Below are 144,179 nucleotides of genomic sequence, written 5' to 3'. Positions count from 1 at the left end.
TCCTGATTTTGATCATTTTATTTTGGTTATATGAAAGAGTCGCTCGTTTCTAGAAGATACACAATGAAGAATTTGCAGGGAAAGGAAATCATATCTGCAACTTACTCTTACACAGTTTAGAAAAAGAATAATGTTTAACTGCAAAATTAAATATACATATAGATATATACACACATACTAAATATACATGATATATGTATATCACATATGTATATGTGTATATATATTTGTATGTGTATATACAGAGGGACAGATAGATAGGGAGAGCAAGAGCAAGACAGAGAGACAAAGGGTAGAGCAAATGTAGCAAGTGTGAATATTTGGGGGGCCTGGGTATAAAATATCCAGGGTATGTTTATAACATTTTTGCAACTTTTCGTAAGTTCAAAATTATGTCAAAGAAAAAGACTGACCGAAGATTTTCAGGTCCCTCTTTGAACTTAAATACATTGAAAAATTACCAAGACAATTTATTTTATCTTGATTTTTCCATATAATCCTGAAATATCAAGATTCAGAAACTTTAAGTATTCAGAGTTTACATTTGAGGGAAAAAATTAAGACAAGACCGATGCTAGTTTATTTTTCATCTGTGTCTTAGAACATTAGGGCAAATCTGCCACTGAGATAAACTTCTATTATGAAGAAAGTACACAGTCAGATTAGTTGTTATGTAGTCCCACTATATGTTTGCATTTTCCCCAGAACTGTGCAACATTGCAAAGAACGTGCTACACAACATAAATTCCAAAAACCATCATGGCTTCCACTCACCCTCTGTTGCATCTAGTGCCTCGGAAAATGCTGTTGATTTGACCTCCCATTTCCATTCCTTCAGCATCCTTTGGTGTCCTTCACTTCACAGCATGACTTACTCTGGTCCATGCTACCACCATCGCTCTCCCGTAGGCCTCCTGTCACTGTTGCCTCTTCCTCCAACCCATTTACACACAGCAACCAAGATCATCTATTTAAAGTCAGTTGTGTTTATTTCACTGCACTTACAATTGTCTGGGCCCTGCCCACGCCTCCAAGCGTCTCTCTCCTCTCCCTGTCATTCCACATTCTCTAATCTCACTGAATTCTCCATGGCTCCTGGAAAAAGCCACGTCTGGTCCATATCAGCAGTCTTGGCTGGAATGTCCTTCTCCCTGATCTCCCACATCTCAACGATTATTCAATGAAGATTCGTGAAGCTCCTCCAATGTGCCAGGCACTGTTCTGGGTTTTGGGGTTGCAACAGTGAGAGCGGCAAACACGGCCTTCTCACAGGGTCACCTTCCAGTCACTGACACTCAGGATTAGTAGAAACCATAGGCTAATGTAATTTACCAGGCACTCTGTAAGGGAAAAAACCTGCAAACTATGAATACAAAATTAGATACAAAATAAAAATGTATTTAGAGTAGGAGAAGAAATTTCAATTACTTTCTAGGCCTTGGATATTTAAGCCCATTTCTTGTATGATAGCTTCAGGCAAATGACTAGACACTCCTACACGCTAAAGCTTCCTGACTGTAGCCTGCCTTCCCCTCTTCACCCTGACCTCTCCACAGCTCCCAGAAGCTCCCAGCACTCACAGGGGCCCCAGCCAAGACAGGGGCTCTGAAGCTTAAAGTTCACTGGCTTCATGGGAAATTGGCCTCCAGTTCTGTGCACAGACAGATACGATACAATTATACCAAAAAAATATTTTCAGAGCATGATAAGTACTATAAAAATACGAAAGTAGGCAATGTGATGCAGAATGTATGACAGGCAATATTAAATGAAGTGAATACCTTAAATGTGATTCCAGAGTAATGATCATAGAAAAGCCACAAGCCTTTAAAGGTCACAAGTTCTCTGCCTTATTGAAGATTGGTATTGCACCAAATTAAAAAAAAAAGAATAAATGGAAGCCTAGCAGAAGGCTATGTTGCATCTATTATAATACAAAATTGTTTTCATATATTTAAAAAACCCATAAAGAAAAAATCAAAGAAAAAAAAAGGATTTTGCTACAAGAAAAATAAAGCTAACAGGAAAAAGCAATTGAGATAAGCAATTGTCACTTTTATCTTTGAGATGATGTTTCAGATCACCTTGTGAGGTATTTAAGGCATATCAATCTACCCAAAGCCCTTTGGAAGCTGTCTTCAAACTTCAGGGTTTCTATTTCAATTGAGAAATGAATGAAAAGAATGAAGAGGAAGTTCATTTTTAACAGAAGACCAAGAGCTAGAGATGAAGAGAAAGGAAAGAGTATGAAAACATTAAAATTCTCAGGTACCATGCTTTAAATACTGAAGACCCAAAGCCTGTGTATCAGTTTAAGCTACTGAAAGTTACAGTCATTTGGAGTCAGAGAGAAAAGAATATTATCAGTAGCATTATGTTCTCTCAATCTGGGGTGAAGAAAGAGATGAAAACTCTAGGTGTTTATAAACTTTTACAATCTTTTAATCTCTAAATTGAATTTTCATTTTTGCAAGAACTTTATTTAGCTCTGAAAGACTATTTTAACAAAAGACTATTTCAATTTAAGAGTTCAGAGAAATTAGTCAAATGGAATTGGCTGTCTTAATGACGATGCTTTCACTTACTGAGATAATGTGCACAAACACTTAGGAACTGAGAGCTTTTCCCAACTTCTCTTTCAAATCCTAGCAGGTAAATTCAGAACAGTTGATACAAACTAGTTGCTGAGAATTTCTAAAATAGAATTCCTTCCATCCATCTGTGTGTGTGTGGTGGTGGAAGGGAGGAGGTCTGGCTAATTACTTTTTATTTTAGGTAATACAGATCTATGGTGAAAAAATAATCAGTAGAAAGAACATATATAATGAAAATAAAAGGATTCATTTCCTATTTCATGCTCAGTCTTTTTCCCCAGAGGTAACTAATAGGAAGTTTCATATGAATCCTTTAGGGAGAAGGGACAAGGTACTCACACACACGAATGCACATATGTTGTTCAATGTGTTATGCAAATGACATTATATGCCATAGTGTTTGAATCTCCACATTTTCAATCTGAATAACTGTTGCCAAATTATCTTTCAAAGAGATTGTGTATTTTATTTTCCCACCACTAGTGAATGAATGTCTATTTCTTATGCCTTCTCCAACATTGAATGTTATCAAACCTTTTAATTTTGTTAATCTAAAAGGTGAAAAGGTCCCCATTTTTGCTTCTGTTGACTTTTTAAAATGATGAATGAAAGTGAGTATCTTCTCAGGTTTTTTGTCTATATACATCTCTTTTTCCATTAAGTAACACCTTTGTAAGTTTTCCTACTATTTTTTTCTTTTATGTGGCCATTTGTGTAAACCATTTGTAAATTTAGAAAAATCAGCATTGGTAGGTTATATCTGTTACAAATGCATTCCCAAGTTAGTCAATGTCTTCATTTTTTATTTCGCTATTCTTTATGGCTTTGGTATTTGGTATCCTGCTTAGAAAGCCTCCACACAACAAGATACATAAATTCACCCAACTTTCCTTCTCGTAATTTTGTAATTTTATTTTTATTTCTTTGATGTACATAGAAATCATTTTGATACTAGTATTCAGTATTTTATGTTGCAGGATTATTTTTTCCAAAGTGCTGGCAAATTTTTCTAACATTATTTATGACTCTCTTCTTTCTCCATTGATTTGATATGTCATCCTCATAACATACTAATTTCCCAAAAATAACTGCATCTGTCACTGGACTCTTTATTTTGTTTCCTAGATCTATTTCTCCTATAGTACCAAACATTTCAGGTATTTTAACTTGATTGCACATTTTATTATATGCTTGACTAGTCTTTCCTTATTACTTTTCCAAAATTGTCCTCTCTATATTCACATGTTTACTTTCTCAAATTTATTCTGGTTACAATTTGTTTAATGCCCTCTCAAACCTTTTCATGATTTAATGAGATTGACTGACTTAAATTAATAAATTAACTTAGCATAAATAATCATTTTCTAACCTATCCTAAACAAGGTATCACTTCGTTTGTCAATGTCAATAAAGTTTTTTACATGTAGTCATAAAGTCTTTTACAGTCTATAAATTTCTCATGAAGCATTTATCTTTTTATAACCACTATAAATAGAATCTTTTCTTCTTTTTTTATGGAACATATTATTGTTTGTTGTTAGGGAAATTTCTGACTTTTGTATATTAGTTTTGCAACTAACCAGCTTGCTAAAATGCATTTTATTAATTGTGAAGAGGGTTTTTTGTGACTCTTTTAAATTTTCTAGGTAGACAATCATCTCACCTACAAATGATCGTTTTTCTCTCTCTGTTTTACATTTCTTTTTTCCTTCCTGTATATGACTCTTCTTTCTTTGTCTTTAATTTGTATTGGCTATTACTTCCTGGACAATATTTAATAATAGTGTTAACCCTGGGAACCCTTGCCTTTATCTTGACTTTAATTTGAATATTTATAAGATTCCTTCCTTAAGTAGTTTCATTATGCTGGATGTTTGTAAAATATCTTCAACACCTTTTGGAAACAGAATAATCATTTTTCCCTCTCTTAGCCCAATATTATGAGGAATTATATTAACTGATTTTCTAATGTGTAAACATCTTTGGGTTCTTGGGATGAAACTCACCTGGACAGCAAGTTGTATTCCTTAATTGACCACTTAATACTATTGACAAATTTTAAAAAGCCATTTGTATCAATATTATGAATGAGATTAGTTTGGAGGAGAAAGGAGCAATTTTGATACCTTTTTTTTGGAACTAGTAAGTAGAAGTTGAAACTTTTCCTTTCCTTACTATTCACTGAAATACTTTGAATCAGGTTGGAATTATCTATGAAACCATTTGAAATGATTTTTCAGAGAGTATCACTACCATGTTTTCTGCAAATTTGGTTTGATTTTTTTTTTCTTTACCAAAATGTCTTTTAAGTAAAAGTGTAAGTTTTCAGGTAGTTTTGGTTTGAGGTGTTTTTTTTTAATTATCCTTTTAATAGTTGTAAACTGTTTGATCTCTTTCATTACTAATCATGAAAATTTGTCTTGTTTTTCTTTTTTCATGATCACTTCATCTAAGATTTTTTATCCATTTTGTTGGTCTTTTCAATGAAACAACTTTTGACTTTAATTTCTCTTTTGTCTGTTTCCTGTTTTATTGATTTCTGTTCTCATCTTTATTATTTCCTTTGTTCTTCTGACTTTGAGTTTATTTTGCTCTCTTTTGGCTTAAGGTGGGATGTTAGGCATTGATTTAGATATTTTTTTCTTTTCTAATATCAGAATTTAAAGGTGTAAGTCTTCTTAACACAGCTTTAACTTTAATTCATACATTTTGAAATTTTGTCTCCGTTATAATTCAATCAGAAGTATTTTCTTATTTCCCTTGTTTTCCATGGTATTCTTTGAGTTTATCCTCTTTGGGGTTTGTTGAATTTCTTGAACCTATAAATTTATGACTTTTACCAGATTATGCCTTTTTTTGTGCATCTGTATATGTCTTGTACTGACTTTCTAGGACTCTGTTCATGGATGTTACACCTTTTGATATGGTCTCATTGGACCCTGAGAGCTGAGTTGTTTTTTTTCTCTCTTTATTCTTCAAGTTGGATAAATTTCTATTGACTTATTTTCAAGTTTACTGACTTGTTCTTCTGTCATCTCCATTCAACAGACTGTCAGGAAGGTTTCTTAATATATTTATTATATTTATCGTTCCTAAAATTGTCTTTCAGTTCTTTTTTACAGTGTCTATTTATCTTATGAGACTTTATCTCATTCCATTCTTGTCAGGAGTGTTTTCTCTGCATCATGCTGTATAGTTATTAAATAGCTGCATTAAAATCTCTGAGAGTTCCAGTATCTAGGTGCATCTCAGGGATGTTCATTGTCCTGTTTTCTTGAGAGTTAGACAAGTATTCTTGTCTCTTTGTACATGGAAGAGTTTTCTATTATATCCTGGACGTTATGAAAGTTATGTTTGTAGACTAGGGATTCTGTTGTACCCTTCTGGAGAAACCAATATGATTTAAACAGTAAGCTCTGTCTCATTTCTGTGAATGGCAATTCAAATTTTATTCAGTTTTCTGAGTCTTTGCTAATCTCTTTGAGGTCTGGCCCATGCATTTATAGTTCATGTGTTGGTATAAGAATGTTCTGAATAGCTGGTTTTCAGTTCTTTTTTTTTTTTTTTTTTTTTTAGCCTTTGAGTCTTCCTGGGGTAGGCAGTGCTCCAGGGGACATTGTTCCCAGGTTGAAGTTGAGACTTGTGCATATGACTCAAAGCTCAGTTTCATTTTAATTTTTTCCATTTTTTAAAAACTTTATCACATGAACATCACAGTGTTTCAACAGTCCCCCTTTCCCTCTCCCCAACCCCCACCTGCTCCCCTCCCCCTTGATAACCATTAGTCACTTCTCAGTGTCTATGAGTCTAGTACTGTTTTGTTCCCTCTATTTTGCTTTGTTTTTATATTCCACAAATATGTGAGATCATATGGTATTTGTCTTTCTCCACGTGACTTATTTCACTGAGCATAATACCCTCTAGATCCATCCATGTTGTTGCAAATGGCAGGATTTCTTTTCTTTTTATGGCTGAATAATATTCTTTTGTGTATATGTACCACATATTCTTTGTCCATTTATCTACCGATGGACACTTAGGTTGGCTATTGCAAACAGCACAGTGATAAACATAGGGGTGCATATATTCCAAATCAGGGATTTTGTTTTCTTTGAGTAAATTCCTAGGAGTGGAATTACTGGGTCAAATGGTATTTCTATTTTTAGTTTTTTGAAAAAGTTCAGTTTCATTTTGAAGACCTTGCTATGTGCTGATTGAGGTCATAACTGTGCATGTACAGGAGTTAGGTTGAGACCTATGTGCAGGATCATATATAGAATTAGAAACCCATTTCTCTGGTTCTCTCCTTTCCAGGATTTCCCCCTAACACACACTCTTCACGTTATGAGGGCCCCTTTCCCTGATTTCTGTGGGGCCTACTCTTGGTGCAGAGCCACAAAGAAAATATATGTCGTAAATAAATGAGAGACTCACCCCCTGTGGAACATTCTACTCGGTTATGGCTCTCCTACAATCTATCTGTTGTTGTTTCTTTTTAGAGTTTTCAAATAATTCAAAATATTTTTGTTTATTTATTTTTATTTTTTTTCATTGTAATCAGTGGGAGAGATGGGCTGTAGTGAGATTATTTCTTGAGATTTTTGCATTTATTTAAAGATATCCTTTGCTTTACACTTATATAACAAGGCTTGCATAAAATTTGTATTAACTCTTTCCTCACAGCTCAATAGAAATTGCCTCACTGTTAGATCAGAGAAAGTCTGAGTGTGAAATTTCCTAAATACAGTCTTTTCATGCCTACCTCATTACAGGATTGTTTGTCCTTGAAATTCAGTAAATTCTTCAGAATATTCCTTAATAATGAACATCCTGTGTCAGTTTTCCTAGTACATGGTGGGCCTTTTAATCTGTAGTTTCAGTTCTTCCTTCTTCTGATAAAAATGCTCATCATTCTGCCTTTGAATACTTTTTTTCTACTCCACTATTTAGTTTATCTTATTCTTGGATACTGAAGATCTTTATGTGGAATTGACTTTTGTTCACATCTATTACATGCCCTCTAATTACTATAATCTCCTTGTCTCTTTCAAATCCAATCATTGTGATTACCCCAAACCTTTACTCCATTTCAGAGCCTCTGTTTTTAACATGTCCATTCTAAATTCTCACTAATTCTAATTTATTCATTAATTCTTTATTAAGCCCTCTCAGTTTTGTTTCCTCTGCTTTAAAATCTCCCATTTTATCTCTTTCTGCTACTTCAATATTTTTTATTTTTTACTCTCTTTTTTACTGAGTTCCATGTTCTCGTTAAATCTTCCACAGTTCAATCTCTAATGGTGTGTGTAGTGGGTTAAGTAGTGTCCCCCCAGAATTCATATCTACCTGAAACCTCAGATCTTATTTGGAAATAGGGTTTCTGCAGGTGTAATTAAGCCAAGAATTGATATAAGATCATGCTGGCTTACAGTGAGCCTTAAATCCCAGGAGACTGCTCTTATTTAAGACAGAAAAGCACAGAGAGAACAGAGAAGGCCATGTAGGATGGATGCAGAGGTTGGAGTAGTGCTTCTATGTTAAAGCCTTCTTTTGGTCCTAAAGAATTCTTGTCTTCCTTCCTTGTTACCATGACCCAGTTTTTTTATTCCTCAGAGCTTTGGTTCATGAATGCCCTCATGTCCCTAATAATGAATGAATGGGAAGAGGTAAGTTCAGCTATGGACAATCAGAGGTAGATGACCTTGTCTATGTGTCTCATATTATTTTTCTAGAAATTCAGTATAAAACAAAATGGACTAAAGACTTCAATGAGAACCTCACAAAAGAGCATATCCAAATTACTATTAAACATGTGGCTAAAGTAAAAATAATTGAGTTGGCAAGGATCTGAAATAACAGGAAATGTCATATATTGCTTATATAAATTAGTTCAACCATCTTGCAAAGTTGTTTGCTAGTATCTATGTACTAAAAATGATTTTATGTATACTCCATGACCCACCAAGTAAACTTCTAGAACTATACCCAACAGAAATGTATTCAGGTGTTCACCAAAAAGCATAAAATATGTTTACAGCATTTTCAAACTGAAAACTGCTCAAATACCTCAACTGTAAAATGGAAAAATATCTGATACACTTACACAGTGGGATACCATACAATAATAAGAATGAACAACCCAAACTTCAACACACAACAACATAGATTAACTTCACAAACATAATGTTGAGCAGAAAAGAGAAAGAATCTTTGTGTCCATCCTAAACTCGTATGTTGAAGCCCTAAGCCCCATTATGACTATATTTGGATATAGGGCATTTAGTAGATAATTAAGGTTAAATGAGGTCGGAAGAGCATGGCCACAATCTGATAGGATTAGTGTCCTTACAAGAAGAGATACCAGTGAGATTTTCCTCTGTCTGTCTGCCACATGAAAGAAGAAGAACATAGTCATCTGCAAGCTGGGGAGAGAACTATTACCAGACACTGCATTGGCTGGAAACTTGATCAAGAATTTCCAGCCTCCAGACCCATGAGAAACTAAATTTCTGTTGTTTAAGCCACCAGTTGATAGGTGTTATTGTTTGTTTGCTTGTTTGTTACTTTTTTTCTGGTAGCCCAGGAAAGTAATACAGTATCACAGGAATCCTCCATTTATATAAAGTTTAAAAGCAGGCAAAAATAATATATGGATTTAGAAACTAGAACACTGGTTACTCTTGAAAGAAGTAGAAAATGACTAGAAGGAAGTCCAGGCAGACCGCTAAGGAACCAGCAAGTTTCCATTTCTTTACTTGATTGCATATATGTCTCTACTCAAAATCAATTGAGATGTACACTTATGACTTATGCATTTTTATAAGTGTACATTATACAAAAAGTATAACAAAAAATTATTGTCGTTGTTTGAAGTTCAGTACTATAGTTTACTCCTTCTAGTTAGGCTACAGTTTTTCTAGGTTTTTGTTTTTTGTTGTTTACATAGAGCTGCTCTAAGGATGTAACTCATTCTCTCCTATTCAGCAACTTCATCTAGAGAATCCCAGATTTTCATTTCCCTTACTATCTTTCACCAGCTGTAATTCACGATCCCTTCCCACCAGGTATTCTTTTTTTTTTTAACTACAAAACACTGGTTCATAGAAAGAAAAGTGCTTGGAAAATTTCACCTGCTGTTCCTCAAGTGCTTCTTGATAATTTTGTATTATTTTCTTGTTGACCTCCTTTATATTAGATCCCTAAATACTTTTAAAAGATCAGTCAATTTGGATGCTTATTATAATTTTTTAGACTTTTCTACTCAGTTTACCTCTTAGAGAGTGAGCTTAGTGGACATTTCCACCTCTGGTGCATTGGTAGAAAGCATTTTATATTTTATGAAAAAGGTAAAGTCTATGATACAACTTTTTTCTACTATCTTACCCCAGAAAGCCCAGGACAAGTTTACTCAACTACCAACTTTCTTAGCTACTATATACTGTAAGATGCATTGGCAGGTAGTTGATTTTTAAAAACTCATATAAACCCCTATAAATAAGAATAATAACAATACATGTACACAGTTAAAATTGCTAAAACTTTCAAAAAAGATTGATGATCATAATTGAGCCAATATTCTGTGTAGTAGAAATCCACGCATTCAGACCCCAAGAGAGTGGAAGAGCATCTCTCTCCCCTCAAAGGACATTTAACCACTGCATTTTTTTTTCTTTAAGGCAATGACAGGGTTTTATGTACTGTTCACTGTCAGCTCCCTGGACAATGTCCAGTAATAAATAAATATTTGTGAATGAATAAATAAACTAATGAATGGGAAGGTAATCATAATAAATAAAATATAAATAAAGCATGCTAATGTCAGAAAAAGAGAAGAAACATTTCTTGGTCATTTCATCACAAGGACAGCCTCTTTGATCTGCAAATGTCATTTTGGGCTGGCTGAAAGATGAAACCTTTATTTAAGATCATTTTCATTAGCCAGAACCTTTCTTACTGTGTTGAGTGAAATACTTATGCTTATGATGGATACAACTTTCAACAGGCATTTCTTCTTTAGAGTAGGTAATTTAAGGCAAGTAAAACCAGATATGTGTTGGATTTATATCTGGACTCTCTATTCTTTTCTGTTGATTTTGGGGTCTGTTCTTGTGCCAGTACCATACTGTTTTGATTATTGTAGCTTTGTAGTAGAGTTTGAAGTCAGGCATAATCCTCCCAGCTTTGTTCTTCTTCCTCTTCCTTCAGGCTGCTTTGACTATTTAGGGATTTTTTGTGGTTCCATATGAATTTTAGGATTATTTGCTCTACTTCATTAAAAAATGCTGTTGGTATTTTGATAGGGATTGTATTGAATCTGTAAATTGCTTGGGCAGGATGACCATTTTAACAATATTAAATGATCTCCATTTATTGGTGTCTTCTTTAATTTCTCTCATGAGTAGCTTGTAGTTTTCAGATTACAGGTCTGAATTTATTCTTAGGTTTATTCTTAGGTATTTTATTCTTTTCGATGCAATTGTAAATGCATTTGTTTTCCTAATTTCTCCTTCTGCTAGTTCATTATTAGTATATAGAAATACAGCAAATTTCTGTGTATTAATTTTGTATCTGCAATTTTGCTGAATCCAGTAACTAGTTCTAATAGTTTTTTGTGGAGTCTTTAGGGTTTTCTATGTACAGTATCATGTCATCTTCAAATAGTGACAGTTTTAGTTCCTTACCAATTTGGATACCTTTTATATCTTTGTTTTGTCTAATTGCTGTAACTAGGGCTCCATGGTGAGAGTGGACATCCTTGTCTTGTTCCTGATATTAGAGGAAAAACTTTCAGCTCATTGCCATTGAGTATGATGTTAGTTGTGGGTTTGTCACATACGGCCTTATCACATTGCGGTACTTGCCCTCTATACCCATTTTGTTGAGAGCTTTTATCATGAATGGATGTTGAATTTTGTCGAATGCTTTTTCAGCATCTATTAAGATGGTAATATGGTTTTTATCTTCCTTTTTGATAATGTGGTGCATCATACTGATTGATTTACAAATATTGTACCACCCTTGCACCCCTGGAATAAATTCCACTTGGTTGTGATGGATGATCTTTTTGATTTATTTTTGAATTTGGTTTGCTAATATTTTGTTGAGGATTTTTGCATCTACGTTCATCAGGGATATTGGTGTATAATTTTCTCTTTTTATTATATTGTCTTTATCTGTTTTGGATATTAGAGTGATGCTGGCTTCATAGAATGAGTTAGGAAGTATTCCTCACTCTTCTATTTTTTGGAATATTTTAAGACGGATGAATATTAGCTCTTTAAATGTTTGGTAGAATTCAGCTGTGAAACTATCCAGTTACAGACTTTTGTTTGTTGGGAGTTTTTTGATTACCAGTTTAATTTTGGTTACTGGTAATTTGTCTGTTCAGATTTCCTATTTCTTCCTGGGTCAGTCTTGGAAGGTTGTCTTTTTCTAGAAAGTTGTTCACTTCTTCTAGGTTGTCCAGTTTATTGGCATATAATTTTTCATAGAATTCTCTAATAATTCTTTGTGTTTCTGTGGTATTCTTTGTGACAGTTCCTTTCTCATTTCTGATTTAGTTTATGTATGCACACTTTTTTTTTTCTTGGTAAGTCTGGCTAGGGATTTGTCTATTTTGTTTATTATCTTCTCAGATAACAAGCTCTTGATTTCATTCTTATTTTCTATTGTTTTATTCTTCTCCTCCATTTTATTTATTTCTGCTTTAATCTTTATTATGTACCTCCTTCTACTAACTTAGGGTTTCATTTGTTCTTCATTTTCTAGTTTTGAGTTTGGACTCTTTATTTAGGATTGTTCTTGTTTCTTGAGGTAGGCCTGTATTGCTACATACTTCCCTTTTAGAGACACTTTTGCAGCATCCCACATACTTTGAACAGTTTTATTTTTGTTTTCATTTGTCTCCATGTATTGCTTGATTCCTTCTTTGATTTGTTCATTGATCCATTGATTATTTAGAAGCATGTTGTTTAGCCTCATTGTGTTTGGTGACTTTTCTGTTTTCTTTGTGTAATATATTTTTAGTTTCATACCATCTGAAAAGATGCTTGGTAAAACTACAATATTTTTTAATTTATTGAGGCTCTTTTTGTGTCCTTATATATGATCGATTCTGGAGAACATTCCTTGTGCACTTGAGAAAAAATGTGTATCCTGCTGCTTTTGAGTGGAATATTCTTTATGTATCTGTCAAGTCCATCTTATCTAGTGTGTTGTTTATGCCTTTATTTCCTTATTTATTTTCTGTCCAGTTACATTAATCTGTCCATTAATGTAAGTGGTGTGATAAAGTTCCTTAATATATTGAGCTACAGTTCTCTTTCTCCCTTTAGTTGTTAGTATTCATTTTACATATTTAGGTGCTCCAATGTGGAGCACAAATATTTGTAATGGTTATATCCTCTTGTTGGACTGGCTGCTTTATCATTATGTAATGTCCTTCTTTGTCTCTTGTTACTTTCTTTGCTTTGAGGTCTATTTTGTCTGATACAAGTAATGCTACTCCTGCATTTTTCTCCATATCATTTGCATGAAATACCTTTTTCCATCCCTTCACTTTTAGTCTGTGTATGTTTTTAGGTCTGAAATGAGTCTCTAGAAAGCAGCATAAAGCTGGGTCTTTATCAATTCTGCCACTCTATGTCTTTTAATTGGTGCATTCAGTCCATTTGTATATCAGGTAGTTATTCATAGGTATGTACTTATTGCCATTTTATTAATTGCTTTTTGGGGTTTTTTTAGTTGCTCTCTGTTCCTTTCTTCCTCTTTTATACTTTTGTCTTGTTACTTAATGATTTTATTTAGTTCTGTGATCAGATTTCTTTTTTTTACTTTTTGTGTATTCATTATAGACTTTAGGTTTGTGTTTATCATAAGGTTCCTAGATAGCTCTATATATATAGCAGTCTATATTAAGTTGATGGTTGCTCTATTTTGAATACAGTCTAAAAGTTCTTCTTTTTAAATTTCTATTCCTCCTCACTTTATATATTAGATGTCATAATCTTCATTTTTTTGTATCCCTTGACTGATTTGTATATAGTTGATTTTACTGCTTTTGTTTTTTTTTTTATTGTTTTTGTTTTTACCTTCATATTCACTTAGTAAGTAACTAGTCTACTACTTTCCTGTGAGCTTATTTTCACTGATGAAAAATATTAAGGTTTAGGAACATTTCCATTTACAGAAATCCCTTTAACATATTCTGTAAGGCAATTTAGTGGTGGGGAAAATTTTAACCTTCATTTATCTAGGAAACTTGTAATCTGTTCTTCAATTCTGAATGATAATCTTGCTGGGTAGAGGATTCTTGGTTGAAGGTTCTTCTATTTCAATACATTAAATATAGCATGCCGTTCCCTTCTGGCCTCTCAAGTTTCTGATGAGAAATCTGCTGATAGCTTTATGAAATTTCCCTTATAGGTAACTGACTGCCTCTCTCTTGCTCCTTTTAATACTCTCTCTTTATCTTAATCTTTGCCATTTTAATTACTATATGTCTTAGTGTTGTCTTCCTGGTGCTCCTTTGTTAGAGACTTTCTGCATCTCCAGGACCTGGCTGTCTGCTTCCTTTCCCACATGGGGAACATTTTCAACAACTATTTCTTCAAAGAGACTTTCTACTCCTTTGTCTTCCTCTTCTCCTTCTGGTACCCAAATTATGTGAATATTGTTTCATTTGGAGTTGCCACACAACTCTCTTAGAATCCTATTGTTTTCAGAGATTCTTTTTTCTCTCTTTTCCTAAGCTTCATTGTATTCCTGTTCTCTAATTTATATCTCATTGATTGTCTCCTCTACTTGCAGCCATCTGTTATTCATCCCCTCCATTGTATTTTTCATTTTGGTTACTGTATTCTTCAGCTCTGAGTGGCTCTTTTTTTCAATTTTCTATCTCTTTGTTGAAGTTCTCTCTGAGATCATCAATTCTTTTCTGCAGCTCAGTGAGAACATTTATGACTGTTATCTTGAAATCTTTATCAAGAAGATTTGTGATCTTCATTTCATTTAGCCCTCTTTCTGGTACCTTATCCTGTAGTTTTGCTTGGAACATATTCCTCTGCCTCCTCATTTTACCAGGGTTTTTGTGTTTCTTCCTTTGTATTAGATATATCTGCTATGCCTCCTGGTCTAGAGAGTAATGGCCTTATGATGAAGGCATCCTGTGGTGCCCATAAGCACAAGACTCTTTGCTCACTAGTGCTTGGTTCTCCTTTGTTGTGGAGCCACAGTTACTGTTAATGGGCTGTGGACAGGGCCACTTTTCTGCATCTGCTGGGAGTGGCTGATCTTGGTCAACAGAGGCTGACAGCTCACCTCAGTTGACCCTTTGTGAGCCAAAAAGCCACACTTCTGCCTGGATCTTTGTGGGCAGGGCCACCCTCTGTCTGCCTGGCAGCAATGGTGGTGCTGCTGGGCTGGTGTGGTGGGTGGGACAGGTGTGCAGGGAAGTATAATACACAGATTAGTTGCAATGAAGAACAAGGAGTGTTCAGAGCTATCTCCCATGGTGCCTCCCCAGTTGTGATGAGAGAGGGCTGGGAAAGCTGGAGAAGCCCCCCTCCAACTGCCAGGCAACAAAGTCTGCCTGCTGCTGGATTGAGCAGGCCAGGCGAGTGGATAGGTATTCAGGGAAGCACCTTGTGGTTGCACCATCAGAGAGGGAGATGGAGCACTTGTAGATGGTTCTCACCAGTGGGGCACAGGGAGGGCTGGGGAAGCAGAGCCCACCTGTCCTTTCTCCTCCAGAGAGTGCTCCCTCCAACACCTGCCCCTCTGGCACCTTTCTCACTGCTGGTAAATCTTTCAAACTGCCAGCTCTGTGCTGGGTCTCAGCAGACCAGTGGAGTGTGCCTGTCCTCCCCAAGTAACAGGGGTCTCAGCCTCCCAGAGTGCTTCTACTGTCCCTGGTGTCCAGCCCTATTAATCACCAATGCCCAATGCAATGTGGACTCAGGTTCTTAGAGCAGCTGTCCAGGGCCAGGTGTGAAGAGTTCCTGAGAGGTTATCCCCTCCCTGCTCCATTTCCTCTCCCTCCCACTTCTGGACTGGGATGGGGGAAGGGCTTGGCTCCCACTCAGACATGGCTCTGCCACTTTACCTTTCTCTGTGTGGTCTTGTTTTCTTCACCAGTTGTAGATGGTCTCTAGATTTTCCCATCGTTAGTTCTATGAACTTCAGAAAATTCCTTGATTTCTCTCCATCTTAGTTTTCCCACTGTGTGTATATATACATATATGTACACATATATGTATGTATGTTGTATAAATGTGGGTCAATATATGTAGCTATATATTAATAAGGAGTTAGGTCCTCATGTCAGTGGGTAGACAAAAGTCATGTAGAGCTAAAAAGTACCCTTGCAAATCATTCAGAAAGTGTAAATTGGAAATTTGCCTCACAATAGTTAAAATATATCTACTGTTTTGTCCATATTAAATAGATAGCTGTTTCTTTAGTTGATCACTAGATGAAGTACATGATGCATGGTTAGAAAACACGTTGTTGTTGTTGTTAAAGTGTATAAAGTATGGCAAAATACTCAATGAGAAGCACAAGAGAAAGGCCAAGGAAAAGAAAAAATAGGGTAAGATTTGTGTCTCATTTCTCTTATTCATTCTGAGGCATATACTCATTGTGAATAATAATGAAGAACATCACACACTATGTGTTTATTTTTCACTGAATAACACATATCATGTTGAATTTAAGTGCCTCTGGGTACTTTGCATTCTCCTGTGCCTTTGAACATACGATTACCTTTACCTGAAAGATCTTTCCCCTCAATCTATTTGATGGACTCCTAGGTATCAGTATTAGTTTCCTGGGGTTGCTTTAAGAAAGCACCAAAACTGGCAGCTTAAAACAACTGAAATTTATTGTCTCACAGCAATGTGAGTTTAGATATTCAAAGACAAGGTGTCAGTAGGGCTGTGCTCCCTCTAAAACTTGTAGGGGAGAATTCTTCCCTGTCTCACTGGCTTCTGGTATGTGTTGCCAGTCTGTGGTATCCCTGAGCTTACAGATGCACCACTCCAATCTCTGTCTCTGTTTTGCATGGCTATCTTATCCTTGTGTGACTCTGCTTCTGTGTCTCTTCTCCTCTTATAAGAATACCAGTCATATTAGATTAAAGCTCACTCTACTCCAATATGATCTTACCTTAACTAATTGTATCTGCAATGACCTTATTTCCAAATAAAGTCACATTCTGAATTTCCAAGAAGGACATGAATTTGGGGGGACACTATTAAACACAGAAGAGCATCCTTTGGAAGTTTCCTCAAAAATAATCTCATTTGTGAAGTCATTTTTATTGAATTTATATAGCTGTAGCTATTTCTCATTCTTGTTCTCTCCCCTACTAGATTGAGACTCTCATGGAGAGGGAACAGAGTCCATTCATCCTTATATCTTAAGTACCTACCACCAATATTATTAACTCATGTGTGTACTTAAATATTTATGAAATAAAATGCATGAATTATGTTTCACCTAGGTCCTAAAGACTCTCCAGATATAAAGAAAAGCGGAACTGGTCTTCTTCAAATCTCAGCTAGGAAAATGGAGAATGGGAGATAGTCACACGTGGCTTTCAACAAAATACAGCCTGTAGTTATTCTTAATTCTTTCTGAAACCTATATAAGCAAAGTGAAATTTTGTCTCTTTGTTTCCACATAACAAAAAGGAACACAATAGGGCCTACCAAATTTAAGAGTAAGTTTTGCATTGTCTGACTTAAAAAATGAGCTATGGACCTAAACAAAATCCACTCTGTAGAACCCTAGGAGATGCCTTAAATAGACAGGCAGTCATTGTCCAGAGCAGACAGAGCTGAGGTAAAGTGAGAGGGCAGTGACTAATGAGGAAAGCATTCCATATATAATAAGACACTGTGGTCATAAAAGAACAGTGACTTCAAATATAAACCAAAGTTGTAACAGTATGGTCTGATGTTACAAATTGCTGTAGTTGCTGTATATAGAGCAGCTTTTCCATGGACAGTTCCATAGAGTGTCTTCCAGGATGAGTGAGATAGGGATTGATTTATTTAAGCAACTCAGGAGTGTCTACCTGGTTCATCTAACAGAATCACAAGGGTGTTAGACCAGGAAAATATCCAGATGTCATCTGGTCCAACTTTAATTTTATAGAGTGAAACTGAGGCTCATAGCTTAAATAAATATTGAGATTCAAAACACAACTTTTCAAGAATATTTAATGACAGAAAAAAAGCATTTCCCAATATTTATTTAGTAAATTTATTTATTATATAAGTATATAAAATTATGACATAATCTCACTTATAAAATAAGGTCTATGGATTTAGAAAAAAAAGAATGAAAAGATACATAGTAAAAAGTAGTAATAGCAGATGTGAATATGGATGAATATTGTCTTCTTCACATTTTCTGGAGTTTCCTATTTCCTATAAATAAATGATATGCACTTCCCTGGTTGATCCCAAGGTCGAATTCCCTAAACCTGTTCACTCACCCTCTGCTTGCTGACGCATTGTCCATCATGGAGGCACCTCCTTGTACACCCTAGTTTTCTCTGGAGCATAGTTTTAAAGTAGTTAACTTAAATGGTAAAGCAACTTTTCCCAAATTCAGTCGTTTATCATATTAATTACTAACAAATATGAATACCAATTGAATCTTCTTTACCTTATTGAAAGTGTTTAAAAATTATTTTTGAACAGACATTTTATCAAACAAGATGTGTAGATAACAAACAGGCACATGAAAAGATGTTCAATGTTATCAGTCATTTTAGGGAAATGTAAGTTGAAACCATAATGAGACACTGCTAAAAACCTATTACAATGGCTAAAATTAAAAAGATTGACCACACCAATGTTGTCAAGGATGTGGAACAAACAGAACTCTCACATGCTACTTGTGATAATGTAGAAAGCTACAACCACTTTGGAAAACAATTTGGCAGTTTGTTGAAAAGTTAAACATTACTGCCTTATGCTCTAGTCATTATGTTCCTAAATATTTACCAAAAAGAAATTAAGCCACGTGTTCGTATAAAGACTTGTAATTACTTTTCTTAGCAGCTTTATTTGTAACAGCCCCAAACTGGGAATAACACAAATGTTCATCAACAAATAAATTGTGGTATATCCAGACAAGGGAATACTTCTCATCTGTGAAAAAGAATAAACTATTGCTACTATGTGGATGAATATTGAAGTAATTGTATTGACTGGGGAAAAAAAACAGGCAAAAAAGAGTGTATTCTTTCTGATTACATACATATAATATACATAAAACTCTAGAAAATGCAAACACATAGTGACAAAACGCCAATCAATTGTTGCCTGAGAATGAGAGAGGTGTAGGGATGGGAAGGCAAGAGAGATTTATGAAAGGGTAGGAATTTGGAGAGAGTAATGCATAAATTCATTATCTTGATTGTAGTGATTCTTTCATGGGTATGCACATATGTCAAAATTTACCAAATTGTACATTTAAATATGTGCAGTTTATTGTATGTCAGCAAAACATTAATAAAGATAATTAAGCCAAAATAATTTCCTCAAAAAACTGTGGGGGATGCTGTAAGCTTGTCTGATATAGTATTATTGGTGTTATTGATTAGTTACCTTTTTTTAGAAGTCTATATTTACAACATTTCCCATTCTACTGGGCCCACCAGACATTTAACAGAACAAGTTTTGCTAAATTAGACTTAGCATGAATGACATTTCAGACTACAGAATTGTACAGCAAAAGGGCGGTATTAAAGATTTTGAACAGCTGAGGAATGAAATAATGTGAGCTTCTATTTAAGACAATCAGCCAGGGAGTAAAGTGAAAAAGGAACTAGGATAAAGAAAAGATGAAATTGTGGTTTTGTAAGGATGGTTAAAATGTTAATAGAGTAATTCAGGAAAAATAAAGAGTTCATGCTGGTTAATGATGACTTTAGTAATGGAAGTATGGGAAGGAGTCACGAGATCCTGTGGAGATAAAAACTTTAGGACATGGAGACATACTGTATGGGGAGTAACACAGAAATCCTTAAAGACTGCTTGGGTGTGTCAAGCCTAGATGAACTTGCATGATGCTCATTCTGTAAAATACATTGATTCCCAGGTGCACATGTGTATGAAGTGTCCTGCAAAGTGCAAAGTGAATCTACCACTCAGACAGTACATTGGACTGATTGATGTAGGTTTGGTTGGTGGCTGTCAGGAGATCATAGCTGAAATAATGAGAATGAATAAAAACAATCCAATGAAGAAATGGTAGAGAGACCAAAGGAGAAGAAAAACGTTTTAACAAACACATGGAGGAATAAAGGACAGGGGACACCGGTGTCAGCACAGTGAGAGCAGTGTTGTGGAGCTGATAACTGAAAATATATATATATTACAAATTTTAAAAGGTCACAGAGCTAGAAATAATGGAGAAAATTTAAAAAGGGGTAAGAGGATCAGTCAGAGTGGGATAACTCAGACTTAAAGAGTGGTTTTTCCAGGCCCACAATAAGAGTTGGCCGGCAAGTGACTGATTTGGAGGGAAGATGAGCATCTCTGTAATATAGGAGAACTAACCTGACCCTTTTTCTTTAAGGCACCTTAGAATCATAGTAATCATTCCCTGCTAGAATGTGGAATTGTGCCTTAGCAAGATACTGGAGATATTAGAGGAGGAGAAAAATTCTACTTAATGAAGAAATCTTTTTTAATTTTATTAACACCTACTTCAGTGAGTTACTGGAGAAATTAATCTGACCCTGAATTCCTTAACAGAAAGGAACTCATTCAGTTTCAGATGAGTAAAAAGCAATACAGCCATCTTAACAGACTGGGAATAGGCCCCATTACTTTCAGCTACTTTAATACCCTGATACTGGCTCAATTTAGCAAGAATGTGACTGAACCTATCCCTTATCTTTGTGATGTCAGGCAATCATCACAAAAACACTTTACCGGGATTTGCCTCCCTACCCAGCTCCAGAAGCAGCAGGAAGTGGGCAAAACCAGAGGAAACAAGAAGACATGATTTTCTCCTTGAGAAGGTAGCTACCACCTCTACCAATAACCATTAGATATTACAGGCGGACCCCAGGACCAGATGAGAACTCTTCAATAATACAATTAGTCTGATAGGACCGAAAACAAGACAGACCACATTGCTTAATATTTTGGAAGCTATCTTTCAGTTACATACATTTTGCCCTCGTCAAATGGATCCTATTAATACTTCCTTTTCTTTCCTTTTTCCAGCTTCATTTCAACAGTTATAATGTGTTAACATGCACTGAACAAAGTATTGTGAATTAGCATTCCCAAATCACTATACTTGAAAAGATTTTTTAGATTACAAAGCATGTTGTTTCAACAAGGAGTTAGTTTTCTTTAGGATTTGGCTCAGGTGTTTTAAACAATACAATAAAAATGTACAAAGCCACTATGTATATACATCTGCATGTACAGATCAGGTTGAAGTTCAGAGTTTTATTCTCACTTGGGCTTAGAGAATGTAGTTAAATGCAATAACCTGAATTGGTAAGAATGACTGATGGAAAGGATTAAGAAGGATGGTGTTAAAGATAAGCTTTATCTCTGCAAATGAAGTGGTATGATATAAAGCAGAAAACATGTCTCTAAAATCAATATTTCTATTTCACTTGGCACTTTTACTGGAAACATAAGGAATCCAAGAGAAGCTGGGAATCAATTATATTTCAAATGTATTATACCCACGTAAGACGGGTATAATTTCCCATTCGGAAGTTGCTTAGAAGCTACTTTTCTTTATCTTGTTTGTCTTAGTTTTGACACTTTGTAATCAGCACCCTTGCCAAGGTCAGAGTCAGAAAGAACCAGAGATTTAAAAGTAAACACGCCAAGTCTGAACAGCTGTCCCCAGTCTGGGTTCCTCCTGTGTCTGCTGTTGGGTAGCACTCAACTCCCTCCTCATGCCCAGCAGAAGGGCCACAGACAGCCACAGGAATGCATGGAGAGGTCTAATGGGAACGAATCAGATGTACATGTTCCTTCCAATGTCCTCAAGGTGCCTGCCCTCCAGAACAGAATTGGGTCCAGTATGGTGAATTCCAGGCATCCACACAGTTGCACGCTCAAACCACCTTCCTTCCTCTTTATCTGCATATTGTCCATAAAGGAGTTTCAGAGTGTTGCTGGAATGAAAAATGTAGTTGTCTTGGGAATGTGAGGGGATGAGCACTTTTCTGTGATTGAGCTTAGTCATGTCCTCACATGAGAGGAAAATGCCGCCTGTCCCCATAGGAGTTTTCTGCCCCACAATATCACAGCATATGGAACAGAGGAGCCAGAGAATAGGCTCGATTCCATGTTTTGAACTTTAATTTTTCAGTCAGTCAGTTACAGTCAATAAAAAAAAAAAATGTTTGGTTAGTGAAAACTTGAAGTTACAATGTTCCTGACTTTTATTTGTCCCATCATCATAGTTAATTATTACATTTGGCACATAACAAATATTTAGACATTTTACTAGATTTCCAGAAACAACAAACATCCCATTGTTATGCTCTCTCATGTGACAGAAATGCTACCACTTCAACAAGATGTCCAACATCCCATCCACAGCTCACCACCACCACCACCACATGTGCCCTGTCTCAGTGAAGGCACAGATCCACCTAGTTGTGCCAAACTGCAGGAATCATTCTAGAGTCCTTCTTTTTCTTTACCTTCCAGATTAAACAATCATTAAATCCTGTGGAATCTGCCTCAAAAATCTCTCCTTTAATTGCATTAGATCATTTATTTATATGTAAGCCCTCTGTCATAAGAACTCTTTATTGCACTAGCTTTCTAACAGTTCTCTCTGCTTACATTTTTGCTTTCTCATCCCATGCTTCCCTTTACCATCAATGCAGCATAGGCATTCCATGTACAACTCTGACCTGATTGCTCCTTTGCACAAATTCCACCAAGACTCTTCTATTGCATGCAACAAAATGTAAACAGTTTGCAGCACATGTACCTTTCTTCATCATCTGGTCCCTACCTCTCTAGTCTTCTCTTAAGAAACAGCTCCCCTTCTCTGCTCCCTCCCCATTCCTTCTACCAAACAATACCCACAATATCAAACCACTTGAAGTCATCAAAATATTGCAGCGTATCTCATACAGTATTCAAGAAACAAGGAGTGTTCTCTATGTTCTGTTCATTATGTCTTGAATGATTTATTCTCTTTATTGGACAAATTCCTCAAATAGAATTAAGAATGTGATAAGTGGGATGAAATATTCTGATTAAGTGTTCATCCCAACAGAATCAGATAATCCTGAAGGATCTCCTAGCCAGGCATCTGCAAACTACGGCTGGCTGGCCAAATCCAGTAGCGTTCAGTAGCGTTTTTGTTGAACACACAAGCTAAGGTTTTTAATCAACCAATGATAAAAAGATTCCATATATTTCAAATGAGCTTTGCATATAACTCAATTATGAAAATTACCATGCTCTGCTGTAAATGTTTGTTTGCATTTCCCTTACCCACTATATGGCCTCCTTGATTATATAATCATAACATATTTTGTTTTCTTTGTATCTACACAATCTTTTGGATTTTCTTGCTTTTCCATTCAACTTTATTTTTCTGCGTCTTCCCTACCGATTTGTTTAGCTGCAGTTGATAAGTTTGCCTTCTGTGAGTATTCTAGTATTCCATTTTACAAATGTGTTACAATATTTTATCCATTCTTCCATCAACGGAGTTTTGTATTGTTTCTAGTTTTTATTATTATTATTATTATTATTATTATTATTATTATTATTGACAATGCTACTCTGAGGTCTTGCATACATCTCCAGGTATACACGTACAGGTTTTTATCTAGGGTATGCACCTGCAAGCAGAATTATTGGATTACAAATCATGCCCTTCTTCAATTTTCCTAGATAATGCAAATAATTTCCAAAATGGGTTACTAAAGTGTAGTTTTTTCAAAACTATATTGCCCTAGGCCAATATAATATAATGTTTGGGATTATCTTTTCCATAGGTATCAATAGTATCTCTGCCAAAAAAATTTTGCCTTGTCTTAAATAAGAATCATTTCCATTGCTATCAATTCCCTACAAATTCCCAAATGAATGCATTTGCATCATTATCTATGTCCAACAAGGGCTACCTTTTTAGAGTTGTAAAATAGCATCATCAATAGAAAGTCAACTCCAGATGTATACCCCAGTAGAATCAGAGAATCCTGGAGGATCTGTTAGCGAGGAAGTTGTAAACACAGCTGGCTGGCCAAGACCAGTAGCGGTCAGTATTTGTAGAACCTACAGCTAAATTTTTTATTATTATTTTTAAGGGGTATTAAAAATAAAAATATGCAACAGAGGCGTATGTGGACAAAGTCTAAAGCATTAACTACCTGGCCCTTAAAAAAGCAAGTTTTCCTGCCTTTGTTCAAACTAATGCCCAAAAATCTGTTGAAAAAATAGCCAATAATTTCTTTTGCTCATTACTAGGACAATTTTTTCTTTCCCCTGACACTGTATAAATCAATACTTTTACCAGTGGTGTATAAGAAGTCAGGTGACTATAACTTGACTTAATGTTGAAGTTTTAGTTGGCAGTTACAGACTAATAAGATGGTGTATCTTTTCTTAGGCTGTGATCGTTTCTTTGTCTTCATGCCTGTTTATGTCTTTTATCCATTTTGGGGGGATTGTTTGGCTTTTACTTGAAGTTACTCATATATTCTAGTAAGTTTCCACTTGGATCTGTTGGAGATATATTTCCCTAGTGCGCTGTTTGTCTTACTTTCTTTACAAAGATTTTAGTTAAACAGAAATAGAATTTAATTTGTAATGCAATCTCTTTATGTTTTGAACTTTAAGGCTTTGAAATCATTATCACAAAATCATAAAGGTATTCCCATGTATATTGTTAAGAAAAGAAGAAGAAAGCCCCAAATGGAGTCACTTGTACTAAACCCAACTCATCAAACCAAGACTTAATATCTAACCAATTGCATTTGCAACCTTTCCCAGGAATGTCATTTTAAACTAGTCAATCTGGGATGTCCTGGTCACCAGTAGTGAGGTAATTCAACTGAGAGACCCCTTCCATTCCTCAAAGAAAGATGAGGTAACCTGTTCTTTCTTTGTCCCTCTTGCAGTCTGTCTATTGAAGTCTCTCATTTTGTACAAGTCTTTGGAGTTCCTTTCTATTTGCTGGATGAGATGTTGCCTAATTTATGAATCATTCAATAAAGCCAATCAAAACTTCAAATTTACTCAGTTGAATTTTGTTTTATAATAAATACCTCTAACAATATCTTTAAGCACTTTTAAAAGTCTTGCTTATCACATTAAATCCCTAATACATGTAGAACTATATTTTTATATGGTGTAGGAATACAATATTTTTCCACCTGTAGTTCTTATCACTATTCAAATAATTTTAAATCTTTTCCCTATCTATCTGTAAGGTCAACTCTGCAAATGTTTCCTTTTATGCATGAGTCTACTTTTTGCATCCCTATTACAGTCCATTGATCTATTTTCTTTGAACGAATAAAATATCACTGATCACTAAATTACTATTAAAATTATGTCTTCTTATCTAGCAGAGTAAATCCCTTCTACCTTGTTCTTTTTCAAGATGGTCTTGACTATAATTTTCTCTATAAACATTTTGTAATCAGCTTATCATATTTCTAAAAATAATCTATTGGGCATTTGACTTCCATTTAATTTAATCTACAGATTGATTTAAAGAGAATTGGTATTTTTGTTGAATATTGATTTGAATATTCTGAATATTCAACTCTAGGTACCTGATTTGTCCCTCAACCTCTTCTTCAGCAACTTTCAGTGAATATTTTTAACTTGCACATCTCTTATGGGACTTATTTCTAGGAAATAACTTTCTATGTCTATATTTATATCATTATTTATCTAACATATATACATATATTGTTACTATACACAGGTCTTTTTAAAATTACATTTTCTTTTTCTTTCTGTTGCACAATGAACATTTAATATTGATCTTATAACCAATGATCATATTCTACTCATATAAATACTATTTTTAATAGATCACTTTGGTTTTCCAGTATCAATGATCATATTATTTTCAGACAGTTTTACTATTATTTGCATAGTTCTTTTTTCTTCTCTGTTCCCTCCCTTCCTCCTCCCTTTCCTCTTTCCTCTATTTTTTTTAATTGCATTGTCCAGGGTCTCTAAATATAATGCTTAATATTGAACCAAGCTTGCCATATTCTTAGGTATCTGGTTACTTTAATGTACTACCTGCACTCAGTTTACTAAATATTTTGTTTTAGAATTTTTTGCTTTGAAACTCAGAGGTGAATTTGATGTTACTTTTCCCTTCAGATTCTTTCCTGTTATTAATGTCAGTGTTATATAACCTCATAAAATTAATTAGGAAATATTCCTTCTTATTCCATGCTTTAGTAAAGTTTATGAGAGAATGGAATTATTTATTTGATTTAAGGTAGAAATTGCCTTAAAAAATGTCTGGGCCTATTTCTTTTTTTCCCCTTTATGGAACAGGTCTTAACTGTTAGTTAAATTTATTTAATAGCAAGGATTATTTAGCCTCTCTATTTCCTCTTAAACCCATTTTGGTAATTTGTATTTTCCTACAAATTGGTCCATTTCATCTAATTTCTTAAATATATTGACTAGACAGACTATGGAAGCCACAACATTCTCATTGTCTTGCAATTTCTCTTTATCTGTAGTTTCTTCTTTTATTTATGCCTTATAATAACATTTGATTGTAATCTTTCCACTCATCCATCTTAGTCTTCCAATTTTGTCTTTTCAAAGATCCAAATTTAGATTTGTTGAGCTTTCATACTATAAATTTTTCATGAATTTATTATTTTAAGCTAACTATTTCATCCCTTTTACTTCCTTAGAATTTACTCTGTTGCTCTTTTTCTAACTTTTTAAGTTGGATAAGCACATCATTAAATTTCAGTTTTTTTTCTTCTAAAGTAAAAGTTTTGAAGGCTATGAATTTCTCTGTAGATACATTGATTGATACTGATATGCAATCTTTTCATTGTCATTCAGTTACACATTTTTTTATTTTAACATTCATTAGGATTTCATCTTTGATTCATGTGTTATTTGTTAAAAAACAAAATTCAAACAAATAAGCTTTAAAGATCTTACTGGGTTTAATCAATGATACATGAATTCTGCAATATCCAATCAAGCACACAGAAAGGAGTTCTAAAAAGCTATACAATGCATGAGATTTATAGGCAGAAGGGAACATGATCAAGGAAATTAAACTAGGCAAAAAAAGGAGGTTGGTTATTGTTAAGGTCACTTTCACTTAGGAGATGGCACGGGTCTAACAGGCAAATTACCTAAGGCAGGTCAGGCAATTCCTGACTGACTGGCTTAAAAATTCCATTTCTGGGAGAACTAAAGCTTTAACTAAGTCTCAGTTTAGTGAAGTGGAGTTTAGTGTAAACTAAGCTCTATTTGGTGACTGTTGTCTTGTGTTGAGCGTATTTAAAAGTGTTTGTGTGTGTTATTTAACAATTTCTAAATGTACCTGTGGTTTTGATTAATCTTTCTTCAATTGTGTTATTTATTTGTTATTTATTTTCTAAGAATATGTTATTTATAATGGAAAATATTTGAAATTCATTAGAATTTGTTTAACGGTTTTGTATATAATCAATGTCTATAAATATTCTATAGGTGTTTTCAAAAAATGTGTTAAATTATAACATTCTACAATTCTTCAATGAAATATCCAACAGATTTCCATTAGGTAAGCTTTTAATATTGTTATTCATATTGAGACAGGGCAGGGACATGGGACAATCACCATGATTAAACTTTTCCTAAGGTGAAAAATGCTGAGATATAAACAGTATAGTAAGAACAGGAGGGACCCCATCTTAAAGCTAAGATTTCATTTTAAAACCATGGAGTTAAGATGTAAGATTCCTAACATACTTTATGGTACTCAGCCACAACTGACCCTATCTTTAGTCAGGAAAAGTAGTCGTAAGTGGTATTTTCCATTGCTTGAGGGTAACCCCTATCTCAGAGAAGAACAAGATGATAAATTCCATATGTAAAGTTTGTCTTAGAGAATATCTAGAGACTATGAATGATGACATGTCTCTCACCAGAGATAGACATCATGAGACGGTAGTCAGCTTATGCCCCCTTGGGCCCTTGACCCATTCTTGAAATCTTTAAAAACCCAAATCTTAAGACTTTAAGTGCACCTTTCTTCTGAGGCTGCCTGTATTCCCCTTTCTTCAATTGTGTACTTCCCCTAAAGAAAACCTTCTTGCTGCTCAGCTTACTGCATTTTGTCTCCGCTCTCCCAAGCCTCTGGGGAGATTAATAAGAGACCCCTTTTCCCAATGTTAAGTATCTTTTTTACTATGCTACTTCATTCAATTTTGTAGATTTAAGCATAAGTCTTTTCTCTCTGTGTTCTACTTCAGACAAGTAGGGAAGGATTACTAAGATCTCTGGTTTGGGCTGGCAAGATCCCCTCACCCCAGGGTGACCTGGATGGGACTGTAGCTGTACAATAATGCTTTTTAGTAGCCTGCCTGAAAATCTCCTCTTTGCTTTAGGAAGTTCTCAGGACATAATCTCACTCCATCTAGTGCTCCACAGCTCCCCAAATCCTAGGGTGGTAGGAGTTTAGTTCCCTCAAAGTGAACATTCAAGTGGATACAGGATGCCAGGTGACCCTGGCTTCAGGAGTTGGCAAGGGATTTGTCCTATGCTGAGGAGGAGTTCACTGAACTTCCCTTTCTCTCCTCTGTTCTTCCTAGTTCTCTGCTGCCTACATGGCTGCTGCCATTCAGTATCACTCACACTTTAATGAATTCCTTCCTTACCTATACTCGTCCAACTTGTTCTTGAATTCTTTCTTGATCAGAGTCAAGAACCCTCTCCTGGGTACAGGTCTTACCGAGTGTGCAGGGACACCTCCCTGGACTGGATTGCTCCAACCATTATACTGATATCCTTACTGATTTGTGCACATGCTTTATCAAATACTGAGATAAGTGTATTAAAATCACCCATTATCATGGTGAATTATCAATTTCCTCTTCTAGTTCTATTTTTCTTGCAGTACACATTTAATTTATGCTACTGGATGTAATCAAATTGAAAATTCTATCACCCTATTGAATTGATTCCTCTCTTTTTGGTAAAATTAAAGTCTATTTTGTCTGATTACAATAATGTTTCACTGCTTTCTTTTGGTTAATATTAGTTTGATAGATCTTTTCCCATCATTCTACTTTCAACCATTCTATAGTCTTATGTTATAGGTGTGTCTCAAACAGAAGATAACCGGATTTTATTTATTTATTATATTACAATCTTTGTCTTCTAATTGGAGAATTGGTCTAATTATATTTATTGTGAATAATATATATCGATTTATTTCTACCATCTTATTTTGTACTTTACGTATGTCCTTTTCTAATATTTCATTTTTTCTCTTTCCTTATTTTCCTTCAGATTGCCTTTCTTTAATTCTATTTTTTTCTGCTATATTTGACCTTATATGTACTATATTTCTATTCTTTTAATGGTTACTACATGCATAATTAATAAAACTAAAGTTAATCAATATCATTATCCTCCTTTCCAACACCACAAGGAAGTACTTTAGTGTCTTAACTCTAAAAAACACTTTCCCAAGTCAGATACTACCATTGTCCAGTATTTCAGTTACTCTTTTTCAACCCCATACATTTTTTTAGCCAATGATTGCTTAGATTTACCTATGTTGTTATTATACAGTTTGCTTAACATTCCTTCTTGAATGTCAGTTCTATCTAGTATCATTTTATTTCATGAATCCCTTCTCAGTAAGTTTCTTTAGTGAGAGTCAGGTGGTAATAATTCTCTCAATTTTTGTTTGGCACAGTCTAGCTGGGACCACTTTACTATAAATTTCTAACTTGGGACTTTTCAGGCCACATAATTAGTATAAATTCTAGCCTTACATCCATCTTAAGTCTGCTCTAATCATGAATTTTCACTGGAAACTTTTTGGTGTAAATTTACCTGCCTGAGTCAAGGCTGAAAAAAGAAAATACATTTATGTGGGAGTGGGGTTGGGGGCAGGGGAGGGTTGTGGTGAGAATGGGTTTGAGTTTAGTTTTAAATTTTTTCCAGTTCACCTTTTCACTACAGACGTTTCTTTTCCGTGGTCAGCTTCACATAGAAATCTCTGTTCAGTATTTTCAACTTGCTTTAGACAAAACTTTGTATAAAAGTCTTGATAAAACCAACGCTCTCACTCACCTACATTTGGTGAAGCCTCCAAGACACGTAGATGCTCTAGGGCAGCACCATCTTCAGCACTCACAAACCCTCTAGATCTCCGGCTCTCTCTATTTTTGGCTTCTGAGGTTTTCCTTCACTTTCTTTCTGGCTGGATGGTTCATTTAAAGGGCCTTTAACATATACTTTATCAAGCATTTCTAAATGTTGCCTACAGAGACAGCTTCTAGGGAACTACTCTGCACCTTGACAGAACCCATGCGTTCCACTCTTAATAACTTTGTGTGAAGCCAGGAGGACTACTTTCTCGTCCATCCCTACGACTCCCCAAAGTGCAGGACCTTGGACAATGTCTGTAAACCTCAAGTTTCTGAGTTTCCTTCTGGGGCTTTATTAGATTTCTTAAGAAAGAAATCTCAAACCTGCATAACCTCTTGGAAGAGATTTACCATACCTGATAAAACCCTTAACTTTCTGGTGAACGTTAATGAGATTAAGACTTCTTGTGGGAAACACACACTCTTGACTATCAGCTAAAAGGCGGAATCTAAAAATAACTTCATGCATTTTTTTTCTTTTGCTGTATACTCTATATCCACTATTTTTTTTCCTTGTAAAATATCCCTATCAAGAGTGAATCTTTGAATCAGCTTCCTGCAGGGTTTATTTTTTTTCTTGCAACAAGATATAATTAAATATGATATATGCTTATAACTGAATTGTCTGAAAAGTTTCCAGTAACAAGTCTTTATTTTTAAAAAGTTTAAATAAATTACCTTTTTTTTTCAAATTTCAGCTCTAAGTTTAGAGATACTATAAACAAATCCAACCACCTTATTTTCTATTGGCAATAAGATACTTCTGAACTGCAAGGTTATCCTATTACTTTCATAGGCACATTTTCTGTTTAAAATATTTGTGCAAATTAGAAAACAGAATCTAGCTTGTAAAGTTTAAATAGAAAAATTAAGACCAAGCATATGAGTTTAACCTGCATTTCCTGTTGATATGCAAATTTGGAGATTATTCTGGCCAAGACACAACCAACATTCATTACTATGTTAATCAGAAGAAATGTATTAAATTTTTAATGCACATGGCTCCATAAGAAGAAATAGAGGGCTGGCTACATTGAAAAGAAGAAGAGTTTTCTAATTCATTTTAATTCACTGTTGATTGAAATAACATTTTTTGTAATTTAGCTGAAAAGTAATAAAAATTAAGCAGTGAAGTGTTAGATCTAGATTTCTCACAGAATGAATTTTATTAAATCACCTTACTCTGCTTCAATACTTTCTGTAAAATGAGGATAACAGTAACTCAGCATTTGAGTCCAAATGAACTGTGTTCAAATTCTAGTTGTACCTCTTCCCAGTGGTTTTAACTTAGCCAAACTCCTTATGTTCATTTGTGAGGTAAGTAACTACATCCATATTTTAGAGCTGGTGCAAGTGGTGTCTGCAACATTCACCAAAAGAGTAAACCATAGATAAAGATATGGAGAGAGTACTTTTGAAGTTGATAAACTAGATTTCTCTATATTAATATAATTATATAATAATTGTTTTAACTTTTTAAAATGTGTCTCTATTGTATTCCATTTACTATTTCATTACCAAGTATCACTTTTTCTGCTTGTTCTCCAGTTTTTTCTACAAATGAAAGGGATGTAAAATTTGTCACTTATAAGGGTCTATTCTTTCAAGGAGGGAGACATTTTGATGTTAAAAACATATCATTGCAAATTCGGGAAAACTCACCTGTATTTCAGAATGAATTTCCCAGGGTGTGTGTGTATGTGTGTGTGTGTGTTTGCAATTATCTGTGATTCAAAAGAAGGAAAGGATCAATGTGAAAACTACCTATACTTGGTATTGAATAATTGAACTAAAAATCATGAAAGCAAATAAAAATTAGGGGAAATTCAGTTCTTCTGAGCCCTTGACTTTTATAGCTGCTCAAGGCAGCTCTTACAGAGGAATCCACTTTGTGTAAAAAGTTTTTGTTTGTTTTTTAATCTTCTTGAGAAGGAATCACATACATGTCTTATATGAAAATGGTATGTTATTTGGCTGCATTAAATGCATTTAAAATGACTTAGAGTCCAGACACATTAAAGCTAATTTTCATAGGTAGAGACACAGTTTAGCTTACTTCTCTCGGTCTCTCTCACTTCACATCCCCAAGTCCTCGGGTGCACACATTACAGATTCCCTCGAGTCAGGAGGCGGGAGGGGAGAGTTGTAGCACAGAATGTAGCTCTTGTCTTCCTATTGGTCTCACCAAGAAAAAGAAAAAGAAGGGAAGAAAGAGAAGAGAGAGAAAGCAAAGAGGGAGGGGGGAAAGGCAGGAAAGAAAGAAGGAAAAAGGGAGGGGTCGGGGAAGAAAAGAAAGAGGGAAAGGCAAAAATGAAGGAGGGAAATTAAATAATGAGAAAGGAAGCAAGCTTGGGTGAAGGGAGAAAGAGGAGAAAGCGAGCGAAAGAAGAATATGAGAAAAAGAATCATTTTTGTATCAGGTTCACTGAGAAGAGAAATAGGACCTTCTTAAGAATCTTGAAGAGGCAATGCATTGTTTTTTGAAAGCCCCGAAGCAAAGCAATTCCAAGAATGTTTGGCAAAACCCTTTGGGAAAGGGTGAGGTGGGGACTGGGGTTCCCCGTCACCCCCCGCCGCCCGCCCCGGCACTCGGTGTGACAGGGCTTGGGAGACCTAGCGGAAACCTTCAGGTCACCCGGGGAACTGCTCGGCTCGCTGGTCCTGCGGCGGCGAGGCGGGGGGGTGAGCGCCGAGACGCGCGGGGCGCGGAGATGTGCAAGTGGAGAAGCTTGACCGAGCGCAGGCGGGAGCAGCCGCCCAACTCCCGGCGCGGGATCTGCTGAGAGGCCACGGTGAGTCTCCCCGGGTGCCGCTTCCCCGCCGCCACCGGGCCCGGGCCGAGGTGGGCCCGGAACCTCCCCGGAGTCCGGCCTCGGCTCGGCGCGCAGCTTGCCGCCCGGAGCCCGCGCCGCTCGGGGCGCGCCTGGGAGGACGCACGGACCGACCGGCGCTCGGCGGGGCTCCGCGCCCGGCCCTGCGCGCTCATTGGTCGGATGTGTCTGCTCGGCAGCCTCCAACTTCTCCCCAGTCCCACCGGTGAGTCCCGGGAGAGCGTGCCGGCCCCGGGGAGCTGGGGGCTGGGGTCCGAGGGGCGCGAGAGCCCGGGCCGGTGGCAGCCGGTGGGGCCGGCCCGGGGAGGGCAGAGGCGGCCGAGGGGAGCGGCTGGCCCCGAGGCGCACCGAGCAGGTCAGCGGCTCCGGCCCGGCGCGGTCGCTGCGCCCGGGACCCCGCGGCGGTGGGCGCGGGAGGCGTGCCCTGCGGGGCGCCGCGTCTGGGACCTCGCGAGGGAGGGAAGGGGCCGAGAGGGCGACCTGGAGGAGGGCTCTGCGAGTGATGTCAGGTCGGCTCTAGGTCCGTTCCCGCAGCTCCCTGCAGCCTCCGCCTTGGGGAGTTGTGCTTAGTTCCCGAGGTCGGCGCTACCAAATTGCAGCGGGGCTGACTTGGGGCTGGGAATTTGCCATTCCGTGCTACAGACACTGGTTTTCTTTTTCTTTTTCTTTTTTTTTTTTAAGCCAAGGTTTGTTTTCATTTTGTTTTCTGTCTGATTTTCTCCTCATTTGTAACTCATTTTTCTGTTTTTACTCTTCTTAACCTGAAAATCTTTTCATTTCCCCACCTCTTCATCTTGCTTTAGCCTTAGTTTCCTGTTATGTAATTTATGCTGATAATGTGCTTAAATCACACAGGGTTGCCCGGCGGGAGTAGGGGGAGTTCTTGTGTAGATGAAACTTTCCTTACTTAGCCGCACTCAATGTATTTGAATTATTTGAAAATAAGGGTAAATGCAACTGAACATGCCTCTAGCCACTTGATTAAGCCTTGCCTCCCCCATATGTGATGCAGATGATGATTTTATTAAACTGAAAAGTAGTACCTGACTTGCAGTATCAGCATTTAGAAGCTGCTAATTGGGAGATCGGCTATGAAGGCCGGTGACTTCTTCGTTTTCAGCATTATTGCTGGGTTCCAGCACTTGAAAAAAAAGTCAGATAGTTCCTTGAACTAGGTGCTGTGACTGACTTTTGTTGAAAAGCTACAGTGCATACGGGAGTAATGTCACTGGGACTTAGTGTCCAGAACTCTATTTCTAGGTGCCGGGGAACACCTACAAATTATGTCCTGGGAAACAAGGAGATGATTCCTTTTGAGTACCTGTCTCCTCAACTTCTGCAGCAACAGTTTAAATCTGGAAACTGTTTTTACTGCTTCCTGTGCCTCAGTTTCTGTAATACAAATTGTAACTGCATAGGGAACTCTTGGGACTTGCTGTGAAGATGAAAATTGCTCAGGACTTGAGACTTCCCTTTATCAAACCAGTTACTCTCTAGGTTGTTTGATTTGACAATGTGATGACTATCCTCAATTGGTATAATTGTGGCTTTATACCACTTTGAAATTCAGTTTGTACTTAAGCAAAATAATCATTTATTATTTTAGTGATGCTGTCAAGCTGAAGTTTGCAGTCTTCGTGTTGGGTTAGATTTTCTGTTTCTCTGTTCTCTCCTGTGAGAGTGTCTACTTTTTGGTTGAAGTTTTCTAACATATCTCCAAATGAGGCAAAATATTTTAAGGATGTAGGTAGGTTTTGCATGTCCTGCTTCGTGAGGGACTGCAAGTATCCACCTTTTAATTTTTCTGTGTTCTTTTGTGATCACCCCCTTTCCTCTCCTCTTTAAAATAGGGTTCAGTGTGGTTGAGTTAGATATTCAAGTGTTTAGGGATTGGTGATACGTTTCATCTTGAGGTTCAAGATTCTGATACCTATTTCCTTAAGCAAAAATAGTGAATCCACAGGCATTAGCTGGAAATGAATGACAAAGTTAATTAGGTTAAACTTACATCGTTTTTACTTTTGCTTAGTCCTCTTCAAAAGTGCTACTTAGGAGAAAAAGACTTTATAAGTTTGCAGAGCATCTACAAGAGGGACAGGTGAACAGTCTGCAGGTGATTCAAAGATGATATTCTTCTGCTTCAGGTAGAAGGACTCAACAGCTTCACTCACGGCCTTCATTTCCCTATACTTTCTGCCAGCTTAGGTGCAGAGCCATAAATAGTCCAGCTGCCTCAGTACCCCAATCTCCAGGGTAAGAAGAAGAAGCCAAGAAAAGTAACCCAGAAGGGAGAAAGACATGCCTGCATGTTTTACTAGTTTAAAACACTTAATAGGTTTCCTGCATGTCAGAAGCCCAATGGTGCCAAAGAGCACCTTTACTTTAACCCTGTGGCTGCACTGGTTCCTGACCCTAAGTTTTACTAGAGAAACTGATTGTTGCTTAGAAAGAACTAAAAAGAGAAGTGGGCCATTTTATAATAGGATTTAATATAATGTAATATTCTTCAAATTGTCTTCTGAAATATTAGAACAAGGTGGAAAAATGCTCAATAAAGAGAAATATGGTTAATATTCAGATGTGCTTTAGGTAATTCTAAAATTCTTCTATGGGAACTGGGAAAATTAATCTTTTTATTGTTTACCTCTGTATGGTGTCTAAGTATCAAATTTGGTCCTGTCTTTGCCTCTGCCGATCACCACTCCTATTAAAAATGTGAGGACCATGATCAATGCAATTCCATATCATAACCCCGGAGGCTGTGACTGAGCCCACATGAGTTACATAACCATTAAGTAAGGCATTTTAACATTCAGTTATATTACCTCCTACTTTTATTGAGCAGACACGGTTTTCATGGTCTAATAAAATATTTTTATTTGATAGTCTGTCCTTGGTTACAGCCTCATGTAATCAAGGGGACAGCATGCTTAAGACTTTGTATCTAAAACTCTAAAGTCCAGTTGTGGTTCAATTATTAATAACTCACTGGGGAGATAAATTTCTAGTGATCTGCTGGATCTGCTTCAAGTGTAAAATCTGTTTCCACTTTATCCTGTTCCTCAGTTCCCCCAAGACATGCTGATAGGGAATTGTGTGTAATTCAACCAAGATCTTTTACTATAAGAGCATTTCTGAGTAGTCACTTCATCTAGGGACTAAATTATATGTTTAATTTGTATCATGCTATGAATAGCTAATCTGTTAGTTTACCTTTTCTACAGTCATGGAGAAAAATAGTCTATGTTTTGGTGGCCAGCCAATAGTCACTATGACTTTAAAAGAAACATAATTAATTTTAATATTTAGGTTTATGTCACCTTAATTCTTCTCACCCCACCCACCCTCCAAACTTCTGCAATAAGATCTAAAGTAGCTTTTATTGTATGATGGTACAATTTTGTTTCATGGAGTAACCAAATGTATTCTTTGTAAAGAATACTTACTAGTTGTGTAGCCTAACTATATTGTGTCTCAGTTTCCTAAGGAGTAGAATTGGAATATTCTTATCCACCTTACAAAGATTAAATGAATTAATACACATAAAGAACTATGGCTGACACATGGAGTGTACTCAATAAATGTCAGTTGTAATTAGTAAAAGTATTACTATTAATTTAAATATGTTAAATAAGTGTCTTAACAGTTGCTACCCTGACCTGTAAGATAGAATTTTTTAGCTGTATATTTTTTCTCCTTCAGTTGCATAATGAAATGTTGATTATGATTCATATCTTTCATCTCGAAGTCTCAACCACTGACTTTTGGTCCAGTGAGTGACCATTTGCAGAATATTGTCTAACCAGTTGATAGGTATCCATATCAGCAGTAGTTGAACTGTAAAAATAATGGTTGTTTTTAAGACTAAAAATAAACTATCACATGTGTTTGTTACTTTTGTTTTTATCTGTATCCATATTTCAAATTATTGCTTAGTCAAAACCCAAAGTATTAGTCATTCATTTCCAAGCTTATGAAGGGAGCCACTGGAGCAAGTTATAAAATTCACCTTTGGCACTGTCTAAGAGTTTTTAAAACTTCCCTTAGTGATGGCACTGCACTCCCTTGTTTGTGGACTGCTGAAGGAATCCTCCATGAGGATATAACCAGGTGTCGTTGTCTAATTTCGCTTGGATCTTCAGTGATGTATTTAAAGCCAAACAGAAGGTTGTGATGAGGACCTGTCAAATTCATCTGCCTCTGTACTCTCCGTTTTTCAGAATCAAAAGTTTGACTTTCAACCAGAATTTTTATTTCTTCACTAAAATAAACTCATCTTTTACTTTTATTCAGCCACATTAAGCAGGTAGGAAACCATTTATATATTTCCTCTTCTTTTTACCTACTTCTTAATTCATTACTATTAGTATTTAAAAGTATTTTTAAAAATCTTTGCAGATTTTAGGTGATGGGCAGATCAGAAAGTCAGATGGATATAACTGATATCAACATTCCGAAGCCAAAGAAGAAACAGCGATGGACCCCGTTGGAGATCAGCCTCTCTGTCCTTGTCCTGCTCCTCACCATCATCGCTGTGACAATGATAGCACTCTATGCAACCTATGATGGTGAGTTATTCCCACACCCGTGCACCCATAAATGCGGAAGAGAGTAAAATCTTCATCTTAGGCTTTTCCCATCTACCAAATGAATGTGTTAAGGAGAGATGCATTTAAAGATGGTGATAAGAAGATTCATTTATAAAATGTAACATCAATATGTCAAAACAATTAACTTTGACTAAAAGTACAGTGTCTTTTATGTTTGAGCTAAGTTATGAGTTACCAAGTATATTTAGTGAACTCATGCTTATTTTATGAGGATTCTAATATATAATTTTATTTAATTAAAGTATGCTCAATTTTACGGCCAACTTCAATTAGACACATTTGTTGTGTCATTGAAATTCTAAAGGGCTCTATCGGAATTTAAGAGGAGGTCTAATTTGAGTCATAGAAGATTTTTACAATAAGGATTAGAAAAGATTGGTCCCTTAATGAGGAAAAAAAAATGATTACCAGACTAAGACAGCTGGTTATTTCAATTTAATAGACCTAGAGCCTTGTGGGTAAAGATAATATAATAAATACATTTTTTTCTTCATGATGACAATTTTAAATTTAGGATTTGCCCATCTTATTCCTCTCTATACTTTTTCTAACTACTGACAATGATATGCAATAGTCAGGGTTTAGTTCTTCCTTTAAGAAATTGATTTTTTAATTGGCAGATTTTAAAAGAACAATAGATAGGGAGAAATTAGAAAAATGTATTGCAAATATTTATGCATATACCCTCATTTTTCTAGATGGTATTTGCAAGTCGTCAGACTGCATAAAATCAGGTAAGAAGATGGTTTTTAAATTTAATAGTTTTATACTTATGTATAACATTGAAAAATCAAATGCTAATAGATACACTTCTACATTTGCTTTGTTTATACTTTTATTCATTATAGATCACATATATATAGTCAAGGAAAACCCAAATGCATTTAAGTAGTAGATTAATTAACTTGTTTATTCTAAAAAGGAATCACTCTTCTTAGCCCTAGAGTATATGGTAGGGCAGTAGAGAATTATATCTTTAGTTTAATGGAGCTTGCCATGTAGTTGGAGTAAGAAAATCAACACACTGAAGTTGTAAACATTATATCATTGCTAAATTTCTCAATGTAAATCCTTAGAGGGGTAAGAACTAAGGAAGGAGTGACATGTAGTCATGTAAAGCCAGCAGGGGACATTGAAATTTGGGAGAAGCCCTGAAGCAGGCCTAGGATTTAGAAGTGGAGGTATACAGAAGAGAGAATTCCAAACAAGGAGAAAGAATAATAGGAATAAATCATGGGGTTGAGAATCAGTGAAAATGTAGCCTTTGGGTGATAGGGCATATCATAGAGAGCTTTGGAAATCCGTGTTTAGCTTTGACGTTGTAATAAAGGGAAAAAATGGATATTTTCCTAAACGGATCACCTGGTTAAGGTAGAAGTTGGAAGATAATTTTGGGAGAGCTAGGCTTGGTGAACTGAGTGAAAAGAGATAGCCAGAGAGAGGAGGCAGGGTGGAGCTGCTCCTGGAATGCAGGTGTGGGTTGAGGAGGTCGGCCTGTGGCGGGAAGAGAAGCTCTGAGACACGAAGGGAGAATGGCATGGCTCAGTAGAACTAACTTGGAAAGGAGAGATGTGAATGTTATGAATGACGCCAAGTTTTAAAACCTAAGGGATTTAGCACACACAGAAATAGAGAAGCTAGGAAGTCAGTCTGTTTTAGGGAGGGATGGGATTAATATGGATTTGGATATGCTGGGTCTTAGCCAGAGGCAATATCCAAGTGGAGGTGACAGCAGCAAGGCAGAGATGGGTTGTCAGAAGATCACGCATGGGGGGGTCTCAGGATCTGCCCCGGGGTGGTAGCCAAAGCTTTGGATTGTTTGAATTCCCAGAAGAATAGAAGAGAGGTGTAAGGGCTGTTAGGAGGACATGAAGAATTAGAGCAGAAGGAAAATAAGAGTCAGAGGAGGGAAAAGAGAAGGGTATAGAGCTATTGAAGTCAGCTTCTTTCTGATGTCACATTTCTTCCAAGCAATAACTGGTCCTAAATGATTTTTAACCATTTTCTAGTGCATGTTCTTTTCTGGATTTTTGTTATTCACTGCCCTTTGCAAAATACTGATGGCAAAATATCTTGGGATTTTAGGTTATGGTCTAATACCCTGAACATGTGACATTTGTGTTCCTGTATTGCTTTTTGATTTTGTGGTGGTGGTGGTTCTGGATCTCAGTGCACTCAGTATACCTGGGACACGTGGGCAGCTTTTTGGGACATCAGCCATTTGCTGCCTAACGTACTAACAGTCCGTTGCCCACCCAAGAGCTTTCCCAGAAACCAAAGAAGTTTCCTTATTCCCCAGGGAAATGGCTGTACAGGTATCTTGGCTGGGAGAATCCAGGGTCACTGTCCCAGAGGTGGTATGTGCCCAAGTTGTCAAAGTTACCCTTTACTCCTTCCCCAAGTTCTTACCCTCCTTCCTCTCTACCACCTGTCCAATTACATGTTCATACCTGTCCTGTTTCCAGAAACCCCCATGTACATATTGACCTCTAATTGCCTGCATGTCTCTCTATTCTTAACACACTCAGTGTGTGTCAATCTATATAGGTTCTTTCTCACACTCTCCTTTCTTCTCCCTCTCATTTTCTGTTTTCTTTTTTCTTGCATTTTATTTTTGAAGAAAATGACGAGTAAGCATAGAGATCTGGGCAGGTTCCTCTAGTGGTAGCCACCCCAACTAACAATGTAATATTTGGAATCTGGAAGCTTAGATGAGACTTAATGTTTAGGACAGGGCTTTGGCTTTCTTTATAGTGCTTGGCAAGTTTCAACTCATTAAAATGTGTATATCCTTAAATTGTAGCTTAGAAATCACACCAAATGTAAAGCGCCTTGCAGAAATGTATCCTTGTAGAGAAATGTATACAATAGAAATAGCTTCAGTGGTAAACAATGTTGCTGATTCGTAGTGTGTTTTTCTTCATTCTGCTCTGTTTGTTCACAAGCTTTTAGAATACGTCCATATGCATAGTTCCTGTTATTCTTGGGGAAGGAAAGTGAAGATGAAACTCACATCTTATGAATGTGAGTCTTCACATCCATAGACACATACCACACAGTCATATGCTGTGTGTTGGTTAGGAAATCTTTTCTGCCATAGAAAATAGAGCTATTGCTTTTAGAAGATGCTGTGAATGAAAAAAACTCTAGGGGAAACCTGGAAAGAAAAAAGCAGTAACAAAAGGGAGACAGTGAGAAGAGTGGATCAGATGGAAAGGAAAAAAAAGATGTTGGAAACATTGTTAAGTCCCCCACCAGCAGTTCTAAAGATTACTTTAAAAGACTGATGGAATTCAACGCATGCACAGAAATTCTTGCGAATTGGAAAAGTAGTTATTGATACCCAAGTGCTTCATTAACAGAAAGTTGGTTCTAACTTACATCTTTCTCCCTATGAAGGGAATGTCATGGCAAATATACTTCTCTAGTTTTGATCTTTTGAAGTCAGGGAATAGAAGTCAAACCATACCAAGGTAGCAATAAAATACTACAGAAGGCTGTGAACCATCTTGAAATCTGTTTGGTGTTGGGTACTTTAAATCTAAGCATCTATAAGTTAAATATTTATAAAATACCGAAAGTGATGTTTGTAATACATACTTTAATTTAAATTGCCTGTATATGAAATGTATAAATGCATCAATCACTATGAAAGTTTACACCAAACCTAAAATAAAACAAACACTATTTAACACATAACAAGTTAAAGCAGTGTTCAAAACCCTGCTATTAACATGTGAGTAATATTATTAATCTCTTATTTCCCATATTAAATTGTCAAAAACATGGAGTTATAGAGATTGTATGTAATTTCTCACACTTCTCCGTGTAAATCTAAATTCTCTGTCTTCCATTGCATTGCAGCCTTACTAAACCTAGAAGCACTCCCCTCCCAAGTTTTGACAGTCCAAGAATGTCTACAGACATTGCCATCATCCCCTCAGGACAGCAGAGTCTCCCCCAGTTGTGTACCACTGGCTCAAATGATGTTAAGGATCATCCAGTGCTTTTCCGTTGTGGTCTGCAGAATAATGCCACCCAAAAGATGTCTACTTCCTGTCCCTGGATCCTGTGAATAACCTTATAGGCTAAAAGAGACTTTGCAAATGTTATTAAGGATCTTGAAATGGGGAGATTATCTGGAATTCTTTGGGTGGCCTTATGTCACCACAAGGGTTCTTATAAGGGAAAGGGAGCAGGAGGATCAGAATCAGAGAAGGAGGTGTGAACAGAAGCAGAGGAAACAGAGGCTGGAGAGATGAGGCCATAAGCCAAGGAATGTGTGCAGCCTCTGGAAGCTGGAAAGGGAGAGGAATGGTTCTTCCCTAGAGCAGCTGGAAAGAATGCAGCCCTGCCAACTCTTTTTAGATTGCTGACCCCCAGAACTGTAAGATCATGAATTTGTATTGTTTTTAAGCTACAAGTTTGTAGGAATTTGTTATAGTAGCAACAGGGACCTAATAATATGCCCTTCTCAGTTTCTTTTTTTTTTACGGCTGTCTTTAAAGAGTTAACCCTTACACGCATACATATACATGCACAACTACATGCACCAAACTGCTTTCTTATTACTAAATTTAGGTGTATAATATACAGGTAATAGGGGAGGAATATTAAATAGGTTAATAGAGGAGTATGATAGAATACAGGAGAATAATAAGATAATATAATAAAACAAAATAGAACATAGTACAACCAAATAACATTAGCTAACACCTACTGAATGTTATTGTGTCTGACACAGTTGTAAGCAGTTTACATGTATTAACGTATTTGGTCCTCATAATGATCCTGTGAGGTGCTATTATGCCTTCTTTTTACAGAAGGACAAACTTGGACTAGGATTCCAGCCCAAGCAGGCCTGCTCCAGAGCCTCTATTCATGACCACTTTTCCATGTTACCTCAAAAGAGACCAGGAGTCTATGGAACTTTTAATCCCCTATGCCTGTACATACAGGAAATGAAAGCAGATCGCTCCCCTTCCTGCTAGAACTTAGAGCTAAAAGACATAAGATTACTCTCATAGTGTTGAAATAATTAAATGCAGGTTGAGAAAGAGGAGCATAAATATCTCTTAGACCCAGAAACCAGCTTCTTTTCTGAAAATATTGAGCAGCTTCATCAGTGATTTTAGAACATCAAATAAAACATGGAATTGAGGGGTCTAAAGGATCAGATAGTAGTGTCCTCCTGGACTCAGCAGGGGATACAGAAGTTAAGATACATGACTGGTAGAGTCTTACAAGAGAAAGAAAGACCACCTATACCATTGTGCAGGTTGTACACTGCACAGTTGTAGCAGCCCTGAAACACAGGTTCGTCAAGTCTTAAGAACTGGATGAAACCTCCCAGAGCTATTAAATTTAGTTCTCTATTCACCAAATTTAGTTCTCTATACCTTGTTAATATGAGGAAAGGAGGCATTCTGTTCATTTGAAAGCTCTATTCAACATGGTATAATAAAGTATTCATTTTGTGATTGATTATCATTTGTTTCTGGCTTGAGCTTTAAGTCTTGAAGTAAGTGAAACATCAAATTTCTGTTCATTTCTGCAAGGGCCAGGTCCTGGTAATATCCTAGGCCTACTATCTTGGCACCAACTGGACTTTTTCTGGCAGAACAGGGAATCTCTGTCTCACTGTGTGCCACAGTCTCTCCTTTCTTGCCTGTTAATACCCCAGAAGCCTCCACAAAGAAAAATGGCACAACTGGTATGTACAGGAAGCACTGCAGACTGACTCTTGAGGCCTGCCAGCCATGTAACAACCTTTCAGAGTAGGAGATGAGGCTATTTCATTAAGTAATTAAGTTTGAAAAAATCCTTCAGGCAATAAGAACACCACAGGTATCTTAGTGGAAGGAAGGCTGAAGCATACCTTTGTTAATTTAAATGTGGCATGTGGCAGTTTGCTTTGGGTGACTTCCTGACACCATTCTCCTAACAACTGTGTAGCAATATTTTTTAAATTCTCCAGTCAAAATTAGCATCTGTCAATCAAATCCCTTCCAAGAAAGGAAGTCAATTATGTGATAAACACACACATACGAAACGTATTTTTCTTACCTTCTGGGTAGACTTTTAAGTAGCAATGCACCATCAATTTTTGTGTGTGTGTGTCTAAGGTATGGAAAATGTAGATAAATTGAATTAAGTGGTTAAAGGGAAAGAAAATTAGCAATGCCTTGCAAGCTTATTTGGAACCCTACGGTTTGTTTCACAGCTGCCAAAATTACTAATATATAAAGGGGAGTGGATGTAAACTGGAGCTTAGGCTGGGATGAAAACCCTAGCTTGGCGCTTAACATTGCAGTATAAGAGGTATGGGGAGGCCCATCTGTAGTTGAAGGGTCTTGCTTTGTCCTGCTCATCGCCAAATTCATGGGGTTGCAAGGTGCTTTTCAAAGAGTCTTTGATGTTACATAAGTTATATTAATGTGAATATTAATAGATTATTAAGAAAATTGGAAAATAAAGAATTAAAAAGCTCATTAGATGTAAGTTGTACAAGTCCTTAAATCTTGAAAAATTTCATTCCCTGAGATCATTCAGAAAAAGAGATACAGTGGAGTAGGGCAGGGGGCACAAGTTTTTAGTCTATTTCTGACTAACTGAAATCTTGAATAAATTCTTTGTTCAAAACACAACTCATCCTATTCCCACTAGAAGGGCTATAATGAAAAAGAGAGCGTACCAAGTGTTACTGAGGATGTGGAGATGGAAACATCATATGTTGTTGATGAGAATGTAAAATATTTCAATACATCCCAGCTCAATATGTAAAAAAATATGGCAATTATTACAGAAAGTTAAACATATGCTTTCCATACAATCCATCAGTTCCATTCCTAGATATTTACTTAAGACAAATGAAAACACATGTCCTCACAAGGACTTTTCTGTGATGGTTCATTATAGCATTATTCATACTAGCCAAACATGGAAAGTACCCACATGTCTATCAACAGGTGGATAAACAAAATGTTGTATAACAATAAATAGGAACATTGCACAATAAAAAGGAACAACTGTAATACAGGCAACAATCTGGATGAACTGAAGCATTATGCTCAGTAAAATAAGTCAGACACAAAAGCCTGCATATCATATAATTCCATTTATATGAAACTTCCAGAAAAGGCAAAACTGTAGCGGCAGAAAGCAGAATAGCTATTGCCTGGGGCTGGGAGTGGAACAAGGTTTGCTGCAGAGGGGCAAAAGGGAATCTTTTAGGGTGATGGAAGAATTATAAAATCGGATTGTGGTGATGGTTGCACAACTGTGAAAATGTATTAGCAATCATTGCCTGTATTTTATGGTGGCAAATTATAGCAATAAAGTGGTTAAAGAAACAAAACCAAACCACCCTTGTCCCTTTTTCAGTCTCTCAGTCATTCATTTATAAGTAAATTAATTTTGAAATTTTGATCTTATGTTTTCTATTAAATGTTAATTGATTCCCATGTTCATATTTCAAAATGATCATGTAGTTTTCAATACCTATACCAAATCTTTGGCAAGTAATTTAACTCCAGCGTCTCAGTTTGAATGAATACCTATTGTGTGATTATATTAGGATTACATTGATGAAACATCTATGGGAATAGTAAATTAACTAGAAAGTTAAAATTATTTCAGAATTAGATTTGGAAGCATTGTTTGCATATCCTGGGGTTTCACTTTCAGAGGAAGTCGGAGATGTTTCTGGCATGGTGGGGCCAGGGGGGCTAGACTTCTATGAACCCAAGTCAGAACACCAGGTCTACCACAGAGAGGTTACCAGGAATAATCCTGCTTCTGGAAAAAAATGTGTTGGTTTTTCATAGGGGTCTATGAAATGTTTCCCGGACATGTGAAATTTGATATTAACCCAAATGATAGAACCTCTTTATGTACACTTGATTCATTAGCATTATTCCTGTCCTCACTTTGCATTCGCAGCTGATGTATAAGAGTTACTTTAGTTTGTGTATCCCTGTAGGGCCACTTTGGTTCTTTTGGAAGGTGGGGGCTCAAAACACTATGATTTTATTCATTTATTTGCATTTTTTCTGTTGAAGATGGTTGATATACAATATTATATTAGTTTTATGTGTGCAACATAGTGATTCAACAATTACATACAAGCTCACCACAATAGGTGCACTCACCCTCTGTTACCATGCAAAGTTACTACAATATTGTGGACTATGTTCCCTAGGCTGTATTTTTCATCCCCAAGACTTATTTATTTTGTAATTGGACATTTGTACTTCTTTATCCCCTCCTGTAAGGCCACTCTGAATTCTTTTTTGAGCAATGCAGGTTAATAATTGGATGAATAGAATATAAATAAGTTCCAGCAATAGATATGTACAGGAGAAAGGCAGTTGAGTAGTAAATGTTATTTCAAAGAGACGCAGGTGTTGTGAATAATTAAGTTATAGTCTTTTGAAAGATTACTGTTTCTTTTTCCACTAAGCCCACTTAGCATATAAGATATGTTTTGGCCACATCCTATGTTGTTAGTATGTGATCTTAATTAAGTCAGCTTAGCTTTCTATGTTTTATTTTTCATATCTACAAATTTGGAATTAAAACTGTCTCATTTTATAGAGAAACAACAAAGACCAATACTGATAGCCTGTTTCATGCTACACATCCTCCAGGGATATGCACCACCGTAGGTATAGTGCACAGATATATTCCATTCAACGTGATCCTTTGGGAAAGTTACAGATGCACTGTTTAAAGCTATTTATTGAGAATCAAAAAGCAGTCAGTATGTTTTTAAATAGCAAAGTGTGGCTGAGAGAGAAAGAGAAAGAGGAAAAGGGAGTAAGAGTACATTTTAGATGTTTTCAGGTAAAAAAAATGTGTCCTCCCTTATTAACATTTTCCTTGCCTTCTATGCTCCATCTTAGCACAGGGGTGACAGTTTCAGTCTATCAATCACTTAAAATGAGCACAGTCGGACATGGGCCCCTGGATCATGTTTTCTGTAACATACCAACAGGCACACCTTGATCTGAACACCTAGCTACTCTGTGGTTACCTTTGCAGACCTCACTGTTAACCCTTTCTCACCACTGATTAACCCCTAAAAGTAAAAAAGCCAGAGGCCTGCAAAGAGGAGAGTAACTATATTCTTGCTATCCTAAGTGTGGTCCATGGCCCAGCAGCCTAGGCATCAGTATCAGCTGGAAACTTGCAAAAATGAAAATTCTCAGGCCCCACCTCAGAGCTGTTGAATCTGCAGTACAGTTTTAGTAAATCCCCAGGACAGTAGCGTCCACAATAACATCCAAGAAGCACTGAGGAGGAGTGATTTCCAACTACAGCTGCCTATATTAAAATAATTTGGGAAGCTTTTAAAATATACTCATTCTAGACTCTCCTCCCTAACATGCAAAGTTCCTGTTCCTTTAGTGGCATGGTCTCTGTTAGGGGTTAGGAGGGAAAGCAATTTAAGCAAATAAATTGGCATTAAAGTAAATAGGAATCACCTGGACATTTGCATTTTTACAAGAAAATACATGTTATCCAACTGATTACTTTAACAGAAGCAATTTCAGATTGTTTTACTCAGTGAAAACAAGTCAGAGTGGGTGAGACACTGGGGCTGTTTTCCTGCTAATAATGGAGAAGCTGATGGTGAAATGTCCTCCTGAGTTTCCCCAGCATAATGTGGGCAGGACCGGGTTCATAGAGACTTTAGAGCAACTTCTTTCCTCATCTATTCATTCATTTATTCCTTCATTGATTCACTTATTTTTTTCCAAAAACATTCATTGAGGAGCTTCTAAATGCTGCACACTTTCCTAGACACTGGAAATCTGAACTAAGATACCCCCTGCCCTCAGGCAAATGATGGTCTGATCATGACAGACCAAAAAACAAAATTACCATATGGTTTGCATAAGTGGTATGACAGATGAGCAGAGAATGCTAAGGCACTCTGAGAAAGGTGCTCCTAACCAAATTAGCTGTTGAAGTGGGCAGTTAGGGTGGTTTGCAAGGGGACCAGGGAAGCATTCTCAAGAGGACATGTCACCCACTAAGCTTTGAGGGAGTCAGAGATTGCCAGACCAATGGAGCAGAGGATGGAAGGCACAGAGGTTGAATGTAAGATTCATGTGAAGGCTTGCTGAGTTTAGGACCTGCAGGTGGTTTGTGGTGGCTGGCATGTAATGTGAGAAGCACCAGGGTAATAACACACGATGCCAGAAAAATAGATGGGGGCTAGGTTATATACTACGTGGCTTATAATTCTTCCTAAAGTATATAGAAAATGAATAAATGTTACATGGAGCATCTAAACAGTTTTAAGCAGAGGTGTAGCACCCTCAAGCTTGTCTGCTATCCAGCTCAGACCTGGTGAAGTGGTGAAGTGGAGACAAAGATTTACCCTTACAAGGGAATCACATTTCCCCGTTCCCCAGGTGAGGAACTGAAAAAACAGCTTTAGGGCTAAGTCTTATAGGGTGTGAAAAATGGGGTGAGAAGGGGAGGTATTGAGCACTGGCACAAGAGATAGGCAGGACTTGGATCTTATAGTCCATGTTACGTGTGTGTACCTTCTACTAATAACAATCGGAGGTTACAAGAGGAAGGGTTTTAAATGAAGCATGACTTGATCAGAATTGTTGAGAAGCATCACTGACTGTAAAGAATGGCTTTAGGCAGGAAATTAGGCTACTGCGCACTTACCTGGGTGAGTAAGAATAGCTGCCTGGATTTGTTGGTAACAGGATGGAGGCAATGAATGGACTTGAAAAGTATTTAGAAGCTATAGTGTTTATGTAAATCTGTGAAGTACTGAAAGAGATGTAAAGTAAGTTACTTTAGTGAAAGAAGTAGTGAAAAAGAGTAAAGTAAAAGCTCAAGTTTCTGGCTGGGGAAACTGGGTGGTAAGTGTTGACTTCCCTGTGCCAGGGAATGCAGTGAGCCAGGTGGGTAATAGACTGGTAGACTAGGGCCAAGGCAGTGAAAAATTCCCTTTGAGAATGTATCCGAGACACTACTAAGTCTTCCATGGGTGAAGTTCAGGGAAGTTAGAACTGGAGGTAAGGATTCAGGAGTTACCAGCATATGGATGATGTGGCTGAGGTTTTCCAGGAAGGAATGAGACTGTGGAGGAGTGGTCAGGAAAGAAGAAGAGAAACCAGTGAAGTATAAAATCATCCAAGCAATAGGAAAGTAGGTTAAAAATTAAAGAGGATTGTTGGAGCTAAATGTGCCTGAGAGGTTGAGTAAGATAAGAAACGAAAGCAGAGAGCAAGAGGATGAAGATTGAGGTGGAAGATGCGAAAACTGATTGATCTGGTTGCTGGGGATATAAGAGGTATATCTGGAGAGAAGATTGCAGGGCTATCCTTAGGCAGAGGGGGGCCTCCTCTTCCTCCCTTACCAGCGGGAAAGAGGCAATGATGGCTTGAACACAAATATGTTTGGAAGCTGGGAAGATCGGGAAGCCATGTGGCTTGTCCAGTTACTTCAGTTTCTCTGTGAAGTAAGAGGGAATTCTGTCCCTGGGGGTGAGTGAAGGTGAGTATTGAAGGCTGGAAGGGGGCAGTGTGTGGAGTGGAAGGGAAGGCTTCCCAGGGCCAGATACAAAGGCTGTGCACAGAATTGATGACCTTGTTGAAGTTGAAAGCCATTATTTGAAATGGCATTAAACCAGGCAGTTCCAGGATTTTTCCAGCATCAGCAGATATTTATTGAGCACTGTTCTCATTGCTGCAGATGCAGAAGTGAACACCATGAAGTTCCTGAGCACAAAAGCTTACAGTAAAAAAGGAGACAGACAGTAAACAAGTCATCAATAAATAAATAAAATGCATTATTAAATATCTTAGCCTAGGGTTGAAAGGGAAAAGGAAGGCAACTAACTGGATGGAGTCAAGGTAGGTTCATTTGCAGGGGTCAAGGGAATGAAATACTTGGTAAGGTGATGGTTTCAATGATGGCACCATGGGATGCAGACTGGGATAAAAGATAAAAGAAAGGTAAAGGAAAAATAGGTAAGAATTCTCAGTGAAGTTGAAGAGCAGGTGTAGAGGGAATAAAGAAATGAAAAACTATTCAGGATCAGGTTGGAGCATAGGTTACTCAAGTCAAAGATTTCAAAGATGTTTCTCATGTATGGATGTTCTCGTGTAGGTATTGGTATATGTATGAAAATGCATGTACCATTGGTGGAGTGGAGGTGAAGGTCACGAGAGTTTAGAAGGTATGAAATTCTTAAGCTAGAGAGTAGCAGAAGTTGTCTACATAGTTCCTGATGTTACCTGTGAAGATGGTAGAACTTTCATGGGAGAAAAGTTGGGGAGCAAGGTGTCAGTCTTTAATGAACAGACTTGATGTCTAGGAAGTTAGTAAATGACAGGGAGGAAGTAGTTGAGGATGGTCAACTGGCAGAAGCCTGCAGAAGCGCAGTGGAGAGCCATAATAGAAGGCGACTTTTGCCCTGCAGTGTTGTGGAATGCTGGGGAGGAAGAGGTTTCAGTTAAATCAGAGTGCTGAGGGAATATTCTGTGAGTAGGCTTAGGGCTCAATGCAGTCATAACTTCTCACTCAGGATGATGCCAGAAATTCTCTTTTAATCCTCTTCCTCTCACTTCTCAAACCCTTCTCTTTCCATCTCTAGGGAGAGGTTTGCAGGAGCCACCCTTCTGAACAGAGATAGATGCTGGCAACAGTAAGATGCTAGAGTCATAGGATATGCCATCCAATCCAAAATTAGTTCACATAGGTTAGAGTTTTCAGCTCGCCTTGTCATATGTAATTATGTCACTCAAGTTGGGTAAACAGCAGCCGGCAAGAGAAGATGCTGGTTGTGGAGCTCTGTTTGCTAGGATTAGAAATACTAATGAATTAATTTTTTTTATCTTTTCACTAGCCTAGATAAAAACTCCAAGTGAATCAATGGGTTCTTATCTTAAAATGGAATCTTTGTTTAAACATTTCTCAGAGGTATGATCTTTCTTCAAAATTCAAAAAAAAAAACATCCACAAACAATTGTCACATTCCAGACTTCAAAATACCTTTCTAAAAACACTCTTCAATCTAGAGGAGTCTGACAGTAGCACCTTAGCTGTGAAGCTAAAAAAAGGGGTTTGTCCACAGCACAGACTGGGTGATGGGAAAGTCAAATTGAAATCCATTAGCAGGTAACCAATAACCAGTGGTGCATCTGTTTTTCTGTGCTTGATGCTTAAAGCAAAAACAAGCAAGCCACCTGTAGGTGAAGGATATGTATCTTTCTAGTAGTTTCTTTTGTTAATCAAGGCTTTCCTGAGCTTTAGAGAAATTTGTATTTAAAGGACTCCAAAAACAGTGAAGACTTATAAATAAGGTGTGCTAGAGGATCCAGTAGTTACTTAAAAATACTCCCAGAAAAGACAGCCTTTGTTAAATCCACAGGCTTAATTTTTATGGTTAAATGAAATTAGCTGAATGAAATTAGGATGTTTTTGATACCTCTGCCAGACTAAAGCTGAAATGATTTCATTATCCCCAAATACATGTACATAGCAATTAATAATTTCACTACAGAAGCCAAGAAGCAAAATATTAGTAACTGTATTTGTTCAAAGAAATATTTGATTATATTTGAGTGAATCAAATAAAGGAAGCAGTATGCCCAAAGTCATCATCTGAGAAGAATATTTCTCAAAGCACTGTATATAATACTCTGTAGCAAGAATGAGACAATATATTTAGAAAAAATGGCACAGGTGAAGCCTTGAAATCTCCTTAAACTCACATCCCTACAAATATGAATCATTTAAAAAAGAATATAAGGTAGTAGCAGTAGATGGTATGACATTTGACTTGATGTATCTCAACTATGGTAATAAAATGAAAACAGAGAAAAGAAGTGAGAAGACCTGAGAAGTTGAGAGGCTGGCTGAGTTCCATGAGCCCCATCCCAGACCGAGGCACTCATGGCCAAGGTCAGTGGCTCTGGCTCCACAGCCAGTCAGGCTCATGCCTAGTGCGCTGCCTCTGATCCTGGCGCTAGTAAGTGGGTTCCTACTTTGTTCCTTGGGATCTCACTTCAGGCTCATTCCTCAGTTCTGGAAACGGAGTTGCTGTGCTTTTTCTTCCCTACCTTCTGGGACTGAAAACAAACTCAGCTCTCTACCTCATCACCTTTTGCCAGCCATAAAGAACTTTCTTGGATAAACACAGACTGTCTACTAGCAACAGCTCCACCAGCAGCTGCCTGTGGGTCCTTGTCCCTGTGTAGCTTCTTTCCATCGTTCTTTCTGGGAACTTCCCTTGCTGCTGACCCCTCATAGCCTGTCTAAAATAGAACTCACCTCACTGGACTAGCTCAGACGATTTCTTCCTGAGCCTGGTTTATATATATGACAAATATTTTTTTGTATGAGAGAAGAATTTTCTTCATTTACTGAGGAAGGAACAGCTCACTGGTTTTGTATGCCAACACAGAAAGCCAGGGATCCTGTTTTTCCCTCAGTCATCAGCCACCACACCTATTAATTTTACAAACATAGGAGGGAGGAATCAGTTTTTTTGTCTTGTTTGACTTAATATAAGAAAACCTAATTATGTGGTAAAGGTTCCACACACATTCATTTTCAGGTACTGTGTCACTGACTTTAAATGAACAAAAAAAGTCATTTTTAATTCAAGTGTAGTTAACAGGAAAAAGAAGCCAGTTCCAAAATGTTTCAGATTCTGAAACAGTACATGGGTGGTTTTGAAAGCTTAAAAATAACAAGTGGTGATAATTTACTATAAGAGGTCTTTTTTCATCGAGAATGAAGGATTCTTTTGGAAAGTCCATTATGGACCAGTCATTGTGCAAGGTGTTGGGATTAGAATCCTTGCTGCAGCTAGAGGGTGTACCTACAATTATCACTGTTTTTATATTCTGTAGGTTACCTGGGTAGTTATTCCTCATAAATTGAACACCTCATTCTGATAACTCATTGCACTGTTGATGATCTAAGGCTCCATCTCTTACCTAACCATACAAGTGATGCCATGATATATGAATCTTGAAGAAGAGGTTAGCTGCTTAAAAAACATCTGCATTCCACAAGAACTATCTGGATCATGGAGAGACCTTGTCCAAGCTAGAACTCATGAAAGTATAAGTTGACTTGTGGGATGAGTTGAAGAGATGATTTAGAGAAGTACTTTGCATAAGACAGGTTGAAAATAAAGGGGAAGCTCTTTCCATGAGATGTCCATGATGAGGACTTCTAGGACATGGTTGCCTGTTTTCCTATGACCCCAGAAAGAGTAAGTCTTTTCCATGATCAGATCCCTCTCCTTCATTGGACAGGTTGACAATGACTGGGCCCTCCCTGCTCATTAGTTCCCACATGTCTGCTTCCACCAATCAAAGGCAGTCAGGGCTCCTCCTGGGGTGCTGAAGTCTTGGGAACCTAGCTCCTCACCTTTCTCTATCCTGCCTCATTCCTTCAGATGATGTCCTATCTTCCCACACACAGAGAGCCACTCTACACACCAGTCCTCTTTTGGTTGCCTCTTTTGTCACAGCTGTCAGCTACCTTCTCTGTCTGGAACACAGCTCTGTCTATGACTCAAATATTTTTTGAATGCTGAATGAATGAATGAATGAATGAATGAATGAATGAATGAATGAAATACCCTTCTCTCCTCTTTTGCCTAGCTAACTCCTCTATTACTGCCAGTATGCCCTATACTCTTACCTGTAACTCATATGTCACTTGTAGTCAGTTGTCCAATGTCTAGTTTTGCCCACTACAATGTAAGTTTTGACTGTTTCTATCTTACTCTTCATTCTTTTTCCAGCAACTAGCAAGGTTCATGGCACATAGTAAGTTGCCAGTAAATTGTGGCTGAATAAAGGAATTTTTTTTTAATATTTATTCTCAGGTTCCTTATATTGAGATCACAAAGCCATTGTTGTCTAGGCAAGGTGATTTGTCAGGGCATCTGATATACAAATATGGCAGCAAAGACGTATTTCCATTCTGGCTTCTTCCTGCTTGTGTAAGTCAGATTTCTCAGGTCTGTTTTTCTCTGTCAAGTATCCTAAGTTTAGGCCTTTTCTGTCTGATCCATCTCCTTTGCTAGCAGTAAAGTCAATGACTATCTTTTCAGTTGTCTAATTTACCCTGCTAACTGTACTCCCTAAGCTAGAACTAGGTTAACAAGGATATAGTTTCTGTATGTATTTCTCATTCCCACCATTGTCTTATTTCAGGGAGAATTTTCAACTAATTTCCTACTGAAGTGAGCATTTCCGCCTCTCTGGGACCAAATGTCCACTAGTCTGGCCTTTCTTTTCCAACTCTACCTCCCTCAAAGCTTCTGCCTTCTCAAACATTCATTCTGCTCTCCTTTGATGAAGTCTCTGTTCCTTCTCTTGGAGTCCTCTCTTTAGCTAAGTGTTGGGCTGTTTTTCAACCCTTATTCCCTAAGGCTCCTTCCTCCCTTATCCCTGGTTGTTGTGCTCATTCAAGTTCCTGATCAGCTCACACGCAGAAGCATAAGCTCATTTATAGACGCATGTTGCAAGTGACTCCTTACCTCTGGTTTACATATAAAATAGGCACTTTACTTATCAGCTGAGTACTGAGTAGTCTGGTAATTGAAATAAAAACTGAGCATAGCAACTCTTCATATCTAGAGATAGTTACATTATAGGAGTGCATGTATATCATGAAAGAAATAGTCTTATTTCAAAGGAAAACATGCAGGCTCTCTGAAGGTAGGCAGGGATTATGTCTGTTTATTCACTGTGGCATATTCAGTTCCGAATAGTGTCAGACATAGGGGTAGTCAAAAACATTTGCCAGAATAAAATGAAAATTTCAGTCTTTTTGTGCTCCTCAAGGAGAAGATTTTGGGAGAAGGCAAATGATTTAGCATAATCCTTTGGGTCTTCCATAATTGAATAGCTATTTAGTCACTAAAAAATACAAACATGTGAGCCAAACACTCCTTTTTGTCAACTAAATGCTTAGTTTGTTAATACATACTAAATTCAATAGCGTTCATGGCGAAGAACCTTTTACAATCTTGACTCAACTTCGGGCAGCATTCGACCCCGCTTATCCTCCTGCTGGGATCTTTTTGCACCACTCCCTGACCAAAACTGATGCAAAGGCAGAATGTTTTGAGTTATGCTCCGTAATTACATATTATTGAAGTTGGCCTGATCATTCTGCTCAACAACATGATCCAAGATAACAAAATGTTTAAATGGGAGAAATGTGGGTATGTAATCTTGTTGCTTCCTTTTCAGAGACATCTGCCATCCTAGGGAGCCTGAGATCTACCTGATGAGGGTCACTAAGGGAACACCGTAGCCTTTTCTTAACCTTATATCTTTCCTTGAAAGGAACATTATTATTCATCAACATTATAATCACCATGCAGCCCTGATGACTTATTTTAAGTGATATATTGTATTTAAATTTCAGTGCAATCTCTAATAGCTTTTTGCTAGCAAGGCTTCATTTAGTATTCAAAATGCAAATTGGACCTGAAAAAGAAAAATTATTTTTAGACTTATGGCACCTTAACTGTAACACAGTTTCAGGGGCTTTCATTTATTAACAGAATATGTTTTTGGTTGTGATGTTTGGAGGCATCCCTACTGGAAAATTATTGACTGTTTTTTCTTGGCTGTGAACCATTCATTTACTTGGGCAGTAAGATAAAGCTGAAGAATTTTACTAATTTGGGGAGAGCCGACTAAGAATTATTATTGTGGGTCCACTAGACTTGAGATTTTTGTGATTATCTCCACAAATTGTAAAATCCAGGGCGAAACAAGATGGAAAAAATTCATGTAACTTTACTCATGTTGTGGAACAATTAAAATCTTAATCAGGCATCAAAAAAAAATCCCACAAAAAACAAAACAGTGGTTGCTGTATAATTTAATTCATATTCTCTCCCTCTCTCTGTGGAGCTTCTGGAACTTCTTTAATATTATTTGGCATTATGGCAGAATGATACTGTAGAAAAAACAGCTCAAAATTAGAGCTAGACTCTGTCTAAAGCCACATTAGTGACCTTGCCTACATAACCAACTCTGTGCCTAGGTTTCCTTAAAATAGAGGTAATGTACCTTCCTTTACAGAGCAATTATAAGGAAGACAAATAATTAAAACCAGAGAGGCAGTTTGGCATCATAGTTAAGAGCTCGGACTTTGGTCACCAGGCTGCTTGAGGTCAAACCTCAGCTGGTTGCTTAGCAACCCGTGTGACCTTGGGTACAGATTCCTTACCCTCAATTTCTACAGCTCTAAAATGGGGACAAAAATATAGTTACCATATAGAGTTAAATGAGAACAAGTGTTAAAGAATTTAAAAGTGCTTTGCCTAATGTATCTGGTGCGTGATACATGTCAAAAATTGACTTTGTTATTACTGTTATTATTATTAATAATAAGCATCTTTAGCTGAACCCAAATGAAAATCCTGCAGTTTCCATTCTATATATGAATCTGATAGTGAGTTTATCTGCAAATCTGATAGCTAATGTATTTCAGATTAACTATTTGTAAGCATGTGTCTATGTGTCTGTTTGTGCCTATGCAGTCAAGGTGAATTGGTCACATGTATACATAAAATAAAATTACAAACTACTCCACAAGCTAGGACACAAAAAAAGTAGGTCTTCTTTCCTGACAATTGTAGCTCTACAGAGTAAATTAGTATGCTTGGAAACTTCCCTCAGATCTACTTACGTAAATCCAGTTTCTGAACAGTAGTATAGTGATGGCTTTTCTTGGTGCTGACCAATTAGACAGTGGAAGACTTGACCTTGACTTAGCTGAAATTTAACCAGTGGTTGACAGGAAGTATTTGATTGGATGATAAACTAGCAGACCGCATTACATTCAGCATCAGGAATTCCTCCACCCGCATCCTCTCTTCAACCAAGGTATCACAAAGAAATTTGGAGACAGGGATTTCATCTAACCGTGAGGAGTGAATTGTGGAAGAATCCAGAATGTTAGTAATGAAGACCATTTGGTTTTTACTAGCATTAGTCTCTGTGCTTGCTAATTTTCAATCATTTTCTCTTCAGGAATGGTCCCCCAGATTCTAGTTTCCACATTACTGCCTTTTGAATGGACTCCTTTGTGACCCGTTGTGATTACATTGCATTTTCCTTGTGTTCTTTCAAAACGTTCTGACTTTGCCTTAATATTGGTTGGGGGATGGTGGGAGGAGGGTGGTTGCAGGGATATGAAGTCACTAATACTTTCAGAATGTTGTCAAAGGACATTTTTAAATTGCCATAACTTGCCAAGTAAATTCTATCAGGCTTAGTGTCTGTTTAACAAGGCAAACATTTAGGATGGGAAGTTGGGTCAAAAATGGGCATCCTAAGGTTTTCACAAGAGTATTTGCTTCTGGATGCTCCAACATTTCTCTAACCTCTTCTGAACACTTCCAGAACAGTCAGGCTGTTTATAGTGATTTTAAGATAACAAAATGAAAATGTTGTGCTGTTGGGGTCAAAAAGCCAAAGGCTTAGGGTGATTGAGAGAGAACAAGCTGAAAACAGCTTTACTTGTATACCATTCCTAAATCTTATTTTCATGCACAGCAAAAATAGTCAGTGAAGAAATTTTGCCATGGAGCCAGATATGTGGCACATGTTGTAAATAGATGCCTAATCAATTTAAAATGTTTGACACAAAAATATATAGTGGCCAGGAGTTTTTGAAAAAGCAGTAATTGAAGAAAAAAATTATTTGACTCCATTCCCACTTAATATTATTGCCTATTTTGTACATTTTCCAAGATATTTAAAAAGGCCTCAAAGAAAAAAATGGACAAAAGTATTGTTGATGCTAATCATTTGCAAATTCCCTATTTGCTTATTCACCTACCGGCTAAAATGTACTGACAACCTCAAAGTCTCGTAACTTGTGATGCTTTCAGGGTTATTTGCAGACATGTGCAGATTGACGAAAGATTTGAATCATCCTACACATGTGTACCCAGCTGAAGTCCAACAGGGAGATCCTAACAAGGGCCCTTCTCTTGTTCTGTGTAGTGTCACATTTTTCACATTTATTGTGCTTTTATGTTGGGGATTTCACTGTGTAAAGTGGTCCCCAGGAATAGCGCTGAATTGTTGTCTAGAGTGCTAAGCACACGAAGGCTGTGATGTGCCTCATAGAGAAAAGACCCATGTTGGTAAGCTTCGTTCATGTGTGAGTTACAGTGCTATTGGCTGTGAGTTCAATATTAATGAATCATGGTATATATTAAATAAGATGTCTTTAAACAGAAACACACACAAAATAAAATTAGGTATTGATCTGTTGATGAAAATGCCATGTGATCAGAAGCTCATAGGAACATAACCCTGTATCTCCCAAGGGTCAATGGTTTAGTATTTGCTAATTCCATGTTAGTGGTAACTTTAGACCTAGATGCCACCAAATAACCAGAATCAACTATTCATAATCCTCATGAATTCATTCTTATGGGAAAACATTAATGATCTACTAAATAGGGACAAACACTAAATAAAATTAAATTCACAAAAAAGTGCCACATCACAAAGCTTTATGCTATCCACTGTCCAACTTAATTCATTTACAATTGTGGCAAACATATTTATTTCAAGTTTCCCTTCTTTTACTGATGGTTTCTTTAAAACCACTTGACACATATAGAAGTTTCTTTAAAACACACACACAGATGTAGGACCAGAAAACATACATGTATAAATATTTCTTGTGTATAATGCCAAAAATCCTATTCTCAGTTAGCAAATCATTGATATTATTGGAAAGCAGTGCATATAAATAGGAAAGGGAAACCGTGATGTTGGCATGGAAGTCATCAGCATTCAAAGGCAGACCACGGAATGCATCTTCTTGACATAGATATGTAGCAGGGGTCCAGTGTAGCTGGAATTCCACCAGATCTAATCGTGTCTGGCAAATGGTAGAGTAGCTGTGCCTCAAATCTATTGCCTGATAGACCCAGGAACCTTCTGAAAGAGAGAGAGCTCATCTTAGATGAATGAAAATTCAAGCTCAACAAAAATGTTCTTTCAACAAAGCCTTGCCCATCAGAGAAGTGATTCTGAACATAGTACAGTTTTTACTATCATAGCTTCCCCAAACCAGGCCCATGGGTCCTTCTGCTTCCTGAGAGAAGGAGATGGAGGCATGGAGGTAAAAGCTCAGAGACATCTCATCTGGAGGCACAAGGATCCCTCCTTGGGATTCCTTCAAGACAATGACAGGTGGAGAGGCATTTTCCCTGCACCCCATAGCTCCAGCACCCGAGGGAACTGAGTCATGGATGGTATCGGTGCAGAAATCAGTGTAGGAGGGTGGAGGCCTGGGAAGAGTGGGCTTGTGTGGGAAACACGTGGGTTCCCCCCTGCAGTACTGTGCCAGGGGCCCCTAGGGAACCAAAGTGCACTTAGAAGTATGGGTTGTGAGCCTGTTCACATTTACAGACTGAAAAGGCAAGCAGAAATATGCCTCCTTCATCTAAATATGGGCCCACCTTTACTCTGATAGTGGATTCCCTTGTCCTCATTTTCCATGTTTCTCTATTGTCTGATTTGATGGTTCATCCTTGGCTGTGTGCTAGAACCATTCAGGAAGATTTTTTAAAAATGCCCTGACCACCTGAGAGATTCTTATTTAATTGATCCAGGGTGGATCCTAAGCATCTGTATCTTTAACAGGCTTCTAGGATGATTCACATGATTAGTCAGGGTTGAAAAGTACTGCTCTCAAACTTATCACTGAGATTTTCATTCATGTAATACAGTGTATTCTATCCAAAGATAGGTTAGGTAGGACTCCATCTACATGTTCCACCTCAAGAAGATGTGCAATTAGATATACTTTTGAGTACGAACGGCCTTCATTCCACTTTCCTATCTGCTTTGCCCACTGGGAAGAATTAACCTGATTTTTCTCCTTTCCTTCTTTCTGGCCACTTACAGACCCTCCAAGTTCTGATGCTTTCTCATGCTTTTGACTCACCACTACTTTCTGGGGATAAGGTTGACATGGAGAAGGAGGGAAGCTGCAGCTATAGAGTGGCAAAAAGGAGAGGAAGTCAAGAAGAGGGCTGGGCAAGAGGAAAGTAAAGGGTTATTGATAAGGAGTGGGAAAGGAGAGCATGCAAGTCACTGCCTCTCACAGGCTCCCGTGTCCTGTGTCCAAAGCATGGCGGGAAGAGGGTGAGCTCAAAGCCACACACACCGAAGTGCAAGGACTGGGGCTCCATGATTTATTAGCTGCCTAATCTTGGGAAAATTACTTAATCTTGTATAACTCAAAAGTGGAGGCACTCAGGGATTCAAAACAAGACTGCCTGATTTAGGCACCCCAAACATATTCCCAGCTTACACAGAACCTGCTATTCAGATCCATACAGCAGACCTTGGTAATGAATAAAGTAATTAATAATTTCTCAGATGGTGGTTGAGCTTGTTTTTAAATTCCTGTAGTCAAATAAGTTGGGAGAATGTTACAAGAAGATTAGTTAGGAAAAAAATGGTGTGTCATTTGCTATCAGCCTAGAACATTCAGAATTGTCATTCATAAGAAATAAGCTCATTATTAATAGATTACTTTTCTTGTCTTTATGTGACTGTTTTTTTAAATTAAAAATACTTTTTTTCTTATTGCAGAAGCAATGAATGCTCACCTAATATGAATTAGAAAATAAAGATAAGCAGATAATACAAAATTAAACACACTCATAATCTCTCTATCCGGCTATAACTACTGTAAATGCCTTTTAGACTTGCTGTGTTTTTATACAGATTTTTAAAAATCATAATATACTCTCTCTTTCATTTTATAAACATCTGAGCAACAGCATTCCATGTCAATACATTTGCCTTTACTGTATCATTTTTTATATCTACTTATTAAGGTGAATAATTTTATTTGTTTTTAAACCACACTTGTTTAATCAGAAGTCAGAAACCCACAGATAAGGAAACATCTGAAGAGCCCAGGTGTGGTTATGTGGAAAGACTGAGTAATTCAAAACAAAGTGCAAAACATAAAAACAATTACAACCAGTTTGACAGTCGCGCGTCTGTTTCCTACTGCCTTTCTACCCACGAGTCTACCGCTGACTTCAAAGAAAAGTCAGCACAGAGGAGGTCCGGAGGATAAGGTGCAAAATGAAAATCAAACCCACGATAAGAGATTAAAGGAAGGTTGATCAAAGACCCAGCATAAAAGTGCAAGCCTGTGACTTGCCTTGGCCCATGGCCCCGAAATAGTCATCAGAACAGAGGGCTCTCTTTGAAGTGATTGGCGGCACCCTCCTCCGATGAGCTCTCAGGTCAAAGGGAAACGCTAGAAGTGGCACCGGAAGAAGTTGGCAAGGTTGCCTCTTCCTGTCACTTGCCTGCATGTCCGTCACAAATTGTTTGGATTCTGTTTCTTTGGTTTGTGGTCCAGATGTAAGTAGTTTAACTGGGTGTCAAGTGAGGCATTCAACCTGAGAGGGGAGGGACCATCTTTTTCCCTTGTGGGCAATGGGGGAGTGCAGATGGCATTCCCATGGCGTGGATTTCCCCTTGTGATCATAGATCTAGGCATGTGGTATTTCCAGTGGACTTGTTCATTACTCTCCTTGTTCATTCTACTTGCTCCTTGGTCACTGCTCTCCCAACTAAGGAGTTTATTGTTCTTTGTGATGCTGGGACATAAACCAACCATTTCCCCAGTGAGAGAAAGAAAATAGAAGTGCTTCTAAAATGACAGTTCCCTTTACAACATTCTATTTAAATTTTTTAAAGTATTTTAAAAGACAAGAGTTACCTAAAACTGCTGAAAATGTATGCTTAGAGCATCTTTAGTTAGCACTTCTCTCAGATTCCAATTCTCTGGTTTTTCACTCTATGTGATAATCCTCTATGTATTTAGGGTCTTTATTTTCACTTCCCTATCATCATATCTTCATTTCCTTCAGAATTCAAGGGAATTACTTTTTCTCTCTACCTTTTAAAGATCAATTTCTGAATCTTTACATGAGGCTTCAAGTTAGAGTTTTTAGTGAGAAGTCTTGATTGAGCATAACATCAAGCTCTGTGAAAGACAAGAAAAATGTCTTCCTTCCTTTACCAGAACCACAGTCTGTGTGAGGAGATAATGGATTTTCCAACAAAAAATTGAATATGATGCCAACTGATGTGGGCTTTGTAAGGATAGTTCTTCATGAAGAAGGAGGATTTGAGCTCAGCCTTGAAAATGCCTGGAATTCCTAAATGTGAATAAATAAAGGATATTTTAGTAAGGGTTGAGGCAACATGGTCAAATTTACAGAAGCAGAGAACTATAAGGTGTTTCATAGTAGAAACTAAATACATTCATGTAATTGGGGCAGATGGCACAAGTAAGAAAGTAGTGAAAGAGAGTATCTATTCACTAGATGTATTCAGGTTAGAATATGGTGTGGAATCTGGATTTTATTATGACTGCAGACAGTTTATATTGAGAATCTTGGAGTGAAAAGTGGCATGCTGAAATGTTATGACAACACTAATCTGTCTGGCACACGGGATGGATTGGAGTAGGGGGAGGCCTGGGGCCATAGCTTGGGTGAAAGGGTACAAATAGAGCCGGAGAGAAGGAGGGATGAGATAGAATGGAAAAGGTAGGGATTAGGTGGATGGGATGGACTCTGGAGGCCATGAAATGAGAACTGGCCTGACCTACAGGAGCAGGGGAGGGGGAGGGGAAGGGGGAAGGGGGAGGAAGGCGGGGTGAAAGGACTCCTAGATGATTCAGTAACATCATCACACATGCACATAACCGCATGCCTTTACTGAGGTGCTAGGTAATGGGAATATGAAGAGGTTAAGTACATCCACAGAATGTTAGAGACAGAGTAGGTACCCACCAGGAGAAACCCAAGGTAGCCTCATCTAAACAGTAAAGACTAAGTGAGGCACTGATCTCTCAGGAGTTCGAAGAAGGAACTATTCTCTGAAGTTTGGAGTTGGGAGCTTCAGGGAAGAGATAGGACACGGCTAAGCCTTGAATACTGGCTATAATTTGGGAGGAACAGAACTAGGAGTTAAAAGGGTAGGTCCAGGGGGCCAGAGGCAAAGGCACAGGGTGGGAAATCACAGCAGTGTTTGTGGCATGTGGAGTAGTACATCTGGTTGGAGCGGAGACATTGTATAAAAACAGAGAGGGGGAAAAAGGGACAATATTTTTATTCTAAATATTCTAAATCAGGAAAGATTTAGAGGCCAACTAAACAGTTTGTAATTTAACGTGGGAAATGTCAAGTCACTCACATTTTTTGAGCAAGGGTGTGTGGCCAGTGCAAAAGGGTTTTTTGGTGAAGTTTATATGGTGAATGATATGCAGAATGTATAAAAGTAGGAAGACAGTACTAGCAAAATGGATTGGCTGGGTGATTTCTAGTCAAAAGAGAATAATGATGTTACCTAGATTGACACTGATCATGGAAAGAGTACAGAAAAGAGGCAAAAGAGTTCCTGACAGGCCCAAAGGGGAGGGAGAAATGAAGAGTTTTACCCCAGTTCAAACCTGAGAGACTGTGGTAATGTCTGTGCATTATACTGAAGTATAAAAGTCCAGAGAGGACTGCTATGGAGGCAACCCAGAGAGTTTAGCATTAAAAAAGATGGAGCCTGAAATGGTAGCCGAGCAGACATGTCCAGGAGGTGCTTAGAACTGGCTCAGCTGGAACACAGATTTACCATTCCCCCCAAGCTGAAAAAAAATCTACACAGCTCAGCAGTTGTTCCAAGTGTTTAATTAATTAATTCAGAAAGTGAAGTATTTTTCTAAAGCTCTTTTGAGGACTTATACTCTCATGATACAGATGAATTCTCAATCGCTCTTTTGCTTCATTGCAAAACAGTTCGACTTGTATGAGAATGAACGTGGGGAGGGCAGCAGGAGGGCTTTCTCACTGTTCCAGGTGTAGAAATTGTAATCATTCGGCCTGCTGTACGTCACTTTCCTCTCTTCAATGGTGATGATTCACATTTCTTGCTGCTTTCTATCAAGTGCAGCACCTAGCAGAGCCAGGGTTTTGTGCATTGTAAATACTCAATGTTGGTTGATTTGCGTTTTTATCATGGTTCTCAAAGGTAAGAGTACACAAAAGAACAACTAACTAGCTTTATGAAGACAGACTCTACATAAACAAATTCAAGTCAGACGTCAAACCTGAATTGCAACTATTTTGTAAGTGAGGTCCAAGAAGTAATAACTGTTGCTTCAGATCTTTACCAAAACGATAAAATCCACTGACAATCTCACATCGCTTAGAGTCTCCAAGACATTTAATAGTCCCAGTACCTTGAAGAGCAGAGTCAGCAGCTAAAATGATCGGAGTGAACTTGTGTTAACCCCAGGCCTAGGACAGCCAAAGAAGACCTATATTCTTTATTTCATCTGAGATAGAAACTAGCAAGAGCCTGTTATTTGGAGGAGGGGGTGAGATGTAGGATGGAAGGACCTAGACCTCAGGAATAAGACCAACCAATTATAATAAAGGAAAGGAATAAAGAAAAATATTATACACAGAGTATTCATCATTTCACCTGAGTCAACAGTTATGTAAGTAAGGAAAAGGAACATCAGTTCAGTTGACTTGATCATAAAGGAGAAGGAGCATGTCTTGTTTCCCCTCTCCAAATTACTTCAGAAATACACACTTCATTTCCTCTTGTCCTTTCTCTGCCCTTGCAGCTGCTCGCCTGATCCAGAACATGGATGCCACTGTTGAGCCTTGTACAGACTTTTTCAAATATGCCTGTGGAGGCTGGTTGAAACACAACATCATTCCTGAGACCAGCTCCCGTTATAGCAACTTTGACATTTTAAGAGATGAATTAGAAGTCATTTTGAAAGGTTAGTGGAGTTTGTGTCTATGCATAAAAGATTTTTCTCTTAATATACCTTTATTTCAAGATACAACTCAGTCATTAGAGGGAATTTCATGAAAGAGAGAATATGACAATCCCTCCAAGTCTTGTGGACCATGACTCAGCCACACTGAGAGTGGTAGACCCCGAAACAGATACATGGGCATCTCTTAGCATGCCTGCATTCATTAGTAGGTAAGGCTCTATCACTGCTAGAGACTGCATTCTTATGCATTTTACAGAAGAAACTAAATGATTGCCACTGAACACCATCTCCATGGTCTTCCTACCCTGGCCCTGTGTTGAAGTTGCTCCAAGATGTTCCTAAGATTTGTCTTCCCAGAGTTAGTGTATTATTCTACCCAGCTAAGACACTGTCCCTGGGAAGTTGAAAAAAGTCATGTCTAGTCCTCTGCTATCTTCCGACCTCTATTCCCCTCTTCTAGAAATTAGTTTGTAGAAAAACAATTTTTGCTACTTTCTAACATCAAAACAAGAAGAACAATTCATTCAATTATTTGGAGCAAGAACAGTACAGTCACACTAAGATAATTATTTTCCAGCCATCAAGAAGACTATGATATTAAATTCCAAATTCCTGTGTACTATTATTTCAATCTCAATTAAAAAAATAACTATTTATGGCAGAGAAGCACATATTACTGTTCACACACACACACAAAAAAAAGATAATATACTTAAAAAGACTTTCATTTAATTTGGCTAATGAAGCTAACTGCCTCCCAGTTCGGCACTAGGAATAATGGTCTGGTAAGGGGTTGGTTTTGGAATGGGAAGGGAGAGAACTTAGATACAAAAAAAAGCAAGCTTTTTAATGGAACTTGCATTTAAAATGTTAATCCCTCAAAGGAGCGATTATGTTGATGTATTTTATTAAACGCCCTATTTCAGATGTCCTTCAGGAACCCAAAACTGAAGACATAATAGCAGTGCAGAAAGCAAAAACATTGTACAGATCTTGTCTGAATGAATGTAAGTGCTCTTCATTTTATTTCATTAAGAGTACATCAAAATATGCAAAATCTTCATAATGAATTGTTCATTGTTTTCAAAAGCTGCTATTGATAGCAGAGGTGGAGCACCTCTACTCAAACTGTTACCAGATATATATGATTGGCCAGTAGCAACAAAAAACTGGGAGCAAACATATGGTAAGACAAATTTACTTCTTTTTAAAAAAAATAATTTCCATGTGAAACCTATGTTATTATTATAGTATCATATTAATCACTAAGGCTTCTAAAGATATACTTCCCCTTTCATTGCTTTAGGTACTTCGTGGACAGCTGAGAAATCTATTGCACAACTGAATTCCAAATATGGGAAAAAAGTCATAATTAGTTTTTTTGTTGGCACTGACGATAAGAATTCTGTGAACCATGTAATTCATGTAAGTTTGTGTGGCCCATAGCCCAACTTATCTTTAAATTGTAATAAAACTTCCACACACGTTGTTGGTACTCCTGTTGAGAAGTAATGCAAATTCTCAGTTGAACTGCATAAGCAAGATAGTAATAAATATATTCTCTGTCCCTGACACCTGGATTCCCAATTTTGAAAGTATTTGTTGATGCCTTGTTTGAGACATTCATCTCTTCCTTCTGCTATGTTTGTTTTAGATACCACTCCCTTCATAAAATAAATTAAAGAAATGAAAGGGCTCCTATTTAGAAAATGCACCCAGTTTCTCTGTGTGTTCAGGAAAGGAGCATGGTTGCATTTACATAAGTAATGCAGGTCTGGAACCAGGTCAGGAAGTTCCTGAGTGCTTCCAAAAAGAACATATTGAGAACATAATTTTGGTTCTCACCAAAGAATACCTTTACCTTTTTTCTCAATTAAGGTAAATAAGTGTCATTCTTTTAAACTAGCTTTATTGCTTTTTTTTTTATTTTGATGTGAACCATTCATTTAGGTTTACCTAAGGATTCACCTATGAGGAGATTAATATTTTATGAGTACACCTGGGATGGACTAGAAATGTATAGAGCTGTTGGTCTTTGGTCTCCTGGAAAAGAAACAAAACCAAAAGTTGCAGGTCACAGAACTATGTTTATGTCACTGCTGCATTAATCTTTATGGTCATTTTTATTAAAATCATGAAAAGGATTGAATCCAGCTCTCTTCTGTTGTGGCCTTCTTTTCCTTCTTCTGAAATTCTCTTCTTTGGCTTTCAAATATCAGCATTCTGTATGATCACCGTGAGGAAGATTTCCCATAAAGGGCTGGGAGGTTGGAGAAGGAGTAAGGCCCTTCCTGTAGAGATGCCTTCTGGCCCTTTCTGTTCTGATCTTCTGGGTTCTGCTTCTTTTGTATTGGCCTAGGCTCTTTACAGCTGCTAGGCTTCTCACTCTAACCACTGATGATGCCCCTGTACCCATCTTACCATGCAGTGCACAGTAATCACAGCAATCTCACAAAGCTCTGAATATATCCAGTTAGTTTCCACTGGATGCTGAAAGTGGACCAGACATGCTTGAGCAGAGCTGAGTTTCCTTTTCCACACACCCAGGGGGCAGCTGGGTCTGCTGAAGACCTGAGCAGAGCAGGAGAGAATGGAAGAGGAGTTTTCTCCAACCCCGTAGGGCAGGGGATCTCAAAAATTATCTCTGGCAAGATTTCCACTAGCTGAGAAGTTCCAGTGTTACCATAGAGGTTTTCCACCTATTTTTTCCCATCCCAATTAAGGGTTGGAGTAAAAGAAAGTGTTCCTCAGGCCTGACTGTCCTGTAAATATGTAACTTAGAAACTCCCTTGTCCTAGATTCTAACATGTTATTGTTCACCTGTACCTTCTGTTTCACATTAAAAATTCTTCCCAGAATATTTTTCATTCAAGCTTTCTTTGGTTTTCCCCAAATATCTGCAGCACACTCTTCTAGATTAACTACCCATCAGTTTAACACTTCCAAATAGTGTGGAAACCATTTCCTAATTTGCATTTACTCGGTGTCTGATTGTTACCCTTATAAACAGCAAGAACAGTAGGATCTTGCTCATCCATAAATAGCCATGCTTGTATTTTGCCCAACTGTTCCATATTAACTGAATGGTTTATTTTCTTCTTTGTATATATTTTTTTATAGATTGACCAACCTCGACTTGGCCTCCCTTCCAGGGATTACTACGAATGCACTGGAATATACAAAGAGGTAAAAGTCAATCAATCAATCAATCAGTCAATCAAAACTACAGAATCATTTGGCATAAACTTATAAATAATGAGAAAGACTAAGTCCAAATTTAAAGTTAACCATTCGTGTTCTTCACTCACCCCAGATACTTAAAATCACACATGAGCATGAACTTCCCTTGATTGAATGAATGATCTCAGCAGAATGAATGAAGGTCTTTCTAGAAACAAGGATACTTGAAAAATTCCTTATTTGTGTCTTGATTCTTAGTATCTAAGTCAGATGACCCGTTTTGAAAGTCAGTTTTAAATGTTTTATTTCCCCAATAAATTGGATCATTTAAAAAATGAACACATTAATCATGGTCTAGGGTGGTGCCCCTGAGGATCAGGGAGTGGTCCGGTAGGAAACACATCATGCTCCACAGCACCCTTCCAGAGCCTTCTGATCTGACATTAAGACGACCAGGTAGGGGTGATCAAATCTAGAATCAGTAATATACTTACAGAATTTGTGGGTGAGAAATCTGAGGCTCAGAGGATTTCCCTAGAACACTCAGTGAAACAGTAGTAGAGCCAGAGGTAGAACTTGTTCCTCTCTGTTGCTCCTTCCATTATATTATTCCAACTTAATAAGAGCAGTACTTCATACTGGCAGAGTTCTTTAAATGAGCAGCTGATAGAGAAAAATTCAGCAGCACACTGAGTTAATCAGCTCAGATGAGGTGCCTACAGTGGTCTGGATTAGACTAGCAAACACACACACACGCTTGCTGCCTTGCCCCACTTCCATAATGAGGGCTGTTTGGTCTCTGTACTCTTTCCTGCTAACCTCAGACCTCAGAGTACTTCTCAATTTGATGTTCCAAGCTCAGAGCAACCACTTGAAGGGAGTTGGCACATGAGATAAAATTTAATTGTCATCTGAAGTGAGTACTTACTATTTCTCTACCCTCTTCCTCTTCTAAAATCCATTCTTTTTGGGGCTTTGGGGGATTGGAAGATAGTATGAGTAGCCACAAAAAAAATCCCAGTGTTCTCCTTATTTCCTCCATGATGTTTGCTACCCTCTTCCAACCATCACCACCTGTAATCCCTCAGTTTCATTCGCAATCCCAGCCAGCTGTCAAATAAAAGTTAATTCTCGTTTTTCTATGACTTTCTTGTCTCTGAGAGAAGTTAACTCCCTTGAATGCTTTTTTCTTAGTGTTCTATTGCTTCATGAAAAAACAAATGGCAAAAAGGATAGGGAAACAAAATAACATCTGGTGGAGAAGTTACAAAGCTGGAAGAAATCTGAATATCATTGTATCAACATATCATTGTCTTCATTGATTTTCTTACTTACAGGCTTTGAAACATGCTGTTCCCTTTGCCTGGGTCATTCCCCACACACTGCCCCCCCCCCCCACTCCAGCCCTCTTTCTTTTCTCATCACACTTTAAATCTAAGTTTAAAATTTTAGTTCCTCATGAAGGCTTCTCCTGGAACTTTCACTTGATGAGTATACCTGTATGCTCCCATACCACAGGGGTGTGTGGCTACTTTTTATTAAATGTCTTTTCTTTTTTTTCTAGAAAACCATACACTTAGTGAGTGCAGTGACAAGTTTCACTTCTCCTCCACTTATTCCCAGTACCCAGCTTGGCTTCTGGCCCTTAGAAATCATCAAATAAAGACTAAGTTAGTCAGTGGGTGAATCAATAGGTGAACGACTAAGGAGGAAGATGGGCGGACGAGAGGAAAGCGAAGGAAGGTAGAAGAACCCAGTGTCCTCACAGAGGCCCATCCTACTGCTTCACCTTCATTCTTGAGAAGTGGGAGCTCTAAGGCATCAACAGCGAATGCAATATATTTCCTGAGCATCTTGCAAACATCTTACAAATCATGTATCCCTTTTCCTCTTTTCCATCTCCTATGATTTCTCTGCTATACTCAGTTTCCTTAAGATACATTCACACCTTCAGTGGGTTGGAGGCTTTTGTGTTCCACATTATTTTATTGGAAATAACCAAGAGAAGTTTTGAGTATTGACATGAGGTCACCAACTTTTATTTAACTGGAAAGATGCTCTCTATCTTTAAGCAGAGAAGCCTGGCTTCTTTGTCTGTTGCTCTAGGCAGTGATTTGGTGTGGTCTGGTCTTGCAGATATGCCTCAGAGGCTAGGGATGAGGTAACATCCCCTATTGGATCAAAAGGACCCTCATTCTAGACCTTGATCAAGTTATAACCTAAGCCCATTTCCCTAGGTCCTCTTTGATCCCTCTTTCATGGATATCATTCAGGAGTCATCTTCCATAATCCTAAAACCAGACTTATGAACAATTGAAACAGCACCTACAATTAATTACTAAGAAAGCCCATTCCACTTCACAGAAGCATATTTTTGCTTTTGATACCCTAGGAATAGAATTTTTTTGTTATGATATTTGCATGGCATTCAAAACAGTAAAATGTCTTGTGTTATTACAACACTAAATAATGAAAACGGATAATGCTTTTTTCCAGAACTGTATCTTACCTCCTTCCTTAAAAACAAACCTATTTTCTCTTGTTAAAAGTTCTTTGTGCCTTTCAAAAGGCAGAATTTTTGTGCTTTTGGCAGTTTTAAATGTTATATTTTGAGAAATACATATTGTATCCCTCTGATTATCATTCTAAACTTAAATCCCTCAGTTCCTTTTCATTTTCTTCACTTTCTCTCTCACCTGAAGAGGAAACATGCCCTAAAACAATAGAAAACCAAAGATAGATATTCTTATATTTTTTACATGACAAAATCATATGTTTTCTTTAATAGTTAAGGTTGCTCATGCACATAATTTAAGAGGCAAATGGGATATTAGAGGATTTCATTCAACCCCCATTTTACAAATGGGGAAATGGAGGCTCAAAGAAATAGAATGGCATGCTGAAGTCACACACTGAAAGACCCAGATGTTAGTTAGGAACATTAATTATAAGAAATAGAAACCAGCTCTGATTAACTTAAATATTATAAGAAGTGTTTTTTTGCTTCTTGCCTGACTGAAGTTCCAGGGAATCAGGTGCAGCTGGTTCTAGGGTTTCAGTGTAGTCATCTATTTTCTTCTTTCCCCATTTTCAAAGTTTTACTTTCTTCTGTGTTGACTTCCTTCTCCAGCACTAATTGTCCATGAAGGATAACCACTGGCAGCTTCCCATTCCAAAATAAAGAAATCTCATCCTTTCTAATGTCTGTCAGTTTCTGAAGAAAGGACTGATTAGCCCTGAGTGAGCCAACTGCTCCTCTCCTGCTGAGTACCATGTCCAGGGAACCAGGTTCTCTGAAAAAACCAGTTGGCAGTGGTAACCCATCTCTGTGGCTCAGGAAGAGGCCAAGAGGAAACAGAATAGAGGGCTCTGTTATGAGAAGATGAGCAGAAATAGCTACTGTAGCCCACCTTACCCTGATCCTGTCTTCTGCTTCCCAATCTGTCTTTCCTTCTAGATGGTGCTTTTTCTACAAAATAATCTAGAGAGCAAATCCCATTTAAAAATATTAATTAAGCCAGCTCCTGCATATGACACAGGTTGCCAAACAATAATAAACACCATCTTTTCCCAGGGGTTTATACTCTAAAACTGCCAAGTCCTTGTTGTACAGGCCAAATATCAGGCAGAAGACTGTATAGACATCTGTGTAAATACTGATAAAATATGTACACTAGCAAATTGATATGTCTTACCAGTTTGGATTTATTTGTGTGGTTCTTGTGTAAATCTTCCTTTCCCAGGAAATAATTAGAACTTCTTAAATGTCATGGTAGAAGGAATTGTTCTCAAATGGGTCAATCAAGGAGCTTTTCATGCTGAATCTCTGTTGTTAAAGAGATAGAACTGGATATCCGAGATATTCTGATTATTGGAAGAGATCACTTAAGGACGCACTGCTCTTTCAAAGGATAGAAGTAGTGAGATGTGAAACAATTCTATCCCTCACAGGGGTATGAAGTTCTATGCTAGGAAAGCAATGTGAAAGACACACACTGCTTATACAAAAAATCAACCCATTCATGGGATTTTTAAATGGAACCAGCCAGCTACTTAATAGGAGGAGGTCTTGTATGTTGATTGATTCACTGAAAGGAATGATGAGCTATTTTTCTTAAGTAATCATCCACCTTCTAAAGAGTCTCTGAACTCTGTTTTAGGGATGAACTGGAATTGGTCTCAAAGCTGCCCTTTCTCTGCTCTTCAGTTTATCAAGGCTGATTTGTAGGAAATCTGTAGGTTAGGAGCACAAAATATGCTCATATATTTGTGCTCTGGGTCTGTCTGAGAAGGTGGACTAAGCCAGAGCAGTGGTTTTCAAAGACCACTTTGTACATGCCAGTGACAGGGCTCTGTTTAGCCAGGCCTTCACACTCTCAAGACAAACCCTCACAATTTGTTGTACCCGTTTATACATAACAAAATACTTATTTGAACAGAGTGTTTCCGGGGTACAAGAAAAATGAGAAAAGCACTGGTGTAGGAGCTGAGAGCCTGAGGAAGTAGGCGAGAGCTAGAGATTAGAAGCCATAGGACAGAATGTGGGGCTTGTGGGAGAAAAGGAGGCCAGAGTCATACCCTTAGAAAAAAATGAGGGTTCATAAAAAAAATGGAGACATTTTAGGGATAAGGATAGAGGACTTGGAGCATGGCCAGGATGGTTTGAAACCAGGAAGAGATGAGCCAGGATCTTTGTGTCTAAGAAAAAACACAGACCAGGTAAATCCTGTGAGCTCAGGGAGAGCACAGGTGGTGGTGTGCTGTCCTTTAGATGCGCAGGTATGAGCTAGAACTGAATTAAACCTAGAGAGGATTTATTTGCCCATGTATCCAGAATGCAAGCTGAGAGAAACTGCTGTGGACTTGACTGAGAATATAGGTCTAATGACATAGAAAGTAAAGGAAACTTCTTTAATGTACTTAAAATTTCACTTCATTTTTAAAATTTCACAGGTATTTATTGAGCTTCTACTACATGACAGATACTTTTCTAGGCAGTAGCGATACCAAGGAAACAAGACAGCGAAGGTCTGTGCTTGTGAGACCTGTGTTCCCTTGGGAGGAGATGGACAACAAACTAACCAGGAACTTACAGAAATAAGATAAATGCAGGGTGTAGTGTTATAAGGGAAATAAAACAAGGTGGTAAGGGACAAGGTGAGACATAAGAGTAGGTGGATAATTTAGATGTGATTTAATTTGTATTTTTAAAAAGATCACTCTGGCTGCTGCTCTGTTGACTTGATGAAATAGGTCCTGCTAAGGAAGCTGCTGACCTCATTTGTCCTTTCTGGGCATCAGGTGACTAATAGTCAGGAGGTTTCACAGTCCAGGTATCTGTATGTAACAAAATACAAAGAAGCTTTTGAACTTGGAACTTACTGAATACAACAAAAATAGGTAAAAATGACAAGACTTGTCAGGTGTGGCATTTACAACAGAATTTTTTGAGATGGACTGAAGCCAGGTTGTAAAAAGAGTCACATGAAGCTTCCCAAACACATGCAATAAATCTTAGAAGTTACACAATAAGTTCTCATGTGAATTCCCTCATTAATAGCCTGATGAAAGCCCCAGATTCCCCATGCTGGTCCACAGTGGATCCTCTTGTGTCCTGGATTCTCCTGCTTGAGTCCTGTTTAGATTAGGGCTGTTTCTCATTTCCGGTCCCTAGGAATGTCTGCGTGATTCAGATGTCTGCACTTCCTCTGTGGGGAGCAAGTCTCTCCAAGCTGGCAGTTGCACCCTGACATGCTGCTTAACTTGGGGAAAAATTCCAAGCCCTTTTACTAGGAAATATATCTTAACTGCTCAGCATCCCCTGTGTGTTCCCTCAGGAAACTTTTTTATGATATTAAATATCCCTGATCATCTGCAGCTAAGAATAGCATTGTTCTGTGACTTCTCAGTCACTTCATGCTCCACATTATGTCAGTCTTCTTCCTAGAAAGGGGAAGGCAGAAAATTGGTAAAAGCCGGGTGTCCCAGAACAGAATCTTTGAAAGTGAAACCATGACCCATAGGTTGTTGTCACACTAAGACACACAAATATCAGCCAATCTAACTGTAAAGCTGTCTTCCTCCCTGGGTCATGCTGTTATACATTAACAAAGATACTAAAGTTTGAAGGACAATAGTCAAGTGGTGTTTCTTTCTTTCTCTTTGGTAACTCCAACAAACACCAGCCTTTTTCCAACCAGGAGGAGCCCTATTTCTGAACAGAACCAATTCATAAACATCACTGCTTCGTCATGCAAAGTGAAAATAGTTCTAATTAGAGTAACAATTCATTGTCTTGGATGTTGGTAAATATCATCTCACTGATAGTGTATAATTTAAAAATCCACTGAACTGTTTTTACAGATTTCACCTAAGCATTTAAAACCAATTATCATCTTCAAACCTGCTATTATAAGTATTGGCATTTTAAATGTTTTATTTTTAAAGGAAGGGCTACATAGATATATAGATAGACTCTTACACACATAAAGGATTCACCACATCAAGGCCTCAACAAAGCTGCCTTTTGACTGTCAAAAAGATAACTGACATTGGCCCTTGTCCTAGTAGCCAATTGCTCTCTTGGTGACCAAAAAGAAATACTGAATTTCAATTTAAATAAGATCTTGGCCAATGTACTATTTATATTTAAAATACGTGTTGATTATTTTTGCTCCAAATCATGACAATTCCTATCATTTGGCATTTTATGTACAAGTATCTCAAGGAAGAAAAATTAAAACCTTAATATTTTAATCATATCTTGTAAAAAGGACTTAACAGCAGCTATAATCCTAGGTTCTGACAGCTTTCAGATAAATTTGGAAGCCAAGAAAGATAATCAAGATACTAAGATATCTTTTAATCAGTCATGTTGGAATAGTTGCCAGGTAATAGAGTTCATTAAAGGAAGTAGTGTATTCCATATTAAATATTCAAGCATCCCCGAACCTAGTGATATCATATGCTTCCAGTTTTCTGGAAAACTTTAACAGCTCAGTTAGACCAGAAACATTGTCCAAATTCTTGTGCTTGCCTATGCCAAGTTCTATAGTATTTAAATACATCTGTAAAGAAAAAATGCTGGAGTAGAACCAGTTTGCAAAGTTAACAAAGTGCAGGAAAGCATTCTTGTTATGTTTTTCTCACTTCATTAACAAAAAAAAAAACCCCACAGAGTAAAAAAAAAGACTCAGTAGATTGATATTGCAGAATTCAAATTACCATTTCCTTCCCAGTCAGTAGTAATTCCCTGTTGAATGCAGATGAATTTGTATGATTCGGAATACAGTTAATTCAAAACATTGAATGCTTATATTTTGGAATATATATTGGAGTTGGCCCCATGAGATATGAACTCAGACATACTTGTTTACTTCAAAGTGAAACAAGAATTCTGATTACCTTTCAATGGGGAAAGAAAGCAGTTGGCAAGAATATACATAAAAACAATTCGTTATCCCTGTTACGTTAGTGATTAAGTTTTTAATACATACACACAGCTGAGAAATGCTTTGCTCTCTTGGGTAACAGATCCATGGACAGAGATGCTAGCTCGAGATCCCCAGCATTGCAAGGTTTCCATGAAAAGAAAGAGCCCTCTCCCCAGGGCACTGTCGCTTAGCATTTAGTAAAGGTCATGGAATGCCAGGAGCTAAACCTTGCTTTAAGTCATCCTCTTGACTTTTAAATTGATAATAACTATATATTTTGCTTAGGTTCTTGCTTGATAAGACATTTTGATTTCCCTGTACGTTTTATGTTTGATTCTCTTCAAGGGCCACTGTAAATTCAGGTGTGCCTTGCATTCACAGTGAACGTTGTTAAGTATGCCTCTTTTACTGATAATCAGTTAGGAGAGATATAAAACCCTCTTTTGACTGTGGGAGTGTTAAGCACTTACAGCCTTCCTTCATATTTACCCAGTGAATGAGTCTTAGAAGCATAGATGCGCCCACCCATCCCAAATCTGTCCAGCATGGCCCTCCTATCATGGTTATCTGTTGTCAAGCTGCTGCTGGGAATTTGAATTGTGAGTGAATTTTAATGAGGTCAGATCACAGTTTATTTTGATCACTGATGATAATAATGGCTAGACAGCAGTTGAGATTTACGAAAGTGGTACTCAGTATCCTGGTATGATGCCACTGTGAACTTGAACTTGAATAAGGAAGGCATATATTCTGTAGAAGGTTGATAATGTAACTAATTTACAGCTTACCTTCACACAGTTAAACTATATGTGAGGATGAAATGGAAAGAGCTTGGGTTCTTAGAAGAAAGCTGATGTACAAATTTATGGGATCTTAGAGTGAAGTTCCACAGCAGCAGGAGCCAGCTATGGAATTAACTAAAACCCATTAAGTTTGGGTTGGAGGAGCTCATGAGAACACAACCTCATTAAGAAAAATTTTTAAAAACTGCTTAGCCAGAGGAAACAAATATAGATATCCTAATAATATTATATGCATTTATGGCCATCTCTGCATGAATAGTTGATGTATGAACAGAATATATTCAAGCAGAGGAAAACTGAGAAAAGGGAATTTGGTAAAGGAAGTATTATTTGAGAAAAAGAAATACTGGGTTATTGCTTACCATGTGTTTTGCAACTGCATTCTTATTAAGGCAAGTTAAAATAACTTGATTAAAAATGGAAAATTATGAAATTCCCAGACCAAATGGTTATAAATTACTTAGCAGTTTTGACATGATATTTTATTGTTCTTCTCTAATTCAAATATACACTGACTTCCTAAGAATCTATGCAGGTAGTTTTTTTCAGGATTTAGGAAAGGATTTCTATTCTATTGTGCTTTATCTGTTACCAAAAATTAATGTCAAACTGAAAACAAATTTTAAGTTTAGTCACAATGATGCATATTTAGAAGCTTCTCCAACAATTTACTGTTATTTATTTCTTGTAGGCTTGTACAGCATATGTGGATTTTATGATTGCTGTAGCCGAATTGATTCTTCAGGAAAAAGGACTGCCTGTCGATAAAAACCAGGTGTCTTTGGAAATGAATAGAGTTATGGAATTGGAAAAAGAAATTGCCAATGTAAATTGAATTTTCTCTGATACACTGAAGAACATTAACCATTCTTTTTTTTCTTTCTCCTATCCTATTTTAAGGATAAAAGGTCCAACTCCTTACCAACTGGTAAAAATGCACAGTTCAGTAATGGATCATTCACTTCAAGAGTCAATTTTAATTGACTTTTAAAATTAAAACTAGAATTTTATAGTAAACTAGTTTCTGATATCCAGGAGACATACTAAGTTTGACAAAAATTAAACTAGAGACATTACCTATTATAAGTGGATTACATCAAAATCTTAACCATTTATAGTGAAACAGTTGTGGAAATGTTCTTGAGTCTCCGGGCACACTTGATTGCTAACTATTCAGCAGACTTGTTTTAGTTTTGATAGGTAAAACTTTACTTTATTTTAAAGTTTAAGGGCATCACAGAGATTGTCTCTGTCCCTTTGCCAAGAAATATTAACCACTGAATGTGGCCACATGACAGTGTGACGTCACTGAGTTCATACTGTCTGGCTTGCTGAGGTCAAGGGAGATCTGACAGGAGGAGTTTAGCAGCAAAGCCCAAAGAGTGTGTTCTTGAATTTTCTCAGGTTCCAGATGAACCCTTGGAGTCTGAGTTGGCACTTTATCTGATGTTCTTCTGACAGGGTCTGAAGTCTCAAGCAAGTGAACTCTGCCTGAACTGCATCCAGGTTATTGATTGAACCCATGGTCAGGTTCAGCCCAGGAGCTGCAGAGCTGTCTCTGACATGGCAAATAACCTGCACTCCTAAATCCCCATTTGCTTGCCACTGCCATCCAAATCTTGAAGACCAAAGATTTTTTAGGACAATTTTAGTTTTCCTGGTGCTACGTGAAACCAAAAGTCTCCCCTCAGAACCAGATTTTGCTTAGAGCTGCTGCTGGGGTAATGGCAGTTTGATGAGTCATGTGCTTCTGTGTTGGGGACAGAATTATCAGAGGAGAACAGCTTCTTACCCTGGGTTTTTACCACTTGTGCCTTCCCAGACCATGTCTCCTTTGATCAGCTCTGTAGTAGTTTTATCAGAATTATTTGTCTCTTAATTTTCTTCTCTTAGACTCTGAAATTGAGGTGGAGTATTAGTTATCTTTGAATCACTTATGTATCTCTAACAGTATCCAGCATATTATTGCATGAAGGAGATGTACAATAAATAATTTCTAAAATGAATGAATAAGTAAGTGACCTAAAGAGGAAATTGGAGCTAATGTCACTGAGAAATAATTCCCACTTATATTTTTTTACCTTTGTCTCTTCTCACTTAAAATTTCTTTTACTCCAGCCCTTAGCTGGGGAGTTGTTATTGTAATTTTCTTTTATTTTTTTTTGATTCAGCAAAAAATAAGTAAATAAAACTCGGTGCTGTTGAGTATAGAGTACTAAATTGGTTAGGCAGGCTGAGAAGACAGTCATGATAGTAGAAGGGGTTAACACTCTCCCTTGATAACTTGCTACCTAACTGTACTATATACTAGGAATTTTCTCTCTCATACTTGCTTTAAATTCTTGCAGAAACCATTGGGTTTTTCTTCCCTGTCTGAACTTTAACTGGGACACTGAATCAGGGGTGAGAGGAATGGCATTAATAAGAGTCTTTTAGGGATAAATTGAAATGACTATATTCAAGAACATTATAATATGAAACAACCACAGATACAACTGAGCTGGCCATTAGCTACAGAAGGAAAGAAGCCTGCAAATACTGCTTATGTGGTTGGGTGGTTATCAAAGTATAACAAGATTTTTGAAGAATTTTTATACTTGACTGCAGCCAAATCTTGATAATTGTTGTTGAGTATACTGACAATATCATATTTCACTTTTTTCTTGATATATGATAAAATAAATTACAAAACAAGTACAGAGTAGAACTTAAATCAAATGATGTTGTACCTATCCATATTTCTTTTTCCCTCATGTAGTTATATTTTTCTAAAGAATTCATAGTTCTGAAATAATGATTAAAAATGAAATCCATAGGCTACAACTAAACCTGAAGATCGAAATGACCCAGTGCTTCTTTATAACAAAATGACATTGGCCCAGATCCAAAATAACTTTTCACTAGAGATCAATGGGAAGGTAAGTAGCAATTTTAAGTACTCTCTTATTGTGCCATTTCTAAAATTATAGCATTGAAATCGTTTGTTAAAATGCAGTGATTCTTATTTATTGAAAAAATTGAAGTTCAAAATACATTTAGGTGACACCAGGTATTTGACTTCATGACAAGACCAGAACTACTTGAAATCATTGTATCATATTTAGTTAGAGTGAATTTCAAAGATAAAATTCCTTTTAAGGTAGCTATGTAATTATATTAGGAACTGTTCTAGAAAAGGGTTTGGGAAATATTAAAACTGAAAATCCATCAGAGAGACCGTTATATAGCCATCAGAAATGGACAGTCAAATAATAAAAGCACTAGATTTCTTTTTAACTCCTCACAAGGATAATTTATTCCTAGAACTTGCCATGTTCTCATGAAGGCTACCTGTGGAGGTGTTCAGAGCAATAATAGACAAATAGAACACAAGAAATAAGAAGAAAAATCTGTCTCATAAATTCCATTTATAAGCCGCAACTGGCATCTTTTTGCTTAGCTGTAATTCATTAGCTAATATCTAATAATCTTTTCTTGGGACTGTGCATGTATTCTTGTGTTTAGTAGTTATACATGATGTAGAAGAGGAGCCATGTCCCGGAAAATTACAAACGACCACATTCAGTGATGAAATTCTCTTTGGCACTAATTACAGTAAACAAAGACTTTTAAAGGCATAACCTATTGAATTAGGAACTTCTCACATAGACCTTTTAAATGTAAGTGTTTAATGATATGTTTTGAAAGAATGATCCAAACCACCAGAATAAATCAATAAAAGTACATACCACCTCATACTTAGTAAGTGATTGATATATTTATATACCTGTGAGTACATTTATACACTTATATTTATATTTATATTTATATATATATATGTAGTACATACATGTATGTACTGTATGGAAAATCATAGAACCTAAGATACTATTAATCTTAAATGTTCTCAAACACTGAAATGTGGCATTTCAACAAGATTTGCATTACATCTAATTCTGCTGTTTTTTTCTTATATCTGCTGGTGGTTGAATAACCACCATTCCCATTTAGAAAATAATACACAACATTGTATCCTTTGGCAACTCCAAACCTAGCTTCTGAGGTAAAACCGCATGTCTATAGACCCAATATTGATAGTTTAAAAATGTGTTTTGTTTGGCTTCACTGGACCATTTGCACTGTATCTGTAATGTCCCCATACTTCTACTATGACAACAGTATATTTTCATTTGCAGCAGGATCTACACTGAGATGAATGACTGTTATGAATGGATTGTTTATTAATATCCACTTTTAAAGGATAAATACTTTGTATCTGTCTAAATTTTGCAAAGACCAAGGAAGCTTTATTTTTAAAGCCAAATTGCTTTTTTTCTTTGTTTTTATATTGGATAGACCAAGATGACATTCAACCTAATTTCTAGGTGTATTTCTCTATGTTTAGCTTTGCTTTTGCTCTTAAACAGTTGGTTTGATTCTGCTAAATAATAAACATGCTGCAGAACTAATTTTTAATCAAAAAGTGAATGGAACAATGGATGAAAAATCCTGGTCAAATATCACATATCAAATTGATCGTTGTAGTAATTATACAGTGATAGAACTGACACTGTAACCATGTCTGACCCCCTATCATAAAGTATTGGAAACAGGAAGAGACATGCATAATTATTGAATATTTTATGCCTGCTTTTTTCCAGCCATTCAGCTGGTCAAATTTCACAAATGAAGTCATGTCAACTGTGAATATTAGTATTCCAAATGAGGAAGATGTGGTAGTTTATGCTCCAGAATATTTAACCAAACTTAAGCTCATTCTTACCAAATATTCTCCCAGGTAGGTATATCAGAGTACCCATGCCCTCAAAGTTTACATTTAATATCACTCTTTAGAAGCTTTGCAGCCTCATCTTTTCTGTTGCTGGGTGGTGGGTTTTTTTATGCAGAGATCTCCAAAATTTAATGTCCTGGCGGTTCATAATGGATCTTGTAAGCAGCCTCAGCCGAACCTACAAGGAGTCCAGAAATGCTTTCCGCAAGGTGAAGAAAAAATCTCTCTTTTCTTAAGACTTAAAATATAAAGAGATACATGGTTATGAAGGCTTGCCATGCGCACTGCTAAAATGTGGTGAACTTTGCCGAGAAACTAGAAACAAGTGTTGCTTATTTCACTCATATTTAAGCTATGGTGTCCAGGAAAGCTAATTTTCATGGGCTTCGCTGCCTTAGATAGTCTGCTCTGACACTATGATGGGACTGCCCTGGAAGAAGAGGCATTTGCTTATTTGAAAGAATACTGGCTTAGTTTTTGTGTGCGTGTTACAAGTAAATTCAGGGATATCTGTCTCAATTCATTTGATTTTCAGGTGCTCATAACACACTAGCCATCCAGACAGATGGGCTACTTTGATGTGGGCAGTCCACTGAGCACACACCTGCCTGGGGACAACCTTACCACCTTTCTTAGGCTGTACCAACATTATTTAAACATCATTTTAGTTCTGTTGTAAGGGGTGAGGGCAGGAGGATTTGAGTAAAGAGAAACTAGCAAACATATTGGTTGGTGTCATGGAAAGGAAATAACTCTCTGATTGAAAATTTTAGGTTTTACCCTTTGAAAGAAAATGTAGACAAATTATTTTAATTAAAGAATGTAAAAATGATGTTGTACTAAATTTCCCTTAACTAAGTCAATCCCCTTATTGGTACTTAAATTTTTGCACATACAGTTTTTCTGAGTACTGGAAGTTCAACAAAACATTTAAAGTCAGGAATGTGTTTTCTCGTATACTGGATTTCTCCCCTGTTACATTTATTGAACATTACTTCACGTTTATGTTTATGCAGCAGTATTATTTTTTTGGTTTTGGGTTTCATTGTTTTCTAAAGCTGTCTAAGAAGGTTATTAACTTGTAGCAGTCAAGAGTTCTACTGGGACATGCTACTGAAAATGTACCTTATTTTCAGATGATATATAAGTAAACAATCCAACTAGATTACATTTTTATCTTGGGCAAGAACAATGTGCCTTATGAGGAGAAGCAATGAATAGTGCAAGAACTTAGGAGACATAAAGGATAGAGCCCTGTGAAATCTGTGCTCTTGCCAGGCTCTGGCTGTCCACTCCCAGTCAAATGCATTTCCCCTTCTCTCTCCCTCAGGCCCTTTATGGCACAACATCAGAAACGGCCACCTGGAGACGTTGTGCAAACTATGTCAATGGAAATATGGAAAATGCTGTGGGAAGGCTTTATGTGGAAGCAGCCTTTGCTGGAGAGAGTAAACATGTGGTAATGTTTCAGCACAGTACACTACCAGTTATCTGTTTGCATTGATGGCAATTACAATAGGCTGTAATTTGACTAAAACTTTATTAATTGGCAGAGAACCTCTGAATCATAATTTGCCATTATTTCCCAATGAACCTCATTCTTCCTCCCCCAGGAGTCTGGTTATATTTCTGATGCTGATACTGTTTAGTCCAAAATCAACTGTCCATTTTCCAAAAGCGGAGTACCCATTCCCACTCACACGTTCTGTTGACAGAGTCATTTATAAACTCTTCTGTTAACAAAATTGACCAAGCATTTGTGTTTTCTTAAAACCCTAGAAAATAAACTAGGGTTTATTTGAAGTATAAGAAATGTTGCTGAAATTCTCATTGTTACTGAAATGAAGACAATGGAGACTGAAGACATGGTGAAAGAAACTTCTGAAATGCTAATTCTTGCTGAACTAACTACTAATGATAATGACAGCTAATGTTTTATGTTCGTTCTTTTATGATAATGGAACCACTGGATTCTAAAGATGATATTTTTATTAATGTTTATGTTAAGACCTGTTTTGTCATTAGTGTTGGTAGTAACAGTGTTGTTTTAAAAATATAATATCCACATGTACCCATTCCTTTAGATCACAGTTTGTCTATAAACTTATATTTATTAGCATATTATTGAGTTGGTTTATAGCTCTATACTTTTAAATTTGTGTTACAAAAAAAAAAAAAACAATTAATGGCCTAAATTTGTCTTCTCTTGGTTTGAGGTTGAGAATTTGATTACACAGATCCGGGAAGTTTTTATTCAGACTTTAGATGACCTCACTTGGATGGATGCTGAAACAAAAAAGAAGGCTGAAGAAAAGGTAAAAACAAGACAGGCTTTACTATCAAAGAAAAAAGTATTTATAAGAAAGGAGGAAATTTTCAGAAAGTTCAGAAAAAAATATAATCAAGCCTTGCATAAAATAAAAGTAAGCTCCTTCAAGATGTAATGTTTCCTGGAACAGTCTTCATGGATAAAGAGTTTTTTCTATGATTTTCATCTTTTATTATTTCTTTGTCAACTCCGACTCTCCATGTTCAGTTCTAAAGTTTGAATGATTTCTGAACTCAGAGGAAAATCTTGTGTGAACAAGTAAAGAATTAAAAGATACCATGAGTGGTTCATATTTTTCCTCTTTTTCTGAAACATATCTAAAAGGCCTCTAGTTTTTAATGCCAATTTCTAGCCAAATTTAATGCAAATTTCCAGTTGATTTTTTTTTAAACGTATCCTACTTTGCTCTTTATTATGACCTCAGGAAAAAAAATACTAAATTTTAAATAGGCAAATGTAAGCTGGCATATTATTTGAATATTATAAGGTGACCTATAGTTAGAGGGATGTTGAAGGAGCCTTTTTATAACCATTACTATTTATTCACATCGTACACCTATAATTCTGGCTTTTAATATGTTAAATAAGAATACATATTTATTTAACAGAGGTGCAATGTCTTAGAAATCTTACGTTTAAGTGTACTATGATCATTTGCCTTGATAACTGCGTAAAACTAGAAGGAATATATCCAGTGAAAAGTGTATGTACTTAATGAGCAATATTCATATGCAGCCTGATTGTTCTGTTGCTGGGCACCGCCTCTGGGGAGGTCTCTCCCTACACACTAGATGAAACTTCAGCCCAGATAGGGGAGGGCTCTTGACTCTGATTGGGAAACAATTCTTGATCAGGTCTAAGAAGTGCCAGCAAGAAAGGAATTTGTTAAAGCAAGAGTAGAAGCAAATGTCAGCAGCCTTGCAGGCAGCAGAGAGCAAGGAACAACAGAGGGAGGAAAGGGAAGTTCATTGAACTCCTGGTTGGCTTTGGCCAAATCCCTTCCCAACTACTAAAGCCAAGGTTACCTGGCCTCTGGTGTCTGCTTGATCTGTTCAGTGGGGGAATTATGTTGACACCTACCACCCCAGAATCTGGGGTAGCCGCATAGCACTGGATAGAGTGAGTTTATGTTTTGAGAACTTCCACTTCTCTATCGATCTGAAGTAAAACAGGGAGAAAGGATTCCATTGAGGATAGAAAGCTAAATAAATAGCAAAGTGACAAAGACGTCACTGGAGGTGGAGGTTGGCAAGTTCTTGTCTTTATCACGAAAAAGTTCGGAGACAAAGTGCAGTAGGCTTATGCAACAAGAAAGTTTATTTGATATAAGACAGTATACACTCAGATAGGAAGGAGGCCAGGCGACTGCAGAGAGGAGGTATACTTAAGGGTTTAGGGGTTGGGGTTTTATAGGGCTTTTTGGGTAGAGGTTGGCACAGGGCATGCTGTATACAGGTAATTCATAATTCCTTTGAAGTTTTGTTATAAGAATAGGGTTATTTAGGTGACTGTGTTGATCCAGATCTCATCATTCTTTAACTGCATAGGTTCATTTATACTCCAGAGGTCTATCTCCAGTCCTGGTTACAAAGTTACTTAATTGAAGAGGAGGAAAAATAGCATATAGATTAAGTTAAAGAATAAACTGGGCCTTTTTCACAGGCTAAGTAGATTTTACAATGGCGTGACCCTTGTCCCATTTCCCTGCTCTATCTCATTTCCTCTATAGTTAGGGTGGCAGGAAGAACAGACCATTCTTTGAACTGATACATAATGAGGCCATAAACCTACTATACTAAGGGAATCAAGCTGGAATCGAGTTCTCATTCAGGATTAAATCACATGAAAGGACTGTCTTTTTTAGCTATCACAGAATCCTGAGTGAGATAGGTCTAGAATTTAGGGCCCCAGGATGGCTATCTTTCCATCACTTTGACAAGGCCCCCAGAAGTTCAGGTTGGATGTGTTCCTTTTATGTTCTAGCTATGCGAGGCATGGTTGCATTTCATGCAGCCAGTTGGATTGTTCCTGTTCATCATTTTCCAAGTTGGTCTTACAGGACCTGCAAGTTGCATGAAAAGAAATCTCATGGTCAAAAGAGTTTAGGAAACACTTCCTGCAGGAAAGCTTCCCTGAATGCCACCCTAGACTAGGTTACATGCATCTAAGGTGTGATTTTAAGGCATCATACAACACACTTCAGATTAATACTCATTGCCTATTATTGATCTTTATGGTAAGCTATCTGGGGGCAGAAATTTTTGCCTAACATTGTATCCTCAGCACCTTATGGTGTTATACTCTTGAACATATATTAAATGAATAAATACACTAATTAATTCATCCTCTTGAATACTTATGATAACCTAATTTTATACAGCAATAAAGAAGCCTACTTAATGTTTCTGTCATATTATTTACCCAAAGATTTGGCAATAAATCCGTTATGTACTACCTCCTACTACTATAAACTTTGTGTCCCTTAGAACATCCTTTGGGGAAATGTCTTCTAGAAAATAAAGAACCATTCAGAGAGGGATGATTGTAATTAGTCAATGGTGTGGAAACCTATAAGAAACTGGGCTTGGCCTAAACTGACTTAGTGACACATGTCCTGTCTGATCCACTGGGGAAATCCTGGGCTTATGAAATAGATTTGTAACAAAACCTCATCCGTTTGATGGTAAACAAAAATAACTTAGAGATACAGGCTTAATTCCATATGAAAATTTTAATTCAATTATTTAAAAGCAATGTGATGTGATAGACTCAAAAGTCATGTCTTTGAGAAAAAGGAGAGAAATAAATAGAAATAGCAAGTAGTAAATAAATGTTAATGAAATAATAAAAATGTAAGCAATTTTAAGATAATAAAAATAATAATCAGAAATGGTAGTTAAGCAAAGTGGTACACATGAGCTGTATAACAAGGAAAATCCATTTCCACTCATTTAACTAATGTCATTCATCTAACTGTGGGAAGATAGGTATACATCAGCTTTGGAGTTCAAAGGAGAACATAAAAACTCCAGGAACATATATTCAGGAAGAATATTAGCACGAACCCTGTAAGCACATATCCGTTTTCTCAGCTAAATCGGTGAAGTGGAAAGATAATTATAAGCTGCTAGAATGGAAGTTCTAAATATTACCCTTCCCGCAAAATTGAAGAAAAAAAGCCTTTCAGAGAAAAAAGTTCATAAAATACATGTGCAACAATGACTTGTCAGTTTTTATTTTGGTTTTCTTGGGAAAGCTGTAGCCTATGAGAATAGCATGTTAGAAACTAAATTTCAGAAGTATTTTTTATGTATTTTGAACTCCAGGCAGAAACTTTTTCAAATATTTCTATTTAACTGTTGTCAGATACTCTCCTTATAAACAGTATGGATCAACCTATTTATCTGCTAGGCATGGGCAAATTATAATGTTTGCATTTGAAAGTTACATAATCATCTTGACATGCAATGTCTTTATTTTCATAGGCCTTAGCAATTAAAGAAAGAATCGGCTATCCTGATGACATTGTTACAAATGATGACAAACTGAATAATGAATACGTGGAGGTCAGTCTCTGTAAACACCCTGCACTAATGATACCTAGGGCTGGGGACAATGTCATTTATAGCTAAGGGCTGCCAGAAATTATGTGAAATGGCCTAAAGCCACGTAGGCCTTATAATATAGAGCTTGAACACTGAAGCCAGTTACTACGGCTGTTTCAGTTTTAGCCTTTTGTGCAATTGGCCTGGTCTGTATTTGGTTTTGTTATTTTGGTTTCCATGTGTTCTATTTTAAGAGTCGGAAGAAAAAATCTGGTGTCCCTTACAGAGGATCAAGGGGTGAACATCACAGTGAACAGCAGGCCATGCTCAGGCTCTTATCTCACCTGATACAGGCCCAAGAAGCCATGTCTTCAGGCTTCATTCCCTTTTTAATTATTCCTCCACTGGATAAACCAGGCCATGCCTTCTCTATTTAAAAACAAAAGTACTCTGAGAACCGGAAACTCTTTCCTTCTCTTCTGGTAATGTTAACAATGAAAAGAAAATAGAGTTGACTCACGTCCCCCCAATACTGATTTCAGACTCAGCTGAGGGTCCTGTCGCTCCCCTCGTGGTCACCGCACTGCTGGAAACTCTGGTGACACCAAGGTGGTTCTTGCCCAGATCCAGGGATGACAGTGATTCCTGACCCATTGATTACTAGCCTATAGTACCCTCTCCCCTCTTTCCATTTGCAGAGAAGCTTGACTATTTTGTTTTGAATGAGCTGGCTACAGCATGCAAGTCCCTAGGGACCTCGTGGCAAGAGTCTAGCAGCTGAGAGCATAGACTCATGGCTGAACTGCTTGGGTTCAAATCTCAGCTCCACAGATCATAACTTGCTAAGAGCATAGACTCAGAATCAGACTCCTAGGGTTCAAGATCCAGCTGTATCACTTATTACCTTGAGCAGAGAACTTAATTGTGCCTTAGTTTCCTCAACTCTAAAATGTTTATAACTGCCCATCTTCATAATATTATTATAAGGATTAAAAGAGTGTACTATATACCTGAGAACAGTACCTGGCACACAATAGGTACTAAATAAGAATGTGCTCTCATCTGTCATGTAAGAATTAATATCAATACAGTAAAACTTGTCTGACACTTGGTTTCATTTGATTAATTACAAAAGAATAGACTCCAGTGGTGATTCAGCTAGAGCAGCAGGACTACAGTATAGAACTAGGCTAAGTGGAATTAAATCCTTTTTTGGTAAATTTAATGCTCTCTGTTAACTTTATTAATGGATTAAACTTAAGAAAACAGCCCCTATGTTTTTTAGCAAAATTTTTGAAGATACTGGTTTTAATATTTTCTCCCAAAATCTTTTATATAATATAGTTGAACTACAGAGAAGATGAATACTTTGAGAACATAATTCAAAATTTGAAGTTAAGCCAAAGTAAACAACTCAAGAAGCTTCGGGAAAAGGTGGACAAGGATGAGTATGTATATTCTGGTTTCTAATATATTTGTTCAGAAGAGGGTCCTTTTCCCTCCTCTGTGCTGGATTAAGAGAAAGAACCTTATTTAGAATAATGTCTAAAAGTACAGTGTCTTCCTTCTATCGAGTACATCTAAGAGTATCTAAGAATGTTATAGTAAAGATGGGTCAGGGATTTAGCCAAAATATAAAATGTTTTCATTAAGGTGTCCTTAGACTACCTCATTTCTTTGTCTTCTCAGCATGAGTGACCCATAGCTCATTCAAGCCTTCTCTGAGGCCATTCTCACTAAGAATTATCTTCTGCCTGCAGCCCCACCTATATTCTGTCCGTCAGTGGCCCAGCTCTATCCTCTTCCATATGCTCCATGTAACATGTCTACAACCTTGTGGTAGCTAAATATAGGATACCAGGGTTCTCCTCCAAAGCCTTCAAATGTTCATAATCTCCACTTATTAGTGACATTAGTACTCCATATTAACTATTAACGTTAGTTTAGTGTTTATTTTTCAGTTACCCAGACGTCTCTAACATGTTAATCAGCATGTGTGTGCACTCACAACCCTAGAACTGCTTATGCTGACTTTTTCTTGCTAGGCTCTTCACTCCTATAGAACAGGGGCTATTCCTTTTGACTGTTCAGTATGGTACTGAACACAGAGAAAATTTTCAATTAAAACTGAATTTGTGAATGAGTAAGCAAGTGAAAAGTAAAAATACTAACTTAATTTGTGTGGTAACTGACACAGCAACATGCCAGGGAGGTGATCATTTATTCACACATTCATTTATTTAGTTATTAAGCTAACTAAACATTAAACATTAATGTTAATTTTTTTAATTGTTAATGTAATATTTCAATAACTTTTAGCTTAATAAACACTGACTAAGTCTAGGTGTCATTGAAAACTAGGAGAATCAAAGGTGAAATTTGATTATATCACATTACATCAGTAGTGTAGCAAAGACATGATATAGGAAACTGTACCACCAGGAGAAAAGTGTTATGCCAAGCAAGGTGCAAAGTGCAGTGTGACTGTTTGATGGCAGAACTGTTCAGTTCTCAGTAAACCAAGTACAAGTTGGACAAAATTCATAAATGGAAATGCCAATACATTTCAGTCTCTATGCAGTGTTTTGCACCATACCCTAAAAGAGAGACTGATTTATTTTGCTGGTCTCTGGATTTACAAGTGTTGTATTGTCAGTGCTAAAAATTGGGCTGCAAATGTCAGAGAATGTTTAGTGTCCCAGCTGGAAAAGAAGGAAGGAGAATGAGTACATATGCTTTGTATTATAATTGGTTGTCAAATTCTACCTCCAGAAATCTACAAAAAAAGTCATCAAAAGGAGTACTCTGTGGGTAAATTCCTAATCTGAGAAGTTTACAAGTCTGAACATTTTTATTTCTTTAAAAATACATATACTTACATTTAATAACTGTTAGCACTGTGTTAGTATCTACAGAGAAATACTGTCAAATATTCTTTCTGAAATTAGCTAACATAACCTGAACCCATGTGACACCAGCAGATTTCTCCATAATTTTAAAAATCGTTGTTCAGTTATTGCTTGCTGTCTTCTTTTGAAGTTAACGTAATTCCAGTTCTTTAACCGTTTTGCATGTAGTTTGCACTTTACATTCCCTTTCATGATATGTGTTGATTTTCTCTTTATGATAATCTAAAGCCACAATTGTGTATGATAATTTAATGAATGTTTGGTAAGTAACATGTATAGCTAGCTCTCCAGTTCTTTTTGGATCTTCTCCATGAGCTTCTGCTAGTCATCAAGGTGCAGCTTGGCTTCCAAGGTCTTCTCTGCCATGCCAGCGTGCTTTTTCTTCCTTCCTCCTCTTCTGCCTTTATATACTGAGGCCAAGGGTTCAGAACTTTGGCTGCACATTAGAATCACCTGGGGAGAGTCAGAAATAGCACTGGTTCCCCAGCACCACCACCCTGTGTTGTGATGTACTTGCCTGGGGATGGGGACCTCAGTACTAAGTATTCTTTTTAAGTACCACCCCACCTCCTCCAGTGAGGACCCCTGAGTTAGTATTAGTTCCTTTTTGTATTGAATCATACATGTTTGTCTTTAATTTTGTGCAATTTTTTTACAAGATGATGCCTTTAACTTGGCAATTTAGGCTTAAAATTTATTTTTCATCTTCTGCAATACTGGCAGCACTGTTGACAGTGACTGCATCAGGTCTTCAGGACTACCCCTGAAAGGACACAACATAATGGAAGTTCCTCATATTTTATTAAAGTTTCTGACAGTGAAAGTTTCTGATTTATTTTGTACCTGCTTAATAGTAATAGATTCACTATGTTTTTTTTCCTTTTTTATGTATTGTCAAGTTCAACTGCTCACTGTATAAATTCAGGCACATGTTTTTCTTCCATTTATCCACATGGTTTTTGTTACCAGTCAGAGAATTTACATTTTCAGATACTCAAGTCCTTACTCCCAAAGTCTGCAGGAGAAATAGGTGTCCATACTCATAACTGATGGGACAGAGATGAGAAAGGTATTGATTATAAGATGGTTATATTGCAGGGTATTATAGAAAATTGATGATGTATTAAATTTTCAAGGCAGCAACTAATTTAAGTCACTTCAATTAAACAAATAGTAACCTTCTGGACTTTTTTTTTTCTTGCTCCACAAGCTCTCAGTGAACAAACTTGTATGCTTCTTGGCATCTTCTACTGTCATTATGGCCACTGAATTTTTTAATCTGTCCCAGGTTCATTTGCTGAGTTGCAGGCCCAAACGTCTAGCTGGCTATGAAACATCTCCAAGCACGCCTTCCTTTGACCCTTCAAGCATTTTCCATTTTAGGCAAAAATTGATCATTCCTCTCCATATCCTCATATTCACCAACAGCTCCCATCTTACTGCTACCAAGTCAGAAACCAGGGACTCATCTTACATCCTAGACCCTTTCTCTCATCTCTGACACCTATGTGGTATCTACCTTAAATCCCTTCCCCCTGAAAAAAACACACCAAGCTTACATCCACCAGCTGCTAATTGAGTATTACGTAGGTATGGGAGGATTTCCGTCTTACCCTCCATTGTCACTACCTTAATTCAGACATTTCTCATTGTTCACAGAGCTGTTACAATGTTTTTCCTAAATCTATGAACACTCATTTCACATTCATTCAGCTTATGCTCCATGCTACTGCCCTAGAGGGCTTTTAAAGACACAAATTGTCATGTTATTTCCTGATGAATACCTTCCAGTGTATCCCTGTTGCTGCCTTGTGAAGCGTGTGCAAGGCTCCACACACCTCCCACTGCTCTCATTCCTCCAGCTCCAGACTATCCTCAGCACCGCCCCAAAGCCCAGCTGTCAGAATTACTTCCAAGTCATTGCTCTATATTGTCCTTTTCTTGTCCTTTCCCTTGAACATCCTGTCTGCCTGTGTTCATCCAAAAGAAATCTATACATGGTTTGATTCTGTTTGAGTGTTACCTCCCTGAGCATCCCATCACATTTTCTCTATGCCTTGTGCCTGTCCTATACCTTACGCACATTTCAATCATAGCATTGGTACATTTTACTACATTTAGCTGGACTAGCCCTTGTAGAAAGCAGAAACCCAGAGAACAATTATATAGATCTCTAAAGAGAAAAAATGTACGAAAACAAAACAAAATGAATTCCTTTTCTTGTTTTTAGCCTTCAACTTGTGTGTTTCTCAGGATTGAACTTTGTATGTTATAATTGTGATAGGTAGCAGCAGTGTTTGTAAATCATGACTGTTGGGCCATGGAATGACTTTTCATAAACTAGAAGGACTTATTTCATTGCTGCATCTTTCCTGTTGTTATGCATTAAAACACACACACACACACACTGACATTGACAGAAGCCAACTCAATAAACATTTTATTGAGCAGCTGCAATGTGCACAGCACTGTGCTGAACACTGTGGAAGACAGAGATGAATAAAATGTGGCCCTCACCTCAGGAGCTCACAATCTAGGGAGAGAAGCAAGTAAGTAACAGTTAAATCTGATGAAAGGCAGAGTCTGGTTGGTGCTATTACACAGAAACAAAAGTGCTAGAACAACCCTTTTTTTGAAACCATAATTAAACCATTACTTATCAGTAAAACATTCTCACGAAACAGCATGCCAGCATTTAAATTAATATTGAGGTGAACAGAGGATTCACTAAAAACAAAACAAAACAAAATGCTTCACTCATTTCTGCCTTCTTCCTTGCTTCAAGCCTGCTTTTTGTTCTAATCTGGGCTAATTGGATCGTAGCCTCTGGGATAAGTGGTACTCCTTGACGCTGGCAGCCCAGCAGCTGTGGCTCTATGTGCTTCTTCCTGAGGGACCAATACCACCAAAAATGGCAAGGAGGTCAATACCCTGTGAAATGACACAGTAGTTCTGCCACTGCAATGTGTTACTAACACTCTGTTAGTGTCCCGCTTCTTACAGGGAGTACCTGTGGCCTTTCAATAGCCATGCATTTCTTTATCTGTAAAATGAGCAGATTGCTTTAGATTGTTCTAAATGTCTTCCTCCTTGGCTTCTCTGCATCAAGTGACCACACAGAAAAAGAGCATATTCTTGAGAGGTAAAGTACATCACTTCTTTCTAAAATATCCCTTCTGATTTTTCCCCTTCATGGAGGTTTCTAGAACCAATCTCCTTTCTAATTAAGTCTTATATTGGTGAAGTTGGTGATCAAAAGGACCATAGTTATGCAGGACTTATATGGAAAAATGAGACAGCACAATGCATAGAGTAGATGGGACCCGTCCAACTGGGTGTGGAGAGTGCTGGAAACTTGGGACACTGAATGTCCATTAGTGTAGATGTATGAGGAAGATTTGTAAAAGACATTGTTCAGTTCATCAAGTACAACTCAGCCAGAAAGATGTAATAACAGATAGGTGGACTAAACATGGACAAATCATTCTAATTCCCTGCCCTGGTGTGCTCATGTCCTGCACATGTTGTAATAGATGAAAATTTTAGATGTCCATCTTTTATACTCCCATTAAATGAACAAGCTTTGCAGTTCTCTAATGTGTTTTGGGGTTATAAGCAAAACACATTTTATCAGTAAAAACATACTTGCTTTTTAATTAGCACCCAAGGAGGGTTTTGTTCTGTTTTGTTTTGAGAAGAGGGAGGAGAAATAGAAAGGGAAGCTAAATGTTTTAAAGGTTGAAGTTTTAAACTGGGAGGAGAAGTTTGCAAAATCATTTCTAAACCTTTTATCCCAGTGTACCCTCTTGAGGGGTCAATTCCCAGAGGGTACACAGCTTCTGCAGCCTGCGTGACAGCAGTGCCTCACTTAGCCTAGTCCCCTCCACCCTCCCAGAGTCTCAGGATGAGAAAGGTCGGCACTCTTGGACTTGGAAGACCCACTAATCTGCCAAGGCCCAAATATGTATTGAGTACCCGTCATGTTCCCAGAATTGTTCTAAACCCTAGAGATACAATTAAGAACAAAACATGAAATAAACAACTGAGACTATATCAAACTAAAAGCTTCTGTACAGCAAAGGAAATAATCAACAGAATGCCAGAGCTACCTATGCAATGAGAGAAAATATTTTCAAATCATATATCTGACAAGGGGTTAATCTCCTAAAAACATAAGGAATCCCTACAACTCAATAACAAAAAACCCAATAACCCAATTTAAAAGTGAGCTAAGGACTTACAGACACTTCTCCAAAAAAGACAAAGAAATGGCTGCCAGATATATGAAAAGATGCTCAACATCATTAATCATCAGGGAAATGCAGATCAAAACCACAATGTGATATCACATCAGTCCAGGCAGGTGGGCTATTATCTGAGGGAAAGAAAAAAGAGAGATAAGTGTTGGCCAGATGTAAAGAAATTGAAACACTTGCACACCACTGGTGGGAATGCACAATGGTGGAGCCCCTTTGGATAACAATACGGAGGTCCCTCAAATAATTAGAAATAGAACTTCTGTACGACCCAGAAGTCCTGCTTCTGGGTATATATCCAAAAGAATTGAAATCAGGCTATCCAAGAGATATTAACAGTCCCATGTTCATTGTAGTACCACTCACAATAGCTAAGATGTGGAAACTACCTAACTGCTTCCATTGACAATGAACGGATAAAGAAAATGTGGCATATGCACACAATGGAATACTATTCAGCCTTTAAAAAGCAGAGAATTATGCAATATGCAACAACATGGATGAACCTGAAAGCATTATACTAAGTAAAATAAACCAGACACAGGAAGACAAACACTGCATGATTCCACTTACATAAGGAACTAAAAGTCAAATTCATAAATTCAAAAAATGGAATAATGATTACCAGGAGCTGTGGAGAGGAGCAAATATGGAGAAAACATCAGGCACAAAGTTTCTGTTAAGCAAGATGAATAAGCCCTAGAGATCTGTTGCACAGCATTGTACCTATAGTCAACAATAATGTGTCATAACACTAAAAATGTGTTAAGAGAGTAGATCTTGTGGTAAGTGTCCTTATCACAGTTTTAAAAAAGAATAAAAGATGGAGCATCCCTGCTCTCATGGAGTTACCATCTGTCTTTAAGCTAGACAGATGATAGATACAATGTCAGGTACATCTTTGCTAAGGGTTGTATGAGATGGAAGAGGTTTCCTTTCTTTTTTTTAAAGATCCCAAGGTTATTCTAAATCAGGAGGAAAAGTCACCAAAAGAAAATTTTGACAGAAATGATTGACCCACCCATATATCCCCCCAAATAGGGAATTTCTCTGAATTTGGCCCATTGCACACATGAAGGTACACACACATGTGCATGTGCACACATATAAAGCTATTGAAGACCAGAAAGATTGCCTTGTTGCCAAACAGAACCACACACACCTATTACTTCTAGGAAGGCAATGAATGGTGATTTCTGTTGCTTTTTTGCTGAAAAAGAAGTGGCCTCTCCCAATTTAATATAAGAATAGGAGTACTGACTATCAGCTCTCAATCAGGTGAATCACTCAAATCACTGAGAGTCCTTCGGTTACATTAACAACTCTTATACAATAACAGTGAACAGTTTAATGAAGATCTTTGGTCCTACTGTGCTTTTGCCTTTGGGTAAAAGTTTGTACTTCATGAAACAGTACAATTGCTTGTGCCATGGATTCGGAGGGTGGGGTGGGAATGGTGGGAGGTGGGAGGTAGAGAGAGTACCGGCCCCATGAAAGCTGGCAACCTGTGCCCCAGCCCTCTGCTCTTCTGCTGCCTTGCTCAAAGTACACACGGGGGATGCTCTATAATCACCTGGCTCTGGTTGCCAGGGGGACTTGCTTTCCTAGGTCCCCTGGGACTAAAACAGAGAGACAACTACTGGCAAGCTACCACTACACAGAGCACAGACTGAAATACACATCCAGTCTCTTGTGAAAAAGACCTACTTACTTGTCCTGGAACTTCAGCCTGAGGGACAGGAATCTGTTTTACCACATATCTAGAGACTATGGAAGTGCTCCCAGGGAACATAGGCCAGAAGATTCCCATCTTTGTGGTCTCCTTCAGCCTTGCTACAGCTTGCCCATACCTCGCAAAAAAGAGCTTATACACTCATCTGAAGCTCCGATTTTTGCAATTATTGCCCAGGGGACATCTGCACATCCCCTGGTCTAGAGGTCAGCAGTGTTTACAATTACAGTCCCACAGGATTGTATATATTTGCATATCTTAAAAGCTACTGCCTGATGCTTGGTTTCCAATCAGCCTGAAGCTAATGATGATTGAGATCCCTCCATTTGGAACACTGACAGGTCATGGCTCACCCTCAACAACTGGAAGCTATCAAGAATAAACAAGTCTGCTTAAACAATCACAAAAGTTCAAGAGACAACAAAGACCTAGGGCAAGGATGAAAAGTAAGTTTCATCTCTTAAATAAATCTGGTCCTCAGGACTGGAAGAGATAGCTGTTTCACCTACTACATAGAAATAAACACAGAAAACCAAGCAAAATGAGGAAACAAGAATATGTTCCAAATGAAAGAAAAAATAAAATCTCAGAAAAAAGCTTTAATGAAATGGAGATAAGTAATTTACCTGATAAAGAATTCAAAGAAATAGTCATAAAGATGCTCACCAAACTTGGGATGAAAACAGTGAGAGCTTCAACAAAGAAACAGAAAATATAAGAAAGTACCAAACAGAAGTCACAGCTGATGAATACAAAAACTGAATTGAAAATTACCTGGAGTGGTTGAATAGCAGATTAGATGAAGCAGAAGAAAAGATCAGTGATCTAGAAGACATGAGAGTGGAACTCACCTAAATAGAACAGCAAGAAGAAAAAAGAACTTAAGAAAGTAGAAATAGCATAAAGGACTCCATGGACAACATCAAAAGGAATAACATTTGCATTGTAGGGGCCCAGAAGAAGAAAGAAAGAGGCAGAAAACTTATTTGAAGATGGCTGAAAACTTTCCAAAACTGGAAAAGAAAACCAACATCCAGTTCCAGGAAGCCCTGAGGGTTCCAAAGAAGATGAACCTAAAAATATCTACATAAACACATTATAATTGAAATATCAAAAGTTAAAGAATCTTAGAAGCAGCAAGAGAGAAACAACTTGTTACATACAAGAGAACACTAATAAGACTAGCAGTAAATTTTCAACAGGAACTTTGCAAGCCAGAAGGGAGTGACACAATATATTCAAAAGGCTGAAAGGAAAATACTTATAAGCAATAACTCTTTACAGAGCAAGGTTATCATTCCAAAATGAATAAATTTAAAGAGTTTTTCAGACAGCAAGAGTGTAAGGAGTACATCACCACTAAAGCAGCCTTATAAAAAAATGTTAAAGGTACTTCCTCAAGCTGAAAAGAAAGGGCATTAATTCATAACAAGAAAACATGAAAGTATAAATCTCACTAATAAAGGTAAAAATATAGTAAAAATAGTGTATTAATCACTTACAAGCTAGCATAAGAAGTAATAAAAAACTATACAATAACTAAGGGATACACAAAAAGTCATAAAATGTTATATCAAAATCATAAAATAGGGGAAGGGTTTGTAAAAATGTAAAGTTTTAGAATGCATCCAAGCTTCAGTTGTCACTGACTTAAAATAAACATATATATTTCTATACAGGCCTATCTCAATGTATATATTCTGTTACATGAGAGCCTTTTGATAACCACACAGCAAAAGCATACACAAAAGAGAGTAAGAAAGGAGTGTAAGCGTAACAATAAAGTCATCAAACTACAAAGAGGACAGCAAGAAGAAAAGACCCAAGAAGCATTAAAAAACAGCCAGAGAACAATTAACAAAATGGTAATAAGTACATATTAATAATTAAGTCAAATAAAATTATTGCACTAAATTCTCCAGTCAAAAGACACAGAGTGGCTGAATGGGAAAAAAACAAGACTCATCTATATGCTGTCTGCAAGAAACTCACTTCAGATATAAGGGCACATGCAAACTGAAGGAAAGAGATGGAAAAAAATGTTACACACAAATGGAAACCAAAAGACAGCTGGGGTGCCTATACTTATATCAACAAATAGACTTTAAAATAAAGAGTGTAATAAATTCAAAAAAGGACATAACATAATGATAAAAGGATCAACCAAAGAAGGGGATAGACATGTAAACACTTATGTACCCAACATATGAATGCTTAAATATAAGAAGTAAATACTAACAAATGTAAAGGGAGAGATTAACATCAATACAGTAATACTAGGTATAAAGTCCCCTACTTACATCAATGATTAGATCATCCAGGCAGAAAATCAATAAGGAAACATTAGCTTTAAATGACATGTTAGACTTCATGGATTGAACGGATACATGCAGATGGAACATTCTCCAAGATAAGTCATATGTTAACCTACAAAACAAGTCAATAAATATAAAGCTTGAAATCATATCACACACCTTTTCTGACCACTGTGGTATGAAACTGGAAATCAATTATAAGAAAAAAACTAGAAAAATTAAAAATATGTAGAGCTTAAACAACACGGCACTGAAAATCAATGGGTGAATGAAGAAATCAAAGGAGAAACTTAAAAAATAACTTGAGACAAATGAAAATAGAAATATAACTTAAAATAGCAGCAAAAACAGTTCTCAGAGGAAAGTTCATGGCACTATAGGCCTATCTCAAACTAGAAAAAGAACAAATGAAACCCAATGTTAGTAGGAGGAAATAACAGACATCAGAGTGGAAATAAATGAAATAGAGACTAAAAAGACAATAGAAAAGATGAATGAAACTAAGAGCTGGTTCTTTGAAAAGATGAACAAAATTGACAAAGCGCTAGCTAAACTCATCAAAAAAATGTTCAAATAAATAAAAACAATACTATAAAGGAAAAGTTAAAACTGATACCAAAGAAATACAAAGGATCATAAAAGACTACTGTGAGCAATTTTATGCCAACAAATTATACAATCTAGAGGAAATAGATAAATTCCTAGAAACATACAATCTTATAAGACTGAATCATGAAGAAATAGAAAATCTGAATAAACCAGTTACTAGTAAGGATACTGAGTCAGTAATCAAAACCTCCCAACCAAAAAAAGTCCAGGATCAGAAGGCTTCACTGACAAATTCTATCAAAATTACATACCTATCCTTCTCAAGCTCTTCTAAAAATTTGAAGAGGAGAGAATGCTTCAAAGCTGATTTTACAAGGCCAGCATTAACCTCATACCAATACCAGACAAGGACACAACAAAAAATAAAATTAGAGGTTAATATCCCTGATGAACAAAGGTGCAAACAACCTCAGCAAAATACTAGCAAACTGAATTCAACAATATATTACAAGTGCCATACACCTAGATCAAGTGTGATTTATTCCAGGGATGCAAGGATGTTTCAAAATCCACAGATCAATCCACATATACATCACATTTACAAAATGAAGGGTACAAATCATATGATCATCTTAATAGGTGTGGGAAAGCATCTGAAAAAATTCAACATTTATTTATGATAAAAAACTCTCAACAATGTATATATAGAGGGAGTATACCTCAACATAATAAAAGCCATATATGACAAGCCCACAATTAACATCATAATCAATCATGAAATGCTGTGTTTTCTCTGAAAAAGGATGCCTACTCTCATTACTTTAATTCAAGAGGTGTTGGAAGTCCTAGCCAGAGCAATTAGGCAAGAAAAAGAACTAAAAGGCATACAAATTGGAAGGGAAGAAGTAAAACTATCGTTATTTGCAGATGACATGATTTTATATACAGAAAACCCCAAAGACTCCTCCAAAAAGTTGCTACAAGTAATAAACAAATCCAGTAAAGTTGCAGGACACAAAATCATACAAAAATCTGTTGTGTTTTTATACACTAACATTAAATTATCAGGAAGAGAAGTTAAGAAAACAATCCCATTTACAATTGCATCAAAAAGAATCCAGAAGTTTGAAATAAATTTAACCAAGGGGGTGAATTAGTAACCTCTACATTAAAAACTGTAAGACATTTATGAAAGAAATTGAAGAAGTATCAAATAAATTGAAATATATTCCATGCTCATAGACTGAAAGAATTAATATTGTTTAAATGTTTATATTTTCAGTCTACAGATTCAATACAATCCCTATCAAAATCCCAATGGCATTTTTCACAGAAATAGAACACACAGTCCTAAAATTTGTATGGAACCACAGAAGACCCCTAATAGCCAAAGCAATCTTGAGAAAGAAGAACAAAGCAAGATACCTAATATTTCATGATTTCAAACTGTATTACAAAGCTAGAGTAATCAAAACACTATGGTTTGGGCACAAAAGTAGACACATAGATTAATGAAGCACAATAGAAAGCCCAGAAATAAGCCAAAGCATATATGATCAATTAATTTGTTTAAAAGGTGGGAAGAATATACAATAGGGAAAGCACATCTCTTTAATAAATGGTGTGGAGAAAATTGGACAGCCACATGCAAAAGAATGAAACTAGACTATTATTTTACACCATACACAGAATTAACTCAAAATGGATTTAAGACTTCAATGTAAGACTTGAAAACACAAAGCTCCTAAAAGCAAGCATAGGCGGTAAGCTCCTTGATAGCCATCTTGGCAAAGATTTTTGGATCTGACTCTATATAAAAAGGCAGCAAAAGCAAAAATAAACAAATGGGACCACATCAAACTAAAAAACTTTTGCACAGCAAGAACAAGAGAACTACAAATGGAAGAATATATTTGCAAATTGTGTATCTAATAATGGTTAATACGGTTAATATCCAATATACACAAAGAACATCTACATCTCAGAACAATCAATCTGGTTGAAAAATGGGCACAGAATCCAAATGGACATTTTGCCAAAGAAGACATACAGATGAGAAAAATGTGCCATTAGGCACATGAAAAAATGCTGAATGTTACTAATCATAAGGAAAATGCAAATCAAAACCTCAATAAAATATCACCTCACACCAGTTATAATGGCTTTTACCATAAAAAAATGGCAAGTGTTTGTGAAGACGTAGAGAAAAGGGGACCCTGTGCACTGCTGATGGGAGTGTAAATTGATGCGGTCACTGTGAAAACAGTATGGAGGTTCCTCAGAAATTAAAAATAGTATTACCTTATGATACAGCAACTCCACTTCTGGGTATTTATCTAAAGATAATAAAAACACTAACTTAGAAAGATATATGTCCCTATATTCATTGCAATATCATTTATAAAAGCCAAGATATAAAAACAACCAAAGTGTTGGTTCCATGGATAGATGAATAGATAAAGAAGATGTCAAATAGATACATATACAATTGACTATTACCCATCCATAAAAAAAGGAATGAAATCTTGCCCTTTGCAACAACAGGAGTGGATCATGATGGTATTATACTAAGTGAAATAAATCAGACAGAGAAAGACAAATACTGTCTAATCTTAATTATATGTGGAACCTAAAAAACCAAGCAAATGAATAAACAAAATAAAACTGATAGATACAGAGAAAAGAATGGTGGTTGCCAGAGGAGAGGGGCAATTGAGTGATATGGTGTGAGAAAGTCAAGAGATACAAACTTCCAATTATAAGATAAATAATTCATAGGGATGTAATGTACAGCATGGTGATGATTGTGAATAATACTGGCAGTGCATGTTTGAAAGCTGCCAAAGGAGTGTTAAAAATTCTCACAGGAAAAAAGAAAATGTGTCACTTTGTATGGTGACAAGCAGTACCTTACTTTGGTTGTCATTTTGCAGTGCATACAGACATCAAATCATTACATTGTATAACTGAAACTAATATAATGGTATATATCAATTATATCTCAGTTTAAAAATATAAGTTTTTAATCCACAAAAGTGGCATCTTTTCCATATAGTTAGGTGTTCTTTAATCTTTCAATGAGTTTTCAATATACAAGTCTTGTGCTTCTTTTGTTAAGTGTATGCCTAAATAGTTTATTCTTGGTACTAATGTAAATGGAGTTATTTTCTTTATTTCATTTTTTGATTATTCATTGCTAGTGTATATAAATATAACCAATTTTGGTATATTGAAAAACAAATAAAAATAAGCTCTTTCATTTGAAAGAGATTGGCAAGGAAATGGCATTCATCGTTGTAGTGAATGGCATACATCATATGTATGAGGCAGATGAACAGCTTAGAAGTAGGGAATTTGATGGGAAGATGAGAGGATCCTCTTTCTCCTTAGTTTACACATGTTTGTCCCACTTGTTATTTAACTTATAAATTATATAAGTTTAATTTATAAATTAGGGAAAATAGTTTGATAACCGTGCTGTGCCTTAGTTTCTTCAGCTGAAAATTGGAGGTGTCATCTATCTTAGAGGGATGGTTTAAAAGATGAACAAAGGTATAGAGAAAACTTTGAGGTCTCAACAAGACAATATTAATAAGTGGATTATGCAATTAAAAAATGGGAATTCTGCTTTCCAGAGGTATTTGAGGGGGACAAAACCATTATCTTATACTGCTGATTTCAAATGAATTGCTTCAAGACCTCTAGATGATGAGAAACTGAACACTTCCGGGAAAGGTATATCAACAATTTTGTTATTGTAAGTTTTAAGTTATACCTGAGTGGGTGAACAAGTTTTATTCCATGCACTTTTGCAATCCAGTGGGTTTCTTATATCCAAAAGGCTGTAAGATCATGCTGTCCACATCTGCTTTTCTTCCCTGCTGTAAAAATGATGTCTGGGTGCTTTTGTTTCATCACCACTTAGGTTCTTCAAGTAATAAGTGGAAGAAAAACACCTGGTCCCCCTCTCAAGGGTCTTTCACCTTACATTTCCTGTCCACACTGTTAGTTCAGCTTTGAGGGCCATGCTGCTTATGGTGACCCCTTTTTTGTTCTACTGTGGAATGTCCCAAAATGTAAGTTTACCTGACAAAATCATATCACAGAAATTTTTAAAAAAATAACATTTTACTTCTTGCTTTCCCACTTTTCATTTAATACCACACATACCCACAGTCTTACCCACACAGGCTACTAGAGGCAGGAGTGCAAATCAAAACAACAGAGTGATAGTTTCTTCATCTCTCAGGCCTCACGCCTCTTCTTGGAAGCTGCTGTGTCTGGCCTCTGCACTTTAAAGGTATCTTCAGGGACCCTGGACTACCCCTTAGTTTAGGGCCAGAATCACCACCATTTCGTTTTCTTACCTGCTGTGCATTTTCTCTTTTCTGTGCTACTATTCAGGGTCAGATTTGCCTGTGTTCTGTAAATGGAAGCTTCTCCTGAAACTTTAAAACTGCATCCAAATCAAAAGAACTTAGTTTTTGTTGTATCACCATTTATTTTGAGAAATGTTTTCTTTGCCTTAATTTAGCTTTTACATTAACATGATGAGATATTTCATGAATGACCACAGATATTAAGCATTAAGCCTGTAGCTGTGTTACCATCATTTTAAGATATAATGATCCAAGCACAGTACTTCAAGTTCTGATCATTCCCAGGGACAAAATGTCCTGTGCTTTTGAATCTGGGTAATTACCCAGGGGTGGTCTGAGGACGCACAGTGAAAGATCTAAAGGAAGAAAAGGCACACACTACACACCAGTGCTCTATGAACCTCAGAACCATAATTTTTATTTTCTTTGAGAATTCTGTGGTCATAAATAACTACCTGTTTACTTGAAGGTGAGGCACAGTGAACACTTTAATATGTAAAACCCTTCCTGCTGGAAAGTCACAAACATTAATCAAAATACAATCTTCAGCTCCTTAATGTAACAGAATAGTAGAAAAGTCCTAAAGTGAGAGGTATGACATTTATTTTTACAAAAGCAATAAACATAGGGTGGGTAATATAAACTTCATATGTGTCCTACTTTTGAGATCTGTTGCTGTCTGAAACATTAATTCCATATATCTAGCTCCTTTCCTCTGTAATATACTTACTTTAAAAAACATTTTGGATTGGCACTCTTTCATGTGTGATTACTAGCATTGTGCCTGAGTTCAATATCAAAAACTTTGCATATCATTTGAGATTGTCCATAGAAGTCCATGCAGAGTATACTATCACTAAATCAAAAGTTCCTTATTGAGAAACTGGACATTAAAACAGTTGAGACCTGATAACATATTAACTTTTATGGAAATTAAAATTTCAATAATTATAAGCTGTTCACACTTAAAGTCTACTGCCATATTCCCATCTAAATGTTGACGATGCATCAGAAATACCTTTCTCAAGTCCCCAAAAGGAACAGCGTTTCCCCTCAGGAGTACAATGAGCATTTTTCCATTTTGCCCCTTTTGCCAGACAACTTAGAACCTTACTTGAACCTGAGTCATAATTAACTGTGTAAATGTATATAAGCACAGTCCGAATACATCATTTTTCCTGATCATGATTTTATTTATATAAATATTTTCTGTCTCATACTTTGGGATCACACAGACAAAATCTACTTGTCCTGTGTAGGTTTGGATCTCCCAGTTTTAGTCCACACCCCTGGATTTACAAGTCCATGTTTTGTTGTGAGTCATCACAAATCGTGTGGGAAGCAAGTGGAATTTACTTGAAATAAATAAGATTGTATGAGTGTAATCATCAACATGCAAGAAATTAAAATATTGATGACTCAGTTGTAATGGAATTAGGAAGCACTGATACATCCATCACACCATCCTTTCTGAAAATGTTTCTCTCTGTTTAAAACAACATCATACTAAAGAAGAAACACATTGATGAACCACTCCCACACCCACACCATCCATCTGCACACTTATTTTCTTTGTAAAGAAAAATTCACAGAAATGTTACCAGGATTCTTTCTGAAAGTTCCAAATAGTTTATATGAATGTTTTGGTCATGTTATTGGAGATAAAATCCATAGTTAATGAAAACTTATCAGACAGTTGTTATGTATGGCCTTCCCTCAGTTATTTTTAAGAGATCAAAATGGAACTCACATCTGACATCCCACAGTAGCTACTGAAAATTGTAACTAAAATGCTGATTTAGGCAGTGACTTTGTACTGTTTACCTTGCAAAGCAAGGTCTGGAAATAGTTCTAATTTAGTCTCTTTGTATTAACTACTGTAAACTCCTTCTGTAAGTAGGATTATAATCGCCACACTAATTGTGTCCCTGAAAGTAGAATAACTACAATAAAGCCGTTGGATAGTAATAGATAGTAGTCTGAAGTTTATGCATGTGTGCTGACATTTAAGAGGTTATCTGAAATCAGGCAGAGTTCATTTTTTCAGTGTAATAGACTATAAAGATGAGGATATTACTCCTGCTGCACAAAGTGCTCAACAATTATTGATATGCAGGCTTCATAACTTCTGAGCAGAAAGACCTGGGAACATTGACACATCAGCTCTACCTTAACACTGCCCTTGAACTATTGTCTGGGAGCTACTTTTTTCCATTTTCTTATTGTCTTGCATTATAGCTTTTATGTGTCCCTCTCATCTCAATTAAACTAGAGTCTTCTGAAATCAGTAATTGTATTTTATAGAATCGCTAGATTCAATAGAGCCTAATGTGTGGTATACACAGACAAATCTACTGGATTTTATTTCACAGTTGTCATATAAAACCACACCTTTGCACAATTAGCTGAAATATCACATTTTTAAATAATAGTTTTAAATGACAGTAATTAGAAGCACATTACACGAAGCTAACTACCTACCAAGGGGATATCTTAGTCCCCAAAAAGGCTCTTTGTAAACTAGGAATGTAAAAAAATCTTAATATATTTGATTTTGAAATTTTAACAACCTATACTTCAATATTCTCCAGAATTGTTGACATAGTTATCTACTATCAGGACATAAAGCTAAACATATTTCAATATTATCTTAATCCACTGCAATTTCTGATAAGACACACTTGAATGGGTTTCATACTGTCAGATGCCTCCATAAAAAGTCATGCAAATGAAATAACAGATTGCAGACCTGGATATAGTCTGATTTTTTTAAGAAGTGGAAATACTTTCAAATGAGCTCTGTCACCTAGTGAGCTAATTTTAATTTGTTGATCACATTTCAAATAGAATGTTAAGATTCATCTAGGAATAGTAATGATGCTTTAATTATGGTGAGCAGTTGAATCAGGTAATGCTGTATCCTTTGTAACCAGTTCTTATGTTTTCTATAGGTGGATAAGTGGAGCAGCTGTAGTCAATGCATTTTATTCTTCAGGCAGAAATCAGATAGGTAAGATTTATTCCTAAATAATTTCTTAATATTTTTCTATTGTTTGCAACCTGTAGTGAATTCCATGACCAATTTGTAGTACTCCCCATGAAAGCAAAGCTCAGGCTTATTTATCACACATACATGCATCCATGTACCTCTTTTCACTAAAATAGCAAAATTTTAAATTAGTACAAAGCACATCCAGTGATTTTGTTTCTTTTACAATATTCTAATTTGTAGCTAAATGTTTTATCTTATTTCAAAATACTTTTATTTTATTTCTAAATACTTTCTTCAAGTGCCTTATGTCTCCATAAGGTTATGCTGACTTTAGGGCATTCTAAGCATAATCATTGTAAAGTTGTTTAAGGTTCCAGGAATCAACTTTTCAGAGATCCAATGATTCTAGTAATTCTATACACTGGCTCTAGTGGAGATGGTCCTATTCTGCATCATGCTTATTTTTTTTTCTTGAAGACTCCAAAGGCCTCAGAAAAGTTCATCATAATAGAATTAAACCATGTGAAATTATATTTACTCGACCACTTTTGATCTAAAAAATATTCATGTGTTCACTTACCCTAATATTACAGAAATATACACAAAAATTAATACATGAGTGGATGATATGACAAATAGCTAAATGGCTTGATATAACAAAGATACACCTTTTCTCTTCTGGGAAGACCTTGACATCTTTAAACTCTCTGTTACATATCACAGAAATGGACCCATTTTTTTCCCACCAGTTTTTAGTACATAGTAAAGCACCCAACTGATTCAATACTACCAAAGATATTCTAAACAAGTAGTACAGCAAGTTTTTCCACATACTCAGTCCAAGCCCTTGTCTTTTGAATGTGGTGAGAAATCAAGAGGGAAGATCATTTCAGCACTATTCTAAACTATTCTTTTTATATCTCAGAATCTGCCTTTAGCTTCATGTTTCTTGAATTCTCTTACTAATTAGATAAGAAATGATGAGAAAATCCTGTGAGATTTTTGCCATTGGTTAAAAAACAAACTTTAAAAGAAATTACAACTCTTAAAATTTGATTATATCTTTCCTAATTACTTTTTAAACCTAGGAAGAGCTCAAATAAGTGCTTATCTACATTTTCTTCTTGTATGTTTATGTTTTTTATGTTTAGAGCAAATCTTTAGTCCATCTGGAATTTATTCTGCTACAAAAATAAAAATGAATTATATAAAGTAATCAGAAAAGGTTGTCTTTATAAAACATGCAGATAAAGTAAGTCATGTACATTAGGTTAAAATCAATTGGCTCAAAGTTTAGGGTAATACCTTTTTCAGCTAATGAAATGATGAGCCTATTTAATGATCAACTCAGAATCCATGCATTCCACCCTTTATACTATCACCCTAGAGACCATTCAGACCTTTTCTTAGAAGTGCCTTTATTTCTGGAGATACTTTACTTTGAAGACCTCTTTTTGATATTCAGTAGTTCCGTCGGGGTAAGACATAGTTCATGCTGGACTTAAACAGGATAAGGAACCTTTAATGGAATCCCAAAGCAAAGTGAGGCAGCCTGCACTTTGGTTCCACATTAAGACACACTCAGATATATAGCTTCATTTTAATCCAGATCAGGAAAGACCGTGGGCCCTATCAGACTTGGTATTAATTGACCCCAACAAGAATAGCAGACAGACCCTCTTCAGGACTGTTCTGCTATGTTCATCCTTTCATCCCTTCTCTAGATCAGGTCTACGCAGTTTAGGTTAAGATAGGACCTTGTTTGGCTCTGAATTGCCCCATATCCTGGGAGCTGGCTGGACAATTGGTATATCTCAGAGAGTCCTTGATTAAAGAAGACCTTGGAATGTTCTCGTTTTGAATTTAATACCCTCAAACCAAACTTTAAACAAGCACATAATAAAAGGAAAGAGAAGGTAAAAGTGGCCTAACATTTCACAAAGTAGACAATTATCATCTGAATAATCAAGAGGCTATTATAAGCATTCATAATAGAAGGACCTTTTAAAAGATTCTCCAGATAAATTCATCTGATGGAAATATGGAATCTGAAAATTATTAGCCTTTTTTCATATGCTTCTATCCTGAGAAAAGCAGTTCAGACAAAGGGGAAGTGTCATGCAAGAGAAATCTTTGACATGTGTACATTTTCTCCTTGACAATTTATTTAAATCTTCAAAGTGATGATTGTCTCTACTAAAAATAATTGAAGATCTGGATCTCCATCTTGATAGAAGTGTGTGTGTGTGTGCGCACGCACATACACAGATATATAACTTTTGTAAAACTGTTGTAGTGGATTTGATGTAATGTGCATTACATAGTTAGAATTGGTATAGAATAGCACATCTCATAAATGACCCTCCCATATTCACACAAATACCCTAAAGTAGATCACATACAGTTTCTTATGGGATTGGTCTTTTTATATTTGGCAAAAAAGAACTTTTTTTATTAGAATATAAACAGTTGTTTATATTAATAATTTCTACTTTTCAATTCAATTTCCACCACTTTTTGTCATAACTCACATGTAGGCTACATTCCAATTTTTTATGCATCCCCACAACTGCACATTAATTTAAAAAAATCAACTTCCAGGACAGGAAGTCATACCAAAAGTGTTTAACTCATTGGCTCCTGTTCCTTGCACAGAAGCCTTCCATGCCATATGGAAAGTTGCATTGGAATGTTTTGTCAAATGTTTCTCTCTAAGTTCCAGGCACTATTCAGTAATCTTATTAAACTTTAAAGTCTTATCCAAGGAAATGATCAAGTCAGATGGGACATCTTATTACTGCTACATTACCCTTTCTCGCTAACAATCACACTTTTTTTTTAGGAAATCCTATGGGTTATTTAGTATATTCAGCCTGGGTGGTCTATGACTACCTTGATATACTTAATTTTCTAAACTTGTCTTACTCATTCCTAGGAATCTTATTTTTAGACTTGAAAATTAAGAGTAAATGTTCCCAAAGATACTGCTGTTCCACTTAATATAAAAAAGAATGTTTAATTTTTTTCCCACCAAAAAATTCATTTTACCTGATTGTAATCTTGAGCTTTATATCAATTCTAAAATTAAATTATTTTCAGCCTTAAAAAATAAACTAGGGAAGAGAAGAGGTGGCAAGTAGGAAGAAGCTGTCTTGTTTCATGGGCCAGTGGTTTGTTTAATTAACTAAATTGTTGACAATCATGAACATAAAAAATGCATAACAAAGCTGTTGATTATTATCAACAGTTGGAAGTCTACTAGTAATAGCAATAAGGTTAACGGGGACATCTTCATCATGAAGATTTAGCTGACAAAGTAAAAGAAATCATAATTTGCAAAGCTGAATTTGAAGACTAGTATTTAATATGAGCCATAAAAATCTTATCAGTTGCCTGAAGAATGGCACATCAGGGTATAATTAAAGCAGCAGGATCTTTGCAGTTAATGTTTAGTCTTGATAGCACATTTCATAAGAGTATTTTATATAATGGGTGGATTTTAATCAAAGTACATAGTGTGGGAGATAGTGTTCACTTTCAGTTAATAAAGTACTGCACATAATTTTTATACTTTAAGTTAAAAATAATTTCCTGGCACTGTTGATAGCTCAGGCAGCTACATGTGAGGTATAACTGTCATCAAAATTCTCCAAGGACAAAAGTTTTTACTTCTTTATTATTTTGTCATTTTGAATGTTATGGCAACTCTCCAGATTTATTTTAAAGTCTGAGCACTTAAATTGACCAGAGTATTTTTAAAGTCTCATCAGTAAATACCTAATATATATCCCTTATAACATGCAAGGCTATGTCATATTCACCCTACCAGAAGACAAAGGAACACTGGCTACTCTGTGTTAACTAGGTCTTAAACTTCTTAAGTTCAGGGCTCCTTCTTTTACATTCTTGGTATCCCACTTACCAATGATCCAGGGGTTTGCATGTAACAGGTGTTGATACTAAAGATTTTTTTCCCAATTATAGAACATATAGTTTCAGTTGTTCAGTGAATTCTAGCATTTAAAACTTGAAAGACAGATTACTAAATTATGAGGGAGGGGGAGGCATGAGGCAAGGGAAGAAATAAGAGACAAGCAGGGAGTCAAAGGCCAGAGAGAAGGTGCTGCATTTAGCCAGAAAGCAGGGAGAAGCCGTCCAATGGGTTTCAGCAATGGAATGATAATGACCAGAGCTGCACTTTAATCTGCCTCCAGGATAAATTAGGTTTAGGATAGAGTATAGTTGGGTGAGACAGGAAGCAGGAGGACCACTCAGGAAATTCAGTAATTCTTAAGGTAAGAAATGAGTTTGAAAGGAGATAAACAGAAAGGATGCTACTGGAGGAAGGTGTGTGACCCAGGTTTTCCCTAAGTAGACTGTATCAGACTTTGTAAAAAGAGTGGAGGCATCTTTGCAAAAAAAAATATGAGTAGAAAATGTTTGCTTTGGGTGACTGAGAACTTTCAAATGCCATTAACAGAAATATTAAAGTCAAGAGAGTGATGGCTTACAGGGGGAAATGAGTTTGATATTTGACACATGAAATGTAAAGAGTCTCTGAGACATCTCACTATAGAAAGTTACCAGATTTATAAAGACGTCAAGGAAGACATAAGAAAACTATTATTTATTTGCCAAAGTCTTTAGGACATAATGGTAAATTAATTTATTTGTTCATTTATCATTGGTTATTCATTTGTTCAACACATTTCCTAAGCACCTATCATGTTCCAGGTACCATGCTAGTTTTAGGTGCTGTTAATAATGAACTAAGGAAACAAATGGGCTCAAAAACAAATAAATAAACAAATTATGTACAGAAATACAAATCTCTGCCCTGAAAGGGGTAATATTTGAGAGGCCGAAGGGCAGGGCAGACAAGAAAATAAAAGGACAACAACCATAAATAAGGATGTTAACAAAAAGTCATAGATATTTGATGGAAAGAAAGTGGGATTATGTGATTGGGGGAGACCTTTGAGTGAGTGACTCTGTTTATTTAATAAGTTATTGATGATGGATAAAATCTTAGAGATAATGTTAAAAGTAATATGTGTGTTATTAAATAACTATTTCTCCCAAATATTTGCAATAGGAAAGGCCTTCCGAATGATGATCATTTCTCTTGCCCTGAACTCATTATAGCAGAAAACAATCTAAATAGTGACTATAAAGTAAATTACGATCACAGGCACACCTTAGAGATATTGCAGGTTCAGTCCAGACCACCACAGTCAAATATCACAATAAAGCAAGTCAAATTAATTTTCTGATTTCTCAGTGCATCTAAAAGCCATGTTTACACTACACTGTAGTCTATTAAGTGTGCAATAGCATTGTGTCTAAATAAAAACAATGTACATATCTTAATTAAAAAATACTTTGTTTCAAAAATGTTTCAAAAAATAGTAAAACCATCATCTGAGCTTTCAGCAAGTTGGTGGTTGCTGAAGGCTGGGGTGGTTGTGGCAATTTCTTGAAAAGACAGCAATGAACTTTGCCCTGTGGACTGACTCTTCCTTTTATAAGAGATTTCTGTAGCATGCTCTTTGATGCAATTTGATAGCATTTTAACCACATTAAAACTTTTCAGAACTGGAGTCAATCATCTCAAACCCTCCACTGATTTGTCAACTAAGCTTATGTGATACTCTACATCCTTTGTTGTCATTTCAACAATTTTTGCAGCATCTTTTCCAGGAGTAGAGTCCATCTCAAAATACCACTTTTTTTGTTCATCCATAAAAAGCAACTCCTCATCTGTTCAAGTTTCATCATGAGATTATAGCAATTCAGTCACATCTTCAAACTCTACTTCTAATTCTAATTCTTTTGCTATTTCCACCACATTTGCAGTGACTTCCTCCATTAAAGTCTTGAATCCCTGAAAGTCATACATGATGGTTAGATGCAACTTTTTCCAAACTCCTGCTAATGTTAGTATTTTTACCTCTTGCTATGAATCACAAATGTTCTTCATGGTATCTAGGATGGTGAATCTTTTCCAGAAGGTTTTCAATTTATTTTGCACAGATCCATCAGAGGAATTACCGTCTATGGCAGCTATAGCCTTATGAAATGTGTTTTGTTTTATTTAAGTAAGACTTGAAAGTTGAAATTACTCCTTGAGCCACTGGCAGCTGTACAATGTATATTTTCTTAGCAGGTATGAAAACACTATTAATCTCATTGGATATTTCCATCAGAGCTCTTCAGTGACCAGGTCATTGTCAGTGAGCAGTAATATTTTGAAAAGATCTTTTTTTCTGAACAGGTCTCAACAATGGGCTTCAAATACTCAGTAAGCTAGATGTGCTGTCATAGAGGCTATGTTGTTCCATTTGTAGAGCACAGACAAAGTAGTTTACCATGATTCTGAAGGGTCCTAGGATTCTCAGGATTGTCAGTGGGCACTGGCATTTTCAACTGAAAGTCACCAGCTGCATTATTAGTCCCTCACAAGACAGTCAGCTTGTCTCTTAAGGCTTTGAAGGCAGGCATTGACTTCTCCTCTCTAGCTGTGAAAGTCCTAGATGGCACTGTTTTCCAAAAAGTGTTTCATCGACATTGAACCTCTGTTGTTTAGTGTAGCTACCTTCATTATCTTCTTAGCTCAGTCTTCTGGATAACTGGCTGCAGCTTCTCTATCAGCACTTGGCTGCTTCACCTTGTGCTTTTATGTTATGGAGATGGCTCCTTTCCTTAAACCTCATGAACCAACCTCTGCTGGCTTCAAACTTTCCTTCTGCAGCTTCTTAATATTTTTCAGCCTTCATGTCATTGAAGAGAGGTAGAGCCTTGCTCTGGATTAGGCTTTGGCATAAGAGAAAGTTGTGGCTGGTTTGATCTTCTATCCAGACAACTAAAATCCTCCGTATCAACAAAAAGCTTGTTTCATTTTCTTTTCATTCATGTGTTCACTGAAGTAACACTTTCTATTTCCTTCAAGAAAATTTCCTTTACATTCACAACTTGGCTGTTTGGTGCAAGAAGCCTAGCATGGCCTATGTCAGGTTCTGACATGCCTGCCTCAGTAAGTTTAGTCATTTATAGCTTTTGATTTAATGCTAAAGACATAATACTGTTCTTTCACTTGAACACTTAGAGGTCATGTAGGGTTATTAATTGGCCTAATTTCAATATTGATGTGTCCCAGGAAATAAGGAGGAGAGGGAAAGAGAAAGAGGAATGGCCAGTCAGTAGAGCAGTGAGAACACGTACAACATTTAGCAATTCAGTTCACACTGTTACATGGGCATGGTTCGTGGCTCCCCAAAACAATAACAATAGTAACATTGAAGACCAGTGATCACAGGTCACCATAACAAATAAAATAATAGAGAAAAAGTTTGAAAAATTGCAAGAATTACCAAAATGTGACACAGAGAGCCAAAGCAAGCGAACACTGTCCGTCAAATGGCACCGACAGACTTGCTGGACGCAGGATTGCCACAAACCTTCCATTTGTAGAATTCTCCATATCTGTGAAGCACAATATAACAAGGTATACCTGTATAGATCATAAACTATGGTGCCACTTTGGGATAAACTCTTTGTTTTCATCAATAATAAAAGACTTGCATTCTTCTTATATCACAGAAGATTTTTGTATACTATTAAGTAAAACTAACATACTAGAAACAGCTGTGCAAGCAAGAAGCCAACCCCAGGCCTGCTGTCGTAGAATAATGCCACTAATGACCTCGAACCATCTTCTTTCCTTGTAGTTTTCCCAGCTGGCATCCTACAGCCACCGTTCTTCAGTGCCCAGCAGTCTAACTCCTTGAACTATGGGGGCATCGGCATGGTCATAGGACATGAAATCACCCACGGCTTCGATGACAATGGTACAGTGCAGCTGCCTCTTTCCTGTGGCTGAGATATGTCCTACTAAACTTGCTTAATACCTACAATTTATCTATACAAAACACATTAATTCATAAGTATCATTGGCTTAATAATCACATTTAGTGTTCCTTTTAAATTGTTGCTCAGGAAGATCAGAAATTTCTATTAGTGAGATCAGCAATGTGTGATTTATACTCTGACAGAATACAACAAATATCACATTGAGAAAACGTGATGTTTGTCAACAATGATAATGTTTGGTCTTATTTCATGATTGTTTATGTCTTATCCCTCCAGACTTCTACAGGCAAGGTCCAAATCAGATATATATTCAAAAAGTACTGTGTCCATAAGACTCTTAAACTGCTTGTGGTCAAGCATTTCATTTTTTATTTTGTTTATTTCTTTGTTTGCATCTTAAACCTACTGCCTAGTTCAGGGACTTGCGAACAATAGGCTTCTAAATGTTTACGTGCTACCCCAAGTGGCAAAAAAGACAAAGTTTCAATGACATTTGAGAAGAATAGAAATAAATACATGAGATATGTAAAGAGGTCATCGCTGATCTTATGACAAAGATCAGGTTTCAAGTGGAAAAAAAAATAGGAAGAAAATAATTCAGTGAAAATAATTAAGCCTTAACTAGACCAAACTTTATCTTTTTAAAATTTATCAACATTTGGTTTTTATTTGCTGATAACTTAGAAATATTTCTTTAGCTTCACAGCTTGTTATCAGTAATACGCAATTTTTAGGACTGTTAAATTTGGGAAAATTCTATCATGTTCTTTTATTATTTTTGATTCAAGTATAGTTGATATACAATATCATATTGTTTTGGGGTATACAACATAGCAATCTGGCAATTATATACATTATGAAATGCTTACCACAATAAGTACAGTTACCATCTATCACCATATAAAATTATTATAATATTACTGACTTTACTCCCTATGCTGTACTTTTCATCCCCATGACTTATTTATTTTATAATTGGAAATTTGTACCTCTTTCTCACCTTCACTTATTTCATCTATCCCCTTTCCCCTCCCCTTTCTCCTATGGCAACCACCAGTTTCTTCCCTGTATTTATGAGTCTATTTCTGTTTCATTTGTGTTCATCTGTTTTACTTTTTTATATTCCACATATAAGTGAAATCATGTGATATTTGTCTTCCTCTGATTTATGTCATTTAACATAATACCCTCTAGGTCCATCCATGTTGTAACAAATGGCAAGATGTGATGCTTTCTTTATGGCTAACTAATGTAATATTCTATTTTATACATGTACTACATCATTATCCTTTCATCTATTGATGGGCACTCATGTAGCTTCGGTATCTTGGCTGTTGTAAATACTGTTGCAGAAAACATAGGGGGTGCATATATCTTTTTGAATTTAACTAGACCCAACTTTAGAGCCAAAGAAAGAAAAGGAAACAGGAAGGGTACAATTTTAAGGAGTTACTAAGTGTATGTTAACTTAAACTATACCATAGTCTTCACAGTTAGGTACTAATAGTGTTTCCATTTTTTTTTTCAACAGAAAAACAGTAGGGGCACATAAAAGACTTACTCAAAGTTACACAACTAGGAACCAGTAGAGCCAGGATGTGAGTTCTGGTAGTTTGTCTTCATACCTTTTCTTACTCACTAATCATAGAAACTATTAAATGCATGGTGAAATTAGGTGTCCAAACATGTGATATATATAAATGCCACTGTAGCTCAGAAAAGGGAAAGATCAGTGCTTTTAGCATAAGCCAGAAAGTTCCAGGAGGAAAGGCGACTCTCTCTGCTTGAAGCAGAAGGAAACTCTGAGTCTACAATGTCTCATGAAGGGTTTAAGACATGCAGTGAGTGCCAGAATAAAAATATTGACCTTTTTAAATCTCAAAACATCAATTTAAATAGACTTGGTTCAGCTGAAAACCATCCAACAGAAACAAGGCATGATTTCAGGAATGGTTTATCTGGTGGCCTCGGCTGAGATGTCAAGAGCCAAGTGGGTGAAATGTCTGCATAGTACTAAGGCCTATCAGCAAAGCAGGTCCCGGCAGTCCAGGTTCATCAACTCTGGATGAGAAAGAAGTTTCCCTCATCATCTGTCCAATTTAATGTTCTCACACACAGTGGTATTTCAGTCCTTGCACTTTGAATTAAGGTATCTTATTGCAATTCTTGATATAATGCATTTCCATTTTACTTAAATAAATATATTCCAGGAAGAAATTTTAACAAGGATGGAGACCTTGTTGACTGGTGGACTCAACAATCTGCAAATAATTTTAAAGACCAATCCCAGTGCATGGTGTACCAGTATGGAAACTTCTCCTGGGACCTAGCAGGTGGACAACATGTATGTCATCAGCATCCTCTTGGAAAGTTTTCATATATTCAATCTCAAGTGAATTACTGATGCTTTCCTAACAATACAACAGTTTAGAGTTTTTCAGCATCTATTTTCCTTTTTTTAACAGCTCAATGGAATTAATACACTGGGAGAAAACATTGCTGATAATGGAGGTATTGGCCAAGCATACAGAGTGAGTATTAATACTTTCTTCATTTCAGTGGTTTGAGTGTATATTTTGCACATTTAATTACTCATTCAAAACCTTTTGCAAAAGACACATAAGACACATATAATCTAAGAAATAAATGATGAATTGAAAATGGAAAATACACAAAGAGAAAAGGGGTTATAAATGTGCTGACCAGAAGAGGCAACCCAGTAGTGGTCAAGCTGAACAGCAGACTCCAAGGTTCCAAGAAGTCAGGGAGAAGAGGAAACACAGAATGTTGTATCAGCAGAAATGAAGAGTTATGCAAGTTCCACATAGGAGGCAACATTTTTCTAAGAAGTAATCTCTGAAATAAATTTTTTGGAGTAGATGCCCCACAAAAAGGATTATTTCAGAGTCATTGATCAATGCACTAAACAGGACTCTCCATTTCACAGCTGGTGAAATACACACAGTATTTGGGAACAATAATCAGCATAAACCACCATCCAGTTGCAATGATGCAATGAGGGACTGAAGTGATAGGATTTCAGCATATGGCCTTGCAATCTTACAAACTTCTATGCCCAGAGGAGCATACTGATAAAGCATTCCTTAGAATCTCATTTAGCCTTCCACTGAGTCTTGTGGTCAACAAATACATGTTGAGGGCTGTACTGCATGTTTGGCACTATTCTCAGTGCTGGAGATACAGCTGCAAACCCTCCATAAAAGATGTCATTATCTGATAATTTGAACAAGGATTCAAAGATTGTCTAGTAGATGATGTGCATAAGAAAAAGAAGGGGTTTCCACAAAAGAGTGGAGGGATAGTGGCCTTAGAAACAACAAGGTGGAATGTGGGTAGTTTTGAGTGCTTCCTAAAACTGGGAAGTAGCCCACATGTGGGACAATAAGAAGGGCTTACTTGGGAAGGTACAGGGAACAAAGGTGTTTCTTCAGGATAGAACCAGGCTCCTCTAAGACAAAGACAGAAGGCGTGTTCCATGGAGTAGATGAAGATGTAGGGGATGTTATTTGTCCACCATAAAAATGTTTAGATTAGAAGAAAGGAGTAGAGTCTCAGTGATTGGGTCAGGGAAGGGCAAGCATCAGAGCAGTGTGGGAAAGATGACTGGTGAGCCTGTGTCTTGGCAATGACTGTGGACGGTCAGACTGTGAAGCTTGGAAGATTCAGCTTGTTGCAAAGTTTCCAAAGGAATGACCCCCAGCCTAGTCCTGGGGGATGGTAGATTGCTGCTTCTTTGAATCCTCGGTAATTGTTTTACTGGCTGCCAGACATTATGTATTTTACCTCTTTGGGGGCTAGATTTTTTGGGTTTTCTATAAATATTCCTGAGGTTTATTCTAGGACACAGTTACATCCTGAGAAATGGTTTGATCCTTTTGGATCTTGCTTTTACAGCTTGTTAGCTAGAGCTAGGGTAGTGCTCAGCCTAGGGAAAATCATTCTCCACCGCTGAGGCAAGACCCTGCTGTGTGAATCTTGAGGTCTTCCATTTTCACTTGTGTGAGTACCAGGCATTTTTATCTCTAATCCTGTTGTGTGGTTCCTTCCCTAGTCTTGAGTGGTTTGCTCATACACATACTCACAGACTTAGCTGAATACTTGGTGGGCCATCTAATCTCTTGAGATTCTCTGTCTGTAGATTCTCCTTTTCAGCACCTTGTTCTTGGGGTCCCTGAACCCTCAGCTCCTTCTCCTCAATTCAAGGAACCCCTCAGGCTCCAACTGAGTTTCCCTTCTCCACTGTAGCCTACAAGTGCTCAAGGCAATAAGCTGGGGCAATCACAGGGCTCATCTTATTTGTTTACCATTTAACAGAGGTCACTCTCCTTTTTGCCTAATGTCCAGGGTCATGCAAGCCATCCATTCATATATTTTGTTCATCATTTGGTTGTTTCAGCAGGAGGGTAAATCCAGTCCCTGTCAGTCCATCATGCCTGTAGGTAGAAGGCATTGGGTAATACTCCCATGATTCTAATATTTAGCCAGATTAAGGGTCACTGGCTATAAATATCTGGCCAAAATGTGAGTTAATGGTACTTCTATATAGATCCTCACCTAAAACAAGTGCAGAACTATTAAAGTGAAGCAAATTATAATTGTGCAAGTATTTTATTACATATGAAGTCACAACATTGAATGTCTTGTCCCCCTGATAGTCTGTGAGCTCCCTAAGAGGGAGCAGGCTCAAGTCTTCCCCATATCCCCAGGATCTCTGCATAGTAGAGACTCAATAAATCTATGTTTATAGCAAGTAGGAAGAAATGAAATGTATCTTTGGCTTAACTGATTGATCACTTTATTAAATTGGGAGTGACACATCTCAGAAAGTGTGTTGTCTATCCCTTTCTTAAGTATATCTAGGAGAGGAAACCTACATTTTTCAATAGGGTCCATAAATTCTTAATAATTAAGAACATTTTCTGACTTTCAAGTAACCTAAATTCCTTCTTCCTCATGTAACTGAGGTTCAGTCTGTTTTGCCTTTGTCTTCTGGGGGCTAAAATAATAGCAAATCCTTAATCTTGGAATCATAGGATACCAGGCCTCTAAGGGATCTTAAGAGAATCCCTTAACTTTTGGCAAGAATCACTCAAAGGACATCTAGTGTTAATCTGTTTTGCTAAGACTAGTGACTAAACTAAATATAGCAATTACAGACTCCCTTGGCAATCTTTCCTTTCAACTAGCCAGGCTTATCCATCTATCTATAGAACAACAAGTAGGTAAGTTTTTTCATCATTTGTTTAAGTCATCTATTCATTTAACTGACATTTATTGATCAGTATACATGATTGAAACAGGCTAGGTTCTTGCCATCTGTTAATCAGTACCCTGTTCTTTTTAGAGCATTTGTAAGTAAATTCTAGTACTCTTCCTAATCTGTGAAATAATTTTAGTTTGCCATATCTAAGTATATTATTATGGTGATTCTGATATAAAAGATAAATTACTCTGTTGCATGTCCTTTGCATAGATTTATATATAAATTTAGAAATTTTAATCATGTTTTTGTTTCTTTTACTGCCTAGGCCTATCAAAATTATGTTAAAAAGAATGGTGAAGAAAAATTACTTCCTGGACTTGACCTAAATCACAAACAACTATTCTTCTTAAACTTTGCCCAGGTATTGTATCTTTCTCGATTGATAGATGGATATGAAAATCATTCTGAGTTATAATTTCATAGTAAGTTAGATATTGTATGCTGAGTTTTCTTGTTTTAATCAATTATAGCAGAGCATTTGACTTGACTAACTTTCATCATGTATAACAAACTGTCAGATCATATTAATGATAATTATATTCCTAATTGACTATCACTGAACATTATTTTAAGAGTAAATGTTTGGGGAATGCAGTATTCCAACTTAATTTTTGCAATAAGAAGTTTGCCTTACTCCCAGCCTGCCCCCCAAAACAATCCTTAATTGAACCTAAGCACACTGCTTTCATTCTTCTATTCCCACCCCCAGGTGTGGTGTGGGACCTATAGGCCAGAGTATGCAGTCAACTCCATTAAAACAGATGTTCACAGTCCAGGCAATTTCAGGTGAGTGGGTTTAAACAGTAGTCAAAGTGCTCTAATATTGGCTCCATTACTTCCATATCTAGAAATTGGCCTTTTCTAACTGATTCTATAAAATTTGTAAAGTCAGTGTCTTGGGTTTTTTCTTCTTTCTTTTTTTCTTTCTTTTGAGGGTCATAGATAGGATCAACAGAACACATCGGATAAATGTCATGTTTGCACAAGCATAACCTTGACTCTTCTTATCTTCGGAATATATGTGACCTAGGCTGAGTGCTTGATGGATACCAGTAAAGATGTCACCTCAGAACAGTGACTCTACTCAAAGTTAGCAGAAAGACATTTCTAAGAGGCTGTGAAAGGCTTAGGCCTAGAACCATTGAGTAGCTGTTCCAAAGAAAGCTTTCCGTTGAATGTAAAGGGAGACTTTCTAATAATTAGAGGTTGTCTGACAGAGAATAATGTCAACACCAGAGCTTCAGGAGAGAGTTCCTTGAAGCAGAGGCCAGGGGAACAACGCATCAGGGGTGCTGGAGAGAAATGTTTTGCAGAGCAGAAGGTTCAGTCGGAAATATCTGAAGTCCTCCTCAAATCAGAAAGTCTAAGAAAACATTGAATTGAAAGAAAATCACTCTAAACTGTTTAAATGTTAAATCCTAGATCCCTGTATATCTAATTTAGGACTAAATTCCTAATGCTACCCCTTCACCAGGTACTATAATCCTTCAACTCTTATTTCCTGATCAACAACAACACTTCTCTAGCAACAATGTCTAAAAAAAGTTGAAAAATTTATCGAGTGGTTGGAAAACAGAGTTTGGGAACAAAGAGAACTAAGGGCTGGGTTTTAAAAACCCTCCCTAAAATAGAACATTCTGCCCAGATCATTCTCTTCTGGGGAAAAACCATGTTTAATTATGAAGCAATAAAACAGAACATATAAAATTTAAAGAATTTACTCGACATGTTCTGCTACCATCATTGTTATCATCATCATCTGGTGTTTGTCTTAACAGTTCTTTCAAAATTCAGTCACTCAACAACTGTTCATTGTATGCTTATTATGTTTATAATCCATGGTAAATCGGTCTTGCCAAGATCCAGATTCACTGCTTTCTAGGCAATGAACAAGTCACTGGATCAATTCCCATTATAGTGTGGACTTGTAACTTGTAGTTTTAATTTTCAAAAGTTGTCTTTTTCCTTGCTGAAGTTTTCAGAAGTGAAGGTATATGAATCTGATTCTGAGGATAACAGAAAGCAATTACAAGCCTACACAATCCATGATAGCAGTCTTAATTTGTTAAAGCTCTTCCTTCCATACCCTCATGAACAAAAACATATATCCATAAACACTGGTGAATTTAACTATGTATTATTGTAATACCTGGTACAGGTGACATCCTCAGAGAATGGGGGCTGCAAATTAATTTTTTGATAGCTACAATTTGTCTCAATACTTTTATCTTAACCACAGGATTAAAATTTCTTTGTTTAAAGTATATTTTCTACATTCCTGCTTTATTAACACAATATCCTGAACAAAACCTAACCTTTTTTTTTTTTTTGATGATAGACTTTTGTTATGACTATTACAGTGGTTTCATTGTTTATTAGTTTGGTGACATCCTCAAAGCTAGAATATTGGGGAGCTATTTATCTCTACAATAAAGATCTGCCCATGCGGATGCTTTTTGAGTTTTTTGTTTTGCCTTTTTGTTAGGGTTTTCTGTTTGTTTCTTCCTAATTCTCTTTCCTTGTATACATTGCCTGCCTTCCACCACTCCATTCTTTTATTCTGACTAGCTCAGAAAACGTCTTCTTACACTTGTATGGTAAAAAACAAATGCAAGCTTTGAAGTAAGAAATGAGTTCCAAAACACAGCTCTGCCAGTTACAAGCTGTAATTAACCTCTTGTCTCAATATCTTGATCTGTAAAATGAGGATTAAATTATCATGAGAGTGGCTAGAAGGATTAATGTTAATGTATATGAAGTGCTTATTACATATATGCATTTGAAAATTAGTACCAAGGTTATTTTTAGATAAGAGGATATGAATAGAATAAGAATTAGTATGAATAAAGTATATAGACTTTGCAACAATCCATATGAACTGACAGTCAAGGGTTTTCTGCCACCCATTTGTTATGTCCAGATCATTCAAAATGTCAATAACAGATCACTGGTTAAGTGTAGGTAAATATGCAACTGTTTTCTACCCCCAATTTTAAGTTAAAAATAATTTCATTATAGATATGCAAATATTTTTATTTGTAAAAATATGTATTTTGTTATAAAGGTGTGAAATTATTTGTAACCTTCATTTTCTTTGTTCTTGTCCAAAAGCTGCCTCTTGACTATTTTTCATTTATAATAAGAGAAGTGTGTGAGGTTTTTTTTGTTTTCTGTTTTTTGTTTTTTAAGGGTAAATGGAATACCAACCTTTTGTCAAGGAAATTACTATTTTCTCTGGAGGTAAAGGGATTTCCTTGGCAAAAGGTTGAGGTTACATTTAGTTTTGGAAACAGGCTGCTTCCTGGCTCTACAAAGAAAGTCAAACATATTTTTTAAAGAACCTTAAAAACTGGTAGACATTGAGTTGCTTTTGAAAAATTGTGCATAGTGCTTGATGTAGAAACATTTCTGAAATAGAGGGAGATTTTGCAACTTTATGCTTAAATAACCACAGTGTTAAAAACAAAAAGCCAAATATACTTGATATAAAGATGAACTATAACGTCATGTTAGGCCTAAGATATAACTATTTTATTCTTCCTAACTAAAGTTTTTTGTACTTTATAATAAACTTGTAAAATTTTAGTATTTAAAATAAAAGCATTTCCTCTTGATATTCTAGAAATGGAGCCGCAATTTAAACGACTTTTTTTTTGTTCTGGAAATCTGGTTTTAGTTAACCATCCACAATCATTTCAGGGAATGGTTGTATAGTATTTACTGTATAATCTGTAAATGTGTTTATAAAGTTATTCATATGTAATAGTTCCATGTAATATATAAGGGTCTGTTAAGTTTTTGAAAGCAAACAAATAGACAAAATGATACCAATCTTTAAAGTGCTAATTTTGATGCTTAAATTGCTTATTATGTTCCACTCAGAACAAAAAGGCACTTTAGATAGAACTAAAACCACCAATAATGCAGGAAATATTTTCCATAGTTTAATTTCTAGTACTTTTTGAAATAACATTCTTTATAGTGTTTTATGTAGACATTTTTGAGTAATATGATTATTTTGTTCTTTATTGTTTTTTGATTTAGCATGTTTAGGCTAAATCCTCTTTCAAAAGCTAATGTTGGTTCCATTTACCTTAAATATCAGTATTGGTTTCTGATATTTTATAAATATCAGTTTGGATTTGGCCAGCCTTACAGAATTCCTGTTAACACTTGCTAATCTTTAGTCCATACCTAGGAATCTCTTCAGGTATTTATTTTTTGTGAATTTATAGTGGAACATATTCTGATCAATGTGACCTTACTTTAAGAAAATCATGGACATTAGTTATGGATAAAGATTGGATAGTTTATTCATTAATGAAGCTTGTTGACCTTGTAGCCAAGCCATTCATTTAAAAAAAGTAACAAGGTTGTCAGAGGACCCACTAACTGCAAAAAGTTCATTCAGTGATTTAAACATCCAGTTAATGATCAGACACGTTACAGGATATAAAGTCCATTCTTGGTCGCATGATGTTCAACTCTGTATCTCTTATGTTTTTAATGTAAGTGTCAACGAAATAAATATCAGAAGTATTTTATAGTAAACTAAAATTTCAAATAAATCTCTAAGAAATAGTCAATAAAAATTTTCTGTTATTATAAACACCAACACAAAAGCTACACAGTTTTTATATAGCATGAAATTCATGCAAGTATTCTATATACTATTGATGAAATATGATCCCACTCAGAGAAGACATCCATTTTATTAATAATGTGTCCACTTTTTGAAATAGATTATTTATGTCATCCATCTAAAGTTTTGATGTTATACACAACAAAATACTAATTCGAGTTCTAGGAAAGTAAGTGAAGCCCTGGTACATCATTGACCTAATTATTCCTAATCAAATGATCTAAGTGAAGCGTTTGGCTGGAAATGGAGAGCAGAGAGTGCATCAGGTTTAATGTTGCTACATTGCCAACTCCCAGTGGTGTTTTGTGAAGACTTTCTCTTTTTGAGCTGTGTTTTTTAAAGTTTCCTTTACGTTTTTAAGACAAATGTAGAATTAAGTTATGAGTTGGGACCTTTTTGCTGACATACTTGTCCCCCCTGTGATTGCATCTCAGACATGATCTTCTGAAAAAGTTTTAATAAAATAAAAACAAAAAAGAGCAGCTCTTCCAGTCAGTGAGACCCAGACACTTTCCCGTCCATCAGGTAGCTTGCTCCTCAGTTTGGGGGACAGTCAGGACACCATAATGACCTCCCCTGAGCCTGTGGATAGGGCTTCCTGAAATGGGAAGGGAATTGATTGGATTAAATGAATCAAGCTCCTCTCTAACTTAAAGTCCATGAACCTAGAACTTAACATGACAGACAATACAAATCCCTGGTACTTAAAATCTTTTTATTCCTGCATATATTAACACTTTTAATCATATATCAAGTGAATTTGTTTTTGAGCTTTCAGATGTAAGAAAATGTCACATTGTTATCATTATTATTATTATTTTATCAAATTAATTCAAGCTCTTTGCTCCTACCCTAAACCAGGGGGTAAGATATTTAATTTCAGTAGTTCTCAATGTACTCTTTTCTAGGGTTATACAGGAATCCAAAGGCAGCATGTGGGCCTAGAAATTAGGGACTAGCCTCCACCTCCAGCCTGCCATGGTCATTGCTGACATCCGTGTGGTCTGAGGCCTCCATCTGATGTCAGGTGGCCCTGTTTACTTCCCGTGGCCAAGGGCAAGAGCCTCAGAAGTCATCACCCTTGATGTTCAGGCTCCCTGACAGCCACATGCCATCCTATCAGAGGCCCTTTTAAAGCATTGCTCAGAGTGGGAGGCATGTCCTTGTCATTCACACAAGCCACTCTTACTGGGCCCCTCTTCACCCTTAAGGAGGCCAGCCTTCTTCCTCTTGAGTGGACTAATAGATGTAAATTCCTCAGCTCTGGCCTCCACCCCACCTCAACACCCCCATACCAGGAAGATTCCTTTTAATCTTTAGGACTCCTCTAGGAGTCTTTAAAAACATACAGCCAAAAGTTTATATCCTCCTTGAAGAATAGGAGAGTTGGGGGAGGCGTTGGGGAGGGGTGGGGGTTGAGAAGTAATTGATGTAATATTGAGTGCCTCATTAGGTCATCAGACTTTTAGAAATTTGATACAGATCTTTCTTTCCTGGAATGGGGATAGGGAAAGGAATTGCTTGCTTTCCCTCAGTTTGTCCATAGTAACAAACAACAAATACGCTAAGTAGTGTTTTTCTTCATCATGCTCTGTTACTCCTATACCTGAAATCACAGCCTGGAGGCAGGCGCACTGATTCAGTATGTGCTGAGCTTTGCAATATGCAAAGCACAAGCTAGGCTTTGAGAGTACAGCAGGGAGCAAACCACAGTATTTTGGCCTCATAGAGGTTACAGTATAGTGGGTACGTCAGAGAGTAAAGGAGAACAAATCATTGCCAACCGCGATACGTGTGATGATCGGGTTCGTACCAGTAGGAGGTGGACAGCGTTTGAAGAAAGCCTCTAAGACGTGCTTAAGCAGAGGCACGAAGGCTGAGGAGTTAGCCATTGTCAGTCCCTGGGGAGTAATTTCCAGAGAGTGGGGTCAGCAGAAGTGGAGGCCTTAAGGCAGAAACGGGAGCTTGGTGGGTCTGAGGAATGCAGCGTAGGTCAGGTAGTTTGGACTGTGGAGGAACCAGAAGAGAAACGCACCATGAGGAGCCGTTGGGACGCTGGAGGCCAGAGAGAGGGGACTGGATTTCCTTCAAGCCCCTGGAATGGTTTAAGTTAGGGAGCTATGGAATTTCATTCAAATGTCAAAGACCTCTCTGATCACTGCGCGGAGAATGGGTTAGAGGGGAGAGAAAGGCTGAGACTGAACGCACGCCCGCACCCCTGCCGAATGTGGAGGCCTCCGTGCTGGAAGCATACCCCTCGGTCTCTGGCTCCTAGTCTTCCCGCCACCCTGGGCTGTTGGCCTCCCGGCCCCTCCCCCCAGCCCAAGGTGGGTGTGGCGGGATGGGCCCTGCGAGAGAAAAGGGAAGGAGGCGGCTCAGGGTGACGCGAAAGCATCTCCTCTGCATCCTTGTACCGACCTGTCTCCCCCTCTAATGCTGCTTGGTGCCGGTGTTGTCTTTGCCCACTGGGGTCGGAGATAAGAAGTTGGCACTTTGCCAGCTGTTTCCAGTTACTCAGACTGAATCCAGCTGTTGATATCTATGGAGTTCTTTTGGACCAAAAGGAAATAATTGCTATTTTCCATATTAAAATAAATCAACAATTATCTATTTAAAGTCTATTATATTTAAATTGTGTGTGAGCCCTTTCAAGTGAAAAATCATGATGTTATTCTTTGACCAAACTCTTATAACTACAAGTCCAAATATGAATTGTTTTTTTATTTTATGAACACATATAGGGTGTTTATAAATGAACTCCCCATGACAGCCTTAAGGTGCAAGAACTATTATATGCATTTTACAGAAAAGGAAACAGGCACGGAGAGGCTGAATAAATACAACTCATAACCAGATTCATACTATACAGTCTGTTTTCAAGGTCTTTGCTCTTAACTCCTATACTTTTTTACCTCTCCACTTTAAAAATTCCATTAATGAAAAGAACAGATTCATTCTACCAGTTTCTTTATTTCCTTTTATATTATAAATTCCAAATTCAGGCACTTGGCCTACATCGAGAAATTCTGTAAAAGCTACTACACTACTACATGGTACACACTTGAGTATCAAATGCTGACGGCAACTTCTTTTGTCTCACAGGATTATTGGAACTTTGCAGAACTCCCCTGAGTTTTCAGAAGCCTTTCATTGCCGTAAGAATTCATACATGAATCCAGAGAAGAAATGCCGGATTTGGTGATCTTCAGAAGGAGAGGTGCAGCCCTTAGCTAGACTTGCCAACACTACAGAAATGGGGAACCCTGGGAGAAAATCGGCCCTGGAGGTCACTGTGATTGCAAGGGGACAGAGATGAGAGCATCATAATAAAAAGAAAGGTTATTCTGGAAAAGGTGTAGTGGGACGAGGGGGTCTAATGTCTATCAAATCGATCACTTCTCAATGTATAAATAATGCTTCATCTCTAAAGATTAGTATTACTGTTCATTTCTGTTTCTCATATGATCTGCAAGTTTGATTTGTCTTTTGAAAACAGTGTTAGCCACTTGATGTAGACAGGTATCTCTCATGTAGGGGAGAAAGGAGAGGTTAAAGAATACAGTTAACATCGAAAGCATAACAGTGATATGAGAGTTAAAAACACACTGCCTAAGTATTTAGTTTTACTTTTTTTGCAACATTTATGCTTCTTCAAAACTCTTCCAAAGAATTCTTATGCAATTTGGGGCCTTGGGACTTAAGCAATTTTAAACTAATTTTTCCAATCATCAGTCATTCATTCTGAGATCATTTTATTTTAAGCACTCTTAGGGCTAAAGAACGTCTAAAATCGTTTTTTGTTGTGCCTGCTTGGACTGATATTGAGATTTTGAGGCTCCCTGCCATTTTCTAAGCAGTTTCCTGTTCTCTCTCTCAAAACTTGGTCTTTTTAAGAGATTTGTAGTAATGTATAAATAATAATTTTTATATTTAATAATTAACTACATTTATGACTAAGTAATTATTATAGGTAATCATTGAATATTGAAGTTTCAGACAGTTATGAACTGCGATCTGTTAAGTGATATACAGATGAAGCTTTGAGACTTTTTAAACTTATAAATCATATTGATGGAAAGCTTTAAGTACATACAAACTTTGGGTTAAAAATTGCCACTGGAAAGTTGTCTAAAGTCATATAAGGCTTATGGTTTACAAGAAGGATTTTCAAAATTAATCTTTCTCTGAAGTGGCTTTTACAAAAGGGAAAATGACATCTATGTAGCTCTGCAGCCCCTTATCTTTCCAGGCTTGTCATCTGATGGAAATATTTTGATAATAAATTGAAATTGAAAGCCCATTACTTACTAACCCTATTGTGTCAAGAGTCTAGCTTTGGAAAGTGCATTTCTGAATGGAAATGAGAGGCTCATGCTTCCCATAGACCTGCTTCTAAAATTCTAACTCATGTAGAGCTCGGGAGGGGGACTGTTTAGTCCCTGATAGGAGCTCATCTCCTGAGGATTTTATATTCCTTTCTTTTCCTAGTTTAGTTTTCATTACTTGATTCATATTTTATAAAAGAGGTACACTTCCAAAAATCCTTATTTTTCCTAACAAAAATGAAAGTGAGGGAATTCCTATCCAAAATATGAGTGTTGGTTTTCCTACTTCTTGAAAAATGCCTGTTTACCATTTTTCAAAAAAGTTAACTGAAATATACATACAAAAATTTCATAAAGCATAAGCGTACAGATCACTGAACTTTCTCCAATGGAGCACAGCCCTGTAACCAGCACCTAGAAACAAAAACCCCTTCTCCCACCATCACTTTACTCCTCCAGGGGCAGCTTCTGTCCTGACTTCTAATACCAGGCATTAGTTTTGCCTGTTTTGGTCTTTTATGTAAATAGAATCAATCAGCATGTATTCTTTTGCTCCTGGTTTCTTCACTCAGCATTGCATTTGTGAGATTTATCTGTATTGTTGCATTTGATTGTGGATCTTTTATTCTCCTTGCTGAACAATAGTCTAATGTGTGACTATTGACAATCCATCCATTCCATTGTTGATAGGCACTTGAGAAGTTTCCAGCTTGGAGCTGTTACAAATAGTGCAATTACGAACATGCTGACATATTGCCATCTCTTTTCACTTGAGATCTTAATAAACTAATTTCCACAAGCCCCTCCTAAAGTTATTATAAATATTGAAAATGTAGTTCAAACTAACCATGGATATCCTTATCCTTTCCTCCCTTTATCACTACCACCATTATCATGGATAATTCAAAGTATACTTATGGGGATATTTCCTTAAAGTAAACTGAGAACATTCCTAAGTAGTATTAGTGGTTGGAGCAATAAGGGCATCCCACTTGAAGAGAACAATCCTTGAATCATTTCATTTCCATCCTGTCAACAGCATTTCTAGTATTTCCTGTCTCGATAAATATCAGATTTTTCCAGAGCTGAGGGATAGATATAAGTCAGAACACCAATACCTGCTCATCCGTCACACAGGAGGATATCGTTGGTTGTACATGGCACTGTTGTTGAATTATATGGGGCCTGATGGTCTTTCTCAACCACCCCCAGTTGCTTGCAGTTGTTCCAACAGATAAGACCTGCCTGTAGTCTCACATATAAATCCACTTTCACCACATCTGAGTCCAGTTCAAGAAAAGTTTAGAAGCCGAGACACTAAGGGTTGAAGCCGATATAACTCAGAGATGAAACTAGAAGAAGCTCTTGGCCACACCATTGGTAGGGAGTCTGCTTCCATGCTGCAGTGTCTGTGTGGATTCTCGGTGCAAGGTGGGAAGGATGATCTCCTGAGAGAAGAGTCCTTTCTTGTTCTAGTCCTGTTCTCTCACTAATGACACGGTGGCCTTGTGCGTTTGATCTATTCCTTTGGGTCTTTGCTTTTGCCACCTGAAATAAAATAAAATTAGAATAGGTCTGTAGTCCTCAGCAAGAGAAGGAGAATGTGTCCAGTTTTGCCTTCTTCTGTCGCCCAGTTAAGAGCCATTGGATAAGATAATTTCAAAACTGCTCTGTAAATGCCTGAGTCCAATTAGACCACATTATAGTCCAAAGAACAAAGACCAAGTTTTATCAAGTTGGGGCCTATGCTGTTCTTAACTGTCTTTCCAAAAGCCTTTATCATTTTTCTTGTCACAGATGGACTTCTCAAAGTAAAAAATAACCATTAATTTGGAAACAAGACCACCCTCTCAAAGTTAGCAAATCAGAAAGTTTTATCAGGTTCCAATCTCAAAAACATAAAACAAAAACAAACATTTTTTATTCTATTGTTGTATGCCTAGTCCATCCTCCCCTACCTGCTGTGTGAATTTAAACTGCATTTGTGTCTTGAAAAATATTAAGGTCAAATGGAGCTTTTATCTCTGTGATCTTACACTTCTCACTAGCTCCAAGCCAAGTCTTTTCAAAATGAATAATATAAAATATTTTACTGATATTTTCTCATTTTACCACCCCATTCTTCCCAAGATATCAGAGTTTTCTGATCTGACTTCTTTTCAAAGTTCAGTGAAAAGAACTTTGCTATAAGATAATACCCCAAATGCTGTGGGGAGTCAGAGACATAATCAGGTGACCGCAGCAGGGGCCCGGTGTCTCTGCACTGGCCCTGGACTGAAGGGCCTGACATTAGTTGATCAGGTGAAGAGAGGAGCCACATGTGTCTGGTGTCAAAGTGGCACATGTTAATTGCATTCTAATCTTTTTTTTAATGACATGGTCTTCAATTTCAACTCCTTTGTACTTGTTATTTCCTCTACTACAGTGAGAAACACTACTATCTTTTCCAACTCCAGAGCCAAACCACTGTGCTTCTGTTGTGTTGTTTGACAAAACAGATCCTCTAGGTGGTGAAGGGAAACCTGACAGAAAAATGAGCACCGGCTCCCTCTGGAATATGGATGGGCTGTCAGCTCGGACAGTGTGAAAAGATTGGAAGTCTAGCCATTGTGACTAATTTTTATATTTCTGGATTTTCTTTTTACCCAGAAACTAACAATAATTTTTTCAGGTATCAGGCATATTAACACCTGATTCTACTGCTACACAAGTGCCATCTCTGATCTGATCATCTCAAATTATAGTGTATCCTAAAAGTTTACTCTATATCCAGGAAAACAAAAATGGGGTCAAGTACTTGGATTATCAATTACCTTGGTGTAAATCCCACAACAAACATGGTATCAATGCTCTGTGTTCCCTGAAATACAGCATCAAAGGTATAATGGTAAGATGTCACGGCAGCTTTATCTATGACATCAAAGCAATAGGAAGGAGAAAACAAAACAGCAGAATGTTTAAATTTGTCCAGAGAAAATATGGAAAGGATACAGGGTTGGATATGTTAAAATATTGTTGCATAGAAAAATAGTTGGAAGAATATATGCCAAAAATTAATAGAGAATGTCCCTGAGTGGTGGTATAAGAGGTGATTTCTTATTAAGGTCAAACCCACTGACGCACTGCTTAACGCACAGCAGAAGAATTTGGTGGGCCAATGTTGACTGTGCTCAGAGTGATTCTGTGAGAAGAAAGCATGTGCTCTCGAGGGTTTTGTTTTTGTATTTGTATTTGTTTTTGTTTTTCTGAAAATGCTAAAGGGATGACTGATCTGGCTACACTCTCCTACCTGGTCTCCCCCTCCATACAAAATCCTAGTATTTACCAAATTCTGACTGAAGTTAAGGATAGCCTATAACTGTGAAACAGAAGCTAGTAAATTATGCAGTGCTCAGACCTAAGTGCTCTTCTCTTAGGGCCCATGATTAACCAGGGAGGTCCTATACTAAAATGCAGAGGTCGAGCAGGGAGGAGGCAGCAGAACACAGCTAATCCCAGGTGCCTCACTGCTCATATATGCTTATATTTTACTAGCGTGAAAGTCAAACTCATGCTAGTTTAGCCGAAACTGGAGACTTTGTTGATCCACACTATTGTGTATGAGTAATTGGGCCTTTCTTCCAAAAGAAATCTATGATGGTCAACCATGCCCAGTCTCAAAGATTCTCGACTTCCTTCAGGGTAAGAGAGGCTCTAACTGCACTCCATGTTTGACAAATCCTAGAGAAAAACCCAGTTAGCCCATTTAGGAGCGTGCCTGCCCTGTAGATAACGCATGGGGAGGTTGCAGAAATGACCACTGATCCTCTACCATAGCCCCAGAAGCTTTCGGTCATTTCCCAAACAAACAAAAGCACCATTTTGACCTAGAAGGAAAAGGAATAGCAACAGATGTCCAAAACACCAGTAATACTAGATACTTCTTAAATGCTTTGCAAATATTTCATTTGGATTGCATTGTGCATATTAAAATTTGAGTGTCAACTTTAATTTTGTGTGACCAAAATGAAGACAGTATGCATTTTAGTTAGATTTAACATATAAGAAAATTTAAAGTCACTAATGAAAGAGGATGGAAAATAACAGAAATAAATAAAAGCAATTTTATTATTCTATTGTGAGGTTGTTTATATAAAGTTTCCATTTAATATAACTAACCTGTGAGTTAATATTGGTAAACTTATCATACAGACAATGAATTTGAGTTGCACAGAGGTCAACTGATTTGTCCACATCCACACAGATAGTAAATGACAAGACCAGGGACCAACCAATGTATACTGAAGTCCAAAATCTACCTAAATTGATTCAAACCTCTCTGCATCTCTATAAAGTGCATTTTAGTCTATCAAGATCAACTTATTTGTAGCTGAAACATGTGTTCTGAGAAAAAAATAATGAAAAACCATCTATTTTCCAGTTTCTTTTATAACTTTACTTTACTCTTTGTTAGTTTTAAAGAAACATTAAGTCTATATATATAACATTAACAATTATATCGCCAAACACGTGAAACAGCTATGTTCAAGGTACTATGATAGAAACAAAAGGAAAAATAGCTAGAAAAGACAAACAAGATCAAGTATAATTCTTTGGTTGGCCCTACACTGTCTACCACATCCATTCATTTATTTATTGATGAGCCATCTGGCATCTTTAATGTGTGATGCATTGTATCACTCATAAAAGGACCGATTAGAAGATAATCTTTTGTTGGACCCAGTAGAAGATAACAGTAAGTGAAAAGAGCTGGACTTTTAATATTGCAGGAACATTAAACGTGTACACATTTACATGCAGCTGAGTGTGTGTTGTGCCAAGAGATAAGAAAGCAAACTTTGAGAAGTCAGGGGAATTTTATCTCCTAGTTTGCCAAAGACGTTCTGGAGGAAGTAACACTTAAGTTGCATTTGATGGTATGGATGGGATTTTGACAACTGGAGAAGGAGGCAAGGAAATATTTTGGCTCCGTGTACCTCATCACAACATTAGGCAACAAAACAGTAAGAACTCCATAATTACTCTATGTAGCAAAGCTAACTTTGGAAAGATACAGCAAGGGGGAGTATGCACTCGGTGACTGTTGACACAGTTTTTCATTATTCATTCACAGTTGGCTCTTTCACATGTCTTGTACCCAAAATAGCTTTTCTTACTTATTTGAGTATCCTGTGCTATTCACAAAGTCTATTCATTTTCATTCTACTTTCAGAGAAGTCTTGGGCATTTTTTTGTGTTTACTAGAAGGTGCTGATAAGTTGATCAGGATAACATTCATTCAATTGTGGGCAATTTAGAATTTTATGCTTGTTCAGTCCTTTTGCAAAATCACTGCACTGAGCAAATAACTAATATCTCTACATTTCCATTGTCCCAGAATTAAAATCAGAGTTAAGATCAAGGCGTTCTCAAAACCAGAAGGCAAACAGATGGAATGTTTTGCAAACCAAACTCCTGGGAAATGGTGAAAGATATCGTGCAAGGGAACTAGGGTACAGTGGCACGGAAAAAAAAAAACTTGAATCCAGAAAGAGCCAGATAGACCCAGGGACACACAGGGTCAAAGCAAAGACCAGCCAAATGGCTCCATGGCAAGCATTGGACTCTGCGGAGCCTCAATTTCCTCCTCTTCAAAATGGTCATAATCAGAGGCACCTCTCTGGGCAGGACACTGTACCAGTCGCCAAATTGTGTTTTCAACTACATTGAAATATAATAGCTGAGGTGACCACTGACTTTTCCTTGACACTAATTAAGACTCTGAGTCTTTAAAAACAGGAGGTCTTTTGGCTAAAAGTCTGGAGTTTTGTTTTGTTTTTGTTCTTACCATTTTGTCTTTTCATTTTGCTCTAGGTGAGTCACTTTCTTGATCCCTTTTAAATCATTTTTCTCACTAGACACTGTTGAAACAGAAAAGGCACAAAACATGCAATCCTTCAAATAGCAAAGGATTTCTTCAAAAGCATAAAGAGCAAAAACAAGAACATACTCAAAACAAAATTGAAGTTTTGAGCAAGGTGATAATTTGGGATAAACAGTTTATGCAAGTATCTTCACTTAACTTAGAAAATGGCATTGGCCCAGAACCCTTGGGAAAGTATTTAACTCCTTTGAAACATAGTTTGCTCAGAGGTAAAGTGTAAAAATGTAAGTGGATTTTTGTCATTTGGGTATGTAATAGGCAGAAAATGCCTCCCTTCTACATCCACATCCTAATTCCCAGAAGCTGTGAATATATTAGGTTGGGGGGGGCAATAGGAATGAAAGTGGTAGATAGAAGTGGCCTTTAGAAGGTGAGATTATCCTGGGCTATCCAGGCAGGCCTAGTGTAATCACAAGGGTCCCTAAAAATAAAGACAGAGGCAGGAGAGAAGCTCTGAATGATACGATGCAAAAACCCCACCAGCTGTGGCTGATTTTGAAGGTAGGAGACAGGGTCACCAGTCAAGGTGTGCAGGCAGCCTCTAGAAGCTGGGAAAGGCAAAGAAACAGATTCTTCCTAGAGCCAGGAGGAAGGGCCCTGCTAGAACCTTTATTTTGGTCCGAGGAGACTCCTCTCAGACTTCTGACCTACAGAACTGTGATACAGTTTTAAGCCATCAAATCTGTGGTAATTTGTTACAGCAGCTATAGAAAAACATGATACAAGTAAATATTCATTATATAATACTTCACAATTATTTAAACTTTTTGAAAATTACCCTAAGTTTAGCTATTATCTTCGAAGGCAAAATATATGCAACTATGAGAATTCAGGCAAAGAATATTTAATCTTTATTTATCTGTTGTTAGTGAACTATATGCATGCAGCATCAATTTGAAGTAACTAAACATGAGTTGTCATTATTCTTAACTAATGTGAATAGTGGTAATTGACTTGCACAAAGACTCAAACATTAGCCTTTATAAAATAAACATAATTCATCTTACAGAGGTCAAGTATTTGCCACTTAACAAGCCTTGTCTATCACCCATCTTTCATCTCGTGTGCAAACTAATTAACCACTGAGAGGACCTTCTTAAGCACTACTGTGTCAGGAAAATATTTATGGCTTTATCCACTAACATAGCTAAAACATAAATTGTTTAGGCAAAGCTTTGAGAAAATAGAAACCCAGGACCACAGAAACACTAATCATAAAGCAGCTTTGAGACTTTACTGCGCTGGGCACATTGCATTTTCCTGATAGGTTATTTATAGGTATTATTTTTACCTTAGGCAAACTAATGAATTGCTTTGTTCTCAGGAACTTCTGCACTTCAGCTTGAGGAGTATGTCATAAAAAAGACATATTGCCCTAATGCTCAAACATGAAAGATAAAGCAGAGATCATCACACTGGCAAGTACACGCTGTCCTTGGTAGTAACACCATAATATTCCTGATTCTTTAAGGTACAATGCCTCTAAGTTCCATATGTACATTTCTCAGAGCTTCTTCAATACTTACTGAGTTCTGTAGAGCAAAACGAATGAACAAAGCTCAGCCTGTGTTTGCTGCAGCCAGCTCTTACCAGCAAATGAGAGGCAATTTTTAAATTTTCATAAATTTTGCAAGCCAATTGATATTGTATTAATTGATTGATTTTTCCCAGTTTCTCCCTTTGATTTAAATGTTCTCTTCAACATTTACCAGCATATCACTGGCCATGACCAAGGGCAACACAACCTAGTAAGCTAAACCAGGGTGGCCATCTACAGTAACACACAACCGAGGGGACTTCTTAGATTGTGTCTTAGATCTAATATATTTGTGCGTTTGTAACTTTTTCCACAGACGACTGTAATTCTTATTCTAACATGTTACAATGATTTCCCAACTCACACAGTGGCAATGTGTGGAATAATGTAACTTGAGTGGGTTAACTTAAGTTAGAATCACTATAGTACAGAACTTAATCATGATGGAATTGATGGCATTCAGATGAGGAGACTACATCCATTTGCAAACACTTGCAAAGACTTTATGCATCACAGAGCCAGGTTTTAAAAGATGGACAAATGTTTTTTTTTTGGGAAAATAGCAGGACAGGAATTCTAAAAGTAGAGACTAATCTGAGTCAAGGTTGGTAGTTGGGACAGTTCTTCAAAGAGCCAGTTGGGTTGTCTAAATATAACCAGAAGAAAATTCACTTCTCAAGGTAGTTTGGAGTCAAATTTTGGGGATCAAGAAATCTAAATTAAAAAGTTTAAATTTTGGAAGTGCATGTAAAATGTTAAAGCCTGTTTTTCTGTCAAAAGGTGGGGTCACCCTAACGTGAAACTGGAGACCTAGTAAATGGGAACTCGTGTCTGTTTTCTTCACCACTGTACCTTCACGGTTTGCTAGAGCACCCAATGCATTGCATCACTCAAATTTTTTTCTGTTTGGGCCCTCAAGCTAAATTTATATAATTGTCCTTATCCTACCATAAAACACACCTGTTAAAATATTTTCTATACATCCCAGCTAAGACAACCCCAAAACATTTACTGAGTCATTTTATAAAGCAACTTTTAAGTCCTTTCCCGTGGTAAGATATTTTGCCAGATTAAAATTAATAGATTAAAGTTAAGAGGCAAAACTAACGATAAACAGACATAATTAGAAAATTGTGACAGAAAGCTAGAACAAGAGAGACTTGCTTAATAGTGTGGTTCTCATTTTGTCACGGAGCTTTGAATTAGAAGCAGAAAATGGTACTCGAAGGGAGGACAAGGCAACACAAAAGAAATAGTGGAGTTGAATGAAAAGTAGGGATGTTTGAGTGAACGGGCCCATTTAATTTCAGCCTCAGAATCACCTATTTCCTGAATAGAAAGTGCTCTGCTGGAGCCCCTCCTTCTTCTGGGAATCCCGGCAAATTAGTAACAAAGTCCATGGGTGGTGGGGCAGGAAAAGGCTTGGAGCTCTACCAGATAAGGCTTCAAGCACTAGATAAAATGCATCAGGAATGCTGTGAGGTCCCTCTTTATAAAGCAGGGAGCGATGGTAGAGAAAGTGCCATAGTAAACATCACCAACCGTTTCTGTCTTAACTCCCATTCATCATGTAGAAGCAAATTTCCAGTCCTCTCAACTTCCTCCCAAATATTTTTGAGCCCTATCATGGCCACACACATGTTCCATTTTGAGCCAAGTACAGTATTTTTGACCATTCAAAAATTCCCTCTGGCTCTAATTTTCTGCAAAGACTTTTCCTATTAATGCCAATTCCTAATGCAGCAGCTACGCTCCAGTGCCCCCAGAAGGAGCTGCTGCTGCTAATCCCCACCAAAGGGACAGTGTGACTGCCCCCCCGCCAGTGATACAGCTCTTAGGGTGATGATGCCAGACACTGAAGGCATTGTACAGGACTCAGGGGCTCTGTCTATTGTTACTGCCCAGGATTCCTGCATGGAATCTTTCCATTACCCCAACTACCATGTTATTGATACCTCGTGTTCCCACATCCCACAAATACTTTTATTTTTATTAGGTGGGAGAAATATTTTATATATATAAATAATATGCTATATATAATGAAATATATGGTGCTATATTGTTTATTATCTCTTCTTCAATTCTGAATGATAACCTTGCTGAGTAGAGCATCTTTGGAAGTTTTTTCACTCTCAGCACTTTGAATATATCATGCCACTCCCTCCTGGCCTACAAAGTTCCTTCTGGGAAATCTGTTGATTGTCTTATGGGGATTCACTTTTATGTAACAAATTATTTTTCTCTTCCTACTTGTAAGATTCTCTCTTTAACTTTTGACGTTGTAATTATAATGTGTCTTGGTATGGATCTCTTTGATTCATCTCGTTTGGAACTTCTGGGCTTCCTAGACCTGGATGTCTGTGTCCTTCCCCAGATTAAAAGTTTTCAGCCATTATGTCTTCAAATAAGTTTTCTGCCCTTTTCTCTCTTTTTCTCTTCTGGGACCCCCATATTGCAACATCTGCTTGATGTTGTCCCGTCTGTCTCCTCTTTTTAAAATTATGTTTTTGCTGTTGTGTTGGGTAAGTTCTACTGTTCTGTCTTCTAGATCACTGATTCTTTCTTCTGCCTCATCTAGTCTGCTGTTGAACCCTGCTAGTGCAATTTTCAGTCCAGTTACTGTATTCATCAGTTCTGTGACTTCTGTTTGTTATTTTCATATATTTTCTGTCTGTTAAGTTCTCACTGTTTCATCCATTCTTCTGCCAAGTACAGTGAGCATCTTTATGACCATTACTTTGAACTATTTACCAGATAAATTACTTATCTCTATTTCAATATTTTTTTCCTGGGGTTTCATCTTTTTCTTTTGTTTGGAACACATCCCTTTGGTTCTTCATTTTGCTTGGCTCTCTGATTTTTTTATGTTTTAATATGTAATATTTAATGAAGTATATGTTACATGTTGATGTGGGGGTTCTTGTTTGTGGAGTTGAAGAATGAACTTAGCAAACAGTCAAGATAGGAGAGCCAGGGAGAGGCTTTTATTGAGAGATACAGTGAGAGGACAGACAGAGCTCCTGGCTCATGCTGGGAGGGGACAAGAGAGCCCTCTGTGTTTGTTTTTATGTATTAGGTGATACATCTGTCTCCTCAGTTCGGAGGCGTAGCCTTGTATAGGGGATGAACCTTAGCATTAAACCTTATCCTAGCTCTTGGTTGTCTCTTAAACCTCTGTAATTGTTTAAGCAGATAATGTATCCTTGATAGGCCCATTTTGAGTGTGTGCATGACCTGTGAGAATTCCAGAGGCAGGGAACTCAGTCAACACCTAGTTTCAGGCTGATTAGAAGCTAGTCCATCAGGCTTTTAAGGCATGCAAATACATACAGTCCTGTGATAATATTTGTAAACCCTGCTGGCTTTCAGACCAGGCAGTCTGGAGGTGTCCCCTTGTCAACAGTTGCAAAAATTTAGGTTCCAGACAAGTGTATGGGTCCTTTTCTGGAAGGTACTGGCAAGCTTTTGTGAGGCCAAGGAAGAGTGCAAACATGATATCTCCCAGCCTATGTTCCCTGCGAGTATTTCCGTAATCTCCAGATATGTGGAAAGCCTGAAGCCTAACTGCCAGGCTGAAGCTTCAGGACAAATAAATAGGACTTTTGCACAAGAAGTCAGCAAGGGGTGTCTACCCTACTTTATATCAAATACATTGAAATATACTCAGATTCTACATTGTGATATATAGTCAGTGAGTTTCACATTTTAAAACCAAAACTTTTTTAAGTCTAAAATATTTTATTGACCTTAACACTGTATCAATAATGCTCAATCATACATTGTTCCTCCAAAGAACCATTCCCCAGATTTTCACAAAATAGATTTCAGTATGGTTCAGTAGGTTCTTCTCTGCAAAGCACCTATAAAATAGAACATATATTAGAACCCTATTCTTAAAAATAGTAACCATGCAAGTCACTACACTCACTTGGAAGATAAATGGATCTGGAATAGCATTGGCAGAAAGGGTAGCCTAACGTGATGAGATGGCCATAGCTTTTCAAGGATGTTATCAGCATTTTTGATGGCTCTTAAATGCCCTCAGAATATGATTATGGGGGCAAGTTAAGCATATTTAAAAGGATCTAGAATTTTTAAAGGAAATCTAATTTTATAGGGAAACATTATTTACAGTAGTTGAGGTACAAGAAAATGGGTGTTAGACAACTTAACATTACATGGGTTATCAGACTAGCTTCTGATCCAGAGAAATTCATTCAGTGAGCAGAATCCTTCCTACAAACCATTATTTCACACTAACTTCCAGGAGGTCCTCAGAGAGAATTGTTGCTGAGGTATATATGTGTCCTATTTCCCAGAAGGGTAAGCCAGCTGGAGACACTACTCAGGCATTTGTGAAAAGAACAGCATTTCTTCTTTTATTTATTTATTTATTTATTTATTTATTTATTTATTTATTTATTTATTTATTGTATGATTCCATTTATTTTTCTTTTATTAAGAAGATTAAGAAGACTTAAAGGTATCATTAATATACATTCTTAAGAAGGTTTCACATGAAAAAACAATGTAGTTACTACATTCACCTCTGTTATCGTGTCCCCCACACACACCCCATTACAGTCACTGCCCATCATGCCACAGAGTCACTATTTAGAACAGCATTTCTTCAAAAGGACTTTCTGCTCAAGGAACTTCTGAGCCTGAGCAGAAAGCAAGAAAACACATGGTCTGTAAACCCAGACTCAGCCCAGCCGGGCAAGTACCAACTTATATTGCTCACTTCTTAGGATTCCAGGTCTTCTTTGGAAAGTCATCTAAGGGTCAGTGCAGATAATCTGAGCTGACCTTTGTGAACACTTTGTCAACCTGGGAAATTCTCAGTAAGCTCACAAACATGCTACGCAACAGTCAAAATAAAGCCATATTTGTTGTAACACAGACTTCTAAAATATCTCTCATCACAGAATGACCTGAAAGCTAAAAAGATTATTTATTATCTATCATTTGAGTCTATAGAGAGAAGATACAGTTTCTTTCTTAACACTAATAAACCTGGGTATTTATGCAATAAATGTCTGTGAGATACCAGCTTTATTAAGATGTATAAAACTAACATAATAATCCCTTTGTCCTTTGAATGCCTGTGTCTTATGTACCATGAAGAACAAACAGAATTACTTGGCATTCCCAGCCTTGATCATTATGAGATAACTTTTTTTAAAACAATCCAAGATTACAAATAAAGTTGTCATATAAGGCCAGTAATGAAAATTAGTGAAAAATATTTAAAAGCCATGTTTCATTCTGAACTCAACTGGATTTGGCAAGCATCTACCTAATTATAAGCCTACTTTGTAATTTGGATTTAGGCCAAGCCATTAAGACAGCCTATACAAAACAGTCCAGGCTAATAAAAAAGGAACTCAAAAATTAGGATGAAGCAAAAACGAGCACAGCAGCTGCCTACCACCTGGTACTTAATAAAAATCAAGATCTAATGGTAAGAATAGCTAGAGGAATGGTTGAAATACATAGTAATAAACCATGTCAAGATAACTATTTACAGAAAAAGAAGGAACGGTGCAAAGAAAAGGGAAGAATTCACATTTCCCAGGGTAATGAATTCCATTTCAAACAATCCGAGCCTGAATCACAGAGGATCTCAACACCAACAAATAACTTGGTTTTGATAGAAGTGGAGAAAAGATAGCAGAAAAATCTATGTCTTATTTATGAGTATACATAGATAAATTGACAATAGAAAATCAAAATAATCTTATTGCTGTTTCTTACTAACACCTGCGAAAGGGAAGAGTTCTGCCATGGAGGAGTCTGTGACCTTGGACAAGTTACTTATCTCCACATGCTTCAGTTTCTCTTCTAAATTGAGGGACTTGGACTAGATGATGTCTCAAGTCTGTTGCAGCTCCACATTGTATTTTCCTGAAATGGGCAGAGTCTCACTGTGACAAATTAGGGGATTGGTATATTACCATGGACAATCAGAACAAAAGCCCAACAGGAACCCATACTGTATTTCACCATTGGATTAGACCCATGGTGCCTAGATTCAAAGTTCTCATTTCCTTAATAGGACATTGTTTCTTGTGTCTATTAGGCAATTTCTGTCTTCAAGATATTATGCAAACTTCCCCATAAATTTTTCAGTGTGCTTTGTTTTGAAGTTGATTCCTAACAGCACAGACACAACAGAAATATTCACCCTGACCTTATCACAGAACCACTGAAGGGCAGAGTATACTTTGTTCTCTACCATCAGGACTGTTCTAAGGCATAAGTAAATTGAGCCTTTGAGGCTCACCCTTCTCATAACTTCAACAGCATGCTTTCCTCAGTACCCTGCTCTGGCCTCACCCAGCCCTCACACACAGGACCATTCCTGTGCCCACACATTCCATGCACAGAAGCAGAGGCTTCCCATGGGCAGAAAGGGCAAGCTTTTCAAATCCAGGCACCCAGGCAACACCTGGCAGAGTAGGATCTTAATAAATGCCAGGTGAATGCCTCGTGAGCATGTAGATGTGACAAACCTGATCTTATCATATTCCCTCAAGGCCCTGCTGGCTCTTCCAATAAATACTGCCCCACTCAGGAGTCATTGGATGCTAACCTCCCAGGTCAGAGGAAAGCATTTTAAAAGGACCTGCTGAGACTAACTGCCTTAACCACAATGCCTAACCCAGGAGTCAGAATGGGAAATAGAAAAACAGTTGAAGATCCTTTCGTTTTTACAATACATGTGCAGCCTCATCCTTCAGTCACTTATCTTAAAAAAAATACAATATGATTCTGTAAAATTTTTACTCCTTTCAAGTCTCTAGTATGGGCAATTTTATGACTTAAAGAACAGAGGGAAGGAGAATGGAAAAAGGAGAGTGGAAAGAAGAGATAGTCTATTTCTGAGCTCTGCTGAATTACAGGTAGAGTTCTGTGTACTTTACACAGAGTATTTCATTCAAGCTCTAAGCTGTTAGATCTTTCGTTTACAGACAAGAGTCCAATAGGTGATATTAACAATTACTGTTGAGTTACACGAAGAAAGTCATTGTCACAGACACCATTGCTTTTCTGCCTAGAACCCCACCTCTATGAATTGTCCCTATCCCCATTCCATATCCATGAGTGGAGCAGAGGCAACCATGTTTCTGTGTAGTCCTGTCCCCAGACACTATACATATCACTTACAATCATCTATAATCTAAAAGAATTATGATAATTTCTGTAACTGAGGTGACACCTAGAGAGCAGTTAAGGTGTTGCCCTCTTTTGAGACCTAGAGAAGATTGACTTAAATCACCAGTTTCGCCTGTAATTCATGAACACCTTCAGCCCTTCATGCTCTTCTTTGCTGCCCTCTTGTTTTTCACTCTGCTTTGTAAATATACCTTTATTTCCACCATTCTCAAAGCAAATGTGCCTTTCAAAAATAAAAATAAAAACTCACTCTTATGAGGCTTTACAGTGTGGCATACTGCACTGAAAGCTTTAGAAATGCAGACAGGATGTACATCACAATGACACAAACACCTGAACATGGAGTATCAGTGTTCCAATCCCTACCCTTAGGGCTGCTCTGCCGCATCACTCAGCTGTTTCTCTCAACCTCCCTACCCACTGCACCCACTAACTCCTCTTCATTTCTCACGTACAGCAATTGGGCCAGTCATTTTATTGCCAGGTCTTTTGCTCTCCTCTTATCTGTTTGGGGGATTATTAAGACCATACCCCAAACAAAGGCAATTTCTTCCCCAAGAATTCTGTTACCATTAACAAGATTTTTTTGAATCTCCACTACAGACTGTTAACCAAGTTCTATAGAAAGACATAAAAAAGGAGAGATTCATTCTGAGAAGATTTAAATGAAGAGGTGACATTCAGTTGGGTTTTAAAGGATTGTCAAGTTTCCTCAGGCCAAAAGCAAGATAAAGGGCATCCCGAGGGGAGGCTGAGAGGAGGGCATCACATAAGAAAGGGTTCAGAAATACAAGAATGCACAGCATGTTCCAGGAGCCTAAGTGATATACCACGCATCTTACAAGTAGAATTCCAGGTAAGATTGAAAAGGTGCCTTGTGAAGAGGGAAAGAGAGGACTTTGAGAGACTGTCCATGGAAGTAGGGCTGTGTAATGGATCCCCAAAAGTTTCTGCTTTTTGTGACATGAGTAATCTGTGTTTCAAGATATCAGCTGCAGAAATTAGTTTGTATCAATTCAATACCTATTAGGTACTTAGTATGCGATAGGCACACTGCTAAGAATTGGTATTGTAAGGTGAATAAATTCTCAAAATGCTAACACACCAAGATGAATCTGGCACCAAGATATCTATGAAGTGTTCAGGACAGACACACCATCTGCATCTGTAGATGCATCAAGATATCAACCCCTTCATCCTTTGGGACAGCTAGGAAGAGGCTGCAATAGATAGATCTGTGTCCAGGTGTCTCCAGCCATAAGCAAGCATCTCCTTTGACATCAGTGCAATATAAATATTGTGTACCACAGGTACCATGCTGTGGAAATGATGGAAAGCACTGGCAAAGGATTAAGATGCTGTTGTTGAAGCTCGGTGAGCTGGATGAGAATGGGCTGTGGTGGAGATAAAGAGCACATGAACCTGAGAGCCATGTAGTAGGTAGAATCAACAGATGTTTGTAACTGAATTTTTGTGGGAGGTGAGGGTGAAGGAGAATACAATGAATTCAGCAAGAGGAGTGTTTAGATGGGAGGAACTTCTATAATGAGTCATCTATCAGAGAAGAGTAGATACAAGTTTGGAGAATTGAAAATATTTGAATCTGTTCCTTGAGAGAGAGAGTCAGTCAAGAACTGCTGAGTGCTGAATTTCGATGATTTGCTTCAGCTCTATCTCTACATACTTCCCTTGTTTAACAGTCCGAAGTATGAACCTTGACAGAATCTTAGCAATGGGGAAGTCAGATGTGGATACTTACAGGGGTTTAGGCAGATCTTTCAAGTTGGGGAACCAACTGGGATTCAGCAGGGCTAGTTTATATAAAAGTTTAGAATTGGTGGGCACAGCAACACCAAGGTCCTGAAACAAGCCTTGATACACAAATAGTTGTTTGATAAGCAAGAATTTTCCCAGATGAGTGAATTGCCATCTC

The 144,179-nt window shown here is 37.1% G+C and overlaps 1 protein-coding gene across 9 annotated transcripts; it reads left to right on the top strand.

Annotated features, from left to right (window-relative positions):
* Positions 1–32,568: 32,568 nt before the first annotated feature.
* MME (membrane metalloendopeptidase) lies at positions 32,569–127,594 on the top strand. Of its 9 annotated transcripts, none has more exons than XM_017680001.3 (24): positions 32,569–32,774; positions 37,034–37,119; positions 37,212–37,381; positions 38,122–38,157; positions 64,133–64,294; positions 65,221–65,301; positions 65,385–65,480; positions 65,601–65,719; positions 67,415–67,480; positions 76,402–76,536; positions 78,527–78,628; positions 80,351–80,487; positions 80,597–80,690; positions 81,812–81,940; positions 82,698–82,796; positions 86,296–86,376; positions 87,700–87,803; positions 105,447–105,505; positions 113,215–113,334; positions 115,567–115,700; positions 115,822–115,887; positions 118,906–119,001; positions 119,350–119,426; positions 126,385–127,594. In XM_017680001.3, the coding sequence occupies exons 3-24, from the start codon at positions 37,222–37,224 to the stop codon at positions 126,482–126,484; spliced, it is 2,253 nt and encodes a 750-aa protein (XP_017535490.1). In that variant the 5' UTR covers positions 32,569–32,774; positions 37,034–37,119; positions 37,212–37,221; the 3' UTR covers positions 126,485–127,594. The 9 variants fall into 9 exon arrangements, with proteins under 9 accessions (XP_017535490.1, XP_073088289.1, XP_017535489.1 ...); XM_073232188.1 differs by having other exon boundaries at positions 36,861–37,119; XM_037008212.2 differs by lacking the exon at positions 32,569–32,774 and adding an exon at positions 33,041–33,168.
* Positions 127,595–144,179: the final 16,585 nt, after the last annotated feature.

Source organism: Manis javanica, chromosome 3 (genome assembly GCF_040802235.1).
Source record: "Manis javanica isolate MJ-LG chromosome 3, MJ_LKY, whole genome shotgun sequence".
NCBI lineage: Eukaryota > Metazoa > Chordata > Mammalia > Pholidota > Manidae > Manis > Manis javanica.
The sequence above is the reverse complement of the archived record's forward strand: the minus strand, read 5'-3'. Positions and strand labels throughout refer to the sequence as shown.

Excerpts from the sequence above, each read along its gene's own strand:
- MME (XM_017680001.3), top strand. The coding sequence starts at position 37,222 with ATGGGCAGATCAGAAAGTCAGATGGATATAACTGATATCAACATTCCG. Across the intron at positions 65,720-67,414 it reads CTGTGAACCATGTAATTCAT|ATTGACCAACCTCGACTTGG; the intron begins GTAAGTTTGTGT and ends ATTTTTTTATAG. Across the intron at positions 115,701-115,821 it reads ACCTAGCAGGTGGACAACAT|CTCAATGGAATTAATACACT; the intron begins GTATGTCATCAG and ends TTTTTTTAACAG.